The sequence below is a fragment of the Euleptes europaea genome, chromosome 11 (assembly GCF_029931775.1).
Source record: "Euleptes europaea isolate rEulEur1 chromosome 11, rEulEur1.hap1, whole genome shotgun sequence".
NCBI classification, from domain to species: Eukaryota; Metazoa; Chordata; class Lepidosauria; order Squamata; family Sphaerodactylidae; genus Euleptes; species Euleptes europaea.
The window spans coordinates 51,524,423-51,668,601 of record NC_079322.1 but is presented as its reverse complement, the minus strand read 5'-3'; the positions used below and the strand labels follow the sequence as shown (position 1 = coordinate 51,668,601).

Below are 144,179 nucleotides of genomic sequence, written 5' to 3'. Positions count from 1 at the left end.
CGGGAGCAAGTTTCATTTGCACCGAGCCATTTGGGATATAACCCACACATTCTTTAGAGCTTAACAGCGGCATGTATAAATGCATCTGCAAAAGAAAGAGATGTGATCTTTTTTTCAGTCTTCAGGAAGTTTCAGATGCCAAGTAGTTGTTCTGTATCTATTGTTCCCCATTGTAGTGTCCATAGCTTATCATCAGCGAGAATAAATTCACAATGAAGATAAATCCTGTTGTTTTACAGTCAAATCAAATGATGGTGAAAGATGAAGCCATTACCGCACTCACTGGTAAAAAGGTAAAGGTCCCCTGTACAAGCACTGGGTCATTCCTGACCCATGGGGTGGCGTCACATCCCGACCTTTTCTAGGCAAACTTTGTTTATGGGGTGGTTTGCCGGTGCCTTCCCCAGTCATCTTCCCTTTACCCCCAGCAAGCTGGGTACTCGTTTTACCGACCTCGGAAGGATGGAAGGCTGAGTCAACCTTGAGCCGGCTACCTGAAACCAACTTCTGTCGGGATCGAACTCAGGTCGTGAGCAGAGCTTGGACTGCAGTACTGCAGCTTACCACTCTGCGCCAGGGGGCACTCACTGGGAGACAACCTTAAATAGCTTGTCTTTATTAGCTAATAAAAAGGCTACAAGAGCTAGATTCAGTCTAGTAGCACCTTAGAGACCAACAAAATTGGGGGGGGGGGTATAAGCTTTCAAGAGTCAAAGCTCCCATTGCCAGATACCAGATAAGCTTTGACTCTCGAAAGCTTATACCCCCCACAAATCTTCTTGGTCTCTAAGGTGCTACTGGGCTTGAATCTAGCTCTTCCCCTGCAGACCCACATGGCAGCTCTCTGGAAAAAGCTTACAGTTATCTGTATTAGCAACACCCAAGAAAACATGAATATGTCATATTTATTAAATATTCCCCCATAAACCTTACACAAACACATACAATAGTATGATGATATGACTATTCCTTGTCATCTTCATCAGAAGTTCAGAGCCAAAATACTTACAGCAATATTTATTGTTACAGTCCAGAAAAAAGCCTGACTAAAAGGTCAATGTTTCCTACCTCAGCTGTGCAACGATCCTTCTCCCAAAATGGTAGCACAATTTCCTTGCACCATACGAAAGACCATGTCTCTACAAATCCATTTACATGATGTTTTAAACGTATAAAAATGCTTTTATGTATAAAAAAGATCCTGGGGATCTTTGGGTACAGCCAGAGGTGCCAGGAAAGCTGCCGTTAAACCTACAAAGCTGTGATACCTTCTCTGCATACCCTAATCACACCCTAAGAAAGCAGAAAGACATGCGCATAGTGATAGCATACAGGCTGCATAAACCTCCTGGACTGGACCTGGCAACCCACTATGCAGGCACTCGACTACTGTTCTGTGCGTGAGCCTGCCCCCAAACGCTACGGGACGGTCGCTGCGCGCTCCATAGTTACGGACTCGGCCACTCCTGCGAGCGCTGTGCAGCTAGCAGCTAGGAAGCAGATGCAAGGGCAGCCTCCGGTGAACCTGAGAGAAGCCATGTTCCTGCACAACCACTGTTCCAGCAGCAGCCATGTCATGAGAAGCAGACAGTCACGTAGTCAGTGCCAAACACCCCCCCTGCAACATCCACAGCTTAATGGGCTGTCAACAGCGATCCCGATATCAAGATGAGTCGTTCCTCCAGCTCTGCCGTAGCGATCTCAGAACATTTGCACAGATCGCACCCATTGTTCCAGTATGTTAATCTCTTCAGCAGAGAATTTCCAGTTCCTCCTGGGTTGCAAAAGCCATTGGAATCAGAATAGATTTCCAAATTCTCACCACACCACCCCAGTAGCCACAGCTTAATCCTTTTGTCAACTGGGAACCTGGGAGGGGTGAAACCCCTCTCCCTGCCCCCAGAAAAACAGTATACCTGGTGTGCCCCCAGCCCATTATTTTACCTTAGGTCTTTCCTGGCACCTTTGCCGTTACTCTGTCGGTTTGGGTTTTGCGCAGCCCGACCACGCTCCCTCCCGCCTTGCTGTTCAAGCCTACGGGAACCCCTGCCCCCATCTCGGTTTTAACTTTCAATCTGTCTTAGTCTACGTGAACTTGGACAACACCGCATCTGAAGGTAGATATTACCCCTCCTCAACAATTCTTATTTGTGCTTGTACTCCTCTCTGTAAACTTCCTAGAATTCTTTGTATGTGTGTTTGCAACATTGACTTGAATGAAAAAGACATAAACACTTTTAATTGGAAGTCTATTGCTTCTGTCTTTATTTAAAGGTCACAGTTATGGGCTCTGGTAGACAAAGGTTGCGATACCGCTATAAAATAAATATTGTAATTTGTGGGGCGCTCAGCCCCCCCCCCCGGACTTGCGTCGCCACCCGCCGGCAGAGGAGGAGGTCGGGTCAGGGGAGCTTCCTCGGCCTCAGACCATTCTGAGGGTGAGTCTGAGCTGCACTCCCCCTCAGAGGAAGCCAGGGTCTCCGTGTGACCTGCTTAGACGACCCACCTGGCTTCCCGAGTTCCTCCCTGGCCTCCGCTTCCCCCAACCCTTTTATCCTCCTCCCTATGGTGCCGCACCCCGCTCTTCCCAATCCCGGCTTCTTCCCCTCAGCTGCCGCCCGGGAGGGCTTCCTGCTGCCATCCTGCCCCTTCCCCCTCCAGTGTTGGGTGTCCCCGCCCCTTTCCCCGGCGCGCCCACCCGCCTAGCAGCTGTCCGGCGGGTCGCCACCCCCACCGCTCTTCAGCGGGGCCGTCCCCTCGCCGCCGGTCGTCCCTGCCTCCACCGCTGCTCTCCGGCGTATCCGGACCCCGGAGTTGCTCGGGGCTGCCTGTGGAGGAGACCGGGGGGTTAGGTGAGTCGCCGTTGTGATCGGGCCGTTCCCGTGGTGCCCCGCCCCCACCCGCGCTGCCGGGCCGCTCCGCCATCGGCCCGTCTCTGCCGCTGCGCGTTGCGGCCTCCCGGGCGCCTCTCCTCATTGTCCCCCCCCCCCCGGGCGGAGGAGGTGGGGGCCCGTGGCCGAGTCCGGCGATACCCGGGTGTACGGGGGTCGCAGGACACAATTTGCCATCTTGTTTTCTAATTCCCCAAATTGAAGGGCAATTTGGCTAACAATAGATTTCATTCGCCATATAAGAGCATGGTGAGAAGATTGCCCCAATCATTCAGAAGGTGGTGGAGAAAGGTGCATGTGTGTGTGGAGCATTGTGTATGGAGTCCACTTGTGCCAACCAAGATTTCAGCATGAGGTTCAGCGACCCAGATGCCAGATATTGAGTCTAGCTCCTCCAGAAGAGCCCTGACCTGGATGGCCCAGGCTAGCCTGATCTCGTCAAATCTCAGAAGCTAAGCAGGGTCAGACCTAGTTAGTATTTGGATGGGAGACCACCAAGGAATTCCAGGGTTGCTGTGCAGGCTCTTGCCATGAAAACCCCAAAAGGGGTCGCCATAAGTCGGCTGCGACTTGACAGCACTTTACACACACACACCTCCAGAAGAGCTCACACAGGATCTAGTCCAGAAGGGTGAGTTACATAAAGACCGCCCTGACTGGATCTGGCTTGCAACATTCAACAAGTGATTGTACAGGGAAATTATATATTATCAAATATACAAAAATTATAAATTAAGTTAAAGCATTTGGTGACTTCTTCAAAGTAAAGACAGTTGGTGGCATTCCATCTGACTGTTGTTGAAAACATCTCTTCCTCATGTCCTGGGTTTTGGTTTCTTCCCTGCTAAAAAAAGAACAGAAACGGAATCACAATCACACATACTTGATCAGTCTATTAACGTAACTGGAGTAGCAAAAGCTGCCGGGGCAGGGTGTGGGGGAGTTTCACTCTTTCTGGAAAAAGCTAAATCCCATCCACTGTTTGGCGACAGAGAGAAAGTGAAGTGAAATAAGGTACAAACTTTTACCACTTGAAAAGTCATTAATGCAGCATAACTGCAGAAAACTGTCCAAGGGGTGGTAGATAGCCTGGCCCTTTGTTCTGTTTCACCTTTCCCATCCTAATCTAATGTATCCCCCATAAAGTTCACTGCCATCTTCCTAGAATCGCCTTGAGCAGCTCTGGAGAGGCAGCGTACTAGTTTTCTAAACAAATAAATAAGAGAGGCCCTGGAGCTAGGAGATTGCTAGGAGGAGAAATGGTGTCCTTCAAAGGACAACAGGATATTTTCCCCAGCTTCACTGGGGCACTTGGTTGGATGGCACCCACACACAACATTCTCAGTTTAGTCTGCATAAAGTTGCCCTAGCCTGCTTGCACATGGTGAGGCTTGTCCATGTTGCTTTCACCACTGTCACATATGCAGAGACTTGCACCTTGGCAAAGGAAGCTTCCACATGTGGGAGTTTTCTATGCTCACTACTCTATCTTTTCCCCAACCTTGCCTCTCAAGAGCATGGTTGTCCCGGCTGTCATGGTGACCTGTGTTGTTCTTTTTTTCATGCATGCACTACAGCACTATAATGGTTCTATTATAGATTTCTATAGAACTGTAACAGTTACCAGGTTTTGTTCAAAAATCCCTCTGGTGACATGGCAGGAAACAAATGTTAGGAAAGTGGTCCCTGTCGGCTGCTGATGGGGAAATGGTGGTGCTCCAGGCAAGAAAATGCATACTATTCCTTTCAGATAGCTTGCTACATCCTAGGACTGCCTTCTTTACAAAAAAGATCAGTGTAAACCAGGTTTGAGAAAGAGCATACTCAGGATGGGGAAAATCTGGAAAAGGATGAATACATCATGGGGAAGCCCCCCCCCAAAAAAAAAGTTCCAGTTTGGAAGTTGCAAGAGCAGCCCTAGAATCCTTCTGCCCTGGTGATCTATTGTTCCTCATTGTGATAATCTTCCAGTTTTCTTGTCTTGAAAACCCCAGGAGGACCTGCCATAAGTTGGCTGCAACTTGACGGCACTTTGCACACAAATGTCTATAACTAGCTATCAAAGCCAAAGGAAAGTGTTATAGATGTATGGGTGTGGGTGATTGAATCAAGGGGACAATGATCCTTGTAATTGCCTCAGGGGAAACCCTGGGCAGCTTGGTGCTCTCCAAGGCTCCTGAACTGTATGTTCCCATTGGCTACTGGGGTTTCCCCCCCACAACCACGTACCAGGGGGGAGTGGCCGCAGTCAGCCAGGGCGGCATATAAGCAGGGGTCCGGTCGCTGTAAGTTAGTTCTGTTCTTGTTGCATAATAAAGCGGTTGCTGTTTGAACTCCGTCTCTGACTTCGTGTGCTTCCCCCACGCGAACTTAACAGAAAGAACCATACCTTTCTTACAAGCTTTGATGCAATCTTTCATCCTTGCAAAATTGTTTTCATTTCCACCGCATCCAGAATAGATGAAGTTTTCACAGGTTTTTTCCTTTCTGTTGTAGTAAAAACGAGTTACTGAAGCTGAACATGTTCCTTCATCTTTAGGGCTATAGCAAAATGAGGGTCCATCTTAAAATTAAAAAAGAGAAGTTGATGAGAATGATCAACATTTCTCAGTAAATGAATATCATGAAGAGTTCAAAACCAATAGAAGTCTGACTCCAAAAATAAGCTACTTTGATATATTTAGATATTATCTATGCTGAACCCCCCTCCCCCCGGTAGTTTCCTAACTTCTGTCTGTCAAAAGCAAAGGTCTCTGTAAGTCAACGAAGGGTAGCATTCCTATTGATTCTGTCTTTCAGAGGAAATTCTGGGCTGTAACTACTACTCTGAATTATAGGCCTGTCTAAATCTCATCCAGAGTTATGACCTTTCAGTGAAGCTTACAGCTAAGATTGTCAAATAATTACAAAATGTAATGGATTAAATATTTTCCCTTTTAACCAATTATGAGACTATCCCTACGACCTTCCTAAATGCATCCATTTGCTTTCTTCCACAAAAAAAACTCAAGGATGTCTCAAAGGGTGGATATCTTAAAGGGTGGAACGTAATATGTATATATAAAATATCCCCCACAACCCATTAGAATGCTAGTATATGCATATACTTTTATAAACAAATAGAAGAACTGAGATTTAACCATTAGTACATGTGCTGATTGCTAGGGGGAAAAGTCTACATCTCTCTCTTTCCTAGTCCATCCTAAACTTATCAAACAATGGAGTAAAAGACATCCATTTTCTAAAATGGTAAATATTTCAGAGATCTAGCAGTGGAAACTTAGGGCAAGCTGTTCAATTGATAGTAGAAGCCAATGTTCCAGCACAGACATGGGAGAAAATATCTTCAGTTTTGGCCTTAAGAAGGGCATTTAAATGGAGGAACAAGCCTGATGCGTTAGGACTGAACTCACCAGAAGTAGGAAACATATTCAGCTCCAACCCCTATGGTGTTCCCAAAGGTAGTTGTTTCGTTTCAGTGTTGAAAGAAGCAAAGACTCCCTTTCATTTCCGTCAGGAATAGTAAAGGACTATCTTCAAGGATTATGTTACTATGGAAGCAAGCCATATCTCTGATGCTTGGGGGCTCACATATCCTAAAGAGCAAGGCACAGACTATTCCTCGTCTCCCTTGCCATAACTCCTGGATTCGGGAGAAAATCCCATCCTCAAGAGAGAGAAAAAACTGCAACAAGAGCTGTGTTTATTAGGGGCAAGGCAGGGATTGTGTCCCATTGTTGGTTTAAACTTAACAGGGGAAGGGTCAATTTTGTAAGGCAGGCTTGGCTTTGATTTTCACCCTCCACAGCAATGGTCTCTAAAATGGAGGGGGTCAGTGACGAACTCAAACCAACAAACACCTTCCAGTATATCCTCCTTGTTATCTTCTCAATCCTTGAGGTTTCTGTAGTGGCCAGAGCAAGGGACATGGGCAGGGCGGCTTCTCCATTTGTCAAGTGGGAACTTAGAATAGTGTTAAAAGGGGGCTGGCAAGCAGGCTGAAGTTTTCATCTATTTCCCACCAATCAAACTAGACAGATCTTTGCACAGAATTTTAAAAAAATCCTTACTTTTCTGAGGAAGGCAGTAGTCCATACAGGAATCTTTACTGTCAAACCGGTTATCGTTCCCAAAACACCCCCCATAGTAAAATTTCTCACAGGCCATTGTACTTAGGTTGAAGAAGTATTTCCGTATTAAAGCTCTGCACACCCCTTTGTCAGATTCCAGTCGGCATGTTTCGGGAACTCCTGAAGTGAAAAGAATTTAACCAGTCATCAAAATGGCAAACAAACTATGTTGTTGGATCTTGCATGTAACTTCCCCTGTGGGGTTTTTTTTTTTTTTTTGCATGGCTCTGTCCTTCTCCCATGAATGTTAAAACAGAGGCTCCGCCATACAGAACATTTTATCACTTGCTGATATAGTGTAGTTGTTAAAGTGTTGGGCTAGGACCTGGAATGACTGAGTTCAAATCCTTGGCTCAACCATGGAAGCCTGCCTGGTTCCCCTGGGCCCATCACAATCACTCAGGTTAATCTATCCTCACAAGCTGGTTGGGAGGAGTAAGTGCAGGAGCAGGGAACAATATGAAAAGCTGTTTTGAATCCCCGATCAGGGAGAAAAGTGGAATATAAAAGATGAATAATAAGAAGAATGTTCTCACGAGTTCATGTTGTCTGAAAAAAAGGGAGATTGGCTTATCAGCATTCAGCTTTCTGGTAGTCTTCCCCATGAAGGACAAGAAGAGTAGGTTTTTATAACCTGCTTTTCTCTACCTGGAGAAGTCTCAACACGGCTTACAATCACATTCAGCTTCCTCTTCACACAACAGACCCCTTGCGAGGTAGGTGGGGCTGAGAGAGTTCTGAGAGAACTGTGACTGGCCCAAGGTCACCCAGCAGGCTTCATGTGGGGAGGAGTATGGAATCAAACCCGGTTCTCCACATTAGTCTGCCGCTCTTAACCACTACACCACTCTGGCTCTCCAAACATTTATGACAATTTAAGGGTAGAAAGAATGCTAACTGAAGCATCTCCTTCTGTTGGTTTAAAAACTGCCATTTCCCCATTAACAGTCATCTACTGTTTCCCTCTCTTTCCAGCCCCAGAAGCTTTCTCGCATTTCCCAATGTCCTGCCTCGTCGGGTCTGCTCTGCAATATTCTTTCCCCCTACCTAGACTTTGCCTGTGGCTGGATCTATACATTCGACAAGATGGTAGCATCTTGAGAAGATAAACAGTACTGCTTGGGGAGTACTTTCCTACTTGAGAAGCAGTTTTAATTATTTAAAAACAATAAATGTAGAAACCTAGCACTGTTGTGTGTTTGTTTGTTCATGTTTATTATTATTATTAATGTCATTAGGTCATACATTATTTTCAAATCCATACTATGTTATACTTTTTTCCCCCACCCAACATTTACACACCGAAATCTTTAACAAGGAGCACAAGTTTCTAAATTTCTTAGTTGTATTAGGGTTGACTTCCTCACATTTTATCCAGTTTAAGTACAGAGACCGCTTGTCCTTTATATCCCTTATTTTACTATCCCACGGTGAATCTTTAGCCAATTGTGCAACAATATCTGATTGTATATATTCATATAATCATTCCAACATTCAAAAGTCCATTTGTTTGCTTCTTTCCAACCTTTTGCTATTGTAGCTTGTGCTGCTAGGATCATAGCTTTACAAAGTTCCTGGGCATTTCCAGTTATTCTTTATTGTCCCACTGCACCCAACTGTTCTGTGTTTGTGTGCACGGTGCTGGAAGCTGCTTCCCTGTGCACTGGTATTCCGCTTCTGACATTTTCTGTATGCAGAGGAAATGTTTTTAAATGGCTTGCTCTCCTGTAAACTCACACACAGGCTAGTTTGAAGTAGTACAGTTCAGATTTGCACGTCGCTACAGTGCATGAATAAATGCAGGCCAGCTGAGAGTTGGTCTCCCAAGCAATGTATCTCACGCACAGATCCAAAACAGGAACGTATTTATTTCCTCTCTTGAATCTCAATGCACAGGGCACACTGTTGGGCCATCCTAGTTGGTGAGGTTCAAGGAGGTCGCAGAACGTAGATTTAGAAGCAGTGAAAGGAAATTTTGCAACAGAATCATATGTCTGTAAGGGCTGAGATGATATGGCATGAAAACCTCAAGTATGATGAACACGCAAAGAAATTAAGGAAAGAAAGAGGTTTCAAAATCTAGATCTGTGCTGATCATAAATCTACAGTAACCAGCAGTGATGTTGAATTATGCAGTGGAAACAAGGCCTCAGTGGTAGAAGGACATGCCAGCAATGGAAACATCTCAGGACAAGAACCCACAATTCACTTTTGGATCATTGTTCTCCAATGGGTTGACTTACTTCTGATCATCCAGCACGTTTTCTCACACTCTTCCTCACTCAGAAAGTTATTGGTATTCCCCTCACAACCACTGTAGCTAAACATCTTGCAAGTCTGCATGTATCGGTCATAATACCACCTGTCATGAAGAGCCTGGCAGGGTCCTTTAAGTGGTGGCTGCAGGCAGATCTCTGTTGTCTAATATGAAAAAGACAGAGAAGGTAACTTAGTTATCAACCACTTGGAACAGCAAGACTTTGTGGGGCAGAGAGGGAAATCACTCAACTCGGTCCCACCAATAATTGGCAACAAAGTATGTACAGCTGAGAGCCAGTGTGGTGTAGTGGTTAAGAATGGTGGACTCTAATCTGGAGAACCGGGATTGATTCCCCACTCCTCCACATGAAGCCTGCTGGGTTTACTCACAATTCTCTCAGAACTCTTTCGGCCCCATTTACCTCACAATGTGTCTGTTGTGGGGAGGGGAAGGGAAGGTGATTGTAAGCCACTTTGAGACTCCTTCAAAGAGAAAAAGTGGGGTATAAAAACCCACTCTTCTTCTTCTGGTCAATTGACAAAGAAAAAAACCACCTTCTCTGACCCCATAAAAAGTAAATAAGTAAGTGAAATGTTTTGTTTTGCTGTCAAATCACAGCAGACCTATGGTGACCCCGTAGGGTTTTCAAGGCAAGAGCCATTCCAAGGACATCCCTGGTATTTCTTGTAGGGGGACAACCTTGATATTCCTTGGAAGTCTCCCAACCAAATACTAGCCAGGGTCAGGGTGTGTGACTGGCCCAAGGTCACCCAGCAAGCTTCCATGGCACGAGTGGGGATTTACACCTTGCTGGCTCTCTCAACTAGTGAAACGTCCATGGGGTGAAAGAAAAGAAAAGAAAAGTTAATTTATGCATTGGCTGCCAGCCTAAACTTTGTTTTGAATACAGGCCACTGCATATATCTGAACTTAGGGAACAGGTATGGGTGGACAATGCTATTGATATAGCAAGATTTCAGGAGTTGGATTTCAAACACAAAGACCCAAAGCCAGTTTCTGGAAGAACAGTTTTTTTTATTTCAAACAGCTGTTTGGGTCTCCAAACTTTGCCCTCAGGTTTTTCAAAATGGAGTTTGGAGCACCGGATAAAAGTGTGTTTTGACTTTTATAACCTTTGGTTAGCTCATTATACATTTTCTAAAATACGTCACTTATACATTATACTGATCATTGGTTTACAACTTTTCTGCTAGCTCATTGGTTGATTAATATGTAATTCATTTGTTAATTGGCTTACCCATACAGATATTTCATTGGTAAATCATAAAGCAGCAATAACATGATTGGTCAAATTAACGTGTATAGAGTCCATTGTTAAAACATCTGGCATTTTATCTAACTGCCCTCCCTAACAGTTCCCAGACATCTTGTCTGCTTTGAGTAACTTTTCTCTGTTTCTCAACCTTGGGCTGACTTGAATAACAACTTCTTTTCCTTGCCTTCTTTGTTTGTTCATGATTTCTCTGGCACCCTTCTTTTCCAAAAGGCCTACTGATTTTCTAAAAGCCTGCCACTTCACTATAATGCATATTATAATTTTGTTGTTGGGAAATATATCTCTATATTAAATCCTCTATGACTGCCATGAAGGAAATGACCTTCCCGATGCCAACTATACCACAAACACATTTCACCATCCCTGGAGGCTTTTGTATGGACCCAGTGGTCCATATTGTTCTATCTGTCCTTTTACAAGCAATTGCACTGGCATGTTCAGAGACCTGGAACATTGACCACATGCTAACAATTAACAAGAAGGTTATGAAAAGTACATAGTCTTTTAAAAGTGGAAGGCTGTGTTCTCAGCAATCACAGACTATATATTTCAACATGTATACCCCACTTTCCTCCACGATGGAGACCCACATTGGCTTACAACATTGTACTACCCTCCTCTATTTTTAGATCCAGTGTGTTATAGTGGTTAAGAGCGGTGGACTCTAATCTGGAGAGCCGGGTTCGATTATCCATTCCTCCACATGAAGTCCCCTGCTCATGTGAAGGAGTGGGGAATCAAATCCGGTTCTCCAGATTGGAATCCACAGCTCCTAACCACCACTCTCAAGCACTACACCACACTGGCTCTCAGCGTGACCTTGAGATAAGTCACCTTCTACGTAGCCTACTTCATAAGGCTGTTGTGAAGATGGAACGGATAAGAGGAAGAATGGGGTAAGCATATGATAGAAAGATAACAGATTCTCCAGGAAGCAGATGTGAGCATTTCTAGAAGTTTGGGAAGAGACCATGGCTTAGTGGCAAAGCTTCTGCTTAGCATGCAGAAGGTCCCAGGTTTGGTCCCCTACCTCCGCATCTCCAGCTAAAAGGATCAGGTGAAATACCTCTACCTGAGACCCCAAAGAGCCACTGTGAGTAGAGAATATTGCCTCTGATAGACTAATGGTCTGACTCTATGATTCTATTCTATGATCTATGATTCAGAATAAGGCAGTTACAGGCTGACCTTAAAAGGGACATACTTTGTAGCAGGCTGCACTAAAGGCAAGCTAAAGATGTCCGATTTTCTTTTGTGGACAGCACATTTCTTATTCTGATCACTTTAATTATGGCAATTAATATGGGTAAAGAAAAACTGGCATGCCTTGTACATTCCCCTAAATATTGCGGGGGGGGGGGGCCTCTCTGCTGCAATGTGGTGTAGTGGTTAAGAGTGGTGGACTCGAATCTGGCGTACCAAGTTTGATTCCCCACTCCTCCACATGAGTGGCGGACGCTAACCTGGTGAACCAAGTTGGTTTCCCCACTCTTACACATTGAAGCCAGGAGGGTGACCTTGGGCTAGTCACACTCTCTCAGCCCCAACTACCTCACAGGGTGTCTGTTGTGGGGAGGGGAAGGGAAGGTGGTTTGATTCTCCCTTAAGTGGTAGAGAAAGTCGTCATATAAAAACCAACTCTTCTTCTTCAGGAGTCAACGAAATGCACACACTTCTGCAAGTCAAATTGATCCCTAACGCGGAAATATGTTTCGAGTTTGGAGGGGGAAAGAAAAGGAAGAACAATTCCTTTAAAGCATGGGTCCAGGAGCACCTTAAAGACTAACAAAAATATTTTCTGGCAGGGTGTGAGCTTTCGTGAGCCACAGCTCACTTCTGTGGCTCACAAAAGCTCACACCCTGCCAGAAAATATTTTTGTTGGTCTTTAAGGTGCTCCTGGACCCATGCTCTTTTCTACTACTGCAGACAGACTAACACGGCTACCCACTGCAAATTATCTTTAGAGCATGGGTTCTCAACAAGGGGGGAATGTTAGGGTTGGGGGGGGGATTGGGACCACTGTTCAGCAAAGCGTGACGTCCTGCAGATTATGTATAATCTGCAAAACTGTAGTTGGTATTTAATTTAATTAAACCTGTAGATTATGTACAATCTGCAAAACTGTAGTTGGTTTTTAATTTAATTTAACCTGTAGATTATGCACAATCTGTAAAACTGTAGTTGGTATTTAATTTAATTTAATTAAACCTGTAGATTATGTACAATCTGCAAAACTGTAGTTGGTTTTTAATTTAATTTAACCTGTAGATTATGCACAATCTGTAAAACTGTAGTTGGTTTTTTATTTAAACTGCAACGTTCAATAAAGTTTATGACTAACTTGGGAAGGGGGGGGGATTATATTCGGAACAATGGCAAAGGGGGGGAAAGGAGCAGGAGAAAGAATGGGAACCCCTGCTTTAAAGGCGCCTCCCCCCAGCGCCAGCGCCCCGGCCGGTCTGCGGCGGTGCTCGCCCTTCGCCCGACCGCGCAAGCAAGGAGAGGACCGCCCCGGAGGGCGACGGCGGAGCCTCCCCCCAAAGCCATTACCTTTCGCGGCCTCCTGGGGGCGCCCGGGCCCCTGGAGCAGCGCCAAGCAGGCCGCCAGCAGCAGGTCCCACGGGGCCCTGGAGGAGGGCAGCCGCATGGCGAGCGGGGATGACCTGGCCGCCGGCCTCGTCCGGCCGCCTTTATGGGGCCCAGGACTCTCCTCCCAGCGCCGCGGGGCGCACGGAGGCAGGGCTGGCGTGCCGCTTTCGGGAAGGCGGCGGCGCACCTGGGCGGCTGCCTGCTGGCTCCGCGCTCCAGCGGCTCTCCCCAAAGGCCATTTGGTTGTGCCTTGGATTGGCCACGCTTTAGATGCGGGGTTTCCCCATCCGCATTCTCAAAACTCAACAATAAGCCCCCCATGCAGAGTTTGGAGAATTCGGATGGGGAAATGTAGGGCTGTTGAGCTTGGGAAGAAGGCGGCTGAAGGGGAGGCAGGATCGAGGTCTAGCAAATTAGTCATGGTTTGGAGAGAGTGGGCAGGGAGACGTTTTTCTCCCTCTCCCAGAATACGAGAACACGGGGTCATCTGCTCAAGGTGGAGGGTGAGAGATTCAAAACATGGAGTGTTTTTTCACACAACGCATAGTTAAATTGTGGAACTCCCTGCCCCAGGATGTGGTGATGGCTGCCAGCTTGGAGGGCTTTAAGAGGGGAGTGGACATATTCATGGAGGAAAGGTATTCATGGCTATTAGTTAGAATGGATGCTAGTCATGCTGCATACCTATTCTCTCTAGTATCAGAGGAGCATGCCTATTATCTTGGGTGCGGTGGAACACAGGCAGGCTGGTGCTGCTGCAGTTGTCTTGTTTGTGGCTTCCTAGAGGCACCTGGTTGGCCACTGTGTGAACAGCCTGCTGGACTTGATGGGCCTTGGTCTGATCCAGCAGGGCATTTCTTACGTTCTTATGTAAAATGTGCATCTCGAGAGTGGCAAATCCAAGGCTAAAACTTCCCGTTCATAAATGGCCATAGTTATACTCCACTAGGTAGTATCAGGGGAAAGGGGAGGCCCAGGGGTGGGAAGAGGAGAAAAAGGCAGGCAGGGTTTTCAATCCAAAATGTTGCATAAGAAAAACCTAACTTATCCCAGGATCCTGGGAAGGAAGTTCATTCAATATATCTGGGTCATCTGACATCGGATAAATGAAAATATGTGAGATTAGATCAGAACAGTATGGTAAGTAGCAGCGCGTTCCAAGCTGAATTGCCACGCATATATTTTTTTTATTTTGCATGCTGAACCATCATTCCGGAAGTGACTGTGAAGCCGGGGCTTACCTGCTTCGTATTACCAAAGAGTCCATTTAACCCAACCTTTGGTGTTTGCCGCGAAGAATCCTCAAGGAACAATGCAAAACAACAGAGGCGTGTTAGCTATGCATATGCTAATAGCTATGCAAACAGGAACAAAGGAGCAGGCGAATGGGGGGAGTTGAACTTTTCCTCTTGCGTCGGGACCGTGAAAAGGCATTTTTAACGTCGCATTTTAAAAAAGAGCTTTGAGCGAGCATCAAAATTGACCATGCAAAAATGGCCTATAAGAACAGTAGATGTGCTCTGTTGGACCAGACCAGTGATTGTTGACCCAGCATTCTGTTTGATTTGCCCTGGAGGGCCAGCATATAGGGCAGGGATGCCAAGGCCTTCCCTGACGGTCCCTCCGAGCACTGGTATTCTGTGTATGGTGGTTCCCTTTAATCACCATGGCTAGTAGCCACAGACTGACCTGTCCTCCATGAATAAGGTAAGAATAGCTAAATAAATAAGCAAAGATAAAACCAAGGTGGCATTGGAAATGTCTCGTCTTTATGTGTGGGGTTTCATCCTTGCTTAAAAAAAGGGAAAAAAAGAAACCAAACCATAGCCATAGATACTGTTGTAAGATGAGGGCCAAAGGGAAAGGCTGGTTGATACCCCCACTCTCTTATAGCACTGTACAGTAAAGAAGAGAAGGACAGTAGTTCAGTGGCAGAGCATGTAAATATAAATTTACCCACTGAATTCCTCAGAAAAACCGAAGATTTAAAAGAGGAACAAAGTCTAGTAGAGTTTTGATAATGACATGATTCACATCTTGATTTGATCAAGCAGGCTAGCAAATTTATCTAACCCTAAAGACAAGCACCCAATGACCCAGAAACCAACATGTTCCACCATTTCCACAGAATGTGGTAGGCTTTGCAAGTAATGCAAAGAAGCAACTCGGCACCTGCAAAACTGACTTCTTCCATGAAATGAATGGGATTTTGCTCGTGCAGAATTTGGATCAGGAGCTAGCTTGCGTGTGCGTTTGTAGTCAACTGCCTATTTGGATCAGCTGCATGAAGTGGAGGGAAGCCATTGGGTATATATGCTCAACGATATGACTAAACAAGGGTAGAAATAAAGGTAAGCAGGAGGAAAAACCTGCTACTGGAACACAGATGTAGTACTCTGGGATTTGATATAAATAAATTACTTCGTTTTTATTTTGAAACTTATTTTATTAACATGTTGACACATTTACAGTGGGAGCAAGTTGTATTTGTACAGAGCCGTTTAGGATATGACCCACACATTCTTTAGAGCTTAACAGCAGCATGTATAAATGCATCTGCAAAAGAATGAGATGTGATCTTTTTTCCAGTCTTCAGGAAGTTTCAGATGCCAAGTAGTTGTTTTGTATCTGTTGTTCTCCATTGTAGTGTCCATAGCTTATCATCAGTGAGAATAAATTCATGATGAAGATAAATCCTATATTACAGCCCAATCAAATTACTGTGAAAGATGCAGCCGTTACTGCACTCGCTGGTAGACAACCTTAAATACCTTATTGTCTTTATTTGCTAATAAAAGGCTTACAAGAGCTAGATTCAGTCTAGTAGCACCTTAGAGACCAACAAAATTTTGGGGGTATAAGCTTTCAAGAGTCAAAGATCCCTTTGTCAGATACCAGATAAGCTTTGACTCTCGAAAGCTTAAACCCCCCAAAATCTTGCTGGCTCAAAGGTGCTACTGGGCTTGAATCACATGGCAGCTCTCTGGAAAAAGCTTACAGTTATCTGTATTAGCAACACCCAAGAAAACATGAACATGTCATATTTATTAAATATTCCCCCATAAACTTGACACAAACAGTAGTATGAGGATATGACTATTGCTTATCATCTTCATATGAAGTTCACAACTAAAATACTGACAGCAGCAATATTTATTTTTACAGTCCAGAAAAATGCCTGACTAAAAGGTCAATGTTTCCTACCTCAGCAGTGCAACGATCCTTCTCCCAAAACAGCAGCACAACAGCAGCATACGAAAGACCATGTCTCTACAAATCCATTTACATTATGTTTTAAACTTATAAAAATACTTTTATGTATAAAGAAGATCCTGGGGATCTTTGGGTACAGCTAGAGGTTTCAGGAAAGCTTCTGATAAACCTATAAAGCTGTGATACCTTCTCTGCATACCCTAATCGCACCCTAAGAAAGCAGAAAGACAAGGGCATAGATTTCATTTGCCATATAAGAGCATGAGGTTCAGCGACCCAGATGCCAGATATTGACTCTAGCTCCTCCAGAAGAGCTTACACAGGATCTAGTCCAGGAGAGTGAGTTACATGATCCTGACTGGATCTGGCTTGCAACATTCAACAAGTGATCATACAGGGAAATTATATATTATCAAATATATAAAAATTAAAAATTAAGTTAAAGCATTTGGTGACTTCTTCAAAGTAAAGACAGTTGGTGGCATTTCATCTGACTGTTGTTGAAAACATCTCTTCCTTCATGTCCGGGCTTTTGGTTTCTTCCCTGCTAAAAAAAAGAACAGAAATGGAATCACAATCACACATACTTGATCACTCCCTTAACTGGAGTAGCAAAAGCTAGCGGGGTGGGGGGGAGGGGAGAAGTTCCACTCTTTCTGGAAAAAGCGAAATCCTATCCACTGTTTGGCAGCAGAAAGAAAGTGAAGTGAAATAAAGTACGTACTTTTACCACTGGAAAAGTCATTGATGCAACATAACTGCAGAAAACTGTCCAAAGTAGGTGATTTCGTGACTATTTGCCTTAAATGCAAACTTTGGTTCCAGTGGGTTTAATTTCCTGCATAAAATGAGCTTGCACAATTTTGTACCTCTGGCGGACAACTAGTTTGAGAGTGGTTGCAAGGGCGGGGTTTCACACACATTCTGTAGAATTCACAAGTAACAGGTCCCTGTGCCATGGAGAGCCCAGTCATATGTATTTTTACAAGCAAGTAAGTCTCCAATGGTTGGATCCAGAATAAATGTTCTGCTCATGCAAGTCGTGTTTTCAGTGTAACAGAATGCTTCAGCCCCCATGCTGCAGCCCACTGATTTCCCTGAAATCATTCTTCTGTGGCACAGGGGAACCTCCAGAACAGCGTGAGTGTCTAGTTGGGAGTGTGCAGCAGGAAGAGGGAACTGGTGGAAATCACCCCATCCCTTCCGTTAGCAGAATGTTTAGTCTGGATCCAACTCACAGAGTTCAATGGGATGTACATGATAGCAATATTTTATCCCATTTATGAAGCCTAGTCAGGTTTCAAAAACGTACTCCCCCCCACAAGCATTTAGTGCTGAATAAACACCAATATCTATACCCTGACTTGGATGGCCCAGCCTAGCCTGATCTCGTTGGATCTTGGAAGCTAAATGAGATTAGCCTGGCTTAGTACTTGGATAGGAGACCTCCACGGAAGTCCATGGCTGCTACACAGGGAGGCAATGGGAAACAACCATGGTTTGCCTCTTGCCTTGAAAACCCCATGAAGACCTGCCATAAGTTGGCTGCAACTTGACGGTGCTTTGCACACACACGAATGACTATAACTAACTATCAAAGCCAAAGGAAAGAAACATACCTTTCTTACAAACTTTGATGCAATCTTTCATCTTTGCAAAATTGTTTTGATTTCCACCGCATCCGGTATAGATGAATTTTTCACAGGTTTTTTTCTTTCTGTTGTAGTAAAAACGAGTTACTGAACCTGAACATGTTCCTTCATCTTTAGGGCTATAGCAAAATGAGGGTCCATCTTAAAATTTAAAAAAGAGAAGTTGATGAGAATAATCAACATTGCTCAGTAAATGAATATTATGAAAAGTTCAAAACCAATAGAAACCTGACTGCAAAAAGAAGCTACTTTGATATATCAATCAATCAATCAATCAATCAAATTATTCATGTTGTGGTCACAGACCTTAATATACTTTGATATATTTAGATATTATCCATGTGGAACCCCCCTTCCCCCAGTACTTTCCTAATTTCTGTCTGTCAAAAGCAAAGGTCTCTTTAAGTAGACAAAGGGTAGCATTCCTATTGATTCTGTCTTTCAGAGGAAATTCTGGGCTGTAACTACTACTCTGAATTATAGACCTGTCTAAATTTCATCCAGAGTTATGACCTTTCAGTGTAGCTTACAGCTAAGATTGTCAAATAATTACAAAATGTAATGGATTAAATATTTTCCCTTTTAACCAATTATGAGACTATCCCTACGGCCTTCCTAAATGCATCCATTTGCTTTCGTCCACAAAACAAACACAAGGATGTCTCAAAGGGTGGATATCTTAAAGGGTGGAATGTAAGATGTATACATAAAGTATCCCACACAACCCATTAGAATGCTAGTATATGCATATACTTTTATAAACAAACAGAAGAACTGAGCTTTAACCATTAGTACATGTGCTGATTGCTAGAAAAAGAAGTCTACATCTCTCTTTCATAGTGCATCCCAAACTTATCAAACAATGGGGTAAAAGTCACCCATTTTCTAAAATCATAAAAAATTTCAGACATCTAACAGTGGGAATTTAGGGCAAGCTGTTTGACTGATAGTAGAAGCCAACATTCCAGCACAGACATGGGAGAAAATATATTCAGTTTTGGCCTTAAGAAGGGCATTTAAATGGAGGAACAAGCCTGATGCATTAGGACTGAACTCACCAGCAGTAGGAAACATAATCAGCTCCCACCCCCCTGGTGTTCCCATAGGTACTTGTTTTGTTTCAATGTTGAAAGAAGCAAAGACTCCCATTCATTTCCGTCAGGAATAGTCAAGCACTATCTTCAGGGATTATGTTAGTATGGAAGCAAGCCATGTCTCTGATGCTTGGGGGCTCACATATCGTAAAGGGCAAGGCACAGACTATTCCTCGTCCCCCTTGCCATGATAACTCCCGGATTCAGGAGAGAATCCCATCCTCAAGGGGAAAAAAACTGCATCAAGAGCTGTGTTTAGGAGGGGCGAGGCAGGGGAAAGGGTCAAATTTGTAAGGCAGGCTTGGCTTTAATTTTCACCCTCCACAGCAGTGGTCTCTAAAATGGAGGGGGTCAGTGACAAACTCAAACCAACAAACACCTTCCAGTATATCCTCCTTGTTATCTTATCAATCCTCGAGGTTTCTGTAGTGGCCAGAGCAAGGGTCACGGGCAGGGTAGCTTCTCCATTTGTCAAGTGGGAACTTAGAATAGTGGTAAAGGGGGGCTGACAAGCAGGCTGAAGTTTCCATCTATTCCACACCAATCAAACTAGACCGATCTTTGCACAGAATTTTTAAAAATCCTTACTTTTCTGAGGAAGGCAGTAGTCCATACAGGAATCTTCACTGTCAAACCGGTTATCGTTCCCATGACACCCCCCGTAGTAAAATTTCTCACAGGCCATTGTACTTAGGTTGAAGAAGTATTTCTGCATTAAAGCTCTGCACAGCCCTTCGTCAGATTCCAGTCGGCATATTTTGGGAACTTCTGAAGTGAAAAGAATTTAACCAGTCATAAAAAATGGCAGACAACTCTGTTGTTGGATCTTGCATGTAACTTTCCCTGTGGGATTTTTGCATGGCTCTGTCCTTCTCCCATGGATGTTCAAACAGAGGCTCTGTCATATAGGACATTTTATCACTTGCTGGTATAGTGTAGTGGTTAGTGTTGGGCTAGTACCTGGGATGACTGGATTCCAATCCTTGGCTCAACCATGGAAACCTGCGAGGTGACCTTGGGCCCATCCCAATCACTCAGGCTAACCTATCTTCACAAGCTGGTTGTGAGGAGTAAGTGGAAGAGAGGAGAACAATATGCCTTGAGTCCCCAGTAAGGGAGAAAAGTGGAATATAAAAGATAAATAATAATAAGAATGTTCTCACAAGTTTATGGTGTCTGAAAAAAGGGAGATTGTCTTATCAACTTTCACAATTAGGATGAGTTGTTGGTTGTTAAATCTGATAAATTTTATTGAAAATAAAATTAGATCAGTTGGAATCCCCTCGGATTCCTTGTACTGCCTTACAGAAAAAGCAGCGTATAAGATGATTAAGCCTAGATTTCTAGACATAGAACTGCAGGAGCTTACAATCACGTTCCCTTCCTCTTCCCACAACAGACACCTTGCGAGGTAGGTGGGGCTGAGAGAGTTCTGAGAGAACTGTGACTGGCCCAAGGTCACCCAGCAGGCTTCATGCGGAGTGGGGAATTGAATCCAGTTCTCCAGATTACAGTCCGCTGCTCTTAACCACTATACCACTCTGGCTCTCCAAACATTTATGACAATTTAAGGGTAGAAAGAACACTAACTAAAGCATCTCCTTCTGTTGGTTTAAAAACTGCCATTTCCCCATTAATAGCCATCTACTGTTTCACTCTCTTTCCAGCCCCAGAAGCTTTCTCGCATTTCCCAATGTCCTGCCTTTTCGGGTCTGCTCTGCAATATTCTTTCCCCCTACCTAGACTTTGCCTGTGGCTGGATCTATACATTCGACAAGATGGTAGAATCCTGAGAAGATAAACAGTACTGCTTGGGGAGTACTTTCCTACTTGAGAAGCAGTTTTAATTATTTAAAAACTCAATAAATGTAGAAACCTAGCACTGTTGTGTGTTTGTGTGCATGGTGCTGGAAGCTGCCTCCCTGTACACTGGTATTCCGCTTCTGACATTTTCTGTTTGCAGAGGAAATGATTATAAATGACTTGCAGGAGAAAAGATTATAAATTCACACACAGGCTAGTTTGAAGTAGTACAGTTCAGACTACCAACTCTTTACAGTGCATGCATAAATGCCAGCCAGCTGAAAGATGGTCTCCCAAGCAACACATCTCAAGCACAGATCCAAAACGGGAACGTATTTATTTCCTCTCTTGATTCTCCATGCACAGGGCACACCGTTGGGCCACCCTAGTTTGTGAGGTTCAAGGAGGTCACAGAATGTAGATATAGAAGCAATTAAAGGAAATTTTGCAACAGAATCATATGTCTGTAGGGCTGAAATGATATGGCATGAAAACCTCAAGCATGATGAACAAGCAAAGAAATTAAGTAAAGAAAAAGGTTTCAAAATCTAGATCTGTGCTGATCATAAATCTATAGAAACCAGCATTGATGTTGAATTAAGCAATGGAAACAAGGCAGCCGTCTATGGCCTCAGTGGTAGAAGGACATGCCAGCAATGGAAACATCTCAGGACAAGAACCCACAGTTCACTTTTGGATCATTGTTCTCCAATGGGTTGACTTACTTCTGATCATCCAGCACGTTTTCTCACACTCTTCCTCACTTAGGAAGTTATTGGTATTCCCCTCACAACCGCCGTAGCTAAACATCTTGCAAGTCTGCATGTATCGGTCGTAATACCACCTGTCATGAAGAGCCCGGCAGGGTCCTTTAAGTGGTGGCTGCAGGCAGATCTCTCTGTTGTCTATATGAAAAAGACAGGGAAAGTAACTTAGTTATCAACCACTTGGAACAACAAGACTTTGTGGGGTGGAGAGGGAAATCATGCAACTCGGTCCCACCAATAACAGCATTCTTGGCAACAAAGTATGTACAGCTGAGAGCCAGCATGGTGTAGTTGTTAAGAGCAGTGGACTCTAATCTGGAGAACCGGGTTTGATTCCCCACTCCTCCACATGAAGTCTGCTTGGGCTAGTCACAGTTCTCTCAGAACTCTTTCAGCCCCACCTGCCTCACCATGTGTCTGTTGTGGGGAGGGGAAGGGAAAGTGATTGTAAGCCACTTTGAGACTCCTTCAAAAAGAAAAAGTTAGGTATAAAAACCAACCCTTCTTCTTCTGGTCAAATGACAAAGGAAAAAGGACCACCTTTGACCCCACAAAAAGTAAATATGCAAGTGACACTTTTTTTTGGCCATCAAGTCACCGAAGACTTATGGTAACCCCCTGGGGTTTTCAAGACAAGAGATGTTCCAGGGACAACCCTGGTATTTCATGTAGGGGGACAACCTTGCTATTCCTTAGAAGTCTCCCAACCAAATACTAGCCAGGGTCAGGGTGTGTGACTAACCCACGGTCACCCAGCAAGCTTCCATGGCACATGTGGAACCTAGTCCGACACCTTAACCACTCCACCATGCTGGCTCTGTCAAGTGAAACGTCCATGGGGTTTAAAAAAAAAGTTAATTTAGGCATCAGCTGTCAGCATAAACTTTGTTTTGAATACTGGCCATGGCATATATCTGAACGTAGGGAACAAGTAAGGGTTATAGTGAACTATAATGTGCTATATATAGTGCTATAATAACTATATATAACTATATAGAGCCCCATGGCGCAGAGTGGTAAGCTGCAGTATTGCAGTCATAAAGCTCTGCTCATGACCTGAGTTCGATCCCAACGGAAGTAGGTTTCAGGTAGCCGGCTCAAGGTTGACTCAGCCTTCCATCCTTCCGAGGTCGGTCAAATGAGGACCCAGCTTGCCGGGGGTAAAGGGAAGATGACTGGGGAAGGCACTGGCAAATCACCCCGCAAACAAAGTCTGCCTTGGAAACGTTGGGATGTGACGTCACCCCATGGGTCAGGAATCACCCAGTGCTAGCACAGGGGACCTTTACCTTTATATATAACTATATATATAACTATATATATAACTATTTAGTGCTATAATGCATGTTATAATTTTGTTGTCGGTAACTATAACTCTATATTAAATCCTCTATGCATGTTATAATTTTGTTGTTGGTAAATATATCTCTATATTAAATCCTCTATAGGGCGAAAACGCATGGTCGCTTTATCCTCCTTTAATCCCTGTTTTAGCCAGGATCGAACGCACATTAGGCGAAACGCATGCATTCGATTCTGGCTGAAACCGGGATTAAAGGAGGATCAAGCGACCGTGCGTTTCCGCCCGCATGCCCTTCCCGACGCCAACTACACCTCGAACGCATTTCCCCTTGGAGAGGTGGGGAATGGGACGCGTGGCAAGGGCCGCGGGTTGCCTTCACGCGCGCATGGCGCTGCGCAAACGCTTCCATCTATGCACGGGGGAGGTTTCGCCTTGGATCGGCCGCTCTCTAGGGCGAAAACGCACGGTCGCTTGAGCCTCCTTTCTTCCCTGTTCCAGCCAGGATTCAGCCAGGATCGAACGCACGTCCGTGCGTTCGATCCTGGCTGAATCCTGGCTGGAACAGGGAAGAAAGGAGGCTCAAGCGACCGTGCGTTTTCGCCCCAGGTGCACCTTTCCCCCATCCGAATTCTCAAAACTCTGCACGGGGGTTCATTGTTGAGTTCTGAGCATTCAGATGGGGAAAATGTGCATCTAGAGAGCGGCAACCCCAAGGCAAAACCGCCCGTGCATATTGGAAGAGCCATTTATGCCTGGAATTTGCCACTCTCTCAATGCACATTTCCCACATCCAAATTCTCCAAACTCAAAAAGAAGCCCCCATGCAGAGTGTTGAGAATTCAGATGGGGGGGGGGGAAATGTGCATCTAGAGAGCGGCCAACCCAAGGCAAAACCTCCCCCGCGCTTAGATGGAAGAGCCATTGATGCCTGGGAGGTTTGGCCTGGAATTTGCCACTCTCTCAACGCACATTTCCCACATCGAAATTCTCCAAACTCAACAATCAGCCCCCATGCAGAGTTTTGAGCATTCAGATGGGGGGAAATGTGCATCTAGAGAGCGGCAACCCCAAGGCAAAACCTGCCCCGCGCATAGATGGAAAGCATCGCGGGGACAGCCCCGAAGGGAAGCCCGCCTCGAAGCGGTTACCTGTCCTGGCCGCCTGGGGACGGACGAGCCCCAGCAGCGGCAGCAGCAGCAGCAGCCAGCCTGCCGGCCACGCGTCCCGCAGGGTCCTAGAGGGCGTCGTCATATCGAGGCAAGGGCGCCGCAAAGCCGAGGTGGCGTCTGGAGGCCTCCGCCCCGCCTAGCGCGCTTTATACATACGCAGCCGAGCCTCCCCTGCCCTCCGCCTCCTGCCGGGTGTGCGGAGGAGGGCCTCTGGGCTGACTCACGCCGCTTTCTGGGAGGCCCCCCCCCCTGCGCCGCGCGTCATCGGCCTCCTTCCCAAAGTTGGTGGGGAAAGGGCTGTCGAGGGGTAGGGGGAGGAGAAGGGGGCGCAGGGGCGAGGAAAGCGGAACATGCCCATGTCTGCTAAATAAATCCATCCTGGGGCTTTTTCTTCCCCCCTCCCCCCTAGGGCGCAAAGTTTTACAAACTTCTCGGTTTTGATCTACGATTCCGTGCGAGCCAGGAGAACTTTGGAGCAAGCGATGAAGTCCGCTTAAAGATCGCTGCCGGGAATACCGTGAACGGCTGAGAGTCATAGCTGTCTTTTCTGCTAACAGGCTGTGACCCTCGTGAGTTTTGAGGGTGAGAGAATAGAGCTTCTCCATCTTCTGCTTCCAATTATATAATCTATTTGATTGCTATACTGGCCGTCTGGTGATGTCCATGTCTACAATCGTCTTATTTGGTTGCCTGAAACGTGTGTTTGCAATGAACAGATTGTTGTCTTCACAGAATTCTACGGGGCGTTCTCCTGCTTCATCCCGTGCTCCTAGCCCAAATCTGCCAACAATATTTGATTCTGCTTTGTTTCCTACTTTTGCATTCCAGTCACCTATGATTATCAGCATAGCTTGTTTAGGTGCCTGATCAATTTCTTCCTGAACACTGGCATAAAAACTTTCAATTTCTTCCTCATGGATGGACTCAATAAAGGAAGCCACGGCCTTCAATTTGCAGGATCTGAGCAGGGCTGTCAAAGATAGGACATTTTGGAGGACTTTCATTCACAGGGTCGCCATGAGTCGGAAGCGACTTGACGGCACTTAACACACACACAAAGTCTGCACTCTTGAACACATGAACACATGAAGCTGCCTTATACTGAATCAGACCCTTAGTCCATCAAAGGCAATATTGTCTACTCAGACCGGCAGCGGCTCTCCAGGGTCTCAGGCGGAGGTCTTTCACATCACCTACCTGCCTAAGCCCCTTTAACTGGAGATGCCAGGGATTGAACCTGGGACCTTCTGCATGCCAAGAAGATGCTCTACCACTGAGCTACAGCCCCTCCCCTCTTAGCTGGAAGTAAGTCCCATCGAAGACAGTTGCGTATCCTGTAATGCTTCAAAGATTAAAATAGGGACTCCCCTGTAGTTCTTACCACTTCTGCTTAGACGTTCTTGTGCAGAAAACATGCTGACTATTCTGATCCACAGACTTGCACAGCGTGCTTGCAGCTTTCACCAACTCAACATGCTCTGGTAGTTTAGGCTACAGGCACAGGGCTGTTAAGAAACTGCAGGAGGGCCGTTGCCTGGCCTGCTGCTCTCACTAAGACTCTGCAGAAAGTAGGGTTGCCAACCTCCAGGTGGTGGCTGGTGATCTCCCGCTATTACAACTGACCCAAGCAACAGAGATGAGTTCCACTGGAGAAAATGGCTGCTTTGGACTGTGGACTCTATGGCATTATACCCCATTGAAGCCCTCCCCAAATCCCACCCTCCTCAGGCTCCATCCCCAAAATCTCCAGGTATTTCCGAACCTGGAGCTGGCAACCCTAGTGTAAAGGGGGGTAAAAAAAACAGTTACAATACTGATAGTTTTACTGAGAAATCTATGGCTGACCATCATCAATTTAAAAAGTTAGAAATGTTAATTTGTGTTCATCACATGCCGTGCATGCCTGTGTCTATATAAATAAAATAAATTATGAAAGAAATGCCTCTTTTATCTATTATCGGTCAGTTCATGCACCGTTCGTACTATACACCTCACATTTGGCAAGAACTAAGTAATAGTCCAGAAGAGTATTGTTTCATTCCTTAAAAGAGATTGTCATTAAAGAAGATTAGATTTGTTTCTCGATAAACTTGTTCAGCCTCAAAATGCCTCCTACAATTGAAAACAAAAAACTGCTATTTATTTATTTTTTTGCCACCAAGTCACAGCTAACTCATGGTGACCCCAAGTCACAGCTAACTCATGGACGTTTGGAGGTGGTTTGCCATTGCCTGCCTCTGCGTCATGACCCTGGTATTCCTTGGAGGTCTCCCATCCAAATCTAGCCAGGGTCAGGAAATGGGAATTTGAACCTGGGTTTCCCAGGTCCTAATCCAATACCTTAATCACTACACCATGCTGCTGTACACTGGAGTAAATGTAATAGATTTCCTGTGAAATCTACAGGACTTGGAGGTCACTGTGCCCAAGGCATCTCAGTTTCCTCCTTTACACTGAAAGATAATTCTTTCACCTGACCTGCAGCCTCCTCGGAGTTCGTTCTTACACAGCCTTCATGACATCGGCACAATGCTCCTTGCCATGCTAGTGAAGCAATGTGAGAAGAAGAGTTGATTTTTTTATATGCTGACTTTCTCTACCACTTAAGGGAGAATCAAACTGGCTTACAATCACCTTCCCCTCCCCACAAAAGACACCCTGTGAGGTAGCTGGGGCTGAGAGAGCTCTAAGAGAACTGTGACTAGCCCAAGGTCACCCAGCTGGCTTCATGTGGAGGAGTGGAGAAACCAACCTGGTTCACCAGATGTGAGTCTGCCACTCATGTGGAGTGGGGAATCGAACCTGGTTCTCCAGATTAGAGTCCACCGCTCCAAACCACTGCTCTTAACCACTACACCAGGCTGGCTCAGAAGACCACAGAAGGAGCTCCTCCCTGTCCCAACATGAAACCCATTTTCTGAAGATTAATGCTGGGATGAGATGGAAAGGAACTGAAGTTCTACACATATCAGATTTTCCCTCTACATGACATACAGATAGGTCTGATTCTGAAAGTTTAGATGTTAGCATTAACTGGGACCTCTTATTCATGGCTTTAAGTGATAAAGGACAGGATTTTATTAACAATAGTTCTATTAATAAACTAGTCCATTGCTTTGTATTCAGACTACCATGAGCCTCATACACAACCCTACAAAACAGAACTGTAAGGATGGGGGGAAATTAACTATACTGATTTCATCAAGATCTGCATAACTTTAGTTACTGCAGTCATTGGGCAAAAACGCATGGTCGCTTTAGCCTCCTTTATTCCCTGTTTCAGCCAGGATCAAACGCATACGTTTTGCCGAACGTGCGTTCAATCCTGGCTAAATCCTGGCTGAAACGGAATAAAGGAGGCTAAAGCGACCGTGCATTTTCGCCCATTGACTCTTTCCTGGTCTGTAGGTGAGTTAATTGGAAGAGAGCAATGGCTAGATATGGTAGTATCTAGTCTGTCTGACTATCTGTTTATCTGTCTGCATGAAGCTGGACTATCAACTGTTTTCTCCCTGGTATTTAATAATCTCAACATACCTGAAAATAATTCATGGACTTTTCCCAGTTGCGAAGGCCACTTTATAAGGGAGAGGATCATGGTGTATTGTAGTGTTTATTGTATTATCACTTTGCTTTTACTGCATTGCATTCTGCCTTTGTCATGGATAGACAGTTTTTTTTCTTTTTCTATTCCCTTCTATAATCGTAGTTCTAACTGCGTTGTTTAATGGAGGTCCTTGCTTGCTGAATGAACTTTTTTTTTTTTTTTTTTAGAATTGTAATCCGCAATTGAAGTAAATAAAATATACATTGTCTGCCTATCTGCTTCTGGAAAATTCTTAGGAGAGAGGTCCACATATAGCCAGTTCGCTCAAGAGATGCAACCACATCCTTAAATTTGTTTCATCCTGTGACTTAGAAACCAGGAAGTGAACGATAAGGAAGCAACTGCTCCATCTTTTCCTGGTACACTTCCATGAAGCATCCAATATATTGGCCATCATTGGAGACAGGAGACTGAACTTAACACAAGGTGACCCATATTGTAGTTTTGCTATTTTTGGAGGTAGGTTATTGTTAGCCTTCCAGGAAGGCTCTCGGGCATACAGAAGAATGTTAGAAGTTGACTCCTGCTGGTTCAGACCCAAAGTCCATCTAGTCCAGCATCCTGTTTCCCACAATGGTTTAGCAGATGCCTTCAGGAAGCCTACAAGTAGGGCAAGGGCCCTTCCTGCTGCTGCTCCTCCTCCCAGCAAGTGATATTTAGGCTCCACAAAGTGAAACAACATCTACTCTGCACCCCCCTCAACTAATTTGTTTTACTGTGCCAGGTGTAAAGAGTATCACAGCAATGAGGATGAAGGTAGAATGAGTGATGTACAAGCGTCGGTTATAAGTCATGTTAACAGGGCAGGAGGTTAGAACGCCTGCACTCATAATGTCCAGTCTAATAACAGCAAGAAAAACAAATCCCCAAAAGCCCTAAAGCTCAGTGCAATCAGAAAACAGATGGCAGGATATGACTAACTATCTGGGATGGAATTCCTAACATTAATTTCCCTGGAAACAGATGATGACCTGAGTGAAAGGGAGGAAGGGATCACACTCATTCAGGCAAGAGAAGTCGCCAAAAATACCTTCTATGAGAGAATTCCCTGCCGCCTCTCACCTTGATTGTGCTAACCTGTTCTTTGACATGGTCTCCTTTTGATTATTACCTGCTCATTTTATCTTCATATCATATTGCTCTGACCATTTGCCACCTAGTTTTCTCCTTATTCTCTTATTCTTTCTCGTCACCTATTTATTTGCCTAATTTACAGTCTGTCTGTCTTTCTCACTGAGACTCAAGAGATCACACAATTAATGCAATAAGAACAGTATAACACTCCATGAACAGTGATTAAACTGCATAACAAAATGGTTGTAACAGCCGTCTCACTTTTAAAGCTCTGGCAGATCTCATTGCTCCTTATTTCATTCCCTTTTCTGCTTGTGTGCTCTTTTACTTTATGTTCGATAGTCTTAATTCAGAATCCATTTGACCCACGATTCCTTTGTGCATCTCTTCCATTTCCATACCTTCCTTGTTAAACAATGAGGGGTTTTTTAGCTAGGGAACTACAAGCTGCAGCTAAAACTATTCTGCTTTGCTTAGTACTTTTTGGCATTTCACAAAAGGGATGTGTAATGATGATGCGTGAAAGAACATGGATGGCTCACAGCTAGGGCTGCCAACTTCCAGGTACTAGCTGGAGATCTCCCGCTATTACAACTGATCTCCAGCTGATAGAGATCAGTTCACCTGGAAAAAAATGTCTGCTTTGGTAATTGGACTCTATGGCATTGAAGTCCCTCCCCTCCCCAAACACCGCCCTCCCCAGGCTCCACCCCAAAAAGCTCCCACCAGTGGCGAAGAGGGACCTGGCAACCCTACTCACAGCTACATTGGAGAATAAGTACCTAGACTGGACAAGTCTGAGATATGAGGACAAAGCTAGCCAAGACTAGGCAAACCATCTTTAGTGATGTATTTGGGCCATAAATGAGCTTAACTAGAATCTATCAATAGCTATTATTGTGGAAGTGTTTATGTTTATATTCAATTGTTCCCTAGAAAGTTCAGAGCAGCTTAAATAGGTCTTCCAATGTTCTGCTTTCAAGTAACTGATCTGCAGTGCAGTGCAATCCTAAACAGAATTACACCCTTCTAATTGCACTGGAGCCTTAGAAGGGGTTAACTCTGTACTGCAAGTCCATGTCCATTTACCTAATCATTGTGGACACATTATTATTATTTAGAAAATGTGTATGCTTCCTCTTCACACCTGTTCAAGGTGGCTCACAACTAAAACAATTGGAACAAAACCAAATGAACAGTAATAAATACAATAAAAACAAATCGTACCAGTAAAACATAAACCATTTAAGTAAGGGGAAAAAAACAGCAATAAAAACAAACCAATAAATGCATCCAGGGCATAAAAGCCCTGAGCAGTATAAAACGATAGAGCAGTCTAAAGTGATATTGATAAAACAGTACTCAGGCTATGTGCAGACAAGAAAACTGCTTTGAAAGTTCAAAGTCTGGGTAAAAAGAAGTGTTTTGGATTGGCACCTAAAAGAAAAGAAAAGTAAGCGCTAGACACGCCTACAGGAGAGAGCATTCCAAAGGCTGGTGTTAACCACTGAAAGGGCCCTCCCTAGCGGTTCCTGCCTTATCACACGGGCACAGAGAGTAGAGCTTGAGAAGAGGATCTCAACTGGCAGACTGGGCAATATTAAATGCTCTTCAGTACAAAAACATACAATTACAAGTATTATCACTGTTCCACACTATTTAATATGACAATTGTGTTATGATTTATTGTGCAGTATTGCAGAAGAAGTCAAGAGACCTGATTATCTCTTGATCCATATAAATCGATAAATATACATTGGGGTGGGAAGGATAACATACCGTATTTTTCGCTCCATAGGACGTACCTTTCCATAAGACGCACCTAGTTTTTAGAAGAGGAAAACAAGAAAAAATCTTGTTTTCCTCCTCTAAAAACTTGTCTTATGGAGGAAATGCTGGCTGGGCGCCTGCGCGTCGGGATGGCGGGAGCCGGCGTTCCCCGCCCCGACGGCCAGCTAGGAGGCGGAGGGGGCCAGGCAGAGCACTTTCAAGACCTTCTCACCCCCCGCCCGGCTTCCAGGGACTCCCGCTGCTAGGGAGAAGCTGGGGACGGGCGCCTCCGCGCCGAGCCCTCCCCTCTCCCAGCCAAGCCCCGGCCCCCTCTGAATGCGCCCGGCACGCCTCCGCTGCCAGGGAGAAGCTGGGGACGGGCGCCTCCGCGCCGAGCCATCCCCTCTCCCGGCCAAGCCCCAGCCGCTCGCCCAGGCCTGTTGCCACGGCTCCTCCACTGCGCTCCTCCGGGGATCCCGGTAAGTGGATCCCTTCCCTCTCCAGGAACCCCCGGGAGGGTGGGAACAGTGGAGGGGGCGGGGTTTAATCCCGAGGCCCAGCTAGTCATTGGGGAGTGGAACGCCGGCTCGCATTGTTCAGGCGTGCCCAGCCGGCTGGCAGGAGGGGCGGGGGTCCGCACATTCGCTCCATAAGACGCACCGACATTTCCCCTCACTTTTGAGGAGGAAAAAAGTGCGTCTTATGGAGCGAAAAATACGGTACCTCTCAGAACCTTACGGTGTGTTATCAAATGAGTGGGGAATGCACAAATGAATGAGGAGGGGCTGTGGCTCAGTGGTAGAGCATCTGCTTGGCATGCAGAATGCCCCAGGGTTCAATCCCCGGCATCTCCAGTTAAAGGGACTAGGCAAGTAGGTGATGTGAAAGACCCCTGCCTGAGACCCTGGAGCCGCTGTCGGTCTGAGTTGACAATACTGACTTTGATGGACCAAGGGTCTGATTCAGTTGAAGGCAGATTTGTGTGTTCAATCCCAAATTAAAAAGAAATCCCACTGCTCTTGGAAAGGCATTTTTGTATAAGATGATCAGCACTGATGTGAAGTATTGCACCTTGCCCTTTACCTGGGTGTGTGGCATCAAACGCAATGCCAATGTGTGGTTAGAGGCAATATCAGTTTCAAAAATTGAACTGGACTGTAGGAAACAAATTTCAGTGCTGTTTCTTCTCATGGGGGAAAACTGGGGAGGGCCGTAGCTCTGTGGTAGAGCACAGGTTTTTCATGCTGAAGTCCTTGCTAAGCAAAAAAAGGCAGGACCGAGCTGGTGGCCAAATGAAGTGAGATGCTATAAAGCAGTTGTGGGGATGAGTTGGGGAGCAAACACCCAGGCACAATTGCCCAAAAGGAGTCTGCAAATAACTTTAAAGCATCAATTCCGACACATAATGCCGATCATCACCATAAAATTTCAAACAAATGAAAAGAAACTTAAAAAAAATAAAAATAAGCAAAAAGGGGAGGGACAGTGGCTCAGTGGTAGAGCATCTGCATTACATGCAGAAGGTCCCAATCCCTGATGTCTCCATTTAAAATGATCAAGTAGTAGGAGATGTGAACACATGAACACGTGAAGCTGCCTTATACTGAATCAGACCCTTGGGCCATCAAAGTCAGTATTGTCTACTCAGACCTGCAGCGGCTCTCCAGGGTCTCAGGCAGGGGTCTTTCACATCACCTACTTGCCTAGTCCCTTTAACTGGAGATGCCGGGGATTGAACCCTGAGACCTTCTGCATGCCAAGCAGATGCCCTACCCCTGAGCCACAGCCCCTCCCCAAAAGAACTTTAACAGAGATCCCGTAGAGCCACTGCTGGTCAGATCAGACAATACTGGCCTCAGTAGACTAACAGTCTCCCTCAGTATATGCTGACATGTGTGTGATCCTGCACGGAGTAAGACAAATCAAATTTAATGTCAACACTGAAAGACCTAATGTGAAATGAGCAGTTGCCAGGGTGTTCCTTGTCTCCTTTGGAAGAAAGTCAGCCCTAACAGTCTTTCTAGATGCTTTAAAAATTGTTTCCAACCCTCCTCCAAGCCCTCCTATTGTTTAGCCTCTCCATCCTGGCACAGAGAAGGGCCAGACGTTTCCTTAGCAAACCTGTTTCCTCTCGACCACTCCGCATGGTTGGCTTTCCCATTGTAGGGAAAGTTACAAGCATGCATCCTGTCTCTAATGGCTTTCCTCCATCCATACCCCCCAGTTCAGTTCACTTCACACACTGCTAGCTCTGTTCATGTACGTTGGAGGTGATAGTGAGGATTTTTTTCCTATAGGTGTATCAATCCCAGATTAACAACTGCGGGATTTCATTGGTCTAATCAAGGATGCACCCCAGCTTCTTGCTCGTGACCATCCATTATTCTATGTAGTACATGAAAGAACAACAACCCCTGATTCCTATGGTTGTACTTTAGGAAGGTTTGAAAAGTTTTGGAGTAGCGTGGAGACAGAAGAGGTTGGTTTTCCATGCATGTGTAATGCTTAGGTCTGCTTGAGGCAGTGGAAGGAGAGAGGTCAAACCGTTCGGTTTAATCAGCTTAGGACGGATTCTGCTGATGAATTAAAATCCGGTAACTACTTACAAGGAGTCTGGAAAGAGAGCTGGAGAGTCCGCTACCACTTCAGGAAATCAGGAGGCACTCAGCACTCACAACAGAAGTAAGGATTTTTTTGGTGGAGGGGAGGGAGATGGGGAGGGGGGCTTCTTACACAGCCAATTGCATTCCTCAACCCACTGTAATGCCTCTGTGTGTGTGAACCAGCGATGCCAGCGATTAATATAGAGGATCTGAGCGAGAAGGATAAACTGAAAATGGAAGTGGAGCAGCTCCGGAAAGAAGCAAAGTTACAAAGACAACTGGTGAGTGCATACCTGGCGGTGCTTTCTTTTAGATTTTGGAAAAAGTAGTTGGAGTAGTTCGCTGGAAGACCAATCTCTGCTGGGCTTTTGTGCGGGGGGGGGGGGGAAGAGGCGTGTGCATGGTTGAAACAAGAGAGCTGGGGATGTTGTAAACAAACCTGGTACCTTTGGCAATTTGGAATGATTTGCCTGAAAGGAGAAAAAGGAGGTTGGTTTTAGCATCGTTTCCCTTCAACGCAAGCCCCCCCCCCCAAAAAAAAAAAACAACTCACTAGAAATTTCTTGGGAAAGCTGCAGGAGTTACTTTCCAACTTTCTTGACTGACCCTAAACAAACTCTTCTCCCTCCCAATATGTAAGTGTGAAAAGAAGGGATAAAAGACCTCAAGTGTATTTCATTGTGGAAAGTGACCACAGCAGGGTTGCTCTCTAATGGTACACATGATCCCAGAAATTAGATCCCAGAAATGAGGGGGGGGAGGGGGAGTTTGGGGAAAATGCAGAAAGGATGAATTTCCACCCATCAGGGTACCCCTCAGCCCTCTTTTTTTCTTGATTTCTGCTGACTAATCTCTTGCAACGATCAAATAAGGGGGGAAATGCCATAAGAAAATAGAAGTAAATGAAACACTACAGGAAGAATCGGCAGACTTTTTGTTCAGTGGTCATGCCAAGAGGACCAGGCTCTGTATTCCAACATCACAGCCCGGATGCTTTCTCCTCACTCTTCCTCTGGTTCCTAAATCTCTTACAGTGCAGCCCTGTGGAGAGGTACCCCAGCTTGAAATCAGTGGGTTTAGACTGGAATAATTCTGCATAGTCTTTCACGGCTGCTAGAAACCCTTCCAAGCCTCACCATCCTAACCATTAGGCAGACTGTCTGTTATTTAACTTACACGTTTATAGCCCTGGGGGGAAACCATTTGGATTGTCTTCCTCACACACCAAAGTGTTTGGAGCTATCTCTGCCCACCCCTCATACATTCCCCCTCCCCAACAGAAGCATGCCGCTCGTGAGCTGCTCCTGAGAGCTAATGACTCTTGACATGAGCTGTGGAATAGCCTAAGGGGGAAAATGGAAAACCAGTAATTCCAAGGAAAGCGAGAACCGTGAACAGGCTAATGGCAGGGTATGCTGCAAATGGCTACATTTGGAACTTTTTATTGCTGTGGTACAGCCCAGAGGAAATGAACAGTGTGATGACTCGGGAAGGAAAATCGGCACCAGTTGGAATTTTGAATGCTGTGATAAAATGTTTCCATATGGTGTGCACAATAAGGTGCATTTGTCGCTTGGCCATTGGATTGTTTTTAGAAAACTGGGCGGCACGCATTTCCTGAAGGATGTGGTGTGCAGCCTTCAGAGAAGTAAAACAAACTGCAATTTAGTAAAAGTTCATTAGATGGCATTGTGTGTAGCAGGAATGTCACGTCACCGTTTTGAAACACTAAGAGCCCGTGTGGTGTAGCGGTTAAAAGTATCAGACTAGTACCTGGAAGACCCAGGTTCAAATCCCTGCTCGTGCCATGGGGGCTCACTGGATGATTTCGGGCCATTCACACTCGCTCAGCCTAACCTACCTCACAGGGTTGTAAGATAATAATAAGTTGAAGAACCAGGTGCCACAATGCAATGACTACACCAATCAATGTGCCACAGGAGCAAATCTTTTCATTGGTGGGGAAAAGTGCTGTCAACGTATGGTGACCCTGTAGAGTTTTCAAGGCAAGAGATGTTCAGAGATGGTTTGCCACTGCCTGCCTCTGCATAGCAATCCTGAACTTCTTTGGTGGTTTCCCATCCAAGTACTAACTAGAGTTGACCCTCACTAGCTGCTGAGATCTGACAAGATCAGGCTAGCCCAGGCCATCCAGGCCAGGGCCTCTTTTCGTTAGCTCTCCAAAAATGATATATTCCCACAGCAAAAACATTGTTTGAGAAATATGTGAACACTATGCACAGCAAAACTGATGATGTAGAAAGTTCCTACTATTTAAAGTGTGTTCTCACATGTCAATAAGTTGTGGCATAGCATGGTGGGCATATGTGTGTGTACTGCTTTTGGTATTTCCATGAAACATGGCAGCCAAAACTGTATGGGTACAGCCAATTTATGTTTTAACACTGGAAAATTCTATTTTGCCTTCTTCCAGTGGAAAATGTTATCCCTACATATACAAACCAGATGTGTTACAATTTTTCCCCCTCTTAAGGTTTCTAAATGTTCAGAAGAAATTAAAAATTACATTGAAGAAAGATCTGGAGAAGACCCTCTTGTGAAAGGTATTCCAGAAGACAGGAATCCTTTTAAAGAAAAAGGAGGATGTATTATCGCTTAGAAGAACAACACCATTTTGAAACCGGTCTGAGTGAAGCTCCAGGGGTTCTGAACTGACTGTTTACGAGAACAGAAATGCTGGTTTATAATTTCATTCCCTGATATGTTACTGTTTCTTAATCTCCTGTACATGCTAGTTTGAATTTGAAGAAATCTATTTCTATAACTACAGTGTTATTTTGGAAATGCAAATTTAATATACATGATGAAAATGTTCTGTTTTTTGCAGAATACGGAACTTTAAATTCAATAGCATCACGATGTTACACTGCATGTACAAATTGGATTTTGTTAATATAAATAATGAAACCCTGACAATGTCATGTGATGGTATTTTTTACACCAGATTATTCCTGGGTGGGTAACCAATGCAATCACTGTTGGAGAAGTACAGCGTAAGGATGGGATCTCTCAAACACATACTGGGACATAATGAAATCAGTGAAACTGACTTCTAAGTCTGATATTTAAATAAATGCTCTTGGTTTCAAGGTACCATTTAAAACTTCACAAAAGTACATTCATTATTATGATATACCATACATACATTTTATTAAACATGTTATTTTTTTAATAATTTTTTATTAAATTTTATAACCAAACATAAAAAAAGAAAAATAAACAAACAGATACATTAAAGTAAAAGAACAAATCAAAAAGAATACAAAAAGAAAGAAAAAATACAAAAGGGTATCTATATACCTTAGTTATTACATTCGTGATTACAATATTATAAAATTAAAGAGGATACCCCTTTCCCCTCCACCCACCTAAAAAAGTGACCCTTCACCCGACTTCCGAAGAAATGTCTAAACAGTTTCTATAACACTTAATAACTAAAAACTTATAAAATTATTAATGCTAATTTCTATAACTCGTTAATTAATACTGTAAACTCCATTTTTGCCAAATTATCCCAATATGAGGCGGCCTTAAACCATTTTTTTTTATAATCTTCCATATCTTTTCCATGTAGGAATTCCGTTAATTTGGCCATCCTCATATATATCCATAATTTCTCTCTCCAGTCAATAATTGAAGGTTTATTCGCTTGTTTCCAAACTTTAGCTATCACAATTCTTGCAGCAGCAAAACTATATTGGCAGATAACCCTGTCCTGGTCATTCAAATTTTTTGGTGGAATACCTAATAAACAAAATGCAGGTTTCCTTTTTATTCTACCAGTAATCAAATTATTCGTTTCCATCGTTATTTTTTTCCAAAATCTTTTGATTTTTTTACATAACCACCATACATGCATATATGTTCCTCTTTCCTTTCCGCACTTCCAACATATTCCCGTATCTCCCTTATTTTTTCTTTACATTACAGAAAATTATCAAACAATTACAACATTATTGTCGAAGGCTTTCACGGTCAGAGTTCATTGGTTCTTGTAGGTTATCCGGGCTGTGTAACCGTGGTCTTGGAATTTTCTTTCCTGACGTTTCGCCAGAGACACTGTCCTTCAGTGTTACTACTCTGAAGATGCCTGCCACAGTTGCTGGCGAAACGTCAGGAAAGAAAATTCCAAGACCACGGTTACACAGCCCGGATAACCTACAAGAACCAATGACAACATTCTACCCAAAGGTGTACAATCTAAATAAATGAGAGGCACAAGAATAAGGGGGGGGGGAATAGAAACAGAAATATGCAATATAAATCTTTCTCTCTGTAAAAGTTTATGACATTGATGGAACATGCCTACGTAATCCTATATTTGCTTATCTACCAAGCATGAAGGACCACTGAATCCACTGGCAGTTATTCCCAAAATTATGCTCAGGATTACAACCTTAGGAAGGAAAATGCAAGCACCAAGGTGAGAAGACTTAGGTTGCATCCTAAAAACACTTTCCGATACTAAGCACCATTGAATAAAATGGGACTTACTTTTGAGTAGATCTGCTTACTCAAAGTAGATCTGCATAGAGGAGTCCCGTGGTGCAGGGTGGGAGAAGAAGAGATGATTTTTATATGCTGACTTTCTGTAACTTCTAAGGATAATCAAACTAGTTTACAATCTCCTTCCCTCCCTCTCCCCACAACAGACACCTTGTGAGGTAGGTGGGGCTGAGAGAGCTCTAAGAGAGCTGTGACTAGCCCAAGCTGGCTTCATGTGTAGCAGTGGGGAAACCAACCTGGTTCACCAGATTAGAGTCCACCACTCAACTGGAGGAGTGGGGAATCAAACCTGGTTCTTCAGATTAGAGTCCACCACTCTTAACTACTACACCATGCCAGTAAGCTGTAGTACTGCAATCAAAGCTCTGCTCAGGTCCTGAGTTCGATCCCGACAGAAGTTGGCCGCTCAAGGTTGACTCAGCCTTCCATCCTTCTGAGGTCAGTACAATGAGTACCCAGCTTGGGCGTAAAGTGTAGACGCTGGGGAAGGCAATGGAAAACCACTCCACAAACATAGGCGGCCTAATAAACATCGTGATGTGACATCACCAAATGGGTCAGTAATGACTTGGTGCTTGCACAGGGGACCACCTTTACCTGTTTAAGATTACTTCTATAAATTGGGCTGTGTTTTCCAATGCTGCTACATAAATTCTTTAAATTCTTTACTGAGAAGAGTTGTGTCTTAACAAATTATGCAACTCAGAAAGAATATATTTTTTCTCTTTATTTTTCATAATTTTGCAAATCTTTTATTTCGGCTTCACTAGTCATGAGGAGGAGAAAGAACTGTGCCTGGCACTGAAACTCCACCTCCAGTCACTCAGAAACTTATTCTGTCCAATAACTTCAAAATCAAATCTTAAATAGCTGTTAAGTCACAGGATCTTTGAGAGGAAACAAAACCTTTAAAGCCCTGGGAGCAACATGCTGCCCTTTCTCTGGCAGAACAGTCAGTGTTGTCAGACATGCTTCTTTGGCTGTAATCCTAAGAACACTTACCTGGGAGTAAGCCTTACTGGAAAGCATGGGACTTATTTATCAGTAGACCTCCTTAGAATTGCTCCCTTTGGGATTTAAGGTGTGATCCCTTCCCCAGCCCGACACCTTTGGCTTTCCTTTTCACTATGAGCAAAGCTGAGTCTACTGGGAGGGGATCAAGTCTGGAGACTCCGAAATGCATGATGCAGACTCCTTGTCCTTCAAGGCCCAGCTAAAACCCACCTGGTTGGGCCTGGCGCTTAAAGACTTCACCTGCCAGTGAAACTAAGGGCGACAACGCATGGGAGGTTTTGCCTTGGATTTGCCACTGTCTTGGTGCATATGCTGTGGCTTCCTTTATTGAGTCAATCCATCTCTTGTTTGGTCTCCCTCTTTTCCTGCTGCCCTCAACTTTTCCTAGCACAACTGTCTTTTCAAGTGACTCTTGTCTTCTCATAATGTGCCCAAAATACGATAGCCTCAGTTTAGTCATTTTAGCTTCTAGGGTCAGTTCAGGCTTGATTTGATCTATAACCCACTGATTTTTTATTTTATTTTTGCAGTCCACGGTATCCGTAACACTCTCCTCCAACACCACACTTCAAAAGAGTCTACTTTCTTCCTGTCAGCTTTCTTCACTGTACAGCTTTCGCACCCATACATAGTAATAGGAAATATGATGGCCTTGGATTTGCTGCTCTCTAAATGCACGATTTCCCCATCCAAATTTTCAAAACTCGAAAATAAGCCCCCATGCAGAATTTTGAGAATTCTCAAAATTCTGCATGGGGGCTTATTTTTGATGGATTGACTCAATAAAGGAAGCCACAGCCCTCAATTTGCAAGATCTGAACAAGGCTGTCAAAGATAGGACATTTTGGAGGACTTTCATTCATAGGGTTGCCATGAGTCGGAAGCAACATGATGGCACTTAACACACAACACACACAGATGCACATTTCCCCCATCTGAATTCTCAAAACTCTGCACGGGGGCTTATTTTTTTTAAATTTTTTTTATTATTTTCTTCATTTAGAATAACAACGTATACATCATCTATTCCTAAAAATTAATAAAAGTAATATCAAACTATTCATAATAGTAATTGAAACTTATGACTTCCCCATCACTCCCTTCCATCTAAAAATAAATTGTATATACTCTTGCTAACAAAATTAATCCTCATATTATTTAATTAATGTATAGGCATCGTATCTTGGTATAGGTATCGTATCTTGGTAAAAATGTATTAATCAACTACCTTAATATGACCATACTATTTATATAAAAATTGTATATAAAGATTAAATCATATATGTATATATAAGATTAAATCATATATGTTTATATGTATATAAAGTTATATGTATGTGTTATGTGTATATATAAAGTTTATATGTATATAAAGATTGTATATAAAGATTAAATGTAGATTAAATGTAGATAAAGATTAAATCAAAGAATATCCTTTAAATGAACCGATTACAAAATTGATTTTCACAGTAAATCCTCCACGCCTCCCATTCCCCCATAAATTATCAGTCTGTGCACGGGGGCTTATTTTGGAGGGTTTGGCTGGGGGAAATGTGCATTTAGAGAGCGGCCAACCCAAGGCAAAGCCCAGCCAGCAGCGGCTCTCCAAGGCGCACGCCCGGAGGCGGGCCAAAAAGTTTCTCGAACTTTGGGCGCGCATGCGTGCTGGGCAGCGGGTCCAGGCATGGTTCCGCGTCGGCTGGCTCTCCTCGCGCGCCAGGGGCAGGCGGCCTGGGGGCTGCGCGGCGGCGCCTCCCGGAGGCCGAGCAGCAGCGGCGCGCCCCAAGCCACCGGCCCCGGGGACCACCTAATATACACGCAGGAGCATTTCGCCCTGAGAGCGTCGCTGAGAAAGGTACCGGCCGCGGCCTCTGCGCAGTCGGAAACGCGGCCGACTCGGGGACTGCGCCCGTCTGCGCGCGTGGCCTCGTTGCGCTCGGCATTGCGCCCCGGCGACTCCCTAGCTGCCGGGAACTAAGCTTAGCCCTCTTTCCCCTAACTTGCACCTATGAGGAGCGGGCAGCCACTTTCCAGGAAACTTCATGGAAGGTTTTGCATTGGATTTGCCACTCTTTAGATGCACATTTCCCCCCATCCATATTCTCAAAACTCAACAATAAGCCGCCATGCAGAGTTTTGACACTTCAGATGGGGGAAAATGTGCATCTATAGAGTGACAAATCCAATGCAAAACCTTCCATGAATAAACGGCCAGTCGGTTTGGTTGACTCAACTTATGCAATTCAGCAGCACTTCGCAGAGCAAAACCAGCGTAGGACTGTGGCTTCCCAGGTCTCATTTCAAGGAGCTTCACGCCTTTCACTATGTTGTGTGTGAAGCGCCGTCAAGTCGTCCATGAATGAAAAGGGCAAGAGTCCAGTAGCACCTTAAAGACCGCGGCTCACGAAAGCTCATCCCCTACCAGAAAATAATTTTGTAAGTTGGTTCTTGTAGGTTATCCGGGCTGTGTAACCATGGTCTTGGAATTTCCTTTCCTGATGTTTCGCCAGCAGCTGTGGCAGGCATCTTCAGAGTAGTAACACTGAAGGACAGTGTCTCTCAGTGTCAAGTGTGTAGGAAGAGTAATATATAGTCAGAAAGGGGTTGGGTTTGAGCTGAGTACTGTCCTGCAAAAGTTAATGTGCTAATCATTGTCCTGTAAGTATCAAGATAATGTGCTAATGAGGGTGTGGTATGTTAATATGGAACCATTGTATCCTGAAGTGATCTGTTAATGTGTGTAATCCAAAACTAATCTGCATGGCTATTGTGGACTGTTGCCTTTGTTAGTCTGGAGGTTTTCAGAACAGGAAGCCAAGCCTTATTCATTCTTAAACTCTCCTCTTTTCTGTTAAAGTTGTGCAGATGTTTATGAATTTCAATGGCTTCTCTGTGCAATCTGACAAAATAGTTGGTAGAATTGTCCAATAGTTGGTAGAATGAACTCTGACCGTGAAAGCCTTCGACAAAATTTTGTTACTCTTTAAGGTGCTACTGGACTCTTGCCCTTTTCTACTACTGCAGACAGACTAACACAGGGCTACCCACTGTGAACTATGAATGAACGTCCTCCAAAACTTCCTATCTTTGACAGCCTTGTTCAGATCTTGCAAATTGAAGGCTGTGGCTTCCTTTATTGAGTCCATCCATCTCTTGTTGGGTCTCCCTCTTTTCCTGCTGCCCTCAACTTTTCCTTTCACTATAGCATACTGTTAAAAGTTCTCCACTGCCTGGATCATGTGGAGCGCCTTTGTTTACTCTGCTGTCGCTTATTGGGCAATGGTTTAAATGCCAAGTTAAAGATCTACTATGTATCTTGCAGTAGCAAAGAGCAAGAGTCCAGTAGCACCTTGGCAACTAACATGGTGCTGCTGCAGTCGTCTTCCTTGTGGGCTTCCTAGAGGCCCCTGGTTGGCCCCTGGGTGAACAGACTGCTGGACTTGATGGGCCTCGGCCTGATCCAGCAGGGCTTTTCTTTTTCTATTCTTTTCCTGTTCTGCTGCTTGTGACAGACTAACACGGCTACCCATCGTGTACTTTGTATCTTATCGGCAGTTGTACTTTGGCGGCTGTACTGGTTCAAATAGCAATGCTTCAGGTGGTTTATATGTATGTGCTTAAAGAGAGGAGATGCCTCCACCACTTGAATCTGGAGCTAAACCCTGAAGAATGATGATACTAACCACTTACGTTGGAATAAAGTTTGGCTGCAGTCCTCAAAACATTTTCCTTGGAGTAACCCCATTGAATAACATAGGATTTATCTTCTTAGACCTTCCCATTGTTAGTGTTTAGGGTGCTACTAGACTCCTGTTTCATTCTAATTCTAACCACTGGCACTAGCAGCCTTTTAACAAGACCTTCTATAACCAGGCTTATCAGAGATTGTGGGGAGGGGCTGTGGCTCAGTGGTAAAGCATCTGCTTGGCATTCAGAAGGTTCCAGGTTCAGTCCCCGGCATCTCCAGTTAAAGGGACTAGGCAAGTAGGTGATGTGAAAGACCTCCGCCTGAGACCCTGGAGAGCCACTGCTGGTCTGGGCGGACAATACTGACTTTGATGGACCAAGGGTCTGATTCAGTATAAGGCTTCATGTGAGACAGAAACCAGAAAAATGGGGCAGTTGAAAAAGAAATGTAATCAATCTCATGATAATTCAGAAATCTTTTTTAAATTTGCAATTAAAAAAAAAAGCTCCCCAAAGTCATCCAGTATAGGCAAGAAAAATGGTGCAGATCCGGGCACACACACACAATGCACGCTTTCCCACGGTGTGCAAAGGTGCTTTGACTTCAGTCTTTCCAAAAAGTTTGTATCAAAACAGGTTGGGGAAAGATCTCCTCAAAGGAGGGGAAAGCCCAGAAAGTGAATGTTTAATGGATGATGTCATGTAGATGCTAAAAAAGAGAGAAAGAGCTGTAGTTTGGATGCCAAAGAAGAGCAAAGCCTCTGTGTGTAAGCAACCAAAGTTGGTGAATCAAGGCTTTAGTACTGGCAGAAGCTGGCAGTACTGGCAGTAGCTACGATGAGAAACAATTTAAATGAAACTAGGGCTGTCAATTCGGTTCGGCCCGAACTGAAAATCAGCCGAATTTCCCTTGATTCGGCGGTTTTTAGTTCGGGAGGAACCGAACTCAAAACTGGCGGGCAACCGGGGGGGCTGAATTCAGCGAGTTCGGGAGTTCGCGAATAAATTCGGCCAATTCGGGGCCGTCAGTAAGCAGCATAACCTTCAGTAAGCAGCATTCTCCTCCCCCGGCCAATCGGTGGCCAAGCTGGGTCTTCTTCTGGCCAATCAGTCAGGATTGAGTACTGGAGGAATCAGCTGATGTGCGGCCGGCCCGGGAAAGAGAGAGAGGGAAATCCTCATGTGTGTGTGAGGGGGTGCTTGTGCACATTCGCTCCTTTCCGTGGCTGCAGGGGGCGCATTTTTTGGGGTACAGACCCCAAACTTTCAGGGGATATTCAGACAGGTTTTCTTAAGAGACCACCCAAGTTTTGTAAACATTGGGTCAGGGGGTCCCGAGATATGGGCTCCCCCCTTTTTCTTTCCATGGCTGCAGAGGGCGCATTTTTGGGTGTGCCGACCCCAAACTTTCAGTGGAGCATCAGACAAGGCTTTTTAAGATACCCCCCAAGTTTTGTAAACATTGGGTCAGGGCCCCCTGAGATATGGGCTCCACCCCTTTTTCCTCTCCCCCCTTTTCCATTTCCGTGGCTGCAGGGGGCGCTTTTTTGGGGGTGCAGCCCCCAAACTTTTATCATAGATTCAGAGAATCCCTCTTAAGAGACCACCCAAGTTTTGTAAAGATGGGTTCAGTGGGGGCTGAAATATCGGCTCCCCCCCTTTTCTCTTTCCGTGGCTGCAGGGGGCGCATTTTTGGGTGTGCCGACCCCAGACTTTCAGCGGAGCTTCAGTCAAGGCTTTTTAAGAGACCACCCAAGTTTTGTAAACATTGGGTCAGGGGGTCCCGAGATATGGGCTTTCCCCTTTTCCCTAGTGGGATGAATGGATCACCCTCGAGAGATGCATACATATGGATCCTATATTGGATACAAATGGAATCATATTGGATTACCCAGCCTCCCAGCCCCTCCTGCTGGAACAGAAGACAGCCACAGTAAGACCCCTTTGGGGGCTTTAATCTATATTTTTTCTTTTCTGTGTGTGTGTGGGGGGGAAAGCAGAGTCTGTGTGTGTGTGTGGGGAGGGAGCAGTTTCTGTGGGTGGGGTGGGGTGGGGGGGAAGCCAAAGGGGGCTTTTGCCGGTTCTGCCTGGGGTGTGTGTTCCCCCTCCAGTCTCTCTCTCCCTGGTTTGAGGGGGGGCTTCATTTTTATTCTTCAGGTTTTTCCTCATTCATAAGATCAGTTAGGTTATTTTGATGCTTGCTCAAAACTGGTTTTCAAATGGTGACTTAAAGAATGCATCTGCCTGGTCCCAAGTCCAATGCAAAAGGAGAAATTCCACCCCCTCCTGCTCATTATGCATAGCTAGCTGCCTCTGTCCCTTTCCATGGTATGCAAACTCCCAGGTGTCAGGTGCTGCTTTGCACTGTTGCAAAGGTGTTGCATTGCGTGCTTGTGTTGCTTTGCAGTTGTATTGTTTTGCAAAATTCTTCACACCTGCCCCGCCCTTTGCATGTTTGCAAAGGTGTTGCTTTTCAGTTGTGTTGCTTTGCAAAGTTCTTAGCAGCTGCCCCGCCCTTGCTCTCATCAGCTGTTTGTCCAGCCGGGAGCTTTGTGCGTGGGCGGCAAGCTCTGCTGAGAGATACACATTAAGGGTGGGGGGGACCCCTTTCAGGGCCCATATCTCAGCCCCCCCTGACCCAATCTTTACAAAACTCGGGGAGTCTTTCAATATACGTCCTTTGAAGCTCTGCTGAAAGTTTGGGACCTCTAAGCCCAAAAATGCCGCCCCCAGAGGCGCGGAAAGGCGCGGTTGTGTTTTTAATGGCTTTATTCGGCCAAATTTTTTTTCCGAACTTTGAATTCCCGCCGAATTGAACGGATCCGAAGTGGGGGAGTTCGGACTTCGGCACCTACCGAACCCACAAGGGCCAAATTCGGCCGAATCCGAACTGTACCGAATTTTTTTTTTTTTTGACAGCCCTAAATGAAACACTTCGCAGTAAATGCTCAGAGGAGAAACTGCATTACCCCAGTTACCAAGCTCAGGGTGTGCTTCTTTGATGTTGAAAGCGGCTTTCATTTAAAAAGTACAAGAACATGACAATATTTAATCAGCATTAATGAAGACATGACGCATCCCGCTCTCCCATTATTATTTTTGCAATTCTGTCATAAGATTAGGAAATAGTATTTAACTTGTTTCTGGTAACATGGTAACGTGTTTCTGTAGGATGGAATTCTGAAATCGGCAGTGTTTGTTACACTGAAAGGAAGCAGCTGCATACCTTCTTGCTTTCTGCATAAGTGTCAACATTGCTTTGCGCCCCGCTGCCTAGGAACATTTCTTCATAATAGCACACACAATATTGCTACCTTTGGTCATGCAAACTGAATTGATTTTCATATTATCCAGCTCCTGGTGGACTTTGCTCCAATTCCTGTACAATTCAAAGAACTCATGTTGCATGCACCCCCTGAGACAAATGATCCCACGGGGTGGGAACTCCCCCCCCTCCTTAAAGAGCACATTGCATGCCACAGCACACATGGCTTCTGAAATCCGCCAGATCAGTTTGTCGTATGGCATGAAGGGCTGCTGCCCGAAAGGCTGACAGAGTACATGGATCAGTGTTGAAACAGAGTTGAAACAGAAGACTTGCTCTGAGGCTGGGAACCACCGTGACTGTTGGTGTTCAGGCACAGAAAGAAATAAGGGTGTGTGACATTGACCCCTGTGATGGCCTAGGAGTATGAAGCTTCTGCATTGGGTTTAATGTCACTATTGGAAGTCTCACCTTCTTCCCTTGTTTGGTAACGAGAGCAGTAGAGAGTCAGCATGATATAGTGGTCGGAGTATTGAACTAGGATCTGGGAGATCCAGGATCACATCCTTGCTCTGCTTGCTGGGTAATCTTGGACTAATTACACTCTCGGATCCTAACCTACTTTACAGGGTTGTTATGATGGAAAGGAGGAGAATGTTGTAAAGCACCTTTGGTTCTCCACTGGGGAGAAATGCAGGGTATAAATATCTTCTGTTTGCTCTTTTGACAACTCTAGGTTTATCTGAAGGCCAGGCTGCCAGGTTCCTGGCTTTAAAGAGTTTTAAATTGTATTTCATTGTATTTGATTACAATGTTTTTAAATTGTCCTTATTGTATTTTTATTGTAGACTGGAAGGTACTTTGTTAAGTGTTGTTAGCCACTCTGAGCCCTGCTTTGCGGTGGGAGAGCGGGCAATAAATTGAAATAAATAAATAAAATGTTCTAAATATTTCAGATGATCTTTCCTCATTGCAGGTGGCCCTCCCCCACAGTCTATGGCTGTAAACGCCAAAGCGGGCACATGGGAAGATGACATAAAAGCTGTGGTTTTATTTCAAGTTTGGATTTAGGGCATGAATTTTAATATGGATTTGATTATTGGTAGATGGTATTTTAACTTGAGCGTATTATTGGCTGATTGAATGAATTTGGAAAAGAATAATATTTTTTAATAAGGTAAATAAGGTACAATTGGACTTGGTTCTCCAACTGGAATGGCAAGTTGCAGCAGCTCTGTTATTATTCTGGGCTCTTTCGCTTCTGAAATTTTCTGCAAACATTTGTGACAGGAGTTTACTCTTTTGTATTAGAACGGTATCCTGAAAACCTTGGTTCCTGTACAAGCCTTTTTATTGTTAGTGACGAAGACATATTAAGAACACTTTCCTGGTAGAAGCCCCACTGAATAAAATAGGGCTTACTGTTGAGTAGACCTGCTTAGGTGTGCTCCCTAAGTAACCAGGCAGGTAATAACTACTAAACTCAGACTTGATTAGACAATCTACATATTTCTCCCCCACCAGAGAACTGTAGATAACATATTTGTGCTGGCTATTAGGGATGTAATAACGTAAAAACTTTAATTGTGCCCGGTGAAGGTCACAGAACAGATGCTTGAACTTTAAATAACCCTTTCTGCTAAACTTTCTCTTGCCATGTAAAATACTTTTTTTGGCACCTTCTTTGAGGTGGCGCAGGAAGTTTATTAGCTATTGAGTGAAGCCTTTGCCATGTCTCTTACGTTATCTTCCTTTCGATATGGTTGCCTTTGGTCTCACAAAATGAGAAGCAAAATACATTACAACCATACCTTGACTGGTGCCTGTATGTTGCTGGTGTCAGAAACGCCAAAGGCTCTTATTCCATTTTAAAGAAATGAAGACTGAGGCCAGAGAAATCCGTTTTAACGTTTTAATTGCAATCAAACGGGAATTGGCACCTTTCGGTTGACCAATTCAAAGGTTTGACGGGCGATCCATCCTTTTATTCCCTACAGTCCCGTCCGCTGTATGCCCTCCTCCATCCTCTCATTGGACAAGAGGAGGAGTTTACAATCTTCCCCGGAACGCCTTTTTAGGATACATTACATCATCTTAACTCCAACCCACAAGTATATCCCTTTGTTTCATTGGTTACATTTTATTACTATTAATAAGCTCTTTGTACATGCGTTGTTTAGTTTGGAAGACCAAAGGATTTAACCAAACACTGCTTTACTAGGTTGATACCTGCACACATAGTATTTGAGAAACTTATACTAACCAGTATTACAACAAGAACCTATTATACCAGATGTTTGAGTAATTGAGAATAGAATTTACAACATTTGCCTGGTTGGGTTTGAACTATTTGTATTTGTATTCATTAACGTATTTCTGTAAATGTGTGCAGGTTTACAAAGGGTTTTAATTAACCCCTTTGTAAACCCCGTAGGCCGAAACGCTTTTGGTATGTGGTTATAGTTATCAACCTCAGGAAATGCCATTGTGCTATTTTAATGCTTTTAAATAATTTTAACTTTTATATAGCGCTTCTAATAAATTATACTTTCAGTATTTATACATAGACTTATATATATTTTCCTTTCACCCAACCTTGGGTACCCTACTCATTTATTGAGAACATATTGTTAGTGCTTACATCAATGTGTCTCGTCTGTTCTACTGTCTGTGATTTTCTTTGCCTGCAAGCAGAGGCTGCTTCCTTCCCTTCCCAACTCCTGGGTACTACTCTTTTGCCTTTGTGTCCTTTGTTTCAACTCTTCATCTTGGCTTGAAGCTTACCATTATCAATGTATCTCCTGTCTTAGCTCATTATATGTTTCAGCAATTCCTATCTGCGAACATTCTATCTAAATGTCCTTGGCTATTTTCTACTTAGACACACAGCTGGACTGGAGAACAGCTTGTTGCAGCTGTGGATCAGAGAAATTATAATTTAACTGAAAATACAATTTAACCATTTCCTACAGTAGGTAGTCCAGAAGTAGTTTTGTGGACTTTTGTCAAAACAGCTAGGGCAGGGCACATATCCTACTTAATGGGTGCATTACTTGATTCATAACCAGTGGTGGGCAAAGAAAGATAGTTTGGAGTGGTCAAGTGGTTAGAATCAGAGGTTTGTGCCAGCTCTGGGCTGGGAAATACTTGGAGATTTTGGAAGTGGAGCCTGAGGAGAGAGGGGTTTGGGAGGGGAGGGATTTCAATGGGATATAATGACATAGAATCCACCTCCCAAAGTGGCCATTTTCTCTAGTTGAACTGATCCCTGTCGCCTGGAGATCAGTTGTAATAGCGGGAGATCTCCAGCCGCCACCTGGAGGTTGGCAACTTTATATAATATGAGCTTCCATAAGTAAAAGAAAACAGTGTTTGAGATTCCCCAGGAAGTAAAGAAGCAAGACTAGACACATTGACATGTAGGGTTGCTAAATCTGGGTTGGGCAGTTCCTGGAGATTTGAGGGTGGAGCCTGGAGAGGGCAGGGTTTGGGAAGGGGAGGAACCTCAGCAAGGTATAATACAATAGAGGCCAATCTCCAAAGCAGCCTTTTTTCTCTCTCCAGGGAACTGATATCTCTTGTCTGGAGATCAGTGGGAATTCTGGGAGATCTCCAGGTCCCACCTGGAGTCTTGTAATCAAAACCAGGCTCCAAGTACAAAAAAGGAGAGTGAGGACTCAAAGTTATGCACTTGCAAAAAGCTCAATAAAGCAATATACACACAATCAAATGCACAAAAATTCTATTCAGAGGAGCAGCCTCTAAATAAGAAAGGACAGGTCCGTAACGATACAAACATGAGCAAAGGAACGTGAGAATTTCACAATTCAAACATCCAGATACAGGCAGAAGTACGTGCTAAGACAGAGTAATTCTACACGCGCATTAGCGCTATCAAAGTGAAAGTCCAAAGATGGTAAATATCACGTAAAGCAATGGAATAATATTCAAACGCAATGGGCTTCCGGTAAAATCCCCATTTCATAGATTTTTTTCAAGCTTCAAGTGCTTCCGTATGCTTGTAGTACCATTTTAGGAGTAAGACATTTATGCTTCCATTAGTTCTGGACGGCTGTGCACTGGAGGGAGAAGCAGCGTAGTACCCCTCTGTGAAGTGATTTGATACACGCTAATGTCTCCTGTGGCTTTAGGGCCAAACTAAACATGATAGCACCTGGGTGGCCACTGTGTGAGCAGACTGCTGGACTTGACGGGCCTTGGTCTGATCCAACAGGGCTTTTCTTATGTTCTTATGGCATCCATGGATCTGACCTATAAACACCGCTGCCATTTTAAAGCCCAATGAGGTGATTTAAAAATACCACAAGGGCCTGCAGCACAGAGGGATGGGATGAGACGGTCTTGTTTTCCTCCCCCAACCCACTTCTTTTCGGCATGAAACAGTTGCATGAAGGGCGAGTTTTGGCACCTGAAAAGGTGAGGAGGGGAATAAGAGCACCTCATCCCACTGTGCTGTGGGCCTGATTCGGATAGGGCCCTTGAGGCATTTTTAAATCGCCTCGTTGGGCTTTAAAATGGCAGCACAGATGCCGTCACATCTAAGTCTGTATGTTACATGTTGTTTCTTGGCAAAGAGAGGGACTTCTTGGCTTAAGGGTGTGAGGATTTTGATCAAAAAGGTTATGGGTAGTGGTGGGTAGTGGCGAGTGTATGTGGAAAGGGCGTTTTGTCCACGTAGGTCCCTTGATGCTCAGCGCTATTCTTTTTTGCTGGTCAAAGCAGATGCTTCCTTGTTTTTTTCATCAGCAGAAAATGCTGGTTGGGTCCGATCCTGTGACTAGTTCTACTTGCCTCTTCTGCTGTTCTTGTTGTTTTTACTGTGTCTAATTAAAAGTTCACGCTTCAATTAATTAAAGTTCACTCTTCAATTATTTTGTCATGAGGATATCCTTCATTATCTTCCCTATTGATTTCTTCTTGCTGAAGTTATCGGTAAAGTCAGAACTCAGTGAATATCATAACTCAAATGTGCTGTATTTATTGGATTCCAAAATGCAATTATGCAACTTACCAGTACAAAATCTCTTATTTCACTAGCTCCTTTTGCCTTATACAAGCGCCTAAGTGGTTTTCCCAGATATGAATCGCACTTGAAGATTATTTAGTTAGGTTTCCCAAAATATGCAAGAGCACTTCTGCAATCAATATTTTCGATGCCAGGTCACTGCAGAAAATAAATGTAGGGTTTGATTCACTGCCATAAATATCCTGTACAGTTAATAGTGTCTAATTATAGATAAGAGGCAGTAGTTGTAGTAAAAAAAAAATAATTCTGGTCTGTAAAATTCTTACTTCTGTTACAACCTAAAGATTGACCTCTCTCATCAGTGACTAGCCTCTTCAGGACTCTTCAGAATGTGCTTCTGAAAATTCTCATAGATGATTACTCTTTTTAATATAGGGAGGATTTAATTAAGACCCCTTAAGTAACTTTAATAGAGATGCAAGCCATCAATATTCAACAATCTTACTGTTTTAACTGGTATCTAAAATGTGCCCCCAAAATAAGATATTAAGGAAATGGTAGCTTTTCTTTCTGCAGGTGCAGTATTTTTTATTTAGATCATAAGAACATAAGAAAGGCCATGCTGGATCAGACCAAGGTCTATCAAGTACAGCAGTCTGTTCCCACAGTGGCCAACCAGGTGCCACAGTGATATTTATACTCTGCTTTTCCCCCCAATAGGGAACCAAAGCAGCTTACAACACCACCTTCCCCTCCATTTTATCCTCCCAACAATAATCCTATGAGGTACAATAAGAGAGAATGCCAGCACAAGGTCATCCAGTGAACCTCCATGGCAGAGTGAGGATTCGAACCTCAGTCTTCTAGATCCTAGAATGCCACTGTAACCACTATGCGATGGTGGCATATTGTGGGTTCTTCAGACAAAGCTATATTTGCCATCAGAGTATCTTTCAAAATCTAATCCTTATAGGAAATAATTCTATGATATCTTGACCTAGGTGCTCTTGTGTGCAGGGGGGAGGCATGCATAGCTCCGTGAAAGATGTATCTGCTTATTTCTCTGCTATGTTAGTTGATGCCCTTGTGTGCATTGTGGAGATGTTCACAGAGCATATCTTGAGATTAGATAAGATACGGTAGCTCTGCAAGATGCCCTATCCTGAAACACAATAGAAAACAAATTGTTTCATCATGCCCTGCAGTACGATCAGGTCACATGAAAAGTGAAATGATTCTTCTTTCTTTAAAACAGCGAATCTTACTTAATCAGAGGCTGGTCCATAATACTCTGCTCTAGGTATGCAACCAAAGAACAAACAAATGCAACATGTGATTTGTAGGCTAGGCTATATATGGGTGGACATAAAAGCATGCTGCAGTTCTGATATAATGCATTTCCTAGACTGGATGAACATCTGAACCAACATTTTGTGGGGTTTTGATGCACTTACAACCCTCCATATCAACTATGATCTTAGTGGATAGTTCCACTTGTTGCCGAGTTACCATCAAATGAGACTTGCTAAACTCCAGTTGTTAGCATGCAGTCTAGTTTATAGAACACCCATAGTTTTGCTTTTGGTGATATAAATGTACATTATGTATTCACAGTGAAAGCCTGCAGTGAAAGCATAATTTATTCTGATTGCTAGGTAAAGGCTCCACATCAAAGACATTAACAGTGCATTTCTACACAGAGTTACTCCAGTCTAAGCCCATTCATTTCATTCATCTTAGACTCAAGTAACTCTGCATAGGATTGCATTGTAAGAATCCTATTTTATTGTTTTCCAGAATGCTGTACTGGAGGGACATACGAAGGGGGTATTGATTGATTCTGCATGATGCAAAGCTTTTTGTCGTCCAGCTGAGAAGTAAATATGAATTTGCTAAGAATCTACAGTAACTTACAGTCTCTAGGGAAGCTCCACATGGCTTAACCACCACTGGACAATTGGGAATATAGCTGTGTTTAACACCCAGGTTTTTATAGTACTTGTTGCAGCAGGGATATTTATTTTCATGGTAAAGAGGGAAATTGTAAACAGCTAACATCTTAAATTTTTTTTGGCAATGATTTCACGTTTGTCTGTTGTCCTTGTTTCAGGATTTTGCTGTTATGTCACACAGCACAATCAATTAAAGTTACTGAATTTTTTAGAGCACAACAGAACCTACTGCTTTTCAGAATTAATTGTTCAAAGCCTTGGATTTGTACTTCTTAGCTTATGTTGTTTAGAAGGAACACTCCTGTCTTACGTGATGCTATTAGCTTCCAAAGCCTGATAAAATCTGTACTAAAAGAACAAACTGCCAGCTGCTCGGAGTTAAAGAAATATCTGTCGCTTGTTAATTTGGGATGGAGAGTGCAGTACGAAAGCAAGATAGAACAGACTTAAGTGATCACAAAATGTCTCCAGAACTGTCTCATTAGCTCCCTAAATCTAGCCTCTATATTTATGGTTAACTGGACTGGTGCATGTTATGTTTGTATTGCAATATTCAGAATGTTGCGCCAAACTTGTATTAGTAGTGGAATATGCTGATCCCAGTGGCTTGCAAGAATTGACTAATATTGGAGACCTTTAGTCCACACATTTGGCCATCCATTTTAAATGGGTGAGTTTTCTACTTGCCACCTCATATCCTACCAACAACAGCACACAGTCTGTCCTCTTCCTAGGCCCCATATATGATTTCTCCCCTTCTTTCGTTGGACTTCTTGCTTCTTCTATCTGAGTGGTTATCTTAAAGCCACAGATAATTCCAGATATCCCCTCCTAGTTGTCTACTAATTTCTGGACTCTGCTGCATCCTTGTAGAATTACTTTGTGGGAAAGGACAGGAATATGCATGTCATCAAGAGAAGAAGGGACTATAATCTTCCAGTTTTCAAGCAGTCTTCTAGCTTAGTGGTCTTAAACCTTCCCAGCATTAACCCAGGAAGCAGCATGAGACCCACTGAATGGCAAACAGACAGAAAGATGAAGAGCCACAGTCTCTAAAACTGCCTGAAGTAACAAGGATCCCTTTCCGCCAGTCATCTCAACACCCTGCTACTCCTCTTAGAGTGTGTGCAGAGAGAGGAGACAAAATACCCTTGCTTTCTATGCACTAGCAGCAGGTCTTTCCAAGAAGAGGGGTGGGTAGGCCACTCTATAGGGGCTTGCAACCCATCAGCTGAGGTTCTGCAACTGACCTGAGGGTCCAAACCCTTGGATTAGAGACCACTATTCTAACTAGTAGGGGCAGAAAGATTAGGGTGTAGTTTATATCTGCCTGCTTTATTACTATATCTAATAGTAAACTGGCTGGTTCCCCATTTGGACGACGAGGGCAGAAAAGATAGAGCTTACTGCATAGTTATGGGACTCCCCAGTCATGCTGGAAGATATGACATTGTAAATGGATGAAAACCATTAAAATTGGCCCAGTGAGGACTGAAAATGCTCCCAAAGGGATGGAATACTGACAGCAGCTAAGAGTCTGTTAGGGAAAAGGGTCAAGGGGAAATCAGTCTGTTCCAGCCTGAGAGTTTAACAAATCCTGGATTTTGAGGGGTGGGGTAAGAACTCTTTGTCAGCTCACAGGATGTATCCCTATTACTTTCAAATGCGTATTGTTATGATTAGCTTACTTGGATGTAGAAACTTCCCAATTAACTCTCAGAAAAGGCTTTTAAATTTTTTTAATGCTTTTATTATATTTATATAGGATACAGAAGGAAAAAAGGGAGGAGGGGAAAAATTCACTTCCGTCTGCAATAGGCGGTGTTTTCTTTTATCGGTATTATACATTCAAAAACATTTTTTAATACTTATTACAGTTAGTTCGATATACTAGTTTTCATCGTAATCTTATTCAATTAAAAGATTATTAAAAAATGAGATAGACGAATCGAGTGTATTCTTGAACATGAATGACAGCCACTAACGTAAAAAAGAGTAACACAATAAATGTACCGTGACTATCATTTCTCTAAAAATTACTCATTATATAAGTAAGTCAAATATAATCTTAGATATGGAAAACATCTACTCATATAAAAAGAAATAAGGCTAAGTCTAAATATTTAGAGACATATAAGTATGCCATGGTAGCCATTTCTCATAGAATTGTTCTACAGATAGTTTATCAACTGGATTCATCAGATAGGTCATTTTGGCCATATTTACATATTCTGACATATTTTCTTTCCATTCGTCAACTTCTGGTAAGGTCTTTTGTCTCCATCTCCTTGCAAGCACCACTCTCGCTGCTGTTGTAGCATATTTGAATAAGTCTTTGAATTTCGCTGGTAAATCTGATGGTGTTATACTTAACAAAAAATAAATGCTTTAAAGAGTCTCAAGCATATGGCCCATGGGCTGGATCTGGCCCCTTGAAAGCTGTTATCCGGCCTGCGAAAATGTTTGAAAGCCATTTCAGCTAGTTTATACATTCCTTTGAATTAAAGATCCAACACCTATATCAGATTTGCTGGAATACCTATAGTTCCACAAAACAGTTTTTTAAACCACTGTCATCCCTTTTTTTCCCCCAAATGCAGATTATTGACAAAGAAATTAACCCATTTGTGGAAAAATGGGAAGAAGAGGGCCAGTTTCCAGCACACCAAGTTTTCAAATCTTTGGGGAAAGCAGGATTCCTTGGAGTGAACAAGCCAATTGGTAAGACAAGAGATTGCTAAATCTTTCCTTGAAAAGTAATACCTGACTACATAGCATTGGGTTTGGAGATTCAGCGACAGCTATGTTTAAATTAATCTAATTGGATCCTTTTGACTTGGGGAAGGGGCAAACAGGAATATGATCTCGTCAGGTTCTGACGCTGTTTTTTTCCCTATTAAAGAAAAAGAACGTTTGCTCTGGTTTTATTGCTAGCGTCTTTTTCATTTCCAGACATGCAAGAACGATGTTTTCATGTCCTTCTAATGAAGAGCCTGGCCCTTCTGAATTACTACAGAGGCAAATAGGTGTTTAGGGGCTCAGTGATGGAGGCATCAGCGTGACATGCTAGCCTGATTGTAGAATTGACTTAATAACTGGGTCAGTCCCACAAAGCTGAGAATGGTTTTATTAGAGTCTAGCAGTGCTGTATGGAACCAGTATGTAATGTTCCCTTTTGCTTGCAAATCAGGAATAGGGTACTCAGCCTGGTTCTTGCTCTTACGTTCACATAGCAGAGACGGGGTGCTCGAAACAGCATCCATTTATTACCTAGAAGATACAGGGATGGTAGCAACTGGTTTCAAGACAAGGGAGCTCATGCAGTCTACAGTTAATTAGAAACAATTAATTAGAAACACTAAATACAGTTAATAAGAAACAAAATGAAGGAGCAAGGACTCCACCCCATGGAACTACACCAATGGACACAGCTATTGGGGTGGGGCTGGGGAGGACAGACTGTTCCACACAACAAATATACCACAAGTAGGTAGCTCAGAAGTGGCCAGAGAGGGTTGAGAGCCAGGGTTTGTATGAGGAGCAACATCTCAATGTTCCATCTTAAATTCTTTTTTCTGCCTTTGAGCCCGGGAGTGCAGCCAGTTTTAGGAAAGGCCTCTCCTCTGCAGTAAGGCAGGTAGGCTGGTTTTGAACTAGGGTTGCCAGGCTCCGTCCCCGCTGGCCACCGGCGTGGGATGGGGGGTAGGGTTGCCAGATCCACGTTGGGAACTCATGGAGATTTAGGATGGAGTATGGGGAGGACAAGGACCTCAGTGGGATACAATGCCATTGAATCCACCTTCCAAACCAGCCATTTTCTCCAGAGGAACTGATCTCTGTAGTCTGGAGATGAGCTGTAATTCCAGGGGATCCTCAGATCCCGGGAAGGAGGAGGAGCCTTTACCCTCAACCTGTGTGAAACATCTGGAGATCATAGTGGAAAGCTACTGGAAGAATGTTAGGGCGAAGGAGTCATTTGTGTTTAGAACAGAAAAAAGTCTTTATTTTTTTAAAAATCAGTGGTGGCTGAGGCACCTCCCCCCATGGATCAGTGCTCCAAACTCTCCTCACCCGATCTGCCCAGCTGTTCAGGCTCAGGATTTCTGCCCTAGCTCAGGAATGGATTTTTCAAGATCACTGTTACTCTTTCGATGCTGAAGTGATGCTGAAACTCACTCATTCACAGTCATCATAGGGAGGTGTCTATGTGATGGGATACTTAAAAGAGGTAAATGATGGCTTAGAGAGCTTTGAAATTATTTAAATTATCTCTTACTCCTCTGAGGCACCCTGTTATATTTTCATCTATAGTGGCTAAAAAACCTGATACACACAGCCCTCTTTGAAACTTGGCACTGAAAGCTGGACTCACACAGAATTAATGCCATGCTACTCTAGCTAAACTAGTTAAAACCATTTCATGTGGCATCTCTGCAATCGGTACCTTTTGGGATCAAGAGATAAAATTGGCAGTACTGCTATAAATGTAATCGCTCTTTAAAGTATGTGGCTCTGATAATATGAACTAAACTGGACTACCCTAAGAATTTATCTATTCTTATTTCATCAGATGCTCTACTATGAATTGCTGCTTCTTTTAAACAGCAATTTTGGCCAAAACATGCATATAGGAGTGGACAGATAAGTCTCCAACAGCACTTAATTTGAGCCCCAGTAATTCCAGATGGAGAAAGCCAATCCTAAACCTATTTAACTCAGATGTAAATCTTCCTGAATTCAATGGAACTTTATTTCTAGTAAGTAAGCTTTAAATTGTAGCTGGAATCATATATATAGGGGTTAATTGTATGGCTCAGGCTTAAATTTTGAGTAGTCAAATGTGAGCACTTGGGGATTTATGTTTAAGAAATGCATTTTCCCCTGCCAAATTACAGCATAAAATGCAACAAAAGCTTTGTAATGTAATGCTTATCTCTTTTCCTGCCGGCACTTTTCGGATAGCTGAGCTTTTAGCATAATTTAAATGTTAGCATCACAATGTGCTGCATATTTAAATTATAGAAAATTAGGATGCTATCATTATCCTGTGTCTTGGGTCACATTCTAGCCACAAGAGGAATGACATGTCACTACGAGACTAGCAGAATTATAAGATGAACTCTTTGAAGATGCTTTCAGAATTTGTTGAGCTTTGGCTATTTGTATGTTGTTCACATAAGAATGTGGGGGGGGTTGTTGTTGTTTAATTACAGTGGCATCTGTATGCTTTACAGTGCAATCCTAAACAGAATTATGCCCTTGTAAGTCCATTGAAATCAGTGGGTGTCGAAGGATGTAATTCTGCTTAGGATTCCACTGTTTATCTCGCATGCAGGTAGTGAGCACTCGTATTTTTAAATGCTCCAAAATTGAGCATTTGTGAGTTTCCCATTTTCTGCTCCCTGGTAAGAATTTAGTGTTAGTCATTTGTAAATTGCATGTTCTTCGACTTCATAAACTTTTGATTAATTTGATATTGTCTGTATGTTTGTGAGGGTTTCATGAATGCACTTTATATACTGTTTATATACAGTTTACACTGACAAAGCTTTGTGTGTTTGTATTTTAAATGCTTGTACTATTATAACATATAAAAGACACAAAAGTACTCCCTCACTGCAAATATTTCAGAATTCTACAGTCGCTAGTAGCCACTGATAGACCTATCCTCCATGAACATATCTAATCCCCTTTTAAAGCTGTCTGTGCCTGTGGCCATCACTGGACTTATCAAGTCAGACCACTTGTCCATTTAGCTCAATATTATTTGCTCTGACTGGCAGCAGCTCTCTAGGATTTCTGGCAGAAAGAAGTCTCTCCCAAACCCCTCTTGTAATTCTTTAACAGGAGATTCCAGTGACTGAAATTGGGACCTTGTGTGTATTCTTTGCGGTTTGTTTATTTTCTGTTTTCAATTTCGTTAAATGTGAAGAAAGCATGTTTCATTCTTGTTTTTCAAAATGTAACCTGTTGTTTCTCCAGCTGGGGTCCAGGGACCCCAGCAGATCTGCAAGGCACTCTTAGGTGTTCCACAAGTGTTTTTGTAGGGATAGCTGGTAAACCCTTCCGATGTTCATACAGCTAATGTGTAAATTACTTAGTTCTTTACTAGTGTGTTTGTGTGTGTGTGTGAGGGGGGGTGATGACTTTCCAATTGCAAAGAATTTGGATCAATGTGGGGAAGAATTTTTTTTTTTTAGATTAAAGTATATACAGCCATGGCTGATAGCTTTAACACGAGAATAAATCATATCTCCATGATGCATAACTAAGTTTAAAAAGCTGAATTAGTCAGCAATGCCACTGTTAGCTGTTTGTGGCCATTCACAATTACTCTTTCTGAACACTATTAGAGGGTATGTATTTGACAAATCTGGCTAGTTCTTAGCAGCCGCTTCTTTATAAAAACATACAACACATAAGGACTGAAGTCCAAAGACCTTTAAGGTAAGCAGTACTAGATAAGAAAACAAAAGCTGATTCTTTGAATTGAGGAATGTAAAGGTTGACATTTGCTGATCTGGAGCCCCAGTTTTCCAGCAAATAAGTTAGGCTAACTGGAGAGAGTGGGAAAGAGAGGCTAAAAACAAAAATTGGATTAAAAACACACTCTAGAGACACAAAGGAACAAAGAAGATGAAATAGAGAAATACATCATTGACTCTAAGCTGAAATCTTTTAAAAAGGATGACCTATGGTGGAACCAAAACATCACTATGCAAGAGATCACTTCAGCAATTGCAAACCAGAAAACGAACAAAGTACCGGGCCCAGATGGTTTGACCGCGAGATACTACAAATGCTTTGAAGAAGAAGTAGCCTTACATTTGCAAAAGCTGTTGAATTATATACCAGGAAGCGGAAAGATTCCAGAAACGTGGCAAGAAGCACATATCACATTAATTCATAAAGAAGGAAATGATCCACAAATGCCTGCTTCATACAGACCAATATCTTTACTAAACGTGGATTATAAAATATTTGCTTCTATCCTGGCTGAAAGATTAAAAAAAAATAGGCCAAATCATACACTCTGATCAAACTGGCTTTATCCCGAAAAGTCTTATGCGGGACAATGTGCGTTCCATTATTAATTCCATAGAACATGTAAAACAGAAGAAATCCAAAGTGGCTTTTATTTTTCTAGATGCAGAAAAAGCATTTGATAATATCCAGTGGGACTTTTTATTAAAGGCTATCCAAAACCTGAACTGTGGCAACAAATACATACAGTGGATTCGGAGCATATATCAAAGACAATCAGCAAGACTAGTAATTAATGGGAAATTATCTGAAAAATTTGAAATTAATAAAGGCACCAGACAAGGCTGTCCGCTATCTCCGCTCTTGTTCAACATGGCATTGGAAGTACTAACGACCAGATTAAGGCAAGATGAAAACATTGCTGGTCTGAAAGCTTCTGGCGAGGAGTACAAATTAAAGTGCTATGCCGATGATGTGATCTTAACTCTGGAAAATACGGCAGAATCAATAGTACATCTTATGAAAGAAATTGAAAAATATGGTCAATTATCAGGATACAAAATAAATAAAAATAAAACAAAGATCATCTTAGAAAACATAGAAAACCTGGAGAAGCAAACTATTCAGCAAGTAACAGGATGCAAAATAACAGAAAAACCGGTAAGATATCTGGGAATCTACCTTACTGGAAAAAATCAAACATTAAACGACAACTATCAAAAAACTTGGCTGTTACAGAATGACCTAGAAAGATGGGCTAAATTAAATGTCTTGGATGGGAGGATTAGCAGTAATAAAGATGAATGTGTTACCGAGATTGACCTTTCTTTTTCAAATGCTCCCAATACATATAGAAGAAAAAATACTGGCTGAATGGCAAAGACAAATTAACAAATTTGTGTGGGCTGGTAAAAAACCAAGGATCAACTTTAAAATTATGCAAGATGAGAAGAAAAGAGGAGGACTGGCATTACCAAACATTAAGTTATATCATCAAGCAGCAGGACTATCTTGGATTGCCGATTGGATGAAAGACCCAAATCAAAAAATGTTGAAGAAAGAAATGGGAACATGGGATCATGGTTTCCACTATTACTTATGGAAAGCAAAAAAATCAGAGATCTTTACACAGAAACACATTATTAAAGACGGATTGATGAAGACCTGGATCAGGAACAAAAACAGATTAAGTCGCTTACCATCTCTAATCATGTCTACTACAGATACATATTTAAGTAAGGGAGAGAGAAGATGCACAGATTTTATAAGATATCAGGACAGGTTAAATGAACAAGAAATAAAATCTTGGAATGAAATGAAGCGGAGCAAAAAAGCAGATTGGCTAATTTACAATCAAATGATCATGAAAATACGACAAGATTGTTATCAATAGACTAAACTAAAAAAAATACAGAATTTGAAAATCTAATCTTGGGGAAAAATTACAAATTATTGCTCAAATTTGAAATGGAACAAGAGCAAGTTGAAGTATGCGTGATTAAATGGATGGAAAATTTTAAGAATGAGATAACAATGCAGCAATGGGAAAGACTGTGGACTAGGTCAATTAAATTCACTGCCAGTAATAATGTGCAAGAAAACTGGTACAAACAATTTTTTAGATGGTACATCACACCAATGGATATTAAAAAAATAGACAAAACATACAATTGCCACTGCTGGAAATGCAAAGACAAAGATGGAACCTACTTCCATCTGTGGTGCAGTCCTGCAGACTGAGGTATGTTGATTTGGTATGCCTCGTCTCCTGCTGTCTTCCCTTATCGTTCCTGTCCATTTTCCTTTCCTTGTGTTTATTTAGATTGTTAGCTAATGAACCCTAGGCTCTGTTTTATTTATTTATTTACTTACTGTACAGCTCCTTGTTTCTAGGCACTTAAAATAATATTGATGATAATTAATATTCTGCTCAGGAAGATGGTTCAGTTTTGATACTTGTATGTATTAATATAGAATAAAACATGACCCTGGAGAGCCAAGTACTATGCCTGTATATAGTGTGTTGAATATTCCTACTGAGATAAATATGTGCATAGAATTGCCCCTCATAGAGAGTATCTGAATGTATGTCTAACCAAAGCCATTTTTACTTGCTGCCAGTATACTTACAGATGTTTTGGGATAGCTGTAAAAGCAATAACTGGTATTGGGCTGTAAGAGGTTGGTGGAAATATATGAAGAGTAAACAGGATAAAAGTTAAAATCATACCCAAAGTTGTGGTTCTTCTCTCCTGGTATGCAGCACAATGTTTTTATAGTACAACTTGAATTATGTGCCAAAAAAGCTGGTGTGTGTGTGAACAACATAGGCATATCCCCATGCAGTAGAAAGACTGCTGCTCACTTTGCTTGACCGAACTGAATCCCTTTATGGGTGTGGGTGAATAGGGTGAAAACTGCACTCAAGAGTAAAGCAGCATTTGAAATAACAGAGAACAGTTTTTTTTAAAAAAAATTATCTTGCATCTTGATATATACCAAGAGGATATAAACACATTCCTGAACCTTTGAGAAAAATGATAAACCTAAGGAATGCTCATAGGCTGTGCCAAAGGTTATGGAATTGATGCCAAGTTGCACACATTTTTGCAAGCCTTATTCTGGGTATTTCAGATTTTGTAAAGTCATAGTATTTTGCTAAGACTAATTCAGAGTATTTTGCTAGCAACTATAACAGAAATACATATGGCCCCACTTACTTCCTAAAAACACTCGGCAGACACCAGAAAAGGTGAACGCCATGGCACTCACAAGCATCATATTGGTGACCCTTGTCATGCATCACATTTACGCTGGGCTCCCTCCCATTATGAGACTCCACCCTCCCCAGGCACCAACCTCCATATCTGCAGGAATTCCCTAAACTGAAGTTTACAACCCTAAACCCATCCCTTCCCTAGGTTTGCCCCTGACACACACACCCTAAAAATTTAATACATGGATTCATAATTTTGACTGAAAGGTGCAACACATGGATGTTGTGTGACTCACACTAAATCTTAGCCAAAAGGCTGAGAAGCGATTAATGTGACTCTTATCCTTTCCAGTAGAGTCTACCATCCATCTTGTGGGTCTTCAAACCACTGGGCTATGGTTGTTTCTTGCCTGTTGTGATTTGAATGGCAGTCTTCCATTCTCTGACTTTCTCTGGCGGTTTACCTGCAAAAAATGCCATCTAATGCATGTTGAGTTTGAGCTACTGGAGGATCTGAAGCAGTCTTTCAGGAAGCCAGCCTTTGGCCATAGTTACTGCCCTCTTAATGATATGAAGGCCTATGCTGGGGGAAGGGCTGTGAGCATCTTCTGGCAGTCCGTTCATTTTGCAGAGTGGGAATTGAATGGTTTCTATAAAATAGTCAATAACATTCCCACTGATGTCTTATAGGAATGGCAGCGTTGCAGTCAGGTGAAATTATGGTTGGTGGATGGCAATAAAGTTGCTGGGCTTGCAGTTTGGAGTTATCATGATTACTGCAAAATGGTGCTCAGAAAAACAATGGCTCTCAAGTTGTTCAAACATCGTAATGGCAGCCATCTTACCTGACCACAGAATTGCCTTGTAAGTTTCTGCAGACTTAAAAAAAAAATCCTGGACCTTTATTATTATTTTTCTTTTGAATGGTTTACATGAATGATGCAAGATGAAATGAATAATACATTTCAAGGTAAATTAAATCAAATGTTGGTGCAATCTCTAGTGTGTACAATAAGCCAGAAAATGCTGTGTTCATTAAAATCCACACAAACTTTTTAATTAGGGGAGTGATGTAAGCAGAACCCTTCAGGTTGGGCAGAAGTGACACATGAAGCTGCCTTCTACTGAATCAGACCCTTGGTCCATCAAAGTCAGAATTGTCTACTCAGACTGGCAGCGGCTCTCTGAGGTATTTCACATCACCTACTTGCCTAGTCCCTTTAACTGGAGATGCCAGAGATTGAACCTGGGACTTTCTGCATGCCAAGTAGATGCTGTACCACTGAGCCACAGCCCCTCCCTAAGTGCAGTTTGGTCTAAAACAGGAGAAGACATCCCTGTTGGGTAATCACACATAAGATTGCAAACGCATTGGCAGGACCCTTATGAGAATTTCAGAAACAAAGATTCATTTTTGAAACTTTCAGGAGATGTAGTACTTAGAGCTCTTTAGAGAATATGAGCTGCAATTTTCATAAGTCTCTAGCTCTCGAAGCTATTGTCAAAATATTGAAAATGTAAACTCAACATCTGATTTGACAGCATCACATAATAACAATCAAAGGAACACAGATTTTTTTTTTTAGCAATTTTGGAAACAAAGCTCAAATAATTTGGGTCCAGGATTTTGGAAGTGGTTAAAATTGGATGACTATAATCTGGAGAACCAGATTCGAGTGCCCACTCCTCCACATGAAGCCTGCTGGGTGACCTTGGGCCAGTCACAGTTCTCTCAGAACTCTCTCAGCCCATGTGGAGGCAGTCAATGGCAAACCACCTCCAAACATCTCTTTCCTTGAAAACCCTATGGGGTCGCCATAAATCAGCTGTGACTTGACAGCGCGCACACACACACACATACACTCTCACACATACACGTAGGTTTGAAAGTGCCACAGGATTGTTGTTTATTCAGCGATTAGCAGGGTTCCCACTCTGGAATCTATAGATGTAAACACTTCCCCTAAACTATTCTCCCCATTGGTCTTCTGAATGTTTAGCTATTTCAATTTATTCATGGCTCTGTAATCTGCCTCCTGTTTGGTACGTACAGCCTTAGAACACTTTCCAGGCAGTAAGCCTGATGGAATAAAATGGGACTTGCTTCCTAACGGACTGGGAAAAGGCGGGAAGAAAGCAGTATTGCATCCTTAAAAGCACACTGAATTCAGTGGACTTAGAAAGGTGTAACTATGCTCAGTATGGTACTGTCTTTCAGGCCTCCTACCATGTATAAACTAGTCCATGCGATTGGTCACATATGCCCTAACAATCTGTCCACCCACTATTTTGCAGCTGAGAGATATACAAGTTAGGCTTTTTCAGGGATATAGTCTTAATTTATATTCTAATCGCTGTAGAAGAACACACATGAACCTTAGACTTACTCCCATATATACATCTGGGCTAATGTGAAATAGTGCTTATAGAAGTTAGATTTCCTATAGGCATGCATTAAAAAAAATCTGATCTCTCCTCCCAGAGAAACCATCCTGATTCTGCAAACAGTAGATCTGTCAAAAAGAGTAACTGGTCTTGAGTATACATCCTTCGGATGAACTTGCCTTTTTCACAGTGCTATTTTATATTGTTTACTAGTGTAGGGTCAGCCTGAAACGGGTGCACCGGTTCCCTGTTCTTTGCAGTTCTAATTCCCAAAGAAGACATGGCAGCCAACATTAACTCTGAGGACTGAATCTGGAGAAGCGTGAATTCTGAAGACCTCTCTCTGCACCCAAACTACGTCAACAAAAACTGAGTGTGAGGCATAAAACAACCCATGACATTCTAATGTCAGGGATTGCAGAGATGCCAGTGGAAATCGGAAACCCATTTGTTATTTTCACACCTACTGGAATAGCAGTGGACCTCCAGCCACGCTCTGCTGAACACTGAACATGACTATGCTTAGGAGAACCTGTCACTTCATGAGTTGTTCAACACAAGTGACAGGAAATCAATATTTCCAACTTTTAATTACCCTCATGGGAATCTTAGCAAGTTTCTAGAAGCACTTCCCAACAACAACAAAGGCTTTTGTTTATGGATTTTACTTTGGAACAGCATGACCAGCTCTAACCTATCTGCTTCGCAAATACGTTACCTAATTGACAAAGAGACAAATTCTTCAGCTGGAAGAAAATGACAGAAGACTGCACTTATGGAGTCTTCCCCCCCATTACTAGATAATGTTACCAAATCTGATTTCCACAGACTCTTAACCTGGTGCTTCATCACTTTTGTTAATATAAATACGATCACGTTTTCTCTCTGCTCCTGGCCTTTTAAGGGAACCGTGTGTTCTGTTTGGTTCTAGATACCCACTGGAATGGCCACTGGCTTTTTATATTTCCTGTTGGGGGATCTCATTTTCCCTTCTCAGAAAGTCAAAGGTTCAACCTGATACCTGCTCCACACATAGGGTTGCCAAGTGCCAGGTGGTGGCGGGCAAACCTACCCATGGCGCCACGTCACTTCCGGTTTACGCATGGAAGTGCCGCATCGCAAGGGGCTGTTTACCACGCAAACTCCCAGTTTTAAAAAATCCAGCCTGTTGAAGAATCCCAAACAGCTTGAAGGCTGGCACACTGGTGTTCTTTTAGTTGGTCCTAATAAAAGACATATGGCTTTTTCAAACTGTACCTGCTGCTTTTGTTGCAAACAAAGTGCGTAAAAAACAACCATGGTTTCCATGATTACATTTCTCTTGACGGCAGGAGGGGAAGCCACGTTAACTTTGTGCGCGATGCCTATAATTACACGTTTGCTAGCCAGCCTACACACTTGCTGGGAAATTCAGTTTCTTGACAATTTGATTCACCTGTCGAATATTTAAGGTGGAAGGTACAAGGTTTCAGCGTGGACACTGATTACACATTGACTATTCAATGGTAATTAATCTGTGTTAAGTCACACATTCTTTTCCCTGAGCACTTTGGCAAACAGGAGCAAGAAACGACCCCAGAGCTTAAATTTTTAATGAACATGGCCTTGCTGCCATGCTCATTAGTCAGTTTTAATATGCTTGGATTGAAAATTAAATACAACAACATGTTTGCAATTAATCATCCGTGTCTGCTCAGACCAGCGACAGCGGGTTAACTGTAGGAATGCTTTTGATAGTATTCAGTATACCAACAAGTGCAAGTAGAAAGCAGATTTCAGGTTTGCTGCTACCAAAGCCGCATGTCTCGTAATTGGCCACGGGATTCTTTGTGCTCTGATTTTAATCACTGACAGCCCATTCCTGAAGGGGGGGTTGGATCCGTGATGGCCGGGAGTGGCACATTTGTGCTGCTGCCTCCGAGGCTTCCTGGCTACCACAAAGGCAAAAAAATAAAATAAAAAAAAACTTTAAAAAAGTTTCATAATTATATAAAGGGGGGAATGCCCCATAGCGAGCAGCGAGGCTGCACCCAAAAAAAGATGGTGCAGCCCTGCCTCCGCTCAAGGGGACATTCCCAGGGTGAAAGGGCAGCCCCACCCCGGGAATGCACCAACGCCAGAGCAGGCTTTCCCTTCTGGGTAAGCCCTGCCGGTGTGGCTGAACTGGCAACGGGGGCTGACAGTGCCCGGATGCCGGCGTGTTTGCCTGCGCTGGTGTAGGTGCCACCTAATTCCGTGATAAGGAGGCACCTATGCCAGCACAGGGTCATGCCTGCTCCTAAGGAGCTTTGCCCCCCCCCTTCAGGAATGGGCTGTTAGACGACTAGCAGTTCAATCCTAACGAGAGTTAGAAGGGTATAACTCTGTTTAGGACTGCATGGTAATTCTTTTGTTACAGTTGAGGCTGTGATTCTACTTTTTGAACATGTTCAAGTTGCTTAGAACAGACTACACACCTACTAAACCTTTCGAACTGATAATTACTGTTAATTTATTTCCAGAAAGACGAATTATGTGCAACAATTAAAAATGAGTGCCCTAATTCTGTTTTGATTTTTAAATGCTTAAACGGCTAGAGTTAGACTATGTAATGCTCTTACTGAACATATATCTTTGCAATGCCCATGAATAATAGGGCAGGTGTGAAGTTGCCCTTTATTTTAAATTACCCTCTTCTTTAAATGTATTAGGAGAAAATAGTCTTCTTTTCCCTTCCTTGATTTTTATATTTATAAAACAAGATTTTTTCTTGTTTTCCTCCTCTAAAAACTAGGTGCGTGTTACGGTCAGGTGCGTCCTATGGAGCGAAAAATACGGTAATTGAGAGCCCAGTGCAATTGCCCCCATTTCCTCCTTTTGGCTACCACAGCCACAGTGGAAGATAGGATTGTAGCTAACTCTGAATTCAATTGCATCACCACCCTTGAGGTGTCTAAAAGAGTGAGTAAGGAATATGGTCTGTATTACTCTGCCTTGTAGGGCTTTTTCAGATGTTACAAGAATGCATACTGGGATCCTACCAACCATGCATGAGAGGGCACTACCTGTAATCTTCATACATGCAGTTGTTTCGTAATGTGAACAGGTGCATTGTATGTATTTATCGTGTGCATACAGCCCTCGGTACATGTGAATGTGAACCCTGAAAAATCCACTGGTCAGTTTGTGAATTTAACAGAGTGGCAACTAATACATTTTTGAATGTAGTGATCAGCAGAAAAAAATCTACAATAATTTAATGTAGCCCCTTTCAATAGTTTCATATATAACACTAAGAAAAAATCCACTAACCTTCTGCCTGTTATCACTGCCTATTGAAGACTTGTTCCGTGAAAAAGCACAATAGAATGAAATAAGTGGGAACGATTTTCATTTGAGTGAAATATGAAATGTTCCAAATGGCCAAGGATTTCATTTTCAATTTAAAAACCTTTTGTTTTGTTTCTTGCCTTGGTACTTAAAAATAGAATGCATCTGACAGGTTTTTCCCCCTAAAAAACAACTTTAGTTAGTTGAAGCAGAATGTGCTTAAATGTACTATGTGATACATATTTTAATATGTTTGAACAAAGCCCTTTTAAAAACAAACGAGACCCATAGCTATTTTTCTAGAGATAATTTCATCTGAAATCGCCAGACATACTAACTGTATCTTGAAAGCCTGTTCCAGCCTTTCTAATAGACAAGTGAGGCCAACCTGTATCTATTTTCTAGGTTCATCGACTGCTGTTGTTTGATTATGGAAATGATAGGGTAAGTTACTGGTTCTGTGTAGGTAGCGGGTAATGCTGCTAGGGTCATGCGAGGCAGAGGAAGGAATAGCAAGACAAAGCTGTGTTGAGTTGCACCCTATATCAAATGCCCTTTACTAAAAATGATGCTACTTGAAAGTGAAGAATTTTTTAGTTCTCTATACAGGAGTTCTTTTCAGCCTAGTTTCTGAGAGAGGTTCAACTGGCATCCGTCCCTTCTGGTCATCAGGAGACATGATTTCCCTGTTTTGGCAAGATTTTAGTTGTCTCTAAAAGGAATAGATTGGTCAGAGTGGGTTTTAAAGAAACATACATCTATTGGGCTGGCTTTTCAGGGCTAGTTTTTGTAACTGGATTTTTAATATTGTTTGGACACCCTGCTCTATAACAGATCTTGTGCAATCTTTGGGATTCTTCAAGGTTTTATTTCTGTACAAAGGACTGCTGGGGAGACTGCTGGTAGCTCCCTGAGAAATCTCAAGTGGAAGAGTGGAATGTTCCACATTTGGTGGGAGGGTCAAGTTTTTAACGTTTCCCCATATAAACACTCCCTGCAAATCAAAGTTCAGGCCCACAGAACTGTTATGTTGACCCCTAGATGTTGCTTTCATGCTAGGAAAAGTATGTCATGCTAGGAAAATCATGTCATGCTAGGATGTCATGCTAGGAAAAGTTGAGGGCAGCAGGAAAAGAGGAAGACCCAACAAGAGATGGATTGACTCAATAAAGGAAGCCGCAGCCTTCAATTTGCAAGATCTGAGCAAGGCTGTCAAAGATAGGACATTTTGGAGGACTTTCATTCATAGGGTCGCCCTAAGTCGGAAGCGACTTGACGGCACTTAACATACACACACACACACACACACACACACACAGATGTTGCTTAGAAACAGTTTGCTAAGGCTACTTGTTCAGTGTCACCAACAAATTAAGAAAAGGCCAACCAATTTACATTTTCTTTTAGAAATGTTTCCTCCCCCTAAAGCTATAACGTAAACAGCCCCTGTTGGGAAGGGAGTTTTTTACATTATAGATGTTATTTTTCAAACTTCTGTAATTTTCTTCCCCTTGGAGGTCTGGCAATTTCCACACATTGAAAAAGCTAGAAGGAGAACCTTTCTCCCCATTTACCATATCATGGAAAATGCCTCCTTGGCAGAACCAAAAATCAAGGGAAGTTGCCCCAAACATTTTTTTTTTACTTTTTCTTGACAGGCACAGTACTTTTACAAGGTTGAACTATTGTCTATATGTTCACACTGGTTTCTGAGGCTTTAAAGCAGATGTTCTTATTGTGCTTTCCGTGTCTTCTGTGCAAATTCTGGATTGTGTTTTTCTACCCTTTCCCCACACCCACGTATCAAAAAAAAAAAAAGCTTACCTAAAGGACAACTCCTTTCGAGAGATCGAGCACTAGGAACCACACAAGGCCAGCACTGATGTAAATACCACTGACCCTTTAATCATGGTTTTAAAAAATCCCTCCCTGATCTGATACATAACTCCACAGTTTGAAGCCTTTTGCCTGCAACTAAGTTTGCTGTTAACCAGGAGATAACAGTGATGAAAACTTACCATTTTAACTGTTTTCCTTCTGACTTCTTCTATACAGCCCAGGAAAGGACAGCGTGGTATCTATAGAGAAGGTTCTTTGTATGCAACCCTGTGGGCAATAAGCAAGAAAATTTGGGGGAGATGTTAGAGAAGGGGCCCTGTATATTACACACGAATGAGAGGAGGATTATTCGTGGCATTTTCATATGAAAAGCAGGTTGAAATTAGATTATGTACTTGGAATTTTGATACAGTTATTTAAGATAATATAGAGTCAGGATTTTGTGGCCTTGTGGAGTTTCTGTAGTGTCTGTTTGTTTATGAATATGCTGTTTGAACAGGGGATGGGGGGTGTCTCAGTGGTAGAGGACATGCTTTGCCTGTACAAAGTCGCTGACATCACCAGCTTAAAAAAAATCTTAGGTAACAGATGCTACAAAAGTAGGGTTACTATCCTCCAAGGGGGCCTAGAGATTTCCAGGAATTACAACTGATCGCTGGGCTACAGAGATGAGTTCCCCTGGAAAAAAATGACTTCTTTGGAGCCTGGAGTCTATGGCAGTATACTCCACTGAGGTCCCTTCCCTCCTCAGATCCTGCCTTCCCCAGAGTCTACCCCCAAATCTCCAGGAATTCTCCAAGAGTTGGCAACCTTATGAAAAAGGCCATTCTCTACCAGAGATGCTAGAGAGTCACATCAAATTAGAGTAGACATAGGGTTGCCAGGTCCCTCTTCACCACTGGCAGGAGGTTTTTGGGGCAGAGCCTGGGGAGGGGAGGGACCAATGCCATAGAGTCCAATTGCCAAAACGGCCATTTTCTCCAGGTGAACGGATGTCTATTGACTGGAGATCAGCTGTGATAGCAGGAGATCTCCAGCTAGTACCTGGAGGTTGGCAACCCTAAGTAGACATTATTGAGCATGATGGAGTCAGTGGTCTGACTCAATATATAGCAGCTAGTTTGTGGGAGTGGGGAGGAAAGGGTTGTATACACTATGCAGATTGCCCGGATGAAGACAATGTGTTTTCCAACCTCTTTCCTAATGAATTAACATCTTGCAGATAAATTAACTCTGCCCTGTGGTACAATCAATCAGCACTCCCTCTGAATTTGTTTACCTCATGAGTTTCATCCAGGAATGTGCAAACGTGAATTTAAAACCATGCTGCCAAGCCATCACCGTAGAAACCTTGCTAGAAATGTAGAAAGACCAAATCCATCAAAATCAGAAACTTGGTCCGTGAGTGTACCATCCCTAATTGTGCTTCAGTCTCATGTAGACATCATTTCCCTCACACTTCCTCACATATCTTTTAAACTTTACATGTCACCTCCAACCACATAAACACACCAACTGTTCTGATTTAGCACAAAGAGCGCTGGTTTTCTGGTCTTAGCCTGGGAAATAACTGTTGCTGTTTTTGCCGTTGGGCTTGTTAAAATGTTTTGTCTGTCAATCTTTGGGTTTCAATTCCCAATCCTAGTTCCCTTCTCTAGAAGTTAAATCTCTGAGAGGGGAATGTGTCTTTTCTCTAGTGCAATGTACATGTATAAAAGCGTGTGTGTATGAACATGTGGCACATTGCTTTGCAGTACTATGGCTGGAACCCTTGATATACCATTTGGAATGGGACAACAACATTATAGAAGGATGCCTTAAATCTTTCCCCTCGCGTTTCCCCTGATTAAGCTGCCTCTCCCTCTGTATTGCTCTTAGTGCTTGTAGGAAATAGACAGGCACAAGTACTTGTCTTTTTTTCCCTAACAAAACTAAATGCACCCGGAGAGGAGACATTTTCAACTGGGAAAATGATTCAGGAGGAAGAATTGAATCTCCCCCTCCAATCCACCGCCGCCACCACCCTTTAGTGCTTTTGAAGGCCCAAACCCCCACTTTGATACATCCGATCATGGAACTTTCTGGTAGGGTATGAGCTTTTTAGAGAGCCCTGTGGCGCAGAGTGGTAAGCTGCAGTACTGCAGTCCAAGCTCTGCTCACGACCTGATTTCGATCCCGACGGAAGTTGGTTTCAGGTAGCCGGCTCAAGGTTGACTCAGCCTTCCATCCTTCCGAGGTCGGTCAAATGAGGACCCAGCTTGCTGGGGGTAGAGGGAAGATGACTGGGGAAGGCACTGGCAAACCACCCCGCAAACAAAGTCTGCCTTGGAAACGTCGGGATGTGACGTCACCCCATGGGTCAGGAATGACCCAGTGCTAGCACAGGGGACCTTTACCTTTACATATAACTATATATATAACTATATAGTGCTATAATGCATGTTATAATGTTGTTGTCGGTAAATATATCTCTATATTAAATCCTCTATAGGGCGAAAATGCACGGTCACTTTATCCTCCTTTAATCCCTGTTTCAGCCAGGATCGAACGCACATTAGGCGAAACGCATGCGTTCGACCCAGGCTGAAACCGGGATTAAAGGAGGATCAAGCGACCATGCGTTTTCGCCCGCATGCCCTTCCCGACGCCAACTACACCCCAAACACATTTCCCCTGGGGGGGTGGGGAATGGGACGCGTGGCAAGGGCAGCGGGTTGCCTTCACGCGCGCATGAGTATGAGTACCCAGCTTGCTGGGGGTAAAGGGAAGATGACTGGGGAAGGCACTGGCAAACCACCCCGTAAAACAAAAGTCTGCCTAGTAAACGTCAGGATGTGACGTCACCCCATGGGTCAGGAATGACCCGGTGCTTGCACAGGGGACCTTTACCCTTTTACCTTTATGAGCTTTCGTGAGTATCTGAAGAAGTGAGATGTGACTCACAAAAGCTCATACCCTACCAGAAAATTTATGAGTTTAAGTAACAGGTTTATCATTTTAAACAAACACCAATTGTTTTTTCATATCCAGAATATGGTGGACTGGGATTGGACTTTTCCTACAGCATGGCAGTGGCAGAAGAGCTGGGAAATATCCGCTGCGGGGGTGTGCCCATGGCCATCGGAGTGCAATCTGACATGGCTACCCCAGCCCTTGCAAGGTAACTTCCCAACAAGAAACCCTGACTCCCTTTTGTTTACCTCCACTTAAGTGTTATTTTCCTTTGGGGAGGATTTCAGAATCCTTGGAACCAAAGGATAAAAATTGCTATACTATTTGGTTGTATGCTGAGTAGTAGGAATTGCTACATACTTGACCAATTTCAGCAAGAAGGACTTGAAAGTTCTTGGTTCATTTCATTCACTGTGTGACTTTAAGCTTGCCACTATTATTTCTTCCACACAACAGTTTACAAAGTATCATAAGGATTATTGAAATAATGTATGTGAAGCACTTTGAGCATGCAGGGAAAGCGTTAAATACTAAGCTTTATGAACCCACCTGCAGTATGATGCCTATCTGCATGGAATAGTTTGGATGGAAAAGTTCCTTCCTATCCATCTTGTCATGCAACTACATTTACATAAACCATCTAAAGCAATTCAAAACTTCTTTATTAAGGCCTGGACAACATGTTGGTCATAGAGGTCAGGACAACCATGGAACAGTTTCCCATCACCTGTCATATCAAGCATCACTCACTGCACATTCATGGTCATTGTGCAGAGAATTTTTTCACCCCTACTAGTAGCCTCCATGGCATATCGGGGCAGGTTTTTGGTGGGTAGCTGTGTTGTTTTGTATTCGGAGAACAAAAGTGGAGTCCAGTAGCACCTTAAAGACCAATAACATGTTTCAGGGTATAAGCTTTCCTGAGCCAAAGCTCGCTTCATCAAATGCAAGTGAGAATGATGATCCATCAGCCATTATATCCGAGTCAGTGAGTGGGAGGGGGTTACAAAGAAGGGCTAGTTCTAGTCAGAATGCATAATGAGCTTGAATACATGGTTTCTTTGCCTTACTTTTCCATGTAATGATCTATTCAGCATGGTGTAGTGGTTAAGAGCAGTGGACTCTAATCTGGAGAACTGGATTTGTTTCCCCACTCTGCCCCATGAATGAAGCCTGCTGGGTGACCTTGGGCCAGTCAAAGTTCTCTCAGCCCCACCTACCCCACAAGGTGTCTGTTGTGGGGAGAGAAAGAAGAAGAGTTGGTTTTTATTTGCCGATTTTCTCTACCATTTAAGGAGAATCAAACCGGTTTACAATCTCCTTTCTGGTAGGCCAGTTTGATTCTCCTTAAATGGTAGAGAAAAGCAGGGTATAAAAAGCAACTCTTCTTCTTAAGGCAAAAATGCAATAAAGATCATGGTGGGCTTTGCTAATTAAGTATAGTATTCCAATATCTGAGTTTCCTGATTACTCTGTTTTCACTTCTTCGGAATAGCAAGAATCACTCTAGTTTATCCAAACTTCTGCTTATCATATTTGGAAGTCACAGGCTGTTGAGATAAAAAAAGCATTCATGGTATGTGTCAGTGAGATGAGCCAGCAAGTTAAAAAAATGAGTTCCTCAGCACATAATGTTACCAACCAACTCAATGGAGGCAAGAAGAAGATTGGATACTTGATTATAAAAGATGAATGGAAGTAATTCAATGAGAGAGACTAATTCAACAAGAGAGAATAATATGCAAGTTATCAGCAATTTAACATCTAGACACTAAAATTAAAAAAAAAAAAACCACAAAGGAAAATCTCCACAGGACTTTTAGCGTGGAACTTAGAAATTGTTTACCTAAGAATGTAAGGGAGAATAAGGAGCCCTTCTGTGCAAAAAAATAAATAGAGCTGAACTGCACATTTACACAGGAATTCTGTTACTGGAAATCCCGATGTGTAATTTGGCACCAAAAGCAGATGTGGAAGAGAGAATCCCCCATTCCACGGTGCCACTGTCCCAATCCACATAGGTAGGACATTGGCTCCTTTGGTGGTGGTGGTCGTGGGGATGAGTCAAATTACACAGCAGGAAGGTCCAATCACAAAATGTCGGCACAAAGTGTACTTTGGCCCAGTATGATGCACATCCAACTTTGGACTTGTCTGTATGGAACTGTATGCTGGCTTTGGGGCCTAACTGGAAGTGAGGGAACCAGTGCTTGAAAAACAGAATTAAACACGTTACACAACGTTTTTGCAGCATTCCCCTCTGAGGACTTCGCACTTGCCAAGGTTCTTCTGGTCCTCTGTAGGAAACAGCATCACAGAGGTAGAGCTTGCTTTTAAGACTCAACAAAAACACTAGACTTTCATAACACCTCTACGTTCTGTACAGCACCTGATGTAAAGTGGTAATAGCACCCGTGGCAGCACCACCCTTCTCCCAACGAAAAATTATGATTTTGTTGTTGTTGTCAGAATTCTATGGTATTTTTAAAAGACTGGAAATCAGCATCCTCATGCACAAGAAAGAAACATCGTGGCTAAGTCACTGTGCATGAGGATGCTAGGTCATTCAGGATCTCAGAAATCCTGAATGTTATGAAGGAAACAAATAGCTGTTGACTGTAACACAACTGACTAAGAACTACACATAGGGAAGCTGGAGATTGAAGAAAGCTGTTAGGAAGAAAGTAGATTCCTTTGAAATGTGGTGTTGGAGAAGAGTGTTATAGATACTGTGGACTGCCAAAAAAACAAATCAGTGGGTTATAGATCAAATTAAGCCTGAACTGACCCTAGAAGCTAAAATGACTAAACTGAGGCTATCGTACTTTGGTCACATTATGAGAATACAAGAGTCACTGGAGAAGATAATCATGCTAGGAAAAGTCGAGGGCAGCAGGAAAAGAGGAAGACCCAACAAGAGATGGATTGACTCTAAAAGGAAGCCACAGCCCTCAATTTGCAAGATCTGAGCAAGGCTGTTAAGGATAGGATGTTTTGGAGGACATTGATTCATAGGGTCGCCATGAGTCGGAAGCAACTTGACGGCACTTAACAAACACATATATAGGATATTCTGTCTCATTCCCTACTTTCATTCCCTTCTGAATTAACACCACCACACTTCAGTGTATATGGACAAAGTGGAAATGAAGATATTCTTCCATGATTTATTGGATTCATCTGAACTCTTGGTTCAGATAGTCATAAACATGAAGGCTTCCTCTTGAGAAATATTTCCAAATAATATTTTTTTCACTGTGCCTTAAACATGCATGGTATAAACCTACTGGCTGCATTCCGGAGCCACAGTTCTACACTTAATCACCTCCTTCAAAATTGTAGCCCATCTATTGCACTACAGAGGATAAAATGGCAGCTTTATGAAATAGACTGTGGAAGGTAGTCCCCAGGACAGGCTTTTATTATTTTTAATTCTTCCCTGTGGCTTTAAAATAAATCAATAAATAGCTGAAGCATGGCTTAATTCCTCCTCTGTGTTTTGGCTTACATTTCCAGTGTTTTTCAACAAAGTGGCAAAGACACCTTCTAGGATACTAATCACAGCAATTCACTAGCTACACAAAAGCCCCACAAAAATGGTAACGATCTAGTTGAGGTGAGAGTAGGAGAGAAAGGAACATTGAAGTTGTTCACCACACATTTATGGGGACCTGAGTCCAGTGTAAGGAGACATGGCTCAGTGGAAGAGTACATTGTTTGTACAAAGAAGATCCCAGGTTCTATTCTGGCATCACTGTTTAAAGAATATCAGGTATCAGCGGGCGGGTGTGGCAGGGAAGTCAAATAGTTTATTTTATGTTTACTTGTAATTAAGACAACAATTGATACAATCGTGACTTTGATATTATCCTTAAATTGTTGTTAAAATTGTGAAGAATTTATAGTTTCAAAAACCAATAAAATTTATTTTTTTAAAAAAAGAATATCAGGTATCTGAGCCAGGAAAGTCTTTTGTCTGACGCTACCCATCATAGTAGACAATATAGAGCTAGATAGACTGATGGCCTGATGGTATAAGACAGCTTCATGTGAGACTAGGGTCTCGGCAGACTGTGTTGAGAAATGCTGAACTAAAAGGTTTATGGTGTTATGCTAGAATCCAGAAATGGAAACCTGTATTCTAATCTATGTATTCTAATAATTTAACATAATCTGACATTTCTATGCCAAAGGAGGGCAGCGTTTCAAATGAACAGTTCATATATTGAAATAGTATATGTTGCTGGTGTGAGTAAGAGTTATAGCTCTAAGGAAGTAATGAAACTGGAGGCTGGGGAGAGTCTTGAGCCTTGGCTTTTTTCTCTTGCATGTAACAAGAAGAATAGAAGCCTGAACCAGACACCTTCCTGATTAGGGTTGCCAGGTCCCTCTTTACCACCGGCGGGAGGTTTTTGGGGTGGAGCCTGAGGAGGGCAGGGTTTGTGGAGGGGAGGGACTTCAATGCCATAGAGTCCAATTGCTGAAGCGGCCATTTTGTCCAGGTGAACTGATCTCTATCGGCTGGAGATCAGGTGTAATAGCAGGAGATCTGCAGCTAGTACCTGGAGGTTGGCAACCCTATTCCTGATCTATGTGGGGCTTCATACCAAGGCCAGCTCAACAGTTTGGCCTGGCAACCCCTCTAAGCCATATGCTGCTGTAGCACCATCTCTTGTGTACTAAAGCACTCAGCAGTGAATGTTTGAGTTTTCATTTCTGGTTTCCCTGGATCATTCCGATGAAACTAGAAGGTGTTCAAAGGAAGCTTAATATAGTCACTGGAAGCTGATGACCTAAAGGATCACCGTTAATCACAATGATGGGTGAATGCTTTGGCAAATGTAAGCAGAGAGTTATTGTTCATGGGAAGGCTCAAATAAACAAGCCATATCTTTATGGTTTGTGTACAATTAAGTGGGGGTGGGGGGAACTATGGTGTGTGTGTATGTTTTAACAAACGCTGTGTTGGATCCAGACTAAATTTTCCATTAGTAGTATGAAACTCTCCTGCCTCTCCCACTACGCCTCACTAGTGGATAGGAGGGACTGAAGAATGTCACGATCAAGGTCTGTAGCAGGAAGAGGGAATCGGTGGAAATTGCATATTTTAGTTTGGATCCAACCCACTGTTAATTATTATTAGGATTATTTCTATGAGAGTCAGTGTGGTGTATTGGTTATGTCGGACTAGGACCTGGGCAGCCCAGGTTCGAATCTCCGCTCTGCCATGGAAACTTGCTGGGTGACCTTGGCCAGTCGCATGCTCTCAGCCTGGACCCTAGCAAGTATTTGGATGGGAGACCTCCAAGGAATGCCAGGGGTGTGATGCGGAGGCAGTCATTGGCAAACCGCCTCCGAAGGTATCTTGTCTTGAAAGCCCTATGGGGTTGCCATAAGTCAGCTGTGACTTGACAGCAAACCACAAACACACAGGATTATTTCTCTCCAGGAACCTGTTCGAGGTAGCTTGCATTGAATTCAGAGCAGTAAAAACAATCAACTTACAAGTGAAAAATAACCAAACAGCAATATTGAACCATGAAAAACCCTAAAATCAGCCTAAAATAAGATAACCAGGAAATAAAACATCAAGCAAGAATGTTCAAGACAACAAAAATCAAAGATTTTGTAAAAACGGGATGGACAGACAATAGAACATGTGCAAGTGGACCTCCAGGGGGAAACTGTTCCACAGACATTGTACCCCAATAGATAAAGCCCTGTCTTTAGTTACCACACCTTGACCTCTGTAGATGAGGGTACAGAGAGCAGGGCCTGAGATGAACATTAAGCTAGCAGGCCAGAGAGTGTGTACCTACAGGTAATTTAGGACTTTAAGGCAATATAGGACTGCAAGGTAAGAACCGCTGCTTTAATGGTTCGGGAACAAAAAGGTAGCTAGTACTGATCTATTAATACAGAAGTCGCACATTCTGTATATCCAGCCTTTGTCATTAATCTAGCTACAGTATTTGATATTAATTGAACTTCTATGGTTTTTTTGTGGGGCAGCCCCATGCAGAGAGTGTTATAATGTTCTAATCTGGAGCGGATCAAAGCATAGATCTAACTCAAACCAAAAGTGCGACCGTGGTGGCATTTCAGATCAGTCTTAGTTATACATTATCTAACAAGAGACGCTACCCTGTTTGTGTGTCAAGCGCAGAGCACGTCCTCACCCATCTGCTTTCAAGGAGGTCATCTGACCAAGAGGGCAGGTAGAAAGATGGTGGGGTCGAAAAGGGACACACAGGTGTCCTAAGCAGGTATACTCAGAAGTAAGTCCTATTTTAGTCAATGGGGCTTACACCCAGTAAAGTGTTCTTAGGATTGCAGCCATAGTGTTGCCTTAGTGAAATGAGGGTAAAGAACACCCCCCGCCGCAGCTGTTCATACTCGAAGCCACAATTTTAGCAATATGTCATATAAAGTGTCAGTCCTAATTAGAAAGTTTCCTCCATTTGTGATTAATTCAGTTGCATGAAATACAGCACAGCTTCTTTTCCCCCAGTGAGGTGCCTAGGAAGAATGAGTGCTATTAACTCCCCCCGCTTTCATATTAAGAGAATGGAGCGTTGGCCCCATTAAATGAAGTGCGTGCATTAGACATGTTTTTATTCCGTGAGGGGGGAATCCCATCTGTCAGAAAGCAAATTGATTGTTCTTTAAGAGGAATTAAGGAAGCATTTTCCTTGGATACATAGACATTTATATGCAGAAACTGAGAGTATATCTAGTCAACGCAACAATGATGTTTAGATCCTCCTGTAACTCTCCCCCCCCCCAATTTAAGACTATCGTTGGAATTGCAGTGAAGTTTTGTTTTATTTAACATCAGGGTTAGTGTTTTGAGGGTTCCTCAGTCTACTGTACGAAGGGGAATTATTTTCTCATAACAAAGGAGAGAATTGGAGGGGCTGTGGCTCAGTGGTAGTGCCATGTAAAAGGCTTGGCATGCAGAAGGTGCCAGGTTCAGTCCCCAGCATTTCCAGCTAAAAGGATCAGGTGGTAGGTAATGTCAAAGACCTCTACCTGAGAACCTGGAGAGCCACTGCCAGTCTGAGTAATCAATACTGACCTTGATGGATCAGGGGTCTGATTCAGTGGAAGGCCGCTTCGTGTGTTCATGAAACGATCTTCCTTGTGTGGACGCAGTCTGGCATTTCCTCCTGGAAGTAAGTCAGTGAACACTGGAGAAGTAACATGTGCACTCGTGAATAGCTCCTACGGGAGTATTTGATATGCGAAGAAGAAAAATATAAACCTTCTTCTTTCCTTGCCTTTTACAGTAGTGTTTTGTTGGTTAAGAATTTCGTGTCCGGATATGAGCAGGGGGTTCTTTCATTGTCCCTTAAAAAATATATTTGATCATCTCTTCCTTCTGTGCAGCCCAGAGTATCTCTATAGGCAGGTAGTGAAGGGGAGATGGTCACGTTATGATCAGCGTGTCTTTTATACTACGAAGTCCTCAAAGTAAATAGGGCACTGTCCAGATGACTCCTCCTGTTCAGAGCCTTTAGGAACAATCCAGGATTAATAGTTTGTGAGCAGCAATCTTATGATTACTTGGAATGTACATTAGCAAAATGAGATGGTACAAAGGCTGTAGTGAGTAGATTTGCTTGTACCAATAAGGTTGCGAGCTTTGGTATGAGTCGTTTCCAAGAATTGATTCCCAGGCTATTAGTTTAGAGCAGGGGTCACCATCCTTTTCCTTAATGAGAGCGACTCCTATGTAGTGAAAAAATATCCTGACTTGTTTCCCACCCTGGCATGTTACCAAGTTTGTTTCTGTCCTAGAAAGGGCACCAGAAATGAAGCTATTAGCTAAGTAGCACGGTGGAAAATCCTATGAAACAAAAACATTACACATACACACAAAGCCCAGAGCAGCTCTTTTGTGATTTTTACCTGAGTCTTGTAGGAGATATATAAGCTACTCTTCAGCAGCTGGCGAACTACCAGTAGACTTCTACTTTAGAATATACATTAGGAAAAAGAAAAGTCTGTGAAACCCCTGTCTAATTCTTGGGCAAAAGTGGAACCCTTATGTCTGAAACAGACTATCAAACCTAAAAGAGATTTAGAACACACCTGTGGAGCGTGTGACTCATCACACTGAAGGCAGCCCGCCATCCAGGTAGGCTGGCCCATTATAAAACTATTTTTGGTACCTGTGTGGGACTGCAAAAACAGGGTGATTTTCCAGGTATTTGGCAATGGGTAATGGGCTGTGCTTGACTTAGTGGTCAGTTGGCTTGGAAACAATTGCAAATGGCTGTCCTTGACTGCATTCAGATATTACAAACAAATCCTGATTTGTTCATTATGTAAAGAAGCCTGAAATCCTCTGGACCACACACGCCCTTCTCACATAGAGCCAAAATGGAAGATTTCCTAGTTTTAAAGGTCTTCAGTAGAACCAGTTTGTTGTGATTTCCAAATCTGGGTGCTTTAAGAAATTTTTTTTTGAGAGGAAATTTTATACACAATATATCTTCTTATACATTTAGTTTGCCTCTTTTTCCCCCCCTCCCCTCCCCCCCCACCCTCAACTCCCCCCCTCGGACCAAAGGCTGCCTTTACAATTTTAGCCATGAACACAATCTTGCCATTTTATAGGGTGCTTTAAGAAATTGAGGGTTGTTTCTTGACCACAGACTGTGATCCCAGCCACAGTTTGTGGGCAAGAAACAAGCCCCAATTTCTCAAAGCGCTCAAGTTCAGACACAGCAAGGAATTGTGGCCAGTCTGAAAAGTTCCTAAACCAGGAAATATTATGCACAAGGCAGGACGAGAGTCACGAACCCAAGAAGAAACTAAGCGTGAGCTGCGAATAAGCCCTTGCCAGATGTTCTTTGTAATCTGATCGTACATGTTGTTACTATGTGAGCTTTTGCTTCGCTTTAATTTGAAGTAATAGTTTTTAGATTACTTTTATGAAATGTAAGACACATTCACTGTAAGACTCATTGCATTGGTATTTTTGAAAATGACCCATGCTAATAAAACCTTCTTTTGTGTATGAGAAGGGATGCTATCAAACCATTCCTGTACATAAATCTTCCAAAATTATCAAAATCATCTTTTTATTTTACATTGCAGATTCGGATCTGATGAGCTGAAACAACAGTTTCTTGCCCCAACGATAGCAGGAGATGTGGTGGCTTGTTTAGGGGTCAGTGAGCCTGAGGCAGGCTCAGATGTTGCTGGTAAGTGCATGGAACGTGCTTAGGACATCTGAAAGAGATACATCAGTCACGGTAGACCTGCCCTGCAAACCTCAGAATTGCTGCAGTGTATCTTCCATTGATTATAGTACTGAATAGAGAGGGAGTGCTATGCGGGCCACAGCGAAAGGCATAGAGATTGAGCTTGCTAGCCAAAATGCCATTGGTAAATTCTCCCTAGTTCTTCTAAAAGGTTAAGGTAGTCCCCTGTGCAAGCACAGGTGACGTCACAACCCGACATTTACTAGGCAGACTATGTTTATGGGGTGGTTTGCCAGTGCCTTCCCCAGTCATCTTTCCTTTACCCCCAGCTAGCTGGATACTCAATTTAACAGCTTCGGAAGGATGGAAGGCTGAGTCAACCTTGAGCCGGCTACCTGAAACTGATTCGGGATCGAATTCCGGTTGTGAGCAGAGCTTTTGACTGCAGTACTGTAGTTTACCACTCTGTGCCAAGGGCTCTAGTTCTTCTACTATTGCCATTTTTAATTGCCTCTAGGAAGAAAAAAAAAGGCAGGGCTCCAGCACAATACTCCTGTGATATACAGGAGGCTGTCCTGTCCACGAAAGGATAAGCAGCCACTCAGCTGTGCCTATAGGAATGCTGCAGCAGCATCCTGTCACCTTTGTGAAGGGGGATGAAATGTTGGAGGGAACAGAGAAGGGGAGTTGAAATCTGCCTCAGGGAGAGAGCAGGAACAGCTCATGTATGGCTCAGGAAAAGGAGCAGAGTATAGCTCTGCTCGGTATCGTGGCAGAGTGGTACCCAATTGCTTGGCCTGTCTCTGGGGATGAGCAGACCTAGTACAATTTAGTCTGACTCTTGGGAAACAGCAGGCTGGTGAGGGTGGAATCCTGTGCGTGAGAGAGGATCCATCCTAGTAGCTGGTCAGCAAAAGCCTGTCTGTGTAACTGTCAGCAAAAGCCTGTCTGTGTAACTACTCTCTGAAGCCATAACAAGTTTAAATTTATGTGTCTCAGCCAGGTTTCTCCTTTGTCTACCTGGAGACCTGTGATGCTGATTTGTTCCTTTAAACCAACCTGTCAATAAATAAATCTTCTTCGTTGTTTATATACTAATACTGCTTCACTGATCTCAATAATCTCGTTTTGCACCACAAAACTTACCTCATGGCAGCGAACCCAAAGCCTGTACACTTTAGAACACCTGCTAACAGAGGGGAAGGTTTCTTGTTTAAAACAAACCTAGATCCCAGTAGTTATAGGAGGTTGGGTGCATCCCCTTGGATGGTAAAAAGGCCTATCAGAATGGAACTCTTTTATGGTCATTTATGCATGGGAGTTTTACCTGAGGTTTGTTGCTTGCTGGACCCACACTTTCCTGTTGGGAATCTCTGCACCAGCAGTCTCCAAGTTTAAATCAGGTCTTCTGCCCAGAAAGAGCTCCTAGGAAGCATTTGAATCACTGCCTCTTTACATGCTGCTTTGTAATTGGCTGCATGCTTTCTGTGAGAGAAACCAAGCTTCTGTGTCCCACGCTTTGCCTTATGCACGGGGATTTCACCCGGGCTGAGCTCAGGGGCGAGGGAAGAATCGGGTTAACAGAGGAACGGGAAGTTCCAGGATTTGTGAGGGCTGGCAACAAGGTAATCTTTAATAGCCGGAAAACTCATGCATAATGCCAAGGAACAACTGAGACAGACCAGGGGCTAACGTGAGTGGAAGTACCCATGCATAAACAACCTATGTTTAGATGGATTCGAGGTATGATAAATAACCCTGCTGCAGAGGCTTAGGCAGCCAATTTCTAGGCTTGTCTGGGAGTTGGGGTTCTGTATGTCCTCTCAGCCCTGTGAGAGCTGCGTACTGTGTTTAAATTATTCGAAGCAGTTGCTCACCTCTTGCTGTTGGAGAAACAGTGCTACAGGCTCGCAGTTTCTGGCTGGGTGCTCTTGCAACTGTTCTGACTAGTTATATCAGTAGCTGTTATGGAGCCACTAGGCCAAATGGCATCCTGAGCTCAGAAATGCTTTGGATTTACCCCAACCTGCCAGTTTGTCCAGGAAGGGGTAGTGTGAGCACAGTACATACTGTGTGCTATCATTATGTTGCTTGCAAAATATGCTTGCTTGCTACTACCACGCAAATAATGTCCAGCGCGCAGCTGTTCTGCATTGTCAGTGAGAAGGTGATTATACACCTCTGCTTGAAATAACAGATTGCTTCATTTCCTATTTAACTCACAAGCATTGGTTAGCCATTTTATAATTTATAGGTGTTAGACTTTTCTCATTTGTCTTTGAATCCTCCTGGCGATAGAGCAGATTTATGAACCTTTAAAAGTTGTGTCCCCAATTGTGTAGTACTTCACTATGAACTGGAGAGAAGCCAGGTGACATCCTGACTTGAAATTTTTCTTGCCATGTCCTGTAGGCCCATTACTGGGAAAAGCCAAGTAAAAAAGAAGTAAAGAAGCTACATGTGTTTAATTTTTCTATGCTTTAATGGCGTTAAGATTGAAAGGACAGCTGGAGCAGACAGAAGCAATTAAGCGCAGAGGAGTCTGTTGGTCCAAGCCAAAGCCCATGTGCTCAAGCAGGGGAGGACTGGCCATTTAATTTACAGAGAAATTTCCCATTGACTACTGCCCTAGAGGACCATTGGCGGCCAGGAACAAACAGATCCAAACTCCAGCCAGCACCTCAGAGGCTACTTGGTTTAGATCCTTCATCAACTATAGTAATTTCTATCAGTTCCCCAATTGAGTTTTCCTGCTATCAGTTTTCAGGAGGAAGCATTGGGTGAGCTAATGCCCACTGTTTGCACCACGGAGCTGAGTGGTCCCCTGCATTACTGACCTGTAGTGCCATAGCACCCTCTTAGCTTGGCTCGCTCCAGGGCCATTTTCACTTCCCAATCTGCTCCTGTTCTCAAAACTCTACTTCTTTTCAGACACTACATCCATTACATGGTTGGTGAAGAAGAAGAAGAGTCAGTCTTTATATGCTGACTTTCTCTACCTTTAAAGGAGAAGAAACTCGACCTGAATAAACAGGTCAAGCATTGGACTTACCCGGGTGGCTCCGGGGAGAAGGGGTGCCATAAGGGCGGGGTGGGGGCGCCACTCGTCCCGCGAGACCTCACCGGCCCCATGGTCTTCCAGGCGATCAGGGAGGCGTGGGGGAGTGACGTCAGGCAGCCGCCTGACCCCCGGCCTCCCCCTGCGCCTTTAAAAAGCGGTGCGCAGCCGGCCACCGTCCTCTTTTCATCGGGACGGCGGTGAGTGAGTCCCGCCCACCCTTTCTATGTTTTAATGTCACAGCTTTTGGGCGGTTTTTGCATGGGGTCTGATCCAAGATGGGAAGATGTGCCTTTCCTTACCGTTTGTGGGGACCCCCATAAGGGGTCTTGGGATGGAGTACAACACCGTTGCCCAGCTGTGGGGCTTGGTTTTTGGTGCTCCAATCCCAGGTGGCGCTCGCTCCACACAGAGATTCCTGTCCTGGTGGGGCCATCTAAGCGCTACTCCGGTGGTTTGCCCAACAGGCGGTTGGGCCGTTTATCAATGCTTTCGATATATCAGATGACAGGTGTGGTGATCCGATACTTGGATCCGACCTCATGGTTTTCCGCCAATGCTCCATTCTGTCATGATCAATAAAAAGCTGTGGCCATTTTATTACCCAAAAGTACCGTGTGTGTGTTTCTTTTGCTGTTTTATGTAACTATGGTTGGTGGGTTATTTTGCTGTTACCCATTTCTCCGGGGAGCCATTCGCCTGTGGGGCCACAATCAAACCGGCTTACAATCTCTTTCCCTTCCCCTCCCCACAACAGACACCTTGGGAGGTAGGTGGGGCTGAGGGAGTTTGGAGAGAACTGTGACTAGCCCAAGGTCAACCAACTGGCTTCATGTGGAGGAGTGGGGAATCAAACCCTGTTCTCCCGATTAGAGTTCACCGCTCTTAATCAATATACCATGCTACACCACTACACCATGCTGAACTCCTGGTACATGTGGTTGTAACATCTGAAAGGGACTTTTGCACTGCGCTTGCATGAAAATAAGCAAAAATTGCTCATTGGAACACTTTATTATCCACAGTAGAGACCAGGGAAGGCCGAAACACAGGAATGTGGCTTTTGTGTCTCTTCCATAATATTGAAGGATCATCAGAATTTTCAGATTTCTGACTCTGGATGGAAGCATCAACCTGTCTCTTTACTTTTGAATAGGTATCAAGACCAAAGCTGTAAGGAAAGGGGATGATTATGTTATAAACGGTGGCAAAATGTGGATTACGTCTGGGTGTCAGGCTGATTGGATGTGCCTGTTGGCAAACACAAGTGATGGACCACCCCACAGAAATAAATCTCTTCTGTGTCTGCCAATGAAGCTACCAGGTAACAAAGCGAGTGTGTTTATGAATGCTATATTAAGACAATCCTGTAAAAAAAACCGTACACATACTGCATCTGGAGTATATTTCTACTCCAAGACAAATTCCAGTGTATCTTTTGATAGACACATTCTCACAAAAACAAAATTTTGTGGTGGTAGATATCATTTGTTTCACAGTACTAATACATCCAGAACTTGAAAACATACTTTGACATATGGCAGGATACCCTGAAAATCTTGTTGGTCTCTAAGGTGGTACTGGACTCAAATCTAAATGAGGCAGACTGTTTCTTTTGCATAGATTCATTTCACCCCTTTTATGTGGTTCCCTTACAGAACTATATTTAAAGAAAAGTAAAACACATAACAAGTACTTCCTACTTCTGCAAATGATGATAGACTTGTCTTGAAACAACGTTCTCTTCCAAACAAACAGGCCTGGGAAAAATTGAGGGAGGATGGAGGACAGGGACATAAGAGATAGAGAGTTACAAAAGAAGGAAACAAAATATTTTACAAACCGCTTTTGGTCTCTGTTCTTGGTAGATTTAAAACATATTTCCAGCAGATATCTCTTGGATCTTTTGGTTTGTAACCCAATGTGAGAACAGATGAATTAAGTAACAGCCAAAGATAAAAATGAATACTTGTAAAAACATCATTTGAAACCACCAAATAAAACTGAACAATAGCACTATCAATCTAGGATGTCTTAGTCTTGGAAGGAGTCCACCAAAGCTGTAGCAAATATACGCTGCTGGGTCTTGCAAAGTACATGATGTTTTTGTCTTCGTATAAGACCTGGAAGCCTAATGAAAGTAGCCATAGTAGAAAAGGGCAAGAGTCCAGTAGCACCTTAAAGACTAACAAAAATATTTTCTGGTAGGGTATGAGCTTTCGTGAGCCACAGCTCACTTCTTCAGATACAGCTAGAAAGCTCATACCCTACCAGAAAATATTTTTGTTAGTCTTTAAGGTGCTACTGGACTCTTGCCCTTTTCTACTACTGCAGACAGACTAACACGGCTACCCACTGAAAATAGCCATGTTGTATATTTCCAAAATAAAGTTAAACTCAGGATTAGTTTCAAAAGATCACAAAAATATATGGCATTGAGCATAGACTTTGGAAATTGCTTGGGCGGTGAGCGGGAAGTATAAAGCTTGCAAGCTGAATCTGACTTGCAAAGGTCCCCCCAGAAATACGTAACTAAATATGCTAACAAAATTTTGTACAACAAAAATTACCAGATGCACACTTGGTCCTTCAGGAAGTGTAATCGTATTCAGAACTGGTTGAAAATCTATTCTGGAATAGGCATTCTTCCTGGCATACAACATTTCTGTTTTTGTGTGTGAATTAAAGTTTAGTTCTACCTCATCTAGTCCTTCACTGTCTTCAGACACTGGCTAAGCAGTCAGAAAGGACATCATGGTTGATGCTGTTGAGGGTGCAGACAGGTCCCCAGCCCAAACAAGCTAACAAACACGTAACAGTCTCAGTGAACAATATATTACTTCAGTGTTAATTCAGCCAAAATATCACATTGAGTAAGAAAGAAAATTGTGTATTGTAATACATATTTTCACACAAAATCCCCCTTTCGACTGAGAAGTCAAAGGAACAGAATCCCACTATGCAGATAAATTATGACGGACAGAACCAGGGCGAATCAGTCATCCCTACGCATAAGCCCCCTTGTTCTTGGAACATATTGCTCACAAGGTAGTCATTATGTAGTGGGACCATAAAGTTGTTTGGGCTGCGGGAATGGGGGGTAGGTGGGGGTGGGATTTTTTGGTGAGCCAGATGTAGCCTGTGAACCTTCTGTCACCTCTCCACTGTCTGTGTTGCCTTAGACATGATGGAAAGTCCCCTAAATTTTCTTTCATCAGTCGTCCCCAGACAAACTACATTGGTAGATACTCAGTTCAAAATTTCAATTGATTGAGGTTCCGTAGTATCTGAAGATTTTTCTACATAGTTTCTAGTGCAATAAGTGTACGGTCTTTGTCTATTTCATGTTACATATATGTTTTCCAGTATATTTATGCCTGGGAAAATGTGGTTCTTCCCTAGATGGCAAATCCATTGCTGTTATGGTGTCTTTCATAACTGACATGTGTAATGTCTGCCGTTTCCCTGATTGTCCTTTCTGAAAGATTTACTTTTATTTTTTTTTACTTGCTACATGTGGTCAGCAGTAATATTAATTTGTTCCATTAGTCAGCTGTACCATTAGGAGACAGGTTAGTCTACCATTAGGAAACAGGTTAGCTCCCTTCTCTTACATCTTTACTGGTGACTTATGATTCCGTTCCATGATTGTCCTGGAATAGCATACTCATTAGCATTCATGTGCACTAAGAGATTAACTAGACCTAGATACTGGGAGGTAACATGATCGGATCTTTCCAGCATTTTTAGCAGGCAATAATAGCTGCGTGGTCCCTCAAGATGGACTGCCAGAAGTATGTGGGGATGGAAGGATTAAACCCACCCCCTTCCGCATCTTTCTTTTTAGCACTACTAACAGCACAGAGGAATTAATTTCAGTAGGCAAAACTGCAAGGGTGGGCAGTTTAAACCCTCTAACCCGATATGCAGCTGCAATTTAGTTTTAAAAAATTGGTGGGAGCAGTCTGATCATAGTTCTTCCATAATTTTGTTCAATTAGATCCCACACCTTTGACTTCACCACAGCTAAGCTGCCCATAAGAGGATTTCTCCCACTGCTCACCTGATTTCTCCCACTGAGAAAGAGATCCACATCCAAGTTCCTGAGAGAGGAGTGGCACAGCTTCCTGTCCTGGGCAAATGGCTGTCAGGCATCATACTTAAGTACAAGTATGCCATTCCTCTCAGCTGTTAGGGATCATATACCCCTTCAGAGCAAAGCCTTCTGAAGGTGCCACCCTTCAAAAAAGGTTAAGATCATCAATGGCCTGTTCACATGGATTCTCTTTGATGGCTCCCACGTTATGAATGGTCTGCCTGAGGCTGTTACGAAGGTCCCCATGCTTCTATGGCTTTGCAAAATGTGCAAAACAATTGTTCAGGAGGGTGGTGTAACATATCACCTTGGGGAGGTGACCTTTCCAGTTCTTCAATCCCAGGTCCATGGCATTGTGTTGTTATATTAGTTATCTTTGCCATTAGACTCAAATGTTATCATATTTTGTTATCCCCTTGCTGAGTGACTGAATAGCTCTGCTTTACTAGAAATCTTTGCTTTTATCATCCAACTCTTATGTTTTGTAATCAGCTTACAATTAACTCAATAGTTCTATCATATTTGGAGTCTGCCTTGAGTCCCAGTGGGAAAGGTGGACTGTAAATGAAAGTAATAAATAAGGTACTAGCAGGAGGTAGTGGGAGGGTACTGTGGCCAGCCAGTGGGGGAAGCTGGTGGGTAGCATGTCAGCATTTAGCTTCCTGATATGCTACAGATAAATGTAGATTACCAAGATAGCTCTGGGTACCTTTATGTAATATGAGCCTCTTCTTGATGTCCTGCCTGTCTTTACCCTTGAACTAGGGCTGTTGGAAAAAAAATTCGGGAAAATTTGGGTTCGAGTTTATTGGCCTTTTCCCCCCAGGAAAACCCGAATGCCGAATTTCTTATACCGGTAAAGGTAGGAATTCAGCTTTAAATTCGGGATTCCTGAAAAAACCGGCCATTTAAACCCATTAAACTTATTTTGCGGCTCCTGGGGGGGCATTTGTGCAGGTAAAGGTCCCAAATTTTCAGGGTAACTAGAAGGGACTCTCCTTGCAAGAACCCCCAAGTTTGGTAAAGATTGGGTCAGGGGTCCAGAGTTATAGTGTCTGGAAGGGGTCGCCCCCATCCTCCTCCATTGAAATGCATTGGCAAAGTGGCTGTGTTCAGATGCTTTAGTGTGATTTTTGCAATGTATCTCAATGAAGAAGCCAGGCTTTAAATGGTGGGAAAGTTTGCCCTATGCCTCCATAGAGATCCAATGTATCTGGATTTTTTGCCAACCTCCCGGATTTTGCGGACTCAGTAAACCCAAACCCGAATTTTACCGAATTTGCATTTATTCAGTATTTTTCTGGTTCAGTTTTTACCGAATCAACAGCCCTACTTTCAACATTGACTTGTTGGCATTAATTGTGATTGACTGCCATTAGAAACATATTTTGGGAGTGAATAAAGGGAAATTACAACTTGGCTGTTTAGATAGTTGAATAAAAAGATGAAAGGTTGAGAAAGTTTCAGAGTATTTTTTTTAATTCTTTATTGGCTATTGCATTATTGCTTGTTAAGAAACGTGTTTTGTCATTCAGTAGTTCCACGCAACCCTGATTGGTTTGACATTTGCGACTTTTTAAAGTAATTTTACTTTAAGTAAAAATGATTAAATTTCCAGGACTATGAAAAGCAAGACCTTTGGTAGTCTTGAGAGTTCTAATTTGATAATTAACTACAGGATCATTTTTATAGATTAGTTGGAAACAGAAACATTAACCTTACCCTGGGAATTTAAAGACATTTGGATACGTCCTTAAACTTAACACATCATTATGCTAAACACAGATAGAAGTCCATTACAGTTATTTTGAATAAAATATGCTTCCAGTTGAGACTAATCATTGTTTCTGGTAACTTTGCTAATGAACATTTATTCTTAGGTGTTCATGTTGCTAAGAAAATAGACAAGATTGGCATGTGGTCATCAGACACAGCACAGATATTTTTTGAAGACGTCAGAGTTCCCAGTAAATACCTCATTGGGGAGGAAGGGATGGGTTTTACATACCAGATGTTGCAATTCCAAGAGGAGCGCCTGTGGGCTGCCGCCAACGGTAAGTCTTTAGTTGCATCTTTGGCAGGGACACCAGCCTGCCTCTTACATAACAATTTGCAAAATTGATTTAGCTAGGGTACAGCAATTTTAAAAACCAGTTGCTTGCTGAATACAAACCGCTTGCCTGTGTAGACAGCCCGTGTTTTCCTCCCTTGTGTGTTTCTGAGATGAGTGCAGAAAAACACACAGCTGAATTGGTCAACACGTGGAAATCACAGATGGAACCAAAAACATGATCGCATTGTTAACTGAACAGAGACATACATTTTTCAGGAGGCTTTCCGAGCTTGCCAGTAATAAAAAATAGTTGTCTGTTTTGTCTTCATATAAATAGGCTACAGTTCTCTTTCACTTAATCTTGTCATGCTAGAGTTTCATTACTAATAAAATCAAACTCTTCCTTTTATTGATACATTTAATGTTACCATCTGAGCCATGGAGCCTCCAAGCCTAATATATATGAATACATACATACATATGATAAATTCTCTCTGTATCATATGTATGCATGTATAAAAAACTGTACTGGAAATGCCAGTTTTACACAGCAATCACTTATGATATAGTCTTATAGTTGGTATAATAAAATAGTACTTGGTTTCTACCTCTGCAGTCTTAGGGTGTTGTTAATTTAAGATTAAAGCTCAACTATTTCTCTGCTGACTCAAAGGTGAAAAGGGCAAAAACAAGGAATTGTTCCACTTACTGGAGTAGCTATTTGCCCTTTAAAGAGCTAGTAGAAATGTTCTTCAGAAGGTAAAGTAGAAATTATGAAGCAAGCTAGAAAATAGCACAGAAAAAGACTGAGGACATTTTCAAATGAGTGCCTAGAAGAAATATTTTTAGCAGTTGATTTGCTGTGTGGAAGCAGCAGAGTAAGAAAAATTACAGAGATGTCAAATGCTCACAGAACCCTCCTAGGAAGCAAAAGGACACCAAGACCAATTTGTCTTAAATATTGATTGTGCTGGAAATTCATCTGCAACATAAAAAATTATATCTCAACAAAAGACCTTGTCCATCTGTTTAGGAACTAATGAAATTTTTTGAAAGAGATTTTTTTTAAAGAGATGCCATTATTGATATATTTTTAGAGTCCATAAAGTAGTGTTTGCAGTGTCATGATGACTAGGAGTTAATTCATTTGTAGGGAAATGTGAGGTAATAATAATAATACTGGTGTTCCAGTACATCTGCAATCTCCCCAGCAAAGCCTGTGCCATCTTCCTGTGTCAGGTTTCACTCCATGTATGCCTTCCTTCTGCACATGGCAGTGCTTGAATTACAGCAGTGTGTGTGTGTGGGGGGGTGCCTGGACCTCTTACCTCTTGTGATGGCCATGCCTTAGCCCCAGGGGATCTTTCCCTGGATGGTTCCCCCCACCTGTTTCTTTGACTGTGTGCCTAGCTGAGGAGGCAGAGTGGTCTCCAAGCTCTGCACTGCTTTGTTGACTGGATCCAGAGCCACCCACGTTATGACCTGAGGCAGCTTCCTGCTGCCCACATAGTCCGGGCAGATATTCCCTTCTGTCATCCTTGCCGTTTCCCCAGAGTCCCACTGGCTGATGGAATTTTCCAGTCGAGTGGAAAGTGCCTTCCTTTAAAGTTTCTGTTGCATCTGGGCAAAAGTCAGGAGCCACGAGAATCCTGGCCAGTGCCGAGGTGAGCCGTACACACCCTCTAATTCCAGCAAAGGAATGAGTAGAAGGGGAGAGGAGGGGTCCCATGCAAATGGCCGTCAGGATCTACACAAAGGAGGACTGGATCCTGCCTGTTTGCACTAGAAGCCCTACTGAGGGGAGGGAGGGACGGAATTTCTGCCACAGAAAAATGCTTTATCACAATGCAGAGTACCTGGCTGCTTCCTATTTTGCTTCTAATGATCTCATTAAAGGCAGTCGGAAGCAAGAAGTATATGGCAACTAGTGGCAGCCCAAACCAAGGCCTACTGTATGTACTGATGGGGAGGATGTGCCAAATACGTTGTAATGACGTTATGTCGGAATTCAGGCAAAAATATTAGCACTTGTGTTGGGATTTAACCTCTTTCTAGATATATGGGTCCTAATCCACATATTTAGTTATTTATTAGTTAGATTTGTACCCTCCCCTCTCCGGTACAGCTGGGCTCAGGGTGGCTTCCAACACAATAAACATCATAGAGTCTTAGGGGAGGGGCTGTGGCTCAGTGGTAGAGCATCTGCTTGGCATTCAGAAGGTCTCAGGTTCAACCCCCCACATCTCCAGTTAAAGGGACTAGGCAAGTAGGTGATCACAAGGTTGGAAGAGACCACAAGGGGCATCCAGTCCAACCCCCTGCCATGCAGGATCCCACAATCAAAGCACTCCCAACAGATGGCCATCCAGCCTCTGCTTAAAGACCTCCAAAGACGGGGACTCCCCCACCCTCTGAGGCAGCGCATTCCTCCGTCTAACTGTGATGTGAAAGAGCTCTACCTGAGACCCTGGAGAGCCGCTGCCGATCTGAGTAGACAATACTGAGTTTGATGGACCAAGGGTCTGATTCAGTAGAAGGCAGCTTCATGTGTGTTCATGTGTCTTCTGTCCCAGTATGAGTTGAAAAATCATGACTTGAGTGCATACTGAAGCAGTCACATGGCACTACAACACACACTCAGGCATGTTTTACATACCCCAACACACATTTCTACCTGCTTTTAGGACTGAATGTATTTATCCCTTTTGTGATTTCCACAAAGATAGATATATTATTAACATTTTTTAAAAGATCTGAAGGAAAATCACTTGCCTCTTTTTGTCCCTGATTCCTATAGTTCTGGCACCACTTGAAAACGTGATACAGGAAACTATTGATTACACTCGCCAGCGTAAGACATTCCACCGGCCGATACTTTATAACCAAACAGTGCACTTTCGTCTGGCCGAACTAGCAACTGAGTTGGAGCTCCTTCGTTCCTTGGTGTACCGGGCTGTTGGTGAGTGTAGTACAGGTTCTCCCCCCCCCCCCCACATGTTGGCGGGATGGGAAAATACATATTCATTTATTAGAACTAGCTGTCTTGAACAGCAGTTAAACATATGATTTGTACTTTTATTGTAGCTCTCTACATTCAGGGCAATGATGTGACCAAACTGGCATCCATGGCGAAACTAAAGGCAGGACGTCTCGCTCGGGAGCTAACAGATAGTTGTCTTCAGTTCTGGGGAGGAATGGGATTCACCAACGAGGTGCTAGTGAGCAGATTGTACAGGTGAGTGACTGCTTAGTGACGAAGTGCAGAGAAGACATTGCACCTTGCCTTTTTAACATTCATACATACACCCCATGGCACAGAGTGGTCAGCTGCAGTACTGCAGTCAAAGCTTTGCTCATGGCTTGAGTTTGATCCTGATGGAAGTCGGTTTCAGGTAGCCGGCTCAAGGTTGACTCAGCCTTCCATCTTTCCGAGGTCAGTCAAATGAGTACCCAGCAGTCTGCCTAGTAAATATCAAGATGTGATGTCACCCCACCGATCAGTAATGACCCAGTGCTTGCACAGGGGATGACCTTTACATACACCAACTGAAATTAGATTTTTAGGTTTACTGAAAGGTGTTGACATAGAACAAAGCTTTTCCACAGTTCAAAGTTTATTGCTAGCTCCAGGGCCACTTGGGGGATTGGGGGACATAACTCCTGAGGCCCAAGTCAGCTGGAGGGCCCCTGAAGCCAGCATCAGGCTGCATTCAAATAGCATCTGGATTTATTCTACTACATGCCACTTTGCTACTCTAGACATTAAGCTTCGTTATATGACACATGACAGAATCTTTTTAGAAAGTATGTCAGCAAAATCGATCCCAATGATCCCAGTACTTCTCATCCACCGCCACATAATGTAGTTTGCCCCTGTTTTTGACCGAGGTAAATGTACAAGGATAAACCCAAATAGATTTCTTACTGATGTACTTACTAAAGGTTTATGGTGATATGAAGTTTTGTGAACTACAGCCCATTTCATCAGATGTAAGAAGTGTGTCCTGTACTGGTACACACATGTATTGGATCAGGTCATAAAAGGGGGGCAGGTGGAATCTGTGCAGGGCGTCCCGCTGGTTCTCGGCAGCTTATTATTCTTAACTATTTCTTCCCAAAGTACATTATAATACAATTTTTGTCGGGGTCCAAGAACCAACAAGAACTACATTTTTTTTGTCATTGTTATTCCAAGATCACAACAGAGACTGAGAACTCCTGAAAAAGCATATACTTGATACACAGTTGGCAAATTCAGAACACTTCCTAAGTGTAGGCATCTGCTTCGGCTGCCCACTAGAGGAAAAGCCGTTCTTACTCAAATCAAACCATAGTTCATTATTAAGAATACTCAAAGGAACTGCCAAGAAGAGGCTTCTTCGTAACGTTTCCTATTTTTGTTTAGATTTAATTGCAATATTTTGACTAAGCAGTGACGTTCATTCAATAGAAAGCTTCAGTCACAATAACTGCAAGGCATGTCCGTTCTGTCACACCCTGAAGCTGATCTGGCTACGTAACCTTTAGTAAGCTTCTGAGGAAGCTTTAGTGTTCGATGATACATAGATCAGTTTGCTGTTACTTCAACAAGAATCACACACCACAGCATCTGTTTAAGACATTCAGGCTGTACGTTGCTTCATAGAGAATTATTTTAGCCAGCACCCAAGCAAATCTGTCTCTTGGCTTAGACTTAGATGAACCTTCCCCAAATTACTATAGTTACAAAAGCATTTTTCCAAGTGCAGCGGAGAAAGGAATGTACAGAAGGCAACTTCCATCCACCCAATCTCTGCAGGGTTTTATTATATAACAACTTATCTCAATATATTACTTTTTACCCCGTTATTTTTTCTAGCTAAATGAGTCACGGTTTTATCTGTATAGAAAAGAAACAGTTCTGCTCACTCACTGCAATTCAAATATGTGCATTTTGTTTCCCATGTACAAGAAGACCTTCAGCATCCTAAAGGAATATATTGCTGTGCGACCCAGACTTCAGAATGGTCTGTCCTTCATATTGTGAATGCTAACATTGTTGGGATTGGTTCAATCATAATTAACTTAAAATGCATTGGTGTGGTACATGGTAGAAGTGAGGCAGTCAGTTATTTTGTCTCTTTTTGTGCCTTGTTTTTCTATCTTGGCAGGGACACAAGATTGTTATCAATAGGAGCTGGCGCTGATGAAGTCATGCTTTCTATTATATGCAAGTACATGGAGACTTTACCCAAGGAGCAGCCCCATAAATCATAGATTTCCTCATATGTTTGTAATTTGCATCAAGTGGATTGTCTTCTTGGGGAAATAATATACAATACAGCAATTCCGAAAGTCATTAAACCTTAATTTGATTACTGTTCATGTTGCAGGACTCTTGCGTTGTGTACAGACCATAGGTCATACATCACCACCACCACCCCCCCAAAAAAAAGCACGATCGGGTGCTTTCTATTTCCACAAACATGCCATGGCCTGTCCCCAACTCAAGCCACCGTCACACAGGGGTGTGGCCTGTTTGTGACTAGCTTATTCTTGCAAAAATAAAGTCATACCATTTGTTACATCTAGCACATAAGCTACTTCCCCTTTTATACTGTTGATAAGATATGCTGATCCAAACTACATTAACCTCCCAAGCCTAGAGTACTGCAGTGTACTCTTATGTGGAGAAGCCCTTGAAGACAACTTGGAAACTGCAATTGGTCGTAAATGCAGAAACACAATTACTATGTATGCAAGTTCTGTCTCGTTGCAACTGACTTATGGCCACCCCAGCAAGGGGCTTTCAAGGCAAGTGAGAAGCAGAGGTGGTTTGCTATTGCCTTCTTTGTCAGTCTTCCTTGGTGGTTTCCCAACCAAGTACCAACCCTGCTTTGCTTTCAAGATCTCATGAGATCAGGCTATACCATGCCCCCTTCCCTTCAGCACAATTACTAACTGCAGCTAATTGCTTTGTATTCTTTACACCTGTTTTGAATTTTAACACCTAGTCTTCAGTAAGGGAGCACACATTAACGTCAATCTATTTTGTGTCCCCAAGAATCCTAGCTTAGAAGTACCAATGAGACATGCCTTGGCTGATCAAGAGTCATTAGTTAGGTTTATTGTTAGTGCAGAAGTGTTTGGCATAGAAATAATTAAGGAGGATAATTCACAGAATGTATTGCAGAACAAACCTGCTAAAGTTCCATCTGGTTTCATAAATTAACGTAATTTATTACTGACAACCAAGCAGTAATAATTTACTAGCATTAAGCTGCAAACATTGGTTTGTGATAGATCCTGTAATTTTAGGAACTGATTTACACTATTTACTCCATTGTATAGCAAGAACAAACCCTTCCTGTATCTAGGAAATATGAGTATGAATCATGGAATTGCTGTGACAGAGGGCATTAGTAACATTTCCCCATTTGTGAACTATGTATTGAATCCAGCCAACTTTTTCATTCAGTCTCACCCAGTTCCCCTCTTTAGTACAGCCCGTCACTCATGGCTTTTGTTCATGCAGGTCTGAGATCCAACCCAGCCTTTTTTGGCAGTCAGTGGGGATCTCCCTTCAGACTTTCTCACCAGTGGTAAAGTTGTTGGATCCAGCCCTGTGTGTTAAACCAATTTTTCACTATCTCTGCAGAATCTTGGGGAGGAGGGAATTGCAGGTTCTCTGCAAGTATTTTTCAAGTTATAGACCTTGAATCTCAGGGCTGTGGGTTACATGTTTCTTACCTATAATTATCTGGAATGCAAGATACGTAAGTATGGTAGAAGTTCGTTTCCTTTCATAAGAATATAAGCTTGCTGGATCCATCTAGTCCAGCATCCTCTTTCACACAGTGACCAACTAGTTGCCCTGGAAAGCTAACAAACACGGCACAGATGTGAAGCCTTTCCCCTGATGTTGCCTCCTACACTGGCTACTGCCTCTTAATATGGTATAACCCACTCTTAAAGCCATCTATGCGAAATGCTATGCTGTTCATAGTCAAACATTTTTTCGTAGCCTGATCCATAAACCGGTTAAAGGACAACCCCTGGGTCTAGGGAAGCTTAATAGAAATTTCTACCTGCTGATTTTGAATAGCCAGCTTAATACCCAGTTTGTAGACAAGTAACTAATTTAGTTTTTATTTATTGGCAGTCCTAATTGGAGACTTTAAATTGTCATCTTTTGTGTGTTTTTATCATAATTGTTCTATTTATATTGTAAGCTGCCTTGAGTTCCACAAGGTAGAAAGGCGACTAATAAATGTTTTAAATAAATAAGTAGAAGTTACTATTTTCAGGCTTTCACTGATCATGAAAGTGCAAATTCAGCTGCATTTGTCACTTTCTACTGCACTCTTTCCTGAATTGAAGGTAAAAGTAACACTAGACCAGTACCATATTATCACATGAGGTGATGGAAGCAGGCTACCAGTGACAGAGTAGTAGGAATAACTGCATGGTTAGTGGGCTTCTACCACCCTTCCATAACTACAGGGCAACTTCAGATATCTACTGTATGATTATCAATTGTTTCTACTCCATAATTGTTAAAATGTTGTGTGTGTGTATGTGTTTGTGTTAAGTGCCGTCAAGTAGCTTCCAACTCATGGCGACCCTATGAATCAGGACCCTCCAAAATGTCCTATATTTGACAGCCTTGCTCAGATCTTGCAAACTGAGGGCTGAGGCTTAATTTATTGAGTCAATCCATCTCTTGTTGGGTCTTCTCCTCTTTTCCTGCTGCCCTCAGCTTTTCTTAGCATGACTGTCTTTTCCAGTGACTCTTGACTTAAATATCCACATTAAGGTTAACACGAGTAGCAAATTAATCAGGGTTTGAAAACTAGCTTCCACCCCTGGTTTCAAATTGTGCACTAAAGTTTATTATGGTTATCTTATACACTTCTGTATTTTATCTCCTGATTTTCTATATGAAAACTCCAACATAGCTCATAAGATAATATTATCAATACTAAAAGGTTCAAATACAAAAATAAAAATGCTGTTTTAAATAATGGACAAATACACAATTACGGATGTCACTGAGACATAAACCAGCAACAAAAGTTAACTATTAAAAGCTACTGAATAAAAAGATTTAACCTATCACCTAAATAATACTACAAAGGTTGTCTCAGAAGGGGGTCTGAGGACAGCATATCATGAGCAACCTGACACCCATCTAAGTTCTGAGGCCTCTGAGGCAGATCTCAAAGCTTGGGCAGGTTCGTGTTCAACAGTGATGCAGATACAACCCCACACCATGATTATTACAAAAAGTGGTAAGGAAGGGAAACCCTCAGGGTTGCCCATGTATCTTAACTATGGTTACATTACAGCTGTATCACGGCTGAGCCTCCACAGTAACTAGTACAAGTGTTAAGGATATTCTTCATAATGCCACTTCATATAAAATGGATGTATGGCTTTTAATAATGCATTCTCATTAGCATTTTTAAAAGCTTCAATAAAGAAAAGTACCATTTTCAGTAATAAATTCATACCAGCTAAAAGGTTTCATATATGTTTTTATTCATTAAAAGTAAGAACGACAAATCCTGGCATGTTCCATTAAACAGTATTTAAAGAAGTTGGCCAAGTGTGACAGTAACTCTTCATACAGTGAAATGGGTGTTATACTATAACAGCAACATAATAATTTTGTTACCTGCAGCATAAAAACAGGCCATGTGGCTTAATTTGATAGGAATGGCCAACACAAGTACAGTAGGGCTTCTCATTAGAAGGTATGTGGTATTTTTCTGGCATCACAAAATATTCTTTAGTATAAAACCTGTAATACTACAGGTCCCTATTTTCAAAAATGTTTTCACAGTTATGTTAACTAATAATTCAATGCCAAGTCGCCATGATGCTGCACGCTCAGTAAACTAAAAACAGCAATGTCCATCCGCATTGGAGCCATTTTCCCCAACCTACAGATATTCAGATCACAGCCAGATTACCTGTTAGTGCTATCAAAACAGTAACCAACCTCACTGTGCTGACACTAACCACAATTCACCAAAAGGAACCACATGCAGGCACAAGACCCATGCTGATCCAGAAAGAGGGCCACTTCCATGACCACCTTTGATAAATTGGACTGAGTGTCTGCTGTGTCTCCCCCCTACCCCCCAAACAATGAACATGCAGTTTAAGGAACCGAGCAGCAGCAGTTCTACCTCTTAACCATTTTTGTTCATTCTAGGTTAATACAGATCCTCGCTGCAACTATGAACCAGTCACGGTGGGCACATGCCAACCAGAACACAGTACAGCAGAAGCCTCACTGATTTCAATGGGAATGTTAAAAGCGCGTGCTTTTAAATTTCCCGCTAAACTCAATGAGGCTCAACTCAATGAGGCCTTGATCATGTCCGAAACTTTGACAATAATGGAAACATAGCATAATCAAGACGAGATTGCTTTTTTACTATGCCTGGAACTTTGATTGGGGAAAAAAAAATCTGTAGGTGCAAAGTGGAAATTTTTTTCTTGGACCGGAACACCCTCCCCTTTTTGTTTCTCTGCAATGTTAAAAATATAGTATGACATCTCCTCCTGCCCCACCCCAGTAGCTATTTTTGTCTTTAAGAGTGCTCAGACCTGAGCAGAATTCAGTGTAAGAACCCAAGAAAATAAGGGTTAACAGAAAGGTTTCTAGCCTGATAAACACAGGAAATTCACAGAATAGTCCCAGATGCATTAATAATGTTTATACAAAAAATAGTTTCCCATTTTTCAGAAAGACCTTTCTACAAGTCCGGTACCACTAATTATAATGTCATAATGAAGAATCTGCATCACCTCAGTTTAATAATCCAGTAAATTACAAAAAAGACGAACAACGAAAAGAGCATCATGTAGCATAAGAGTTTTGTTTGGCTTCCTCTTGAAAGAGTTTTTAATCTACCCATTGTCGCGCCAAGAAATCCACCTGTTGAATCAAAAGCATCATCCTATAGTAAAAAGAGAGAATTGTTTGCATTAATTAGTTTATTTAAAATAGTTTATACTGCTTTTCCACCCAATCAGGTAAACAAGGCAGCTAACAAAAAACATTTAAACAATTAAAATACAATTAAAATATAAATTCAATTAAAAACACATAAACAACACTAGAAGAAGGACCAATAACCTTTATTGGGAGTATGCCAGATCAAACAAAAACGTGTTCACCTCCTGGCAAAAGACACTGATGGAGACAAATGAATCTCTCTGGGGAGGAAATTCCAAACCTATGTGGCCTCAGATGGTAGGGGCAACCGAAGCAGGGCCTCCAAAGATGACTCGAGTGAGCAGGTAGGTTCATATGGGAGAAGGTGGTCCTTGAAGTATGTTGGTCTTAGGCTGTACAGGGCTTTACAGGTCAATATCAGCACCTCGTATTGAGCGAAGAAGCAAATTGGAAGCCAGTGTAGGAGGAACAAGATTGAAGTGATATGGTCCCTATGACCCACTCCAGTCAACACTCTGGCCGCACCCTTCTGTACCAACCGTAACTTCCGGACAGTCTTGAAGGGCAGCACCACATGCAGCACACTGCAGTAATCGAATCTAGATGTTACCAGGGCATGCACCACAGTGGGAAGATCTTTTCTGTCCAGGAAGGACAGCAGCTGGCTCACCAGCCAAAGCTGCTGAAAGGCTACTCTGGCCACTGCTGTCACTTGTTTATCCAACAGGAGGTCCAGGAGCATCCCCAAGCTACGAACCTGCTTCTTTAAGGGGAGTGCAAACCTATCCAGAACAGGGCATAACCCGGATCAGATCTCCCACCACCACCACCAGTAGCACCTCCATTTTGTCAGGATTTAAGTTCAGTTTGTTAGCCTTCATCCATTTCAAAACTGCCTCCAGGACCCTGCTCACGGTTCCCACAGCCTCCCTAGGATCTGCTGGTAGTGTGAGATTGAGCTGAATGTCATCTGCATACTGTTGGCAGTACAGCCCAAACCTTCTGATGACCTCTCCAAGCGGCTTTACATAGATGTTAAAAAGCATAGGGGATGAAATGTAACCTTGACAAATCATGTATGCCAAAGGCCAAGGAGCAGAGCTGCAGTTCCCCAGTACCACACTCTGAAACTTACCCTCAAGGTAGGACTGGAACCACTACATAAGAACATAAGAAAGGCCCTGCTGGATCAGACCAAGGCCCATCAAGTCCAGCAGTCTGTTCACACAGTGGCCAACCAGGTGCCTCTAGGAAGCCCACAAACACCATCCTGCCTGTGTTCCACCACACCCAAAATAATAGGCATGCTCCTCTGATACTAGAGAGAATAGGTATGCAGCATGACTAGCATCCATTCTAACTAATAGCCATGAATACCCCTTTCCTCCATGAATATGTCCACTCCCCTCTTAAAGCCCTCCAAGCTGGCAGCCATCACCACATCCTGGGGCAGGGAGTTCCACAATTTAACTATGTGTTGTGTGAAAAAAAACTTCCTTTTATCTGTTTTAATCTCTCACCCTCCAGCTTCAGCAGATGACCCCGTGTTCTAGTATTATGGGAGAGGGAGAAAAACTTCTCCCTGTCCACTCTCTCCAAACCATGCATAATTTTATAGACCTCGATCCTGTCTCCCCCTTAGCCACCTTCTTTCCAAGCTAAACAGCCCTAAGCGTCTTAACAGCTCCCCATAGGACAGTTGCTCTAGTCCCATAATCATTTGGTTGCTCTTTTCTGCACCTTCTCAAGCTCTATAATATCCTTTTTTAGGTGTGGTGACCAGAACTGTACACAGTATTCCAAGTGTGGTCTCACCATAGATTTGTACAAGGGCAGTATGATTGCAGCAGTTTTATTCTCTATTCCTTGTCTAATTATGGCCAGCATGGAATTTGCCTTTTTTACAGCAGCAGGACATTGGGTTGATATCTTCACTGAGCTATCCACTACCACCCCAAGATTTCTTTCTTGGTCTGTCGCTGCCAGCACAGATCCCATCAGTGTATATGTGAAGTTGGGATTTTTTGCCCCAATATTCATCAATTTACACTTACCCACATTTAATTTCATTTGCCATTTTAATGCCCATTCTTCCAGTATGTAGAGATCCTTTTGGAGCTCTTCACAGAACAGTGCCTCCCAGTCCCAAAAGGTAATCCAGAAGGATACTATGAACAATGGTATCAAAAACATCTGAGAGGTCCAGGAGAGTTAACAGGGTTGCACTCCCCTGCCCATCTCCTGGCACAAGTCATCTACCAGGCAACCAAGGCCATTTCAGTCTCATAATAAGGCCTGAAACCAGATGAGAACGGCTCTAAACAATCTGCTTCATTCAGGAATCTCTGAAATTAGCCAGCCACCACTTGTTCAATCATCTTGCTCAAGAGTGTTACATCTGAGACTGGATGGTAGTTATTCAACTCTCCTGGATCCAGAATAGGTCTCCTTAGGAGTGGATGCACCATTGTCCATGTCAAGACAGAAACAACAGCCCTGTCTCTCAGGGAGGCATTTACTGTCTGCCAGCCCACCCACTCCCAAATTTAAGCAGCCAGGAGGGGCAAGGGTCATACAAACAGGTGTTAGGTCTCAAACGTCCCAGAATCCTGTCCCCATCCTCAGACTGCACAAGCTAAAAGGTATCCCACTCAACTGGACCATCCAGCCCTGTTCCTGCTAATGGAAAGTCCAAATCAGAACTGATGCAAGAGATTTTATCCACAAAGTGCTTAGCAAAATTATCGTAGCGGGCTGCAGAGTGTTTCACCTCCTCCTGCTGGCCAGAATCCAATAGGCCCCTGACCATCAGAAGAGTTCTGCAGGTCAACACTGTGCGGATGCAGCGGTGGCGGAAAAGCATTGCTTCTTTGCCACATCACTACCACAGAGTAGACTTTCAAATGAGCTCTAGCTTGTGCCTTCTCAGATTCATCCCGAGTCTTTCTCCACTGTCACTCTAGCTATTTCCACTGTCTTTTTGTTGCCTGCAGCCCCTCAGTACACCAAGGGGGTGCCCGGACTCTTAGACCTGAGAGAGGGTGCCTAGGTGCAAGCACATCAGTTGCCCAGGTGATTTCCCCATTCCAGAGGTCAACCAGAACATTGACAGGAGCACCAACCACATCAGCAGGAAAATCAATGATGCCTGAAAACCTTTTGGATCCTTCAGGCTATGGGGGCGGATCATCTTAAACAGTGGAGTCTTGGTATCCCTGTAAGTCTAAACCCAGCAAGCAGTGATCTGTCCATGACAAGGGGACCGTCTTCAATCCCCCGACCTTCAGATCATGTTCTTCCTGCCCAGAACTAAACACCATATCAAGAGTGTGACCTGCACAGTATAAGGGGCCTATTATTACCTGAGACATGCCCATGGTTTTCATGGAGACCATGAAATCCTGAGCCGCTCCCGACAAGGTCGCTTTGGCATGCATGTTGGAGTCCCCCAAGACAACCAGCTTAGGAGTCCTCAACACCACATCCAAGACCACCTTCACAAGGTCAGGCAGGGAGACAGTTGGGCAGTGGGGTGGGTGGTACAGCATCAGAATCCCAATCCTGTCTCGTGCTCCCACCACAAGATACACAGTCTCAAACCCAGCAGAGTCCCAGACAAGGCATCAAGCCAGGGGGACAGAATCCCAATAAGACTACAGCGACAACACCTCCCCACCCATCAGGCTGAGTACCCTGGCGGCAAGTTGGGAAAGGTTAACATCTCTCCCCTCCTCCAACCAGGTCTCACTATGAGAAGTTCAAATGCACAGCTTTAGGTTACAGTTTAGAACAGGGGTTTTCAAACTTTCGGGCCACCGCCCCCCCGGTTCCATAAACTGAACCCCAGTGCCCCCTACTCTATCCTATAAAAAGAATTTTTCAAAATAGGAGTTTACATGACTCACTAAAGAAGATAATAATAAAATTTCACAACAGTAACAATTCCACATCTATTCAAAATCAAATTAAAACTTTTTAGTTGAAATTTATTCAACAAAACTGATCAACTTGATCCAGTGGTGCCAGCTCTTCAAAGTCTGGAAAAAAATTCTGATAGTCTCCACCAAATTTGCCAGAATGGTGTCATACCTTGATCTACTGTAAATTAATAAACAACACAGTTGAAGGGCCCCACCTCTAGTGCCTCCCTGCTGCCCTCTTAGTGCCCCCCTAGGTAATCCCACCCCCCCAGGGGGTGGTACTGCCCACTTTGAGAACCACGGGTTTACAAAATCACACAAGGTTGGAAGAGACCACAAGGGCCATCCAGTCCAACCCCCTGCCATGCAGGATCCCACAATCAGAGCGCTCCCGACAGATAGAATATGACCGCTGAATTGCTTTGCCCTGACGCAGAGGAGCATGGGGCAAATTTTATTAAGAATGTTTTATTAATGAAATGATGTTTTTAAGCATGCTGTGCGCTGCCCTGAGCCCGACTTTGCTGGGGAGGGCGGGATATAGATTTAATTTTTAAAAATGGACCAGTGGTCCATCTAGTCTAGCAGCAGCATACTTCTCATAGCTGCCAACCAGACACACCCAGAAGCCCTACAAGTAGGGCACAGAGCAGCCAGGTCACATGGACAGAAGTCTTTTAAAAAAAAGTTAAACATCAGCTGTTTGGCAGGTGAAAAGGAAATGGGTGGGTTGGAGTGAATTTAGCTCCCAGAACTAAACATCTGAGGGTTAGAAATGTCATCATTTAGAAAGAGCTATGTCTATGGCCCCATCTGCTGGAGTGGAGAAGGCAACCACATGTGCAGCATCCATTTGTACACATCCATCCATATGGGGATACATATACATGAGAATACATGCACAAAAATAAGCCGTGTCCCTAGCTGGATTAGGCTGCTTGTCTTTAAAAAAGGAATCCATGGAACATAAGTATGTGAACATTTTGGCACTTCTCAACAGACATTTCTAGATGCTTTAAAGGTGAAGAGACGAAAAAGTTCAAAACCGATACTGTTAAAATAGATTGGAAACAAAAGCACCCACCCACCCGTATTACAGCACATAAGTCTTAGTAAGGCCACATTTCAACCAAGAAAACACAAGGAAACGCACTGAGGGAAAAACACATTCCGAGCTAACTTAAAGCAAGTGAGAATGTGGATCATATACGTACCATTTCACCTAGCATTTTATTTTGCTGTTTAACTTCTGTTCCAATTTCAATAGAAAGCTATAACGGGAGGGAGAGGACAGAAAGTGATCCATTAAAACTCAAACTACTAAATGGAATACATTATACAAAAAACATTTGTTTGGGGAGAACCAAATATTGCTAAGAAACTTCTAAACAACACCTTGAAGATCCAGCTCATAGAAAAACATCAATAAAAGTATTCTGTAAGAGAATAATCAACAGCAGTCTATAGTTCCATTTTTTTCAAACACAAATTATCTTTAAAAATAACACTTTCTGACTGAGACAAGGTAGATTACAAAGCATAAAACAATACAATCAAAGATCAGCACACATCCAACACACAATGCAACAGGACTAGAATTAGAAACAAACATAGAAGCAATGCAAAAAAATTACCAGACGTATCACAAACAATGAAAAACATGGAATTACAAAAGTAGAAAACAATGTAGCAAGACAATACATACAGTAAAGAGTGGAATAGACTAGAGCCCAGTTCCCTATACCAAAATGCCCTAATGAACGATTTCATAAAACTACAGCCTTATTTCCTTTATAAAAATGCCCTCCAGAACAAATTATGTTTTAAACAGTTTGCAGAATGACAGAAACATGGAAGTATTCCTCTCACCTCATCAGGCAGGCCATTCCAGGTGAAAATAAGGTAGCAATAGCTTCATTCAATTTCTAGTAACTTAAGCATTCTGCTTACAATTACCTTTTTAGTTTCTCATTTTATTTTTTAAACCACATTGTGAGGAGTTGGACCCCTCCTACCGTTAAAGGGCTTCATGGAGGGAAAAGGGGTTTCCAAGACTGACACCAGGGCACTGCTCCCACAAAAAGGATGCCCCTAATGCATTTTTGGGATCCATTTTGGTTGTGTTCAAGCCTGGGCAGGCAGGAATTAGGTTGGCAGCTGATCTTTTCCCCTGGCCTAAAGTTGTGCGTGGCTTAACAATGGGGCTAGCAAAACCCCACTGTGTCACTCTAAGGTGATTTAATCAGCGCTCTGAGCAGACCATTACGCACCCTATCTGCACCCATCCCTCCAATCAATCAGTATTCAAGGGAGTGGACCAGGCACTCTCTTGGGACCTAACAACCCATTAAGTCTCTCCTACCCTTTTGTCGGAACCCCGACAAAATCGGTTCTTGGCTCTCTGGCTTTCCCGCCAGAATACCTCAGACTGCCTCAGGACCCATTTCAGGGTATTCAAACTGGTCCTTTGGCCATCACAGTGTTTGTGTGGCTTGGATCCGTGCACCCACCCCCACATGTATGTGGGCCTCTCTCTTTGCTTCTGGAAACGCTGGTCATTTTCCTCCTTAGCGCTGCTCTCATGGATATCCCTTCAAGACTGGTACCTATTACCCTTCCCTGAAACGCTATACAAACCTCCTCCCTTTTCTTCTAGTCAGCTCTTGTATGCTTTGCATGTGCATGTTCATTGTTGAAATCGATTTCTTATTTTTACTCTTTAAAAAAATTTTTTTTCAATTATACAACTGCCTGCTCATTTAAGAGTTCTCACCTGGGACAATCTTGGTATACATAGATTATTGATCCCAGTTACCGCCTCTCGCTCTCTGTCTCCAGCTAATTCCCCAACCTAAGTAGAAACTGCCTGCTCAGGATAACAATATCTGTGGATACTAGAGGAAAGCTATGTAATAACACAGAGATTGCCATCTGTCCCGAGTCGCCCTCCCACCCGGGCTCCTGGGACAGCCCGGGAACCCCGGTCCCCACTACCATTGACAGGGGGGGAAGACCCCCAGAAACCCCACTTACCGGGGAAGGAGCCAGAAGGGGCGACAGGCAGCGGCCAACCCGGGCCGTTTCCGCACGCCCCGGCAAAGGGCCTGGAGGCCCACGCGGCTGACAACGGCCCTGCTCGTCAGCTGGCGAGCGGGGAAGGAGGCGGGGGGGGGACCTGGCCCCGCAGGCAGGGTCCAGCAGGCGCGACGGCGTTCTGGGGCGACTGGGCTGGGGGGCGGGCGGAGGCCCCCGGGGAGGCGCCAAACTCCGAACCTCTCGGCCGGCCAGGGGGGAGGAGGCTGCGGAGGTCAGAAGGAAGCGGGCGGCAGAGGAGCCGGCGTGGCTCCCGCCCCGATAACCAAAGGAGGGTTGTGGTGGGGTTGCGAGAGGAAACAGGCGTGGAGGCCAGGAGCCCGACGTCCTGATTTGCCCGGAGCTTGACCGTCTCAAGGCAGGCGGTAGAGCTTGAGCCGGACAGAGGGACTACTGGGGTGAGGCAAGCCAGAGAAAGGGGAGGGGTTAGATATAGCCTCGGGTTGAGGCGATTGGAGGGGAACACAGGTGGTGGAGGGGTATAAAAACTGGATGGGTGGAGGCCGATGAGGATGGCTGGAGGAGCTCACTTGCCCTGTCTGAGGAGCGAGCAAGCTGGCCAGCTCAGAGGAGGAAGGGACATCCTCCTCCGCTGAGTGGTCTGAGGCCGAAGAAACCCTAGCGGAAAAGGGTTGGATTCACTCAGGGAGCTCTGCATCAGGGCCAGTCCCGCCTGACGGTGCAGGGGTCCCGGCAGGGGCGCGACACCATCCTTGTTGAGAATATGAGCACTGCTGGAATTTTGAGGACAGACAGTGGAAACCACCACAAAATGGTTGCCACAGGGGGCTGGGTCCAATCAAATTCCTCAAATACTTTCTCTGAGGAGCACCTCAGATCAATGTATGGTGCTCTTGGTTGACTTAAGTCTGCATGGGGGGGGAACCACTGTGCTTCACAGCTGTTGAATGGACTAAGGGATTGGGTCAGGCGCTCCATTTCTATTTTATTTGACAAAGCCCACTGTACGGTTTAATTAAACTTCAGCTGTGATTATTTCCCTGGCACTGAAAGAGTCTAGCCTGAGAATAACAACTTTTATTGGCAGGGTTTGCCACTGACCCAACCGACTTAAAGCTCCCTGGGGAATGCAATGCCCAGCCTAGGAAATGCCAACTCACAATGTGCCAGAGAAGCATAGCTTCTGCTATGTCTCAACATGCAACTTGAATCTTGATTAGCCAAAAGGGCAGCTGTGGCCTTCAAATCCAATTAGGGGAGGAATTTGTTCCATGAATGGATGAGGTATACTGTTCGATAGGCAAGATTTCGCCTGAATTCAATTAGGCAGTCTGAATTTTTACTATCTTGCCGCTACGCTGATTGAGCAAGTATTAAGTACACCAATAAATTTTAATGCTGTTGCTATAATGGTACACTTACTGATTTTATGGCAGTGACTTTTGAACGCAAGCTTTCAGTTAACGTTTCATTTTCTTCCTCGTATACGCTGTATCCACTATTGGTATAGCCATAATTGCCACTAGCTGTTCCTTCACCTGAAAAGACAATCAGTTTAGGCACCAGAAACACAGCCAGAACACAGGGTATCTGAGGGGAAAAGATCAATGTTCTTTTTCTTTTTATTATGCTATCAGCCACTTTTAAAAGATCAAGGGAAGTACACTGTTATGCAATTTACAGTCCTAGACACACACTCACAAGAAAATGTACATGATCCACCAAGTTTTTGCTCCAAGACTTTCCATCCCCGCAATCTGAAACCCATTTCTTTGCTCATACAGAGTTTAAAAACGGCTGAACAATCTGAATCCGTGCTTCCACTGCCATTGTTTTCACAATGGAAAGCATTCAAGGAGGAGGGAATAATCACTGTTCTTTAAACCAGATCCTCTCTATCATATGGAATGCATCTCTGTCCATGTATTTTAGCTCTATAATATCCTGGGCTCCCAACCATATTCAAATGCTATCGTATAATTTGAAATACACTTCTTGCAACTAGCCAGTGTGGTGTAGTGGTTAAGAGCGGTGGACTCTAATCTGGAGAACCGGGTTGGTTTCCCCACTCCTCCACATGAAGCCAGATGGGTGACCTTGGGGGAGTCACAGCTCTGTTAGAACTCTCTCAGCTCCACAGGGTGTGTTGTGGGGAGGGGAAGGTGATTGTAAGCCGGTTTGATTCTTCCTTAAGTGGTAGAGAAAGTCGGCATATAAAAAACAACTCTTCTTCTAGAATGAAGACAAGTGTTTCAGATTTTCAGATTCATATGTACGTGTAAAAAAATATGTACAGCATGAATGTGTATTTCCTTAAAGCATATGCAACAAGTGTGTCATGTCTCATCACACCACTGAACCAAACCACCTTTTCCAAATGGCAGATGTCATAAAGTCTCCAGGGATTTCTGCTCTTTAGTGTCCAAAGGTGGTTCCAGGTCCGGCATGTGAGAGCTACTGTTTAAAACCTGCCCTGATGTTACATTTCAGTTATATTAGTCTTGCAGTTTGTAATCCACCACTTTCAGGACACAGTTGGAAACACCGCAAACAGGTTGGTTAACAATGTATACGCTTCCGATTTCTCCTTGAACAAGAATACTGAACCACAGGCAAGCTTGATAGGGCAGGATGGGTAAGAGATCAAGAGCACAATCCATCAAAGGTTAGTCATGACTAATTTCCAGAGAAATCACTGGAACTGGACTTTTGTCACAGCAAGCATGTTGTCACTAGGTCTTATTAACAACCTGCTTTTAGTGGACAGTTCCCTACTACTTGGATCAAAAAGTAGAGCATCACAAAGGACTTCAGGTGTGAGAATGATTTTCTGCCCCAAGAAGGATAACCTTCAGGGAATTATTATTATGTCAGCTAACACTGGAACCTTATCACTCCATTGACCCTAAACAATTTATAATGCTCCAGAATCACAAATGGGGCAGGGGTAATATCAAAATGACTTAAGTACAGTTTGCATAAGACAGCAGGGACTGTATCGCTTCAGGTCAACGTTGGTCTTCTGTTTTTAACAACTTGTCTTTAAGATGCTAAGACCACCAAGAGGGGTTCAACCTCAAAATAAAGTGATGCAGTCTTGGGTGTTTCACGGGTCCAGCCTAGGCAAAAATACTTGAAGACCTAATTACCTTTGTTGCCAGGACAGTTCCTATATGTATAGTATAGAGCCAGCATGGTGTAGTGGTTAAGAGTGGTGGACTCTAATCTGGTGAACCTGGATGGTTTCCCCACTCCTACACATGAAGCCTGCTGGGTGACCTTGGCCTAGACACTGTTCTCTCAGAACTCTCTCAGCCCCACCTACCTCACAAGGGGTCTGTTGTGGGGAGGGGAAGGTGGTTGTAAGCTGCTTTGAGACTTCTTAAGGTAGAGAAGAGTATAAAAACCACCTCTTCTTCTTCAACTCAGATGTTTCTCATAATTTGCTATCTTTCCAATTCAAACAATACTAATTTCACAAAGCTAAATTTGCTTGATTTCTGAATAGTAGAGCTGTTTTGGAAACAAAAAAAATAAAAGCTGTGCATGATGCAGTGCCTCTAAATATATATGTTATAAACCTCACATTTATAAAGCAGGAGTGACCCAAAAAAAAGTGCTTTACACTGCTAGATTTGGGAATGGTAAATAACCTGAAAAGCTGTTTGCCTCTCTTGGTAACAAGAGTGGGAAACAGAACTTTTCACATCCAAGTAGTCACAACAAGAGAACTGCTGAGATATTACTCATGCCACTTGTACACCAGATCACTGATTTAGTCATCAGGCCACATATGAAATAACTGCTTGACACGGTCAAAGTCCAGAAACTATGTATGTCTAATACAGCGCCACTGGCTGCCTGTTTGACGTCACATGCAATGACAGCCCAGTTCTTTCCACGGTACCAGCTTCCACATGAAAAAAGCAAAGTTTCTCAATTCTCTCATTCGTAAATGGGAATTAAGCAGGCTAATTCCTTGTCTACAGACAGTGACTCAAAGCTCTGATACTTAACTGAAATTTCAGGATTGTTTCCTAGAGTGCACTTATGACATTTGTTATGTAATAGCTGCTCAACAGCTGCAAGGAAATCTCCCTTGACTCTCCCTTGACTTCTGACCCACATATCCAGCACAAAGATACCCTTCCCTCTATTCTCAGTTCCATACTAAACTGCTGGGGGTGGGGGAAGCAGTATGAAAAGAAATACCCCACACACACTCTCCCTCTTCTGTAGGTCACAGAAAATTCAGAGGAATGAAGGAAGAATGTTTGACTCCCTGCTGGCAATGCTGCAGGCGGCTCCTACAAACACTCGGCTTGTGAGAGAAAAACCACCTCATATTTCCTCTTACTGCTGGGTTTCTGCAGATGCTTACAGGTGTGCTTTCTGCAAAAGGCTAGTGTGAGGGGAGAAAAATCATCACTCCCTAAACCCTTACTTCAACTTCTCAATGCGTGAGGAAGGGTCAGTGGCACCCAAAAATTACGGCTGGCCAATACGCCAAGTCAAAATACATGGTTGGCCCTGTGAATAGCAGGTTGGTTTTGTGTGGCCCACAGCAGTGAGGACTTCTGAAAAGGCAGTGCAGAGAAAGGATGGAAGTTGGATATAAGGAAAAAGACAGGTAGGGCCAAAACCCAGAAAACCAATTGCTGTCTATGTTACAGTGCAGACAACTTTCTCCATGGAATTCCCTAATTATTCTACAGGGAAGAAAGGCTTGTGAGAATATTTAAGTTTTCTACTCCAGCCTGTTAACCTGAAGTTAGACAGCCTCTACACACAGTTCATAATATGACCATAGTGGCAACGTATCTCCTGCCTTATCCACAAAAATTAGCACTTGTCAAGATCAGATAATGGGAGTTTCAGAATGCACTCTATGCACGCTTAGTGGGGGGAAGGATTCAAATGAGTTCAGTGGCACTTACTCCTGAATATATCAGACTAGGTTCAAGCTACATGTAGACCTTTATGGATACGAACACTGTCAATCTAAAATACTCATTGTTGCTAGACTGTGTTATCTGTGCATGTGAAGAAGTAGACACAGACCTTGTTATATAATTTGTGGTAAAGTCAGTGTCAACTACTTAATCTCCGTATCATCCCCACTGAGATCATCTCCTGCCCTATGTTGTCTGCCATCCTTTTCAGCTGCAGCACCCTGCGTGTGGAGAGACTCTTACCAGGCTGGTCACTTGATGTTGCATCTGTTGAGTTTCTAACGCCAGGTGAAAATATATTTACTTGCTCAGTCCTTTTGTTGAGTCATTATTAGTTGATTTGTTGTATCTGTTTTGGATGTTCAGCTTTGTGGTTTAATAATTAGCCATTCTACTCCCTTCTGTAATTTTTTAAAAATAATTGGGTGCATAAGGATTGGCTTCGTTGGCTTTTAGCTCCCTTCTATTCTGCTTTTAATTTTTTTAAAATGCTGCTTACTCTGTTACGTAATACATATTTCAATTTGTTTGTTATTGTTATTTGTCAGTTGTGGGCATGGGATAGGTTCTTTTATAATATTGGTTTTATTGATTTCAACTGCCCCAAAGACCTCAGGGCTGAGCGGAAGGGTAAATATTTATCGAATAAATTTGTCTCCTGAAACAAAGGTTGGTACTTTCTCATGAATAGTATCTGTGGAAACAGGTTTAACTACGCTGGAAGGAATAGCACCAAAAATTCTAGACACAATCATTATTAAAACAGCAGTGCAAACAGTCTTGGAATACAAAACAAGTAGCCCAGCATGCCAGGGGGAAGGGGTGGAGTTAGATAGCAGACAAAGTAAAGCAGAGTTTTCCACCTCACGTCCATGGCTTTTATCTTACCAAAAATATCTGCTGGTGGAAAGATTTCTATCAGCAGAGAGCAACTTTCTCGCCTCCGCACTCCAGCTGTAGCTCATAATGCCTCCCAATATGCTTTTCTTGGGGGACAGGGAGCAGGAGGAGGAAGAAGAGTCGGTTTTTATATGCCGACCTTCTCTACCTTTTTAAAGGAGATTCAAACAGACACCTTGTGAGGTAGGTGGGGCTGAGAGAGTTTGGAGAGAACTGTGACTAGCCCAAGGTCACCCAGCTGGCTTCATGTGAATGAGTAGGGAAACCAATCTGGTTCACCAGATTAGAGTCCACCGCTCCGAACCACTACACTATGCTGGAACTGCAGGTCTGTGCCTGGAAGGGGGAACCAGCAAAAATCACTCCTCTTTCCATCCGTAGAAACTATCTGAGTGATAGAATCATAGAACTGGAAGGGACCTCCAGGGTCATCTAGTCCAACCCCCTGCACAATGCAGGAAATTCACAACTACCTCCAACCACACACACCTAGCGATCCCTACTCCATGGCCAGAAGATGGTAACAACTACAAAAAACCCTCCAGCATCCCTGGCAAATCTGGCCTAGAAGAAAATTGCTTCCTGACCCCAAATGGTGATTGGCATTACCCTGGGCATGCAAGGAAGTGCCATGAAGCCAAGCACTGACACATCCCTTCCGGCCCTCCCTCTCATGAGGTGCCTAAATTCACAGAATCAGCATTGTTGTCAGATGGCCATCTAGCATCTGCTTAAAAACCTCCTACGGAAAGCCCAACACCTCCCAAGGAAGCCTGTTCCACTGAGGAACTGCTCTGTCGGGAAGTTTTTACTAATGTTTAGCCGATCCAACCCTATATATTTTAAAAAGATCTTGACTGACTGGCATTTTTCATTGGTAAAGTCCTATTCCAAAACAACTAGCGATTACTGGTCCAAAAATTACTTACTTCTTATTTTCAACAATTAGATGAAGGAAAACATCTTTTCCATCAACACGATATAACATTATTTACACATCCAGTCTTGGAAACTGACTTTGTTACCAAAGCTTTGTTAATACAGTCCACGTAGCAATCAAAATAGTTAACGTAAGGAAGAGAAACCATTAGTAGAAGAATGACAGAAATGCAAACAAATACAGGGATTTATCATTTGGCATTTCTGTATGCTGCTCTTCCAGGGTGCTCTGTGTCATCAGCAACAACAATTGAGCATTAACTCCTTCCTGGTTCTCTGGTGACTTTTTGCTATGATGGGTTTTTTCAGTTTTGATTCCACTGTCGTGGTACTGTCCTGCTGGGGTTTTATTTGCCTATGATGTTTGTTGTATATTGCGTTTAGTTGATCATTAAGCCACCCTAATGTCCTCAAACAGACAAGCAAAGAAAAATATTTTCATTAAAATAATTAAATAAATCATTATGCATTAACGTGAAAGATTGTTGCTTGTTCACCAGACGATAGGAACAAACAGGACTACTGTTTCAACAGGAGGCCCCGAAATATTAGGATCCTTTCAATATAAGTAACAAAGTAGTACCAGTTTTATTTGAAAGGCATCTGATTGGGCTTGTTCCTCATGAATTTTACACACATACACCAAAAACTAAAGATCCAATTTCATTTTCAGCATGTCCGTGTAGCATCTGCTAATGCCAAGATGCACTGAATACCTGCTTTTTATGGTACAGTAAGAGAGGGGCTTTGGCTCAGTGGCAGAGCATCTGCATGGTATGAAGGTCCCAGGTTCAAACCCTGGCATCTCCACTTGAAAGGACTAGGTAAGGTGATGTGAAAGACCTCTGCCTGAGACACTGAAGACCTGCTACCAGTCTGATTAGACAATACTTACCATGACATACCAAGGGTCTGAGTCAGTATAAGGCAGTGTCATGTGTGATCTTCAGGCATAGATATGTGTGATTTTAACTTTGATTTTGTGGGTTCCCTGCAAAAATCATGACGATCCAGAAAAATCCATGTATGTAAATGCTTTTTTTTTTTTGCACCATGATAGTACTAATAGAGTTCAGAATCCTTAATTTTTTTGCTGATGTTGTTTGTGCAGTATAATTTAATAGTGAATTTTGGGAGAGTCCATATAAAAACCACAATGATCCGCACCATGGATCCATGCTTTCACAACATAAAGCACTAGACCCATGATTTTACGGTGGTGTTCCCGGAAAAGCATATAAGTTGCAATACGATGGCCCATTTTTGTTTAATGTTATTAAGTCTTCAATGGGCCACTAGACTTTTGTTTCACTCAGTGTAGAAAACCATACCAATACCTGAAGATCCAAACTTTCACTCAGTCCTATCCCAACAGAAGCATATAAGTTGCAATACAATGGCCCATTTTTGTTTAATGTTATTAAGTCTTCAATGGGCCACTAGACTTTTGTTTCACTCAGTGTAGAAAATCATACCAATACCCGAAGATCCAAACTTTCACTCAATCCTATCCCAACAGAAGCATATAAGTTGCAATACGATGGCCCATTTTTGTTTAATGTTATGAAGTCTTTAATGCGCCACTAGACTTTTGTTTCACTCAGTGTAGAAAACCATACCAATACCTGAATATCCAAACTTTCACTCAGTCCTATCCCAACAGAAGCTTAAAACACTGAAGGAGCAAGTGATTAAAGGTAAAGGTAGTCCCCTGGCAAGCACCGGGTCATTCCTGACCCACGGGGTGACGTCACATCCCGACGTTAACCAGGCAGGCTTTGTTTATGGGGTGGTTGGCCAGTGTATCGTTAGCCCCCCCGGACCAACACCGTTTTCAGGCTCCTTCCAAAAGACTTTTATTATCTCTGGCCAAGTTTTCATTTGCTTGTCCCCTTAGTCAGGAGAGCACAAACGTGGAGAGGCGGGAGAGGGTCTGGTCCTTGGCAACCAACCGCGGCCTTGACAACAGGCCTCTTCGCTTGGGGGGGGGGGGAGATACCTGGGCCACTTCCCCGCATCCCAGCTCGCCCCACTTACTCAGCCCGGCCCGCCTCATCCTTGCGGTCCGCGAGCAACCCCCTCTGTGTGTGGGGCGGGGGGCTGCGTCGGACGAAGCCTCTTCCCGCGACTCTCGAGCAGAAGAGGGGAGCCCCACTAAGAACTCCCCCGGCACCGATCGCCCCACAAACGCCACGCCATCACTCGGCCTGCGCAAGGCCCTCTGGGGGACGTAGTTCTGGCTTCCATCCCGCGCGGCCTTCTGGGTAGAGTCGCTCCTGAGTACAATCGCGTTCGCGGAAGAGGTTGGCCGTGGGGTCTTCTGGGTAATGTAGTTTCGGGAGGACGGCTGCCCGCCTACTATGCTCGAAATAGACATTCCATAGCATTCCAGCGAGGGATGCTTAGTTCTGGGGAGAAGGAGACACGCGATGCTCCGTCTAAAAAACAATAAATAAACGCTCATCCCTTGCCAGAAAATATTTTTGTTAGCCTTTAAGGTGCTACTGGACTCTTGCTCGTTTCTACTAATAAATAAACGCTTTTTTAAAAAATTAAAAGTTATGCCTTTTTCATTTTTCTCCCTTTCTAACTGCGCTTTCTTTTTCCAAGCGAGGAAAAACTGCAGCCCAAGACTGTCCCGACGTTTCTTTTACACTGGTTCCCAACCGGGGGTCCATGGACCCCCAGGGGTCCGCGAGAACTAAATTAAGGTCCGCAAAACGAAGTTATAAACCCATAATAAATTAATATTTTCAATTAAAAGTTCTCTATTATAAAATATATATATTCAAATATAATTCTAAGTTTAATGTTTAACTAACAGTTATGATTAAAGTTTATTTTCAAATTCCCGGAATTTTTATTTTGAACCTTGGGGTCCCTGCACCGAACAAAAAAGTCCTAGTGGTCCCTGGTCAAAAAAAGGTTGGGAACCTGAGTAGAAAACAGAATGAGGTTCAGCGGCAACCCCAGGAGCGCTGAAAACAGGGGCACCCCTCTCCTCCTTGAAGGGGAGGTTGCTTGGCCGCCCCCTCGCTACTCTGGGGCATCGATTTTTTGCTAGACACGTCTAGGCTAGGAGAAAAAAGTTGCCTATAAAGAGATGCTGGAAAAGAAGGAATTGTCCTACAAGCTGTTATGATTGGTTCAAAACATAGTTATACCAAAAAAATCAGCACGAGGGCTCTGCTTTTAAACATAAGATTATATTCACAATTACCAGTTGCAGGTTTCCCTTATTTAAGTAGCACTATATACAGTGAAATCAAAATAAAACAAAACATTTAAACAAGATAATACAAAGTGTTCAGTCACACCATTCAATTTCAGAATCAGTTACTCAAGTGTAAGCTGTAAAAGAGTCCGTTACTCAAGGGTAAGCTGCTGGAGAGTCCAAATGAAATTCAAAAACAAACCAAGGTATAAATCATGCTGTGGCTGTCTTCCTGCAGCCAAAAGTCAAACCAAGGTGTAAATCACGCTGCGGCTGCCTTCCTGCAGCCAAAAGTCAGGGGTTCTGTAATTTTTATGCTCACAAGCCATACAGAATCCCTGACTTTTGGCTGCAGGAAGGCAGCCGCACCTTAATGGTGACGTTTGGGGTACGGACCCTGACGAAAGGTTGGAACTTTCAAGACTGAAAACTCTAGGAATGCATATGAAATCATAAAATCATAGAGTTGGAAGGGACCACCAGGGTCATCTAGTCCAACCCCCTACACAATGCAGGAAATTCACAACTACAAATGTAATAAGGCATTCTGAAACGGTATTGTTGCGGTAAACGGGGGTTCGGGGGGGGGGAGAGAGAGAGGGACTCAAGACCATTGTTTCAAGAAACAGTTATTTATTTGGAGCAGCTGCGACCCAGAGGCCCTAATGGGCAGAAAATCTCTAAGTCCCGATCATACTGAGGAAGGGGTATTTATCCAAATTCAAGATATGACAGCCCATCAACATTTAGGGCATATCTGATTGTATTACAGTCAGAGAGGCGGCAGTATAGTAACAGTTTCACCCAGTTCTTGTTATGGTTCACTGTAACCCTCCGTGACTCTTGTCCCAATTACTAGCACACAGACACAGAGATATCCTGCCCAGCAACAAGGTATTCCCTTGCTGTCCTAATACATTTCAATACATTTACAGAAAGGGAAAGAGATTGTTACAAATTGTAAATCAGTGGATCTTCCATAGTCAGGGGAAGTCTACCTTGCTGTCTCAGTATAAATGCGGATGAAGTCTGAACAGCAGTTTATCGGGCTGCTGTCGGAAGATCAGGGCTGCCCATTCTAGAAAGGAAGACTTGGAAGGTATGTCTGTGGAACTGTTAGTTCCCAGTAATCACAGCGAGGCCTTCGCACCTCTTCCTATTTTTGCCTGTTGGTGAGAAGGGGGATATAGATATCATAGCAAATGCAGTCCTGCCTTGCAGGACTGTTGTACAGATGACTGAGATAGTGTATGTGATGTCCTTTGTCCACTTGTTACTTATTTAGGGGTAAACCCACTGAACACCCTTGAAGATCTAAGTGGCCAATAAAGTAAAAATTATATTTTGTTAAATGGATAAAAATAAACGCGAGGGGGCTTAATTTTGAATATATGCATATAGCATCATCCTGCAAACAACTATAACAATGCTCATGATTTTATAACCAGTTCTCTCCTGCAACATAATTAAAGGCAGTGTTGCTGCAAGGGGTGCCATCACACTTTAGATCACTGCGTTATTAAATTCATACTGAGCTTGGAATGCACCAGAATTAATTTGCAAAGCTGATCCCCCACAACTTTCCTCCACAAGAAAGTTTTATGAAAATTGAGGTTTATCATTGTGTATTAAGGATGCGACTCATTCCACATGCAACAGGATTATAGATTTATTTCCCTAGGTGATGACGTTTAAAAAACGGTACATTTGGAAGCTGTGAATCACACAGGGGCAAGTTTCTTCTTTTTTATGATTTTGCACAAACTCTTACAAAACTGTGCTTATCAGTTTCTATGTCATTCATGTCACAACTCTGTTTATTACCATTACAGCAGAAGGATACCGGATATCATTACAATACGGTAGAAGTAAGCGTACAGTAGGACATATATTTAAAAAACTGCAACTTGTGCTTAATATAACAGATGCATTCATTCAGCTATCCCTGATGGAATTGACGGTCATGAGCCCTGGCTTTTCACATTCAGGGAAAAACATGCATTTTTCATTGGCTTTCATATTTTTTCCCATTTAGGTTCCACTTAGCCGTCATGGCTAAGCACTGATAGACCTATCCATGAATTTGTCTAATCCTCTTTGACAGCCATCAGAATGAGCATCCATTACATCTTGTGGCAGTAGAAGAACAAGATTTGAGCCTAGTAGCACCTCAGAGACCAACAAGATTTTTGGGGTATCAGCTTTCAAGCCAGCGTGGTGTAGTGGTAAAGGTGTCAGACTAGGATTTGGGAAATCCAGTTCGAATCCCCACTCTGCCATGGAAACTTGCTGGGTAACCTTGAGCCGGTCTCACCCTCTCAGCCTCGACCATGACAAGTATTTGGATGGGAGACCTCCAAGGAATACCAGGGGCGTGATGTGGAGACAGGTAATGGCAAAGCACCTCTGAATGCCTCTTGCCTTGAGAACCCTACAGGATCACCATAAATCAGCTGTGACTTGACAGCCAAAAAAAAAGCTTTCAAAAGTCAAAGCTCCCATCATCAGATACAAGTCGAAGGGAGCTTTGACTCTCGAAAGCTAATACCCCGAAACCTTTTTCATCTCTAAGATGCTACTGGACTTGAATCTAGCTATTCTAGTACAGACCAACACAACTACTCTCTGAAACTATCTTGAGACAGTGAATTCCTTAAGTTAACTGAGTGGTTTGTGAAGATACACTTTTGTCTGTGTGTCCTAAAACTACTGGCCATCAATTTAATTGGATACCCCACAAATTCTACTTCCATAAGATATTATTGATATATATTTTATTTATACAAAGGTAGTAATAACATCTAAGCAGAGCGGCCCCGTGCTATGGTGATGGCTGGCCCAATTCACGACTTAACAAAACATTACAGTGATACCTGTAAATATGAGGTGACAGTATAATAATTCTCAACTCAGTTAAGTAAAAATATTTGGATTTAAACATATATTTAAAAATATTTTCTTTCCCCTTATCTTAGACAAAAAAATTGCATGCCTATGAAGTCAATTTTATTGCTCATAAAGGCCTCAGAAAACCATGGTCTATAAAGAAGTGAACAGTGAAAAAAAACATGCCATTTTCTTGTTTCTTCTGTTTTTTGAATTGTTGTATATACAATGTTTTCCTAACAACTTCCTCCTTCGGTCTGTTTCTCCCCAGTATATTACAGATGTTGGCTGACATTATTAGTGAATTACCAAGCTGTTGTTATAGGCAATTATGTGAAGGAATCTGAATTTTCTCCGTAAACGCATGAGATGTTTATCTCTTACACCCCAAATTCCCCCAAGACTTGCCTGTAAATGGGTGATGCATCAAGGTAATTATATAATGGCTGACTGAGATTTTTATAAGCACAGTCTAGGACACCAGCCACATAAAAGCCAGGTCACATCCCTTTCAAACAAGCCTTTCTCTTTCCAGCAGGGAATAATGAACATTTTCCTTTATCCTAATTTAACATTGTATAGCTGTTACTAATAGAAGCTGGTAATTGCAAACACTTGGTTGGTTCAGTGGAATAAATTAATCAGCTTTAAAATGATGGCTTCTGTGCTTTTTACTCAGGCATAATGGCCATTGACTTTGCGGCATTCGGTAGCCATTCAAGTGACATTGGCTGCAGTCCTAAAGTAATTTCCATTGGAGGAGCCCTCTTTAACTCTTTAAACCAGAGTTAAAATACACGTATAATAGCATGGACAAATAGTATTTAAAACAGGGCAAGAAAGAGGGATCATTGAGGGAACATCAGACAAAACAATAAAGCCTCTCCTCTCCAAATAATAGCCAGGGTCAGGGCTGAGTGTGTGTGACTAGCCCAAGGTCACCCAGCAAGCTTCCATGGTGCAAGTGGGGACTTGAACCTACCAACATCTTAACCACTCCACCATGCTGGCTCTTTCTATATACATCTCCACCACTGTGTAAGGATCTTTTGTTTGCATTATTGGGGGCTGAATTTTACCCTGTAGCACCAGCTGTACATGTAAAAATATTTTTTAAATGCCACATCTACCATGCAAGTTGTGATGGATAGTCTGCTTCAGGGGAAATCTGCATCTAATAGCTATTGGCAAAGAAAAAGATCCCAAATTGTACAGAAATACTCCCAAAGCTCTAGGAAAATGATGTTTTGTGGCCCAGTGAAAGAAAGTAATTCTTGGGCAGTTGGGAGGCAGTGATTGAGCTGTCTTCCAATTAACAGCTAAATGCCACTAGTGCCTTTTCAATGTGAATTCACTTATAAAATAAATATGAAGAAACATGAACTGTTTTGTTAGACAGGATATAATCATGAGAGTACCAAACCAGCCTAGTTCCCTTGTCAGCATGTTGGTATCTGACAGTCTTCCATTGTGTTCCCATTGGATCAAGTGCTGTGTGAAGATCAAATAGGCTTGCAGGCAAAGGTGTTCATCACGGCATGTCATAAATCACTTGGTATGTTATTGTTTCAGTCTTTCTGTCTGTCCTAACATTGACAAAAATGTAAGCAGGAAAACAAAAAGCCAGCAGACTATAGAAGAGGCATCAGCCCTCCTCCGCTCTGCCTGCCCTTTTCCTTTCTACGTGGGCCTGTTCGCTTTTCCTAAGCATTTTCTGTTATGTGGGGTAAAGGATAAGGTTCCTACTAGCAGCTAACCAGCATTAAAATTTACTTAAATATGTGTACACCCCTTTCTTCTCAGAGTAGCTGACATTACAACAGGAAATAATACAAAATAAATAAATGGACAATGTCTTGGGACAGTCCTGGATTCAGTAGCTGGCTTATACAAAAACACAGGCTGAGAGCCAGGGGCTAATAGCCAGAAGGACAGGAGCTTGAGACTCTCACCACACCCAAGCTGTATAGTAACTGCAACAGGAAGAGAAAAGCCAAGAAGATTCAGCTGCCAAAGATGTTCCTTCCAGTCTCCCTTCCTGTTCTTCTTAACCTTTTCTTCTGTCATACACTGAGGCTGCAATCCTTAAACATTTTCCTGGGAGTAAGACTAGGGTTGCCAACCTCCAGGTACGAGCTGGAGATCTCCTGCTATTACAACTGATCTCCAGCCAATAGAGATCAGTTCACCTGGAGAAAATGGCCACTTTGGCAATTGAACTCCATGTAGGGTTGCCAACTGCCAGGTAGTAGCAGGAGATCTCCTGCTAATTCAACTGATCTCCAGCCGATAGAGATCAGTTCACCTGGGAAAAATGGCTGCTTTGGCAATTGAACTCTATGGCATTGAAGTCCCTCCCCTCCCCAAACCCCACCCTCTTCCGGCTCCGCCCCCCAAATCTCCCACCGTTGCTAAGAGGGACCGGTAACCCTAACTCTATGGCATTGAAGTCCCTCCCCTCCCCAAACCCCGCCCTCAGGCTCCACCCCATAAACCTCTCACCAATTGCAAAGAGGGATCTGGCAACCCTAAGTAAGACCCATTGAATAAAATAAGCCAGACTTCTTAAGGGACCAGTTTAGGATTGCACCTTGAATTTCCTACAAACTATCTTCACTCAGATCTTTTCCAGAAGTGTCTTAGTAGCACAATGAGCTTCACTGTTTTTTCATGTGAATTAATATTTGGATGATCTGTTAGCTCTCAGGATAAAATGGCTGTGTTGTATGAAATAGTTGCATCCCCTTGGGTCCCCCATTGGCAGATTTTCTAACCATTCATAAGGAGTCATTCCAGTCTTGGTATAATTGGACTGAGTAACAATAAAATATTGATGGATTCATGTACCTAGTTTAATCAGAGGATTCCCGTTAATCTTGAGGCCACTTGATCAGCGCACACAAATTGTTTGTGAAAACAAAATGAAAATGGTTTGAACAGCATTACAGGAAAAAGTCCAAGTGTGTCTCAAATAGCAGTCTGAAGGAGTCCTTAGACTCAGTGCCATACACTAACAAGCCCAGTACATTGCTTCTGTAGTCACCCCTTTTGATTAATGAGGGATACAAAATTAGAGACCCCAACAAAGATTTTCTTTGGGAGCACCCCTCACACTATATAGACCCAACACAAACATCACACAACTTCCTCCGCTTCATGTGCTCCTAGGATAATCAGAGTCCTTGGTCTTTTGTCCCCCTTGTCTACCTCACTTCCACGATAATCCTGCAAAATTATTTTATCAGATCCAATCAGATAGGCTTGCAGTTCTGAGCACTGGAGAGCATTGACCTTTCCACAGATGAGACCTACAAATGGAGATTCCAGGAACATTCTCATATGTGTGAAAAGTTGCCAGTTCTAATTTTTCTATGGAGGTTTTCTGTTATTTTACGGTAAGAATACATACGCCTCTTGTCATCTCTCTTCTGCATCTGGTGGAGTCTTTTCTGTGCTTCCAAATAACATTCTGGAACATCTTAGTTGCTTGGATGTGGGTTTTATTATCATTCACTCAGTGGGGTTCAGCCAGCAAGAATCTTTGCTACTGTTTAATGGGCTTTGGGTCAGAATATTGATATTCAAAATCCGTAAGAAACCACATTGTGATTGCTACCTAGCTTATACATAATGCTAGCCATGTTGTCCTTGTGTAACCTTAAAGTAACATTCAGATTGTCAGCTTTGACAGATTACTAATCAGGTGAGTGGGTGATATGAATTCAGCACAAGCCCCGAAGCTTGAGTTTTAATGACTGCAGAGCCAAAAGAGGAGGAGGACTTGAATAACAGGGACTAGCTTGTACAAAAGCCAGAGGCTGTGTTCAAAAGTGGTTACTAATCTGAGGAAAATGGGCATGTGTAATGATGATGCAAGAAACACTACCCCGAATTCTTCATGAAAGAGGTAATTAAATCTTGACTTGCCAGTTTGACGTATATTTTTATTGACTTTCATTCTGATGGCTGAATTTCTTCCTTTATTAAATACCAGATGTATTTTCAGTATAAATAGAAAAAGTGTTAACCACATGTGTTCCTGTGCTAGGGGTCGCTTTACTCTGTTCTTTAAGGTGAAGAATTAAAAATATGTCCACCTAAAAATGTTAAGTATGGGTGAGGCAAACATGCACCTCATGTTAGTGCAGACATCAGAGAGCTAAGACTGACTGCAGTTCTCTGCCAAGGATATACTCAGAGACATACCAGATAAGATGCTGGACGCTCCATGACTGTAGTGTTTCTTTTCTTGTTTAAGGAGCAGGCACATAGGTTCAAAAGGGGAAAGGGGTTTAAGACTTCTGCCTCATGCCAGTTTCCTGATCTGGAACAGCCTCACAGAGCTACTATTTGCCCCAAACAGATTCTAATGGAGATACTCAAATAGATACCGTGTGTTTACCTCAGTTGGGCAAATAGCACCTTCATGGGGCCATTTTAGGGTATGAAAATGTTATGGGGAGAAGGCTTAAACACACCCATCTCTCGCATCATAGTCCTGATCCAAATTGAATTCCTCCCTCCCCCACTCAACTGTTAATGAAAAAACACTTCTTGGTCCATTCAGTGAACTCCTTTCCATAACAGAGTCACATTGGCTGCCATAGAAGGGTGTTGCCATGACCACACTGCCTCCATTGTGTATTCTCAGTCCACCTGTCCTGGCATCTTAGAAAAGTCTTGACTGCCATGTTTTGACTTACCAAAAGAATGAGGTAAGCCTCAACTGGAGATTGTGCATAAGTGAAAAAGGAGGATAGGTTGGCTAACAGAAAGGGAGGAGTGGAGCATGTTTATATAAGAACATAAGAAAAGCCATGCTGGATCAGACCAAGGCCCATCAAGTCCAGCCGTCTGTTCACACAGTGGCCAACCAGGGGAGACCTGGCAACTCTAGAAGAAGACTTTATTTGGTCTGGCTCATTCCTCTTCCCACTCCAGAACTCTGAGACCACGTTCACACGACAGTATCAGAAAACATTCCCCCAAACCCAGCTTCATTCACATTTTGTACCAGCTGTCTTCCTCCCTCTCTGAAACCCACTTGAAGAAACCTTGACCTTGTACCTTGCTCCCTCATATTTACCCATGCCATCTCATTCCCTTTCTTTCCAACACCCCCGCCCCCCACAATACAAGAGGATTCCAGTTTTGGACCAGCTATAAAAAGGTACATCTAGCTTAAAGGTATGACTTCTTCTATTAATTGAATTGTTTGCTGATTTCAATTTACCAGGGACATGAACCAGAAAAAAGAGACTGTCCTTACTAAATAGAGATGGTTGTGTGGTATGCCACAAGAATAAAGAATATATTTGGATGGGCTTCTCAATTCTGAGATGGGGGGCAAAGAATGCACAGTAAGTCAAACAATGCCAAGTAATTTAACTCCTTTAAAAAATCCTGATCTACTTATTATAAATCAGCATGCTATCCACCCATCCCTTAACAGGAGAGCTCTGACTGCATTCAGAAGTTCCTAGGTTCAAGTCATGGCAGCTCCAGTTAAATGTCTCAGTCAGTGAGGTGTCAAGAATTATCTTTCTCTGCTTGAGACCCCGGAGACCCAGCGCCCATCAGAAAAGAAGGTAGTGAGCTAGATGGCATGGCAATAATATATCTCTAACTTTTTTTGATTAAAAACTGAAATGGAACTCTGAAAGTTGCCGGTGATGTACAACTAGTTGCATTTTATTACATATAAAAGAGAATACCTTAAAAATACATCATTTGGAGTATGTCCTTTGAATTCTTTATAAATCCGGCAAGAACGTGCTCAAATATCTTTCTTAATGCCCTTTTCAGATATGCTGTGGTTGAAGAATAGTCATCAGCCTTCATTAAGAGAATCATGAATTCCTGAATGAGAGGAGGGATGAGTTGGCAGCATTGTGCTGATTTGCTGTGAAAACCGAGCTCATTACAAAACTGGCTCTTTTCTTGAACCTTCTGCTCTGCCTTGGTAGCACAGCGACATTGAAAAGATTGACGACCTTTATTTTTTATTAGCACCTCATTCATTTCTGGGCCTTCCGAACTCTATTGTAATATTTCCTTTGCCTAGAAACATGGCATACAAATTGTAATTTTACTTCCTTTGTTCCTCCACCCATGCTTTGTTCAAAAGCTGTTCCTTCAGGTACTACAGGATAAAAGATAGATAGTTATCTCTAGAACGGAAATGGGTGGGGGGAAGCTCCGTACAAGACTTTGTACTCATGCCTGGCTCACTGAGAGTCCTTTTATACCTCACGTCTGTGATATGACTGCATGGCAGCTTCCTGTGGAACAATCTCATGCTAGGGTGGTAAACGTAGTAATCAAATGAGATGGGAGGAGGAGGATGCCCTCTTTGAGCAGCTTGACAGTGTATTAAAGCAGCATGACCTTGAAGTTATGGGTGACTTCAACTTCCCTGATGTGTGCTGGGAGACAAACTCTGCTAAGCATCCACAGTCGCACAACTTCCTGACCTGCCTAGCCAACAACTTCCTTTTTCAAATGGTGGAGAAAGCTATGAGGGACTCAACCATACTCGACTTAATATTATCCATCAGGCAAGAGTTAGTAGATAGAATGAAGGTTGTGGGGACCTTAGGAGGAAGTGATTATGTTTTCCTAAAATTCCTTTTGCTGGAGGGGGGCAATGAAGTTTGTAGCCAAACGTGTTAGATTTTAGTAGGGCAGACTTTAATGATTTCAGATGCATGATGAGAGTCATTCCATGGGCAGGAATACTGGAAGGGAAAGGAGGAAGTGAAGGCTGGTCTCTCCTAAAACAAAAGCTCTTGTAAGCTCAAGCCAGCAAGCTATTCCAGCAAGACTGAAACGTGGTAGGGGATCCAAGAAGCCAATGTGGATGAACAGAGAACTCCATGATGAGCTAAGGAAGAAAAAGCAAATGTTCAAGAAAAGGAGGGAAGGACGTACCTCTAGCAGCAGGTTGTTAGGCACTGTAGATCAGATCTCAGAGAGGCCGAAGCTCAAAGTGAGCTGAGGCTGGCCAGGGAGGCTCACTAAAACAAATGTTTCTTCAGGTATATGAGGAGCAAATGCAAAGTAAAAGAGGTGATAGTCCCACTGTTAAATGAACACACATGAAGCTGCCTTATACTGAATCAGACCCTTGGTCCATCAAAGTCAGTATTGTCTACTCAGACTGGCAGCAGCTCTCCAGGGTCTCAGGCAGAGGTCTTTCATATCACCTACTTGCCTGGTCCCTTTAACTGGAGATGGTGGGGATTGAACCTGGGACCTTCTGCATGCCAAGCAGATACTCTACCACTGAGCCCCGGCCCCTCCTGTGTAGGACGTGTAGGACAACAGCAGCATCATTGGGAAGATACTTGGTGGGCAGAATATCCAGCTACTTCAGGACCCATTGATGTTATCAGTTTTTCTTCTCTTGACAGTCTGCAGTATGGGAGTTTGGCAGTGATACTGGACAGCTGGTGATCTGTTGCCCTCTGTAAGTTGGCATGCTGGCAAGGATGGTTCCTACAATTATGCAGACTAAATTGGTTGTTAAAGGTATACTTCTCGATGCGACTAAAGGCCTTTCTGTTATTGTATTTATATTATATTATTACATCTAACATAATTACATTTTACTGTGTGCGCAAGGGGCTGTTTTTGAATTTTCAGAAAATTTCTACCTCCTTTAGTGGCAGGCTATAGTATAGGAGTTTTGCTTGTTTGTTTTTTGTTTTTGGCAGGTGTTATTCTGCAGCATGTACTTTCACCAGTGACAAAGCGTCCATTCTGTTCAAAATGAAACTGCAACATAAATCCTATGCAAAAATTTAGGGTTTTTTAATGTAATCTACGCTCTATTACAGGAGTGAACATTTCCCAAGAGAAAGATCCAGGACAAGTGTTGCTACATTCTATTGGTTTTAAATGGACTTGTTTAAATATTAATGTTTTGTACTTAAGACTGAGCTGAAGAATCAAAGTTGTCACTGGAGCTCTGGAAGCTGAGGTTTTTGATGCAGTCATTAAATTGGCCTGCTAGGAAGAGAGTGAGCAGTAGCAGGCTAGAATACCTCAGTCAGTGCTAGGGTTGCCAACCTCCAGGTACTAACTGGAGATCTCCCGCTATTACAACTGATCTCCAGCCGATAGAGATTAGTTCACCTGAAGAAAGTGGCCGCTTTGGCAATTGGACTCTATGGCATTGAAGCCCCTCCCCTCCTCAAACCCCGCCCTCCTCAGGCTCTGCCCACAAAACCTCCCGCCGGTGGCAAAGAGGGACCTGGTAACACTAGTCAGTGCCTCTAAAAGGAATGTTATGAAATGGAGCAAAAAAAAATTCAGGATCCCTTTCCTGCTCCATTAGCCATCTTTTTTTTTTTAATCTACATGGTTCTAAGCATAAGGTAAAAAATGTATAGAAGGTGAGAGAGAGATGGAATGGAGCGCTTCACTGATTTTCTGCATTTGAGGCCTTATGCCCCTACAGTCCCTCCCCCCATTCCTGAAGGGGGGTGGATCTGCAGCTTCCAAGCCGCCGCAGAGGTGGCATCTACACCAGCGTGGGGTCACGCCGGCTCCTAAGGAGCTTCCCCCCCTTCAGGAATGGGCTCAAAGTGTGAAAAGAGGGGTCAGAGAGAAGAATGCACATTTGAACATCTTTATATGCTACAATATAGGAGCCCCGTGGGGCAGAGTGGTAAGCTGCAGTACTGCAGTCCAAGCTCTGCTCATGACCTGAGTTCGATACCGACGGAAGTTGGTTTCAGGTAGCCGGCTCAAGGTTGACTCATCCTTCCATCCTTCCAAGGTCGGTCAAATGAGTACCCAGCTTGCTGGGGGTAAAGGGAAGATGACTGGGGAAGGCACTGGCAAACCACCCCGCAAACAAAGTCTGCCTAGTAAACGTCGGGATGTGATGTCACCCCATGGGTCAGGAATGACCTGGTGCTTGCACAGGGGACCTTTACCTTTATATGCTACAATACAGATCAGGAGGGGGGAAATCACATTTGAACATCCTTTTATTTATACTACAATTCTGTAATGTGCATAAGATGAAATAATTATAAATCAAAATAATGAAAGGTGGGCTTTGTATTTACTTAAAATGAGCTTTCTTTGCCCTTTTTTGTGAAAAATTTCTAATGACAGTATCAAAATTAATTGTTCTGGCAATGTTTGATTCAATACTCAGCCTGGTCAAATCCACAAAATGTTCTTGAGACATTTTAGACCTCTAAAATTTGTAGTCAGCTTGAGTTTTCTAAATGATCTGTGCAGAAGCTACTGTTGCTGGAATTGTTCAAAGAATTTGTAAGCTGACACAAACATTTGGAAACAGGTCACCAAGTCTGTTAATATGTTCAACAAATCCAATGGTTTGAACAGTGCATTTCCAAAATTTGCCTTATGCCTGAAGGCAAATGCATTTCAGTCAAAAAATCCTCATAATTAAGGTCATCAGTATATTGCTTTGGTAAAAATAGAGCTTTTCCTTTCACAACACTTTCAGATATGGTGAGATATTTCCACAAGAAATCGAACTTTTCAGCCAACTGCTTCACAGCATTGAATCTTACAGTTAATCCTGCTGTAACACTGTCTACCAAAACATACGGTAAAAGGTTTTCTGAAGCAGGCTTCTTCTGGTGAATCATCTGTGTCATTCATTTCCAACTAGTTAGCATCAGGTCTGTTATCACACAGCCTTGATCTTTTGTACGTAACTCCACCACATCCACGAGAGAATTGTATTTCTATGTTAAGGATCGATGCAACAATTTTGCCTTCTTTCCACAATCCACATGCATTTCCAGTTGTTCCAATTTTTTGTAAGATCTGTGAGGAGTGTTTCAATGTTTTCTGCTTCGACATCCAGTGTGGCATTTCTGGCTTGGATTATTTTATTGCAGATGTGTATTCGAGCTAATATTTTGTATCCCTCAGTTGACATTAACACACAAACAAAAAATGTCACATAGGATAAAACTCCCTGGACTTCAGTTCTTGTTTTGGATATATAATTTAGTTCTAGGAGGACTTGTAGTTCTAATTTAATTCCAGGCAGGTGAGCTGCAAAAGGCTTTACACTTTCAACACAATCTGACCATCTTGTTTCAGACATACCATGAAGAGCCTATGTAGTTGTCAAGTATTTCCCAGTGCTTGGGACTAGAACTAAACAAGTGGTAGATAGTTTGAATTGTTCCAGAAAAGGTTATTGTTTCATGTATACATTCAGCAGCATCATTTCCACATAAGTTAAATGTGTGACAACCACAAGGTGAACAAATTGCTGTTGAGCACATTTCTTGCATTTTGGATTGTGCACTGTTGTATTTTCCAGCAATATCTGGTCAGTTCTCATAAGCTTGAGCCCTACAATAACTGAGAGTAATAGTATGTTGTTTCAAAGTATCAGTTATCGAGCAATTTCTTCCCCTCTTTTATTGCTACAATCTGCAAACTTTAGAAATGTTTCTTGAATTTCATACTGTGTTTCTTTTAAAAATAAGAATCTGAAAAGAAATGTTGTTTGTTCTCTAAGCATCAGTTATCAACTGAGCAATTTCTTCCCCTCTTTTGTTGCTACAACCTGCAAACTTTAGAAATGTTTCTTGAATTTCATACTGCGTTTCGTTTAAAATGATGAATCTTAAAAGAAATGGTGTTTGTTCTCTATGTGAGGAATCTGGTATGGCATCTGCTGAGACTGTGAAGTCGCTTGCAGACTGGCTTTCAAGCAAAATATGTTGTTTCACAAGACTCGAGGATTCTGCAATACATTCATTTTGTGAGTCAGGGGACAGACAATGAACTTGAAGTCACTCACCCCTCTTCTGTGACTCCTCTTTTCTTAGCACATGCTCCTGAAGGATGGGGTCCCACCTGGGGATTACTTCTATGAGTTCTAAAAAGTTTCCATTGTTTAAATCACCAATGCGATGGGATGAACCATTAAAAGCCAGACCACATTCTCCCAAGAGGAGTACAACATCGATGATGCACTTTAAAATATTGTACCATTTCACAACTTCAGTTTTGATTTATGCTTCTAAGATGGTGTTAACTCCTGTCCCAGACAGCAAGTGCCTTTCTAGTTCTCTCCAAGCTAGGTAACATTCTCTGCGGCTATAGCTTTTTCATGTTCTGAGATTTTGTGGCATAGTTTCTGCCACTTCCCACCCATCATCTAACCTTCAGCTGATGCCAGTGCAGATTTAGATGCAGAGCTGCTAGTGTTGTACCAAAATAATTGACATGGAAAACAATATAATGCTCATACCCTGGCAGAAATTTTGTTAGTCGTTAAGGTGCTACTGGACTCTTGCTCTTTTCTACTGTTAGTGACAGACTAACACGGCTACCCATCGTAATTAGGATTGCCAATTTCCAGGTAGTAGCAGGAGATCTCCTGCTAATTCAATTGATCTCCAGCTGATAGAGATCAGGTCACCTGGAGAAAAATAGCCGCTTTAGCAATTGAACTCTATGGCATTGAAGTCCCTCCCCTCCCCAAACCCCGCCCTCTTCAGGCTCCGCCCCCAAAATATCCCGCCAGTTGAGAAGAGGGACCTGGCAACCCTAATCGTAATATAATGCTCATTTCCGTTGACTCCAGATAAACCAGTCTCTTACATGCTGCTCTCTTAGAAATTTCAGTATGATTGTGGAAAGTTTTGATTGCTGGTGTCTTTTGGGAATGCTTTAGGCAACGAGATGTGACCATTGGTAACATACTTTTCTATTTCTTTTTGAGAAGGAACCTCAGTTGTGATGCAACCAAATGAAAGGCCTACAGTATTCTTCTCATTTTCCAAACCCACCTGAGCCTGTATTTTTGGTTCTTTCAGTTCTTTCAGTTCATTGTTGTCATTTTCTGCATGCGCTCCTTTATTAAAACCCTGTATATTATTACCCAAATCAATTGCTCCTTCTTTGGGGGTTCAAGAATTTTTTCTTGTTCTAATTCTATAAGTGGTTTGCCCTTCTAGCCCTGCTTGACCAAGCATTTCCTTTGCCATACAAGGTTCAGCAGGGCCGTGTGCTTCCTTCTCCATCTGACATGGGGTTTTCTGGAGCTGTGCACCTCCTTCTCTGCTCGACATGGGGTGAGCGCTGCTCCTCATTTGGGTCTAGGGTGGCCCTGGTGGCAGGGTGTCCCCCTCCCGGCCATTGGACCCCCAGGACTTTTCCTGGTTAGGGTTGCCCGGTCCCTCTTCTCAACTGGCGGGAGATTTTTGGGGCGGAGCCTGAGGAGGGCAGGGTTTGGGGAGGGGAGGGACTTCAATGCCATAGAGCTCAATTGCCAAAGCGGCCATTTTTCTCCAGGTGATCTGATCTCTATCGGCTGGAGATCAGTTGAATTAGAAGGAGATCTCCTGCTACTACCTGGCAGTTCAGGAATCCAGCCATAAATGATGCCAAATATATTCTGGCTAAATCTTTACAGTATGTGGTAATATAACCACCAACACCATATATTGCCAACAACAAGTGTATTTTTTCTTATTTACAGGATGTTTCAACAGGTAAGTACACAGCAGGCTATTGAAGGAGAAAAATTAAAGTGCAAGATTAAAGTGCATGCCACAGGAGTCCTTACCTGGAGTGGAAGGAATCCAATATCTTACCCCTTTGGGGAAGAATTTTGCACTTTAATCTTGAATATGGTATTCAGCTGAAACCTGACATTATGAATGGTGATGTATAACTGCACGCAGTATATATTTTTGAAGAACTGAGGAAGAATTGGGCTTCATGCTCCGAAACGATCGTTTTCTCCTTCAATAGCCTGCTGTGCTGCAAAGAAAGAGATACACCTTAACAGGACATTTTCTAGTGAACTTTTTCTCCTTCAATAGCCTGCTGTGCTGCAAAGAAAGAAATACACCTTAAAAGGACATTTTTTAGTGAACCTTGCTTCAATACTTACTAGTTAAAGGAATTAATTGTGTACTTACCTGTTGAAACATCCTGTAAATAAGAAAAAATACACTTGTTGTTGGCAATATATGGTGTTGGTGGTTATATTACCACATACTGTAAAGATTTAGCCAGAATATATTTGGCATCATTTATGGCTGGATTCCTGTACTGAATTTCTCATCCTTTGGTAATTGTACAGAGGTGTCTGATTTTTCCTTCACTACCTGGCAGTTGGCAACCCTATTCCTGGTCGACTTAATAGCCAATCCATCTCTGTGTCTGTAGCATCCCTCAGTTAAATGTCTCATTCAATTACCATATGAAACAACTTTTTTCTTTCCCCTGGTGATGAACTGTTGACTTCTCACATTCACTGCTTGAACCTGGCTCCTCAAAATTGTGAAAGAAATTTTCTTTTAAAAATTGCAAGTAAATCCCAAAAATTCAACTGCTGTTTTCAAAATGTAAGTTGGCTTTTAAGCTTATGGTAATATCATGCAACATTTAAAGTTACTCAGCCTAGCCTGTTTAACTATTAGGGTTGCCAGGTCCCTCTTCGCCACTGGTGGGAGATTTTTAGGGTGAAGCCTGAGGAGGGTGGGGTTTGGGGAGGGGAGGGACTTCAATGCCATAGAGTCCAATTGCCAAAGTGGCCATTTTCTCCAGGTGAACTGCTCTCTGTCGGCTGGAGATCAATTGAAATAGCAGGAGATCTCCAGCTAGTACCTGAAGGTCGGCAACCCTATTAATTATGCAATAAAAGGACTTGTGAATCCTTACAAGACCATTTATGCTCCAGTTATTTTGAAAGGAAGGGGCATGCTTTCTCTCTCCCTTCTTTACAGATATAATTTTTACAGGAACAATGTTTTACTTGTTGTTTATGATAGAACAGAGTATAAGAAGACGGGAATTTGCCCATAAATTCCGCATGAAGTTTTCCAATTTCTCTAGATGCAAGGAAAGCAATAGACAGAACTCAGCTAGCCATTAATTACAGAGATACAAATCTTCACTTACACGTGGGTGACAAACATCCCATTAATTTTAGAAGACACTGATTTAGATCCTGACCCAACGTGGCTGTAAAAAGGGCTCTTTGTTGTTGGAATATGGCAACAAATTCAATGTGTGTAATCCATTCTACCAGGTGTTATCTCAGAAAAAGGTATTTACCTTAAAATTTAGAATTTGGAATTGTAAAATGAGAAGACTTCAGCTTTTGGAAGGCTGCCATACTTAAAAATTACATTAAGAAGAAGCAAGTGTATGCCCTGAAAGATTACTTTTCAAAATCAAAAACTTAAACATCACAATTCAAAATTTCAAACAATTTTTAAAGTTATATATGACTCAGCTCTAATAATCCTGGACGCTTTATAGTTTTCTTATAAAAGAGAACTATAGATAAAATAGACATACTCCCCTCCTCCTCCAGTTCTTTAAATTCCTGTCACCTTGATATAGACAGTATTACCATTGTTTGCAGAGGAAAAAACAGACCCATGGCTGGCTCTGCTGTGAACTCGCTGTCTAACACATAATAGATGGTTAACAGATAGGGTGGCCAGCTCTGGGTTGGGAAATACCTGGAGACATTTGGAGCGGAGCCTGAGGAAGGCAGGTTTGGGGAGGGGAGGGACTTCAATGCTATAGAGTCCAATTGCCAAAGCAGCCATTTGCTCCAGGGGAACGGATCTCTATCGGCTGGAAATCAGTTGTAATAGCAGGAGCTTGCCAGCTAGTACCTGGAGGTTGGCAACCCTATTAACAGATGTTGTGGTTGTGCTGTCAGACTGTCCCAATGCTGACTTTCTGTTGGAAAGGAAAAGAGAAACCTGAACTTAGTCTAGATACCCGCTCTCATCCTGAAAACCAACTCTCTGCCAGGGGGTTCTTCACTCAGGAGTTTTCCACATGGGGCTTTTTTGTTGGTTCTGGCCCTATATTGCTTCGGATTATCTCCTGATTTCTGTACGCATGTTTGTGCCTTTTTTTCATACTCAGCCCATTTTTCCTCCACTTTGCCTGAAACTACTTTTGCTCTGATCTTTCTTTGGAAGCCAATTTTGAGTCACCATTTTCCTTGAGCATAATAATTCTGTTGGTTTTCTTTATCCAGCCCACTCCAGTCCACTTTTCGATTATTAGACCGTTGTCATGATCGAATAAGAAAGAAAAAACAGACTATAATACATACTTACTTCATATACAGAAAATATATTGTTTTATGCGTATTTATTTCTTTTCAGTATAAACACATTAAAACCTCGGCTGATGAAAGCTGAATGTGCCTTTCAACATATTTGTTCTTGCACATACTCATTATTTTCCACTTAGATGTGTAAGAAGGAATTGACAAAACATTTTCCAATATATTGTATCTCTGCTGTGAATTTTATGGACTGTGATGTTAATAATTAACCTGTTTATGCACTAATTGTTTCCGAGATGAGATTGCTAGTAAATTCTTGTGGATAGGCGTCAAATAAATCAGATTTAACAGGTTAGCTATAAAAACCCATATGTTTTCTTCTTTTTTTGCTTAAGCTTCACCCGAGCAGCACACAAAACGATGGAAATAGCAGACAGCTAGAGAAGCAGGAGGCGTTTGGCTAATTAAGAACTCGTTCCATCAGATTACAATCTAGCAGTGTTGAAACTGGTGATATGTCTGTATTAGATTCAAAATAATAAAAATGCGAGATGGGGTAGATGAGGTTAAGAATACTATTTTAAGCAAGAGGAATGCTCTTCTGTTATATGAACATGTGAAGCTGCCTTCTGTTGAGTCAGACCATTGGTTTACCAGTACTGCTTTCTCAGACTGCGAGTGTTTCTCTTGGATCTCAAGGAGAGAGAGGCCTTTTGTATCACCTACTACTTGATCCTTTTAACTAGAGTTGCCAGGGATTGAGCCCCAGACCTTCTTCATGCATAGCAGATGCTCTGCCACTGAGCCATGCCCCTTCCTTGGCATAGATTCCTCACAGCTCTTTTTTCAATGAAAAATTATCCATTTATTATTCAGGACAGTCAAACTCTGCCCTACATAGTGCAGAAAAGTCCCTGTTCTCTTTCAAGGAAAATTGAAGCTCTCGGAATGATCAACGCATGGATGGGGGCAGGAGATTGTGTAATATGTGCAAGCTCATAGGCTCTGTGCAGAAGACCTTATCCAATACATGGAGGTTGACAGCATGGCAAGCAGGTTCAAGATTACTCCCCACCTTCACACACTGATTCTTCTTAAAACTGTGACCCCTGACAAACTATTTTGCTTTGGAATTAATGCAAATGTTTTCTTAATAAAGAAGATACACTTTTTGCATCATGTGAATGGTGGAGGGTGGTTTTTATTGTTCCATACAAGAAAATGACAACTGGAGCTAAGCTTAGCCTGGTGAGATACTGTAGACTGCCTATACTCAAGCACAGTTATCTTCAGGTACACAAAGGAATAAGATGCGAAATATGTGACAGACAGTATGGAATAAAAATATGTAAATATTTTTATCTCAATTTTTTCCTACTCTGGGGACTCAACGAAGCTTATGAAGTGCATATGAACAATACACATTTAAAAAAAAAATATACCACCCAACAGGCCCGCAGCCATATTTAAATCAGGTGATAAACCACATATAAGGATATCTCAGGCTAGTGCTGGTTTCTCTACCATGCCTCGTACAGGACCACAGACTGCAAAACAATCTAAGAGCCAAGAGTCAAGAACTCATGCCTCTGCCCAAGACCAGGTTTTAAGTTGCCTACAAAACATGGGAAGGTAAAATCTTCAGCCCCAGTCTTATTCATCTGCCTCAGATGTTGTCAGGCCCTCCATTTCCTTGTGCCTCTGGCCATGCCATGTATTTAACATGAGCCAGGTCTTCTATGACCCAAGCGTTTCTCTCTGCTTTCTGCTCAGGCCACTGGCCTTGAAGTGTCAAGGACTGGGTTTAGATCTAGGGTTGCCAACTCTGGGTTGGGAAATTCCTGGAGATTTGGGGGTAGAGCCTAGAGAGGGCAGGGTTTGGGGGAGAGGAGAGACCTCAGTGAGGTATAATGCCATGAAGTCCAACCCCCACCCCCAAAGCAGCCATTTTCTCCAGGGAAACTGATCTTTGTAGTCTAGAGACAGAGTTGTCAACCTCCATGTAGGTCCTGGAGATCTCCCAGAATTACAACTGATGTCCAAACTACAGAAATCAGTTCCCTTGGATGAAATGGCTGCTATACCCTACTGAGGCCCCTCGCCTTCCCAGACTGCACACCCCAAATCTCCAGGAGTTTCCCAATCCAGTTCTGGCAACCCTAACTAGAGATCAGTTATGATTCTGGGAGATCTCCAGGCCCCACCTAAAGACTGGACACCCCAGATGCTACTGTCCACAGTCCCTAAGAGGGAAGACAACTTGATCCTACCATCTCCGGCAGTTGTTGCTACCAAGCCTTTGCCTGTGCCACAACAGCTACAGTGGCGTCCTATCTGATAAAAAACATGGAAAAGCTTGACTTATGGGCAGAGACAGATTGATGTTACAAGCTGTGTTTCTCCTCTGCAGTCTTAAGCAGATGGTGCCCCAGCCTTACTCTGCCATGAAAAAGAAACTACCCCCACTTCCATTAAGCATCAGCACTATGTAATGACTTCTGATTTGGCATGACACAGAAGTACCAATGCTTGCTGCTGCTCCAAAGAGAGGATGGGAGTAACTTCTACAATCACAGCAAGGTCCGCCTAGCTCCACTGATGGATGCCTTGTGCCTTTTCTGAATACCTGTACAGGGAATTTGTGGTTCCACACAGTTTTGAATTTTGTAGCCAGGAATGGAGGCAGGAAAGGTCAAGGAAAGGTTAGAAGCAAAAGCAGCAGGAGAGAAGAAGTTCAAATTCTGCAACACGGTATTTTGACAGAGAAATTGGAAAACTTCTCCAAAGGCCAGCGTGTCATCAAATTCGACATTTAACTTACCATCCTTCAACCTATATTCAGCGGCACCAACCGCTTGAACATTCAGTTTGCTTCACACACATTTTTCCCCAAGGCCAAATGCATCTTTGGCTATGCCCACTGGCCACAAGTCTCTTTTTTTCCTAAGACTCCAGCAATCACTATTTGTTTGTTTTTATGTTCTTTTATGTTCCAGACCCAACTGTGAGGGATAGAAGTTTGCTTCCCCCCCTGCCCCAAATATCAGGAAGGGATAGAGACCCATATTCAAAAAAGATACAATCTTGATTTCTCGAACGGAGCAGCCAGTTTCCAATATTTACTGCATTTAGCTCTTCCTCAAAGATAGTTATGGAATAGAGTTACAAAAGCAGAAACTTTGCATGAGAAATGAATTTAACTATTAAAATCGGGGGTGGGTAATGGTAGGCTGGTATTTTACTGCATCTGGTCTTAAACAAATGTCCTACTTATCACTTGACACAATGAATGCTTACTCTTATGAATTCAAAGTTGGAGGAATATGAAGGGAGATTGATTATTCTCCTTAGTTCATAATGGCACTTTTCTTCTTCTGTGCAAGAGAAATCCATTTAATTTCATGATGAAATGTGCTTAAAGGCTCAATTCAGATGTCATGCCAAGCCATGATCTAGAGAGCTTAAACATGGTTTGACATGGCATCCAAACTGGGGAAAAAACATAGTTTGCAATTGGTCAGTAAACTAGAACCAGAAACCAAGGTTTGAAGTGTTTCCAAATTGTGCTAGACCCTGGTGTCTGAACTGATAAGCTGTGGCCTGGCAGAAAAACAAGAGATGATTCCAACCACGTGGCAATTTTCCAAATCATTCCATTTCCTTTGGGTAGCTTCATATTAATATAGGCAGAATGTACACATATTTGGACAGGTCTAAATACATGGGAAGGGATACCTGTGTTGGCCAGCTTAGAGGATTCAGTAGTTGGAGTATATCTCATTGCGTTGTGCTCATTCCCAGCCAATTGACCGAATTAAAGGCACCATTCAGTTGGCTCCATGAATTACAGCATATTTTTATAGATCCAAAGCTCGAACTACAGCCAGCACCATTACATGTCTCATTGTTTACAGTTTTTATCAGGTTGAGATATTTTTTTACTAGCACACGATACCTCCAGATCATCTTTGGTCAAAACATTTTTTCAAAAGATGTCAAAGCGCACGTGTGCACATATGCATGTGTCCCTTACAAACAGAAAGCCCATCCTGAATTTTTAATTCCAGACAATCTTCTTGTCATCTATTGCTTTTGTAAATCTCCTTCCATGTTCTACCCTGTGCCAAGATTGGCTTGGCATGTGGGATGAGTGACAGTGCCACCAGGGACCTGACTCTGGATCACTAATTTACATCTGTTAGCACAAGAGCTGCTATTCTCATTAATACAGCCGGTTATGTTTGTTAGGGACTGTATTCCAGCCAAGAGCTGGCACAGAGCTTTTCTGGATTATTCCTAGTAAACAAGTGGGAAAACATGGCATCAAAACATGCCATTTTTTTTAATGCTGGCTAAGAACTCTTCCACAACTGGAAACATTTTATCAGGGCAGTTGCAGAAGGAGTCAAACCTGTTTTAGGGATGGGTCTTGGGTCTTTTGAATCATATTAGTGGAAAGTGCCATCAAGTCACAGCAAATTTATGGTGACCCCAAGGGTTTAAAGGCAAGAGATAAACAGAGGGGGTGTGCCACTGCCTATCTCTCTCTAGCGATCCTGGATTTCCTTGGTGGTTTCTCCCAAGAATTAACTTGGGCCAACCCTACTTAGCTTCTGTGATCTGAAGAGATTGGGCTAGCCTGGGTCATCTAGGTCAGGGCTTGAAACGTATTAGGCATCTCCACGTGGCCCTTCATGCACTTTTAGATAGTGTGCTCTATTAGAAGTGTGGGAAATGGCAGAGTGAGGACATTCAAAAGAGTGGTTCCTTTTTGTATTTTTGCTATTTTACATTAATACCATCCCAGTATGATACCTACCATATGGCTGCCTGGATTACAGTGAACCCACGTCTCTCTGTGTGTGTGTTATGTGCTGTCAAGTCACTTCTGACTTATGGCAACACTATGAGTGGGTGGGGCAACTGGCCAGGAGGAAGGATCAGGTGGGCAAAATAGAAAGCGGTACTTAAACTCCTCCCTCTCCACAATACCAAGAACTGACATTTAACAACTGGCTCAAGTATGATATCGCCATGAGCAAATGTGAAACAGTTAGTCAAAGTGTAAGCCTGTAAGGTGTGAGAAGGGAAGGAGAAAAGGTAAAGGATCTGTGTCCCCAAGAAAGCTCAACAGCTCTTTGACTGTTCATATTAGACAGACTGGAGCTGCAGATTGTGATTTAAGTTTAAAATCATTACAAATCAGGTTTGAAAAAAGGATGGGAGACTAGAATGCAGCGTTACTAATCATGTCACTCGGACTAGCCTTTTAAATGGTGAGCAAATGGCAATTGTAGACTAGACAACTAATGTGGGAGCCACCTTCACATTTATAGCTCTCAAATTTATCACTGTGCTACACCATCTCCGTTCTCATCTATATCCTTCTCTTTTCACAACCACAATTTGTTTGTTCACTGTGAATCTAGGAAATCTCATGCCTTCTGGTCATTTTTTTGAAATTTGTGGAAGATTTGCCATTGATTTTAGAGCCAGCTCTATATGGTTTTCAGATTGAGTGTCCTGCGGTTGACCCTGGCTGTTATTTCTGAGGGCTTTCAGCATCTGACAAGAGCAGGCCTTTTTATTGAGTAGGCACATAGGAGCTGGAGTTCTATTTGTTTTATCCCTCTGACATTCTCTGTCAGGTTTATAGCTGTGACTTGAGCAGTGGACCCAAAATCATTGAATTCTGAAGGCACATGAAAGAAGAAGGTGCAAGCCTGCAGAAGAAGACACACATCGTTATAATTGTGAAAGAAAGGGACATAAATCCCATTTTGAGTTTGTACTGGAACAAGTGTTCATTCTCAGCTTCTTGAGTGCCGTTTTCTTCCAAACAGTTCTGTAAAGGTTACTTTTAATTGAATGTGACTCATGGACTTCTTTGTATCCTACAGCTGAAAAGCCAAAGCAATTTTCCACCGAAGCAGAAATATTTGGTCCCCGTCACCTTTTGAAAACCTGAAATGTTTTATTGTATTTTGTGTATTACAATTAGCATTTATTGGATAAGATGGTTGGCAGTGTATCCATATGAGTATCCATGGTTGGTAATTAATGCCTTATCATATGCACAAGCTTGGTGACAACTATTAGTATTTTTACAAGAGTGTTTGAAAAAAAAAAAAGCTTCCTAAGAAGTTAAGGGCCCTGACCTGGCCCAGGCTTGCCCAATCTTGTCAGAACTTGGAAGCTAAGCCCTGGTTAGTACTTGGATGGGAGTTCACCAAGAAATACCAGGGTTGCTATGCAGAGGCAGGCAATAGCAAGCCATCTCTTTTAGTCTCTTGCCTTAAAAACCCTACAAGGTCACCATAAGTCGGCTGTGACTTGATGGCACTTACACACACACAAGAACTTAAGGTGAGCCACGTTTGGGTCAGAACCAGTCATCCAACTAGTCTAGCATCCTGTTTTCAACAGAGGCCAGTAAGAATACTTCCAGGAAGTGCACAAGCAGGGTATGAATGCAATAGCCCTCCACTGCTGCTTCACCCCTACCAACTGGAATTTAGAGGCTCATTTTTACCCCTGAACTTGGAGGTTTCATTTAGTTGTTATGTCCAATAGCTCCTGAGACTATTTTCATCTATGCTTTTGTCGAATCTCATTCAAAGCCATCTAAAGCCACTACCACCTTCGGTGGCAATGGATGATGTATTATGAAGAAGAGCTTGCATTTGTCTAACCAGAATCTGTTGCTAATCAAGACAGGGTCACACTTAATGGATAACATTTACCAACTCGAGGACATGAGCCCAGTTGTTTCTTATTGATGACCTGTTAGGGTTGCCAGGTCCTTCTTCGTTACTGTCGGGAGGTTTTGGAGGCAGAGCCTGAGGTGGGCGGGGTTTGGGGAAAGGAAGGACTTCAATGCTTGGAGTCCAATTGCCAAAGCAGCCATTTTCTCCAGGTGAACTGATCTCTATCGGCTGGAGATCAGTTGTAATAGCAGGAGATTTCCAGCTAGTACCCGGAGGTTGGCAACCCTATGACCTACTGATATTCTGATTCTGCTGGAAAATTTTGGTTTCAGTAGATATGGGCTGTATTGACTGAAGAAGAAAACAAAACAGGAACCATCAGCTGGCATTCCTGTCTTCTTGTTGTAATTTTGCTGTGTGACTTTGTTAAGAATTAAGACTTTGTTAAGATTTATTACTTATTATGAATGCAGTTTTTGATGTGTGACTTTGTAAAGAGTTTTTTCACACATTTCATACTAATGTACTGGTGAATTGTCTGTCATATGGTGACAAATTTAATTATTTTTGTATTTCACTTTTCATAAATTTTACACATAATTTTTGCAAAACTCTTTTTTTTGAATTCTTGTTTTTGACCTATGGCAAAGGTTTAAAGCATTCATAGCAAAACCAGGTCAATGTCTCACAAAGTGGCACTAAAAGTGCCACCTTGGGGGGACTTGAGGCGATAGGTAGATCGGTGTCTCAGAGCCTATCGTTTGTATGCACATCTATCTTGTTGGCTGTTTATAGAAATGCCACTGAGTCAATGGATGATTATGACAGCTTGTCAACAGCCTGCCAGATGCGCACTGCTCTACTGTCAGGTTGCACTAAAGCACTTTGGGTGATCCTGTCACAGAGTTTGCACAGTCACATAAACTTCCATCAACATAAACTGGGGTTCTGTTTTCATTGCATTTCATTCTATACTGATGACATCTTTTATGTGAAAGAATAAGTCATCAGAATGTGACTCTTAGCTGCTGTTCCATAACTGTCTATGTCCTTTACAAAGAGCACAGCTTTATTGTCCCAGGAGGTCTGATTTCCCATAAGGGCCCTGCTGCGCCTTCTCCCTGAATACTAAAATCTGCTGAGGATGCCTGGCTCTGCATTATTATTATTTTTGCTACAATATAAGCCACAAGGCTAAGATGATTCATTCAGCTGACAGCAAGTGTGTGATTCATAGAAAATTACTTAAGAGAAGAACTGAACTGAGAAACTGGTCTCAAATGCTCTGATAACAAATGTGCTGTGGAGAACTGGGGTGTCTGTGAAAAGTGTTTTTTTTTT

General features: G+C 42.9%; 4 protein-coding genes across 4 annotated transcripts; 2 read left to right on the top strand and 2 right to left on the bottom strand.

Annotated features, from left to right (window-relative positions):
• Positions 1-3,691: 3,691 nt before the first annotated feature.
• On the bottom strand, positions 3,692-24,251 carry TFPI2 (tissue factor pathway inhibitor 2). Its single transcript, XM_056857423.1, has 5 exons — positions 24,149-24,251; positions 21,656-21,835; positions 19,716-19,895; positions 18,001-18,174; positions 3,692-3,735 (listed from the first exon to the last, which is right to left on the bottom strand). Exons 1-5 carry the CDS (start codon positions 24,249-24,251, stop codon positions 3,707-3,709), a joined length of 666 nt encoding a protein of 221 aa, XP_056713401.1. The 3' UTR covers positions 3,692-3,706.
• Positions 24,252-33,343: 9,092 nt separating this feature from the next.
• On the top strand, positions 33,344-35,860 carry LOC130484434 (guanine nucleotide-binding protein G(I)/G(S)/G(O) subunit gamma-11). Its single transcript, XM_056857425.1, has 2 exons — positions 33,344-33,504; positions 35,718-35,860. Exons 1-2 carry the CDS (start codon positions 33,409-33,411, stop codon positions 35,841-35,843), a joined length of 222 nt encoding a protein of 73 aa, XP_056713403.1. The 5' UTR covers positions 33,344-33,408; the 3' UTR covers positions 35,844-35,860.
• Positions 35,861-40,448: 4,588 nt separating this feature from the next.
• Positions 40,449-96,515, top strand: LOC130484430 (probable acyl-CoA dehydrogenase 6). Its single transcript, XM_056857422.1, has 9 exons — positions 40,449-40,619; positions 55,256-55,376; positions 72,919-73,048; positions 81,946-82,052; positions 86,267-86,434; positions 91,087-91,260; positions 94,057-94,218; positions 94,344-94,494; positions 96,410-96,515. Exons 1-9 carry the CDS (start codon positions 40,449-40,451, stop codon positions 96,513-96,515), a joined length of 1,290 nt encoding a protein of 429 aa, XP_056713400.1.
• A 4,460-nt stretch (positions 96,516-100,975) lies between these two features.
• Positions 100,976-117,053, bottom strand: BET1 (Bet1 golgi vesicular membrane trafficking protein). Its single transcript, XM_056857424.1, has 4 exons — positions 117,011-117,053; positions 109,605-109,720; positions 106,343-106,399; positions 100,976-101,209 (listed from the first exon to the last, which is right to left on the bottom strand). The coding sequence occupies exons 1-4, from the start codon at positions 117,027-117,029 to the stop codon at positions 101,054-101,056; spliced, it is 348 nt and encodes a 115-aa protein (XP_056713402.1). The 5' UTR covers positions 117,030-117,053; the 3' UTR covers positions 100,976-101,053.
• Between the last annotated feature and the right edge of the window lie 27,126 nt (positions 117,054-144,179).

What these genes read in the sequence shown, in the direction of transcription:
- TFPI2 (XM_056857423.1), bottom strand. Translation starts at nt 24,251, where the DNA reads ATGACGACGCCCTCTAGGACCCTGCGGGACGCGTGGCCGGCAGGCTGG. An exon ending in TCCCCAGGCGGCCAGGACAG is followed by an intron (nt 21,836 to 24,148) that starts GTAACCGCTTCG and finishes TTTTTCATATAG; the next exon opens with ACAACAGAGAGATCTGCCTG. An exon ending in CTACTGCCTTCCTCAGAAAA is followed by an intron (nt 18,175 to 19,715) that starts GTAAGGATTTTT and finishes TTAAATTTTAAG; the next exon opens with ATGGACCCTCATTTTGCTAT.
- LOC130484434 (XM_056857425.1), top strand. Translation starts at nt 33,409, where the DNA reads ATGCCAGCGATTAATATAGAGGATCTGAGCGAGAAGGATAAACTGAAA. An exon ending in CAAAGTTACAAAGACAACTG is followed by an intron (nt 33,505 to 35,717) that starts GTGAGTGCATAC and finishes CCCCCTCTTAAG; the next exon opens with GTTTCTAAATGTTCAGAAGA.
- LOC130484430 (XM_056857422.1), top strand. Translation starts at nt 40,449, where the DNA reads ATGGTTCCGCGTCGGCTGGCTCTCCTCGCGCGCCAGGGGCAGGCGGCC. An exon ending in CCTGTGGGCTGCCGCCAACG is followed by an intron (nt 91,261 to 94,056) that starts GTAAGTCTTTAG and finishes TGATTCCTATAG; the next exon opens with TTCTGGCACCACTTGAAAAC. An exon ending in CTAGTGAGCAGATTGTACAG is followed by an intron (nt 94,495 to 96,409) that starts GTGAGTGACTGC and finishes CTATCTTGGCAG; the next exon opens with GGACACAAGATTGTTATCAA.
- BET1 (XM_056857424.1), bottom strand. An exon ending in AAGTCACTGCCATAAAATCA is followed by an intron (nt 106,400 to 109,604) that starts GTAAGTGTACCA and finishes CTCCCGTTATAG; the next exon opens with CTTTCTATTGAAATTGGAAC. An exon ending in ATAAAATGCTAGGTGAAATG is followed by an intron (nt 101,210 to 106,342) that starts GTACGTATATGA and finishes TTTTTACTATAG; the next exon opens with GATGATGCTTTTGATTCAAC.